Consider the following 144,179-nt stretch of genomic DNA (forward strand, 5'->3'; position numbering starts at 1 on the left):
CCGTCTGAACTATAAGCTGAAGGGAGTGCTATCTGCGGATGAGATTCAATGGATGAAACTTTTGCTGATGGATAAATTTGAGGTTAAAGTTAGTAAAGTTATGGGCAGTAAATGTGGCTATATCAAGGAGAGTGAACACGTGAAATATCTTGTCTAGGATTGTAGTACAACACAGATTTCCCACTGCCATGTTAGTTCCTATGGAACTTATAGGTTAAGGAGCCCCTAACTAACAATGATGAGCAATTTCCTACAAAGGGTAGTAGAGAATAATAATATTCTAATGGTCAAGTTAGGGAAGGAGGAAAAATAGGAACCTTCCATGGTGAATTACATGTGTTGTAGAGCACGAGTAGTAGGTCGACATTACAATGTTATACAACACGAAGGATGTGTTTGTAAGAACAAATCATAGTGTTAAAATTCTAGAAGTAGTGAAGCTAGCAATCATGTTAGACTAAGAAATAAATAAAGGCTCAAATTTAATGATGGGACGAACATCTTTAAAGGAAGAGGCACAAAGGTGAAAAAGGAAAACTTATGGAAAATGATAGGTTAAGAGAATAGTGGAGCCTCGATCTAAGTGCCAATGTATTGGAAAGTACATCAAATAGTAAGAAAATTTCATATTAAAGTAAAAAAACTCTCATTCTAGAGGAATTGAAAATGATAAAGTCATGCTAACTAAGTTTTTCTGGAATATATGGACTTTCATCAGGTTAAATAAGAGACCCAGTCTACTTTCCAATATTAATAGATAGCATATGAATGTTCGGCATTTGGATAGAGTTCTATGCAGCTGGTTACATAAGACAGTCAGGAGTTGGTACAATGACCTCATGGCAAAAAGTAGACTAAAAGTTCATAATATCATGAAACTAAGAAGTACAGGTGCTTTTATCACGGAGAAAAATCTTGCTAATGCTTCAATGGCCAAATAGGATTAGCAATAATTTTCGATAAGGTGCATACAAAGGTAGCTATTTCAGAAGGGCGCTTCATGAGGCATTATATGGTAGGAAGTGTAGATCCCCTCTGTGTTGGACAGAAGTTGAAGAGGCAAGAGTATATGATTAAGATCTGGTACAGTACACTTTAGAGATAATTCCTTTGATCAGAGAACATTTAAAGACAGCTTTCAGCAGGTAGAAGAGTTATGCAAATCCAAGGCGGAAAGATGTAGAATTTGCAATGGGTGACTATGTGTTCTTAAAGGTTTTTCCTATGAAAGGGTTTATGAGACTTGGAAAGAAAGGCAAGTTGGCACCCCGTTACATAGGACCTTTTGAGATCACGAACAGAGTGGAAATAGTTGCCTATCAGTTGGAGTTACCACCAAACATTTCTCATGTCCACCCAGTATTCCACATTTCTATGCTTAGGAAGTATGTTCCTGATCCTTCTCATATGCTGCAACTAGACACAGTAGAATTAAATGAGAATTTAACCTTTGAGGAGCAACCAATAGCCATAGTAGACTATCAAATGAGACGGATTCGGTCAAGGTAGATCCTTATGGTTAAAGTCCTGTGGAGGAATGCACTTGGGAGTTAGAGCAGGATATGCGCAGTAAGTATCCATATTTGTTTGATATGTAACTTTGTGTCATTGCTCTACCTTATTTAAAATTCGAGGACCAATTTTTTGTGAGGGAATAATGTAACATCCCAAATTTTTAAATAATCATTTTATGTATAATTATATAATTTTTGACTGATTAGTGGGCCTAGGAGAGGTAGTATGTAACACCCCTATTTGTATAGCCTGGTATATTTCACTGTTCCGGTGACCGGTGTCGGTCCAGATAATTAAGGAGATTAGAATCACATCTAAGACAACTAGATAAGCCCTGAAAATAAATAATTAGTAATTGTCAAATAGCTAAGTATAAATAAGAAAAACAAAACACAAGAAGTTAAATGAGCCGAGAGTCACAGCAATGGGTGACCTTCTCGGGAATGACTGCGAGGTCGATTTAAACTCAAATTTCGAACTGTAAAGTGTGACGCCGTGGTCCTTAAGACTATTGCGAACACAATAGAAAAGAGAAAATCACAAAAAAGAATTGTTAAGTAGGTCAAATAATTAGGTCAGGGATCCGGAAGAAATATTGAATTACTTGCAAACCGGATCGAACCGGCGAGGGGCAATTTGGTCAATTTACCCCTAGAGCTGACTCCTAACCTAACTGTCCAATAAAATCGGAGAAAAGAAAATTTCGGGATCAAGAATTAAATTAAAGAAGAATGGAAGAAAAAAAAAGAAAAAGAAAAAGAAATTGTATTAATGACATCATGTGATGACCTAAGCATGATCATAAAAATAATTACATTTAATTTTATTTTTGACTAAGTCAAAAATTGAATAAATATACAATAAAAATAACTAAATAAAGAAAATTAAAATTTGGTCTTCTTCATCACTTTAGGTCGCCACTCTTCCTCCTCTCTCTCTCTAAATTTTTTTTTCCTTTCCTCCATTAAAGCTCCCTTTGAGCTTTTGTAATCTTAAAACACCCCATAAATCCCTTAGAAAATTAGTAGAAGTCCTTAAATTAAGCTTCAAGGAAGAGTTTGAGAGAAGTGAAATCAAAGAAAAATTAGAGGATTGGAAGATTGAAATACAAAGAAAAGATTAGTGCTTGTTCCCTTCAAATTCTATTTAAATTTTTGTTTATGTAGTAGAATATAAATTTAGAATTGATAAAAGAAATGAAACAAACCAAGTGTGTGGATTATATGTGAAATTCGGTCAACATATAAGTTTTAGGATGTGAGTGATATGGATGCAAGTAAAGACACAATTAAGCTTGGTAAAGTATGTAAACAATGTTTGGATTGCACTTTGATTTAACTAATTGAGCCTTTTGCAAAAATTAGGGTTCTTGACTTAGGGTTTGGGAGAAAAAAATTTGAGAATTAGCCAAATGATGTAGTTAACCTTATTTGAGTTGAGTAATGGTCAAGTGTGACCATTTGTGGTGTGTATGAATTGTTGGAAACAAGTTTAAATTCGGATTGGTGAGGGTCAATCTACAGGCAGCTTGACCTAGGTCCCTTTCAGAGACCAAAACTGAAAATTTACCAACCCAATTGGTGTGAGGCCAATTGGGAATCAAACTAGACACAAAATGACACATTTTTCATTTAGGAATCATGCCCAGGAAGTGACCATAACTTAGTGAATAAATTGGCCAAATCGGGCTTAGGCAAACTGACCTGTATAAAAATGACCAAATAAATAGCAGTTACGTAAATAACCATAACTTGGTCTAGGAAGGTCCAAATGACCTGAATTTTTACCAGTAGAAAGCTGAGACATAGCCCTACAACTTTCATGAAGAAAACAAACCCAAATTTTGACCATAACCTGTTTGAAAATCCACCTGCAGTCAACCACAAAAATTACCAAAATCCAGAATTTGCCCAAAATTCTAGGTAACCCCAAATCCTGCCAGCCATGTTCAAATGGCTATAACTTAGGCTACAAAACTCCAAATGGAGTGATTCAAAAAGGGAAATAAAGTTAAGACAATAAGGAACAACTTCTATGAAGAAAACTTAGCCAAATTACCACAGCAACATGACCAATAGAACAGTATAAAATAGGGCACCAAATCTGAAATTTTGGAATTTCACCTAAGAGACTTAAGATTTGAGGAAAACAACAAAAATCAACAAATTAGGTAACCAAAATGTGGTATGTGGGTGAAATTAGAATTTCCATACCTATTAAGCATTAGAAAGTCAACAAATTAACTTGAATAGTATCGTGAATAGTAACCCCGAAATACAAATTTTAAAGAACGTCAAGTTTAGCATATTAAAGTCAGGTATAAGTAGATTGAATTCATTTTTGGACTTATGATAAATTGTTATACTGAAACACTGTGAAACTGTGTGTTTCAGTTGAAAAGAATACCAAGAAAGAACCCGAGGCATCAAGTCAAGGCAAAGAGACGACTCGCTTAAGGTTTGTGCACAACATCAATATTCTTTAAAATTCATTTACAAAGTGCATGAATATATTGCAAAATGTGTATTATGCTTTTGACTTAAATTATTAAAAGTTTACTTGTATGTGTTTAAAATGGCAATAAATATTTAGTAAATTGTTAAGATAGTTTTGAAACCACAGTGTCATGATCATATATTTGAATACCTCACTAGCATAACTAGTGGGAAGAAATAATTTTGAATTTTGATTCCTTCTCTAGCTAAAGTGTTGAGGTGTGTGCCAGTAGAAGAAGAAATTGAATGGATACCCATATATTTGAGCTAGCTAGCCTTGTGATGTGATTTCTCATAAGCCTTTGGCTATTGAGATGATTATTGTTTCGAATGGCATAATATAACTGTGTGTTTTTATGAAATTTGTTTTGAGACTTCCTAAATGAAATTGTTTGGACTAAAAGTTTGTAAATCATGTTTTGCATCTGTTTCTCATATTCCGTTCAGTATTTGAATAAATGTATTTTGAATTATGCATAAATGTATTTTAGTATGCTATGCACCACTGAGTCATAATACTCAGTGATGGCTGTTATTGCTGTCACAGATATAGAGACTAGAGGAGCAGCAGAGTGAGCTGCTGAGGATCTTGAAGCCACCTTTCCTGAAGTTTTGTCGGTATAAATTTATACTCTGAATGTAATGTTTATATTTGTGTATGTAACTGTATGTGTATGTAAAAACTGGTCATGAGCAGTTGTATAGAGTTTGTAATAATATTATTTTGGATTTGCTTATGTAAAGTTTGGTTGATGAATGTAAATTGATTTTACTTTAATGAAATTATTTAGTATTATTTTTGATGATATTTGAATTGAGAATTATGTTGGAATTTTGGAGTTTGAGAAAAATTGATGTTGACTTTGTTGTGGTAGTGATGGATTTTGATGAAAAAGAATTATTGAAAGTGTTTTTACAGGTTTTTGAAGAATTATTTTCCCCAAATATAGACAGCACTCTGCCGAAATTTTTTCAAAATTTGTAAAAAAATAAAAATGAATAAAAATTTGAACTAGTTTTTAAACTTCTTTTAAATATAAGAAAATGCTCACTACTTCTAAAAAGTAAGAAAATTGTTTTTAAAATCCCTTGTAGGGTACTTAATGAGTTATTGGTAGATGAAGTTCGGTAGTTCATTAAGTATTCTACGGGATCATGTTATGCCTTACAGAGAGGTAAGGTGTGACATAGTATGATATTGTTGTGATGTGGGCTTGAGGCCATTGGATTTAGAAGTGTTCTTTGAGTTACCTTAAAGGTTGGGTAGGTCCTAGGTACAGGATAAACTTTACTGGATTTTCATCATAAATTTAGAATGTTTTTGACTCTTTAACTTTTTTGTTTTGTTTTAATATTAATAAATTCATGAATATAATTATTTAGGTGATCCGAGTCAACCCTCCTCCTTCGCCCACCTACCTTAGTGATCTCCGGTTAATCTGTGAGTATATATTAATTTTATTTATAATTTCAATATTATTATATATTTAAGGCATGCCCATGTATTTACTTATAAATATATGTATACAATTAAATCTTAGGCTCAGTTTGTATCGTATTTTTAATTAATGAAATTATTGTGGGTGTCGCCTTAAGGTAATTTGGAGCTGTATGCATGTGTCAGCATGCGTATAGTATGATATTGGATATGAGTAGGACGGGTAGAACGGCTGAAGCTTAACTCACTGGGAGTCGATCCTTTTTGTGGATAAGTTGGGGTGAGTACGGCTTTGAGTTGATTTCGCTAACCTCCGCAATTGGATTATTAAGAGAAAGTCTGGCTCGAGTTAATCTCGCTGGCAGAAGTTGAAATTAAGAGAGCTGTATAGGGGATCAGGTCCCATATTTATAGACAGTGATGTGACACATAGGTGTGTGAGCGCTCCAAATTATCTTTTGTGTGAGTATTGTTTGAATTTGGTTAAATATATTTGTATATATTGCATTTCATACTTAGGGATGCATTAGCCTTAGAAAGTTATAGAAATTGTATTTAAAATAAATATCTTACTCTATGAGTCGAAAGCTCACTCATGTTCAACTATTTTTCCTCAGGTAACAAGAGAGTTCTTTAAGTTTAACCTGCTTTCTTCCTCACAGGTTTACCAAAAGCAGATTTATTACATTCTTATTTCCTTGTTTATATTCTAGAAACTCCGCATGTACCATTAGTGTATTAAACTTTCTAGGATTGTAATAACTTATTCTGTTGGATGTTATAAAGGTTATTATGTGATTGTGTTTGGATGAGGGAGCTGAGTTCTCATTGGATTATATGTATTGTTTGAGGATTGTGAGAGTGAGCTGAGCTCCCCAAATTGAGATATATTGTGATTACAGGTTGGGTGAGCTATTACTACCTGTTGGGTAGCCTAATTTATGACCGAACTCTGTCCGTTTATTTTCTTAAATTTGAACTATGGTGATGGGCTTTATGGTTGGGCTAGGAATAGTTAGGCTTATTATGAGTTTTGAGGGCCTTATACTGATTCAAGTTTTAGTGTCGGTCCGGCTTATAATTTGGATTGTGACACAAAATCCCCGTCAAAATTTTGACACAATCCCTGTCAAAATTTTATCTCTGAAGTTGCTTGATAGTTATAAATTCTACAAACATGAAGGTTGGAAATGAGAGAGATTTATGTTGAGATACTTGAGTATCCATCTTCATTAAGCACATACTAAATAAATTAAAATTATTAAAAAAAAATACTAGAATATTAAAAACATTGATGTTCTGACAGAGTATTAATCTTTTGTTACCTAACCAACTTACCAAATAGTTCGACATTAGCAGCAGTCACATACACGCTAAACTAGAAATTATGAAGTCCAAATAGGTTTAATTATCACCAGCTCCCATAAAGAAATGCAAGCTATACATATAAAAGAGTGTCTTATTTCAACAGTTAGATATAACTAATGACTGATAGATGTCTAAATTATTGAACTAAAGAGTTTGATAATTCTCTAAAATATTAGCTGATAAGGGATAGGGAGCTGATGAGATATCAAACTGCAATAGTTTATATCAGCTTTAAAATAAGAGTGATTTCAAAATTGCTACATATTTATTTGATTTTTTTTACAAAAATAACTCTTTTAATTTTAATCTCTTTGCAACTTCGCTCCATTAATCCGGAACACTGGGCTTTGAAATCATATTTTTTTATAGACAGGCCGTGAGCAATTTTGAATTTGCTTGAGCATTTTGCTTCTTTAATATAAAACTATATTAGCCTTTTTTTTTTGGTCGAATATTAGAAAATTTTTATACAGTCAGCTATTATTACTTTCTTTCAATTTCTCATCAGAAATGCCTTTTATGATCAAATTTTGCAATTTAATATTGATAAAAATAATAATATAATATAATATAATATAATAAATTAATAATTATATATTTATTTTAATAACAAAATAAATTATATGATATATATTCTCATTAGTAATTTTACGTTCAAAAGCAGCAGCTAAATATAGTTTCATTAATCGCTTAATATAAACCGGTTGTAAGCTCAAATCAAAGAGACCAAAAAGTCAATTGAAGTTGCAATCTCTAAGTACAGCAACAGTACGTAGTAAAAGGCATGCAATGCAGTTAAATGATGCTCTATCGAGCATCTAGCAATGAGAGGGAAATTTCATTGGCTGAAAACGATTCAATATTGCTGGAGGATGTTTGTGCCTCAAGTGGACCTTTGTCCTTAAAAAAACCAGGTTCTTTTGGCTGAGGGAATGCAATTTCACTACCTAACATCAGAACCACAGAAGCCATGGTTGGCCTGTCCTTAGGATGATGTTGCACACATAAGAGGCTAATATGGACGCATCGCTTCACTTCTGATAGATGACATGCCTCTCTTAAAAGTGGATCAATCAATTCCAAGAACTTGCCATCTTTCCACAATTTCCAAGCCTGGAAAACGACCAAATGCCAAAATTTCTTTTTTGTTAATTCAACAGATGTAGTGGAAAGATCTGGAAAAAAGGTTCAGCTCGCAACACTTACGTATCCAACAAGGTTAAGACTATAGTTTGGATGATAAAATCCATGACTTCTCTTTCCATTTATTATCTCTAGCATTAGAATTCCAAAGCTAAAAACATCAGATTTCACCGAGAATAAGCCATCAGTTGCATATTCTGGTGCCATATAACCACTGCAAAACAATCAAGAGTAAATAAAAGGATTATGTAATGCATCACCAACTAATTATGATAAAAGCTAGTTAATTAAGTCATATACTTACTAGGTTCCAACTACCCTGTTTGTATTCCCTTCATTTTGGTCAGCTCCAAAAGTTTTGGCCATGCCGAAATCTGAAATTTTTGGGTTCATATCCTTGTCAAGTAATACATTACTTGCTTTCAAATCTCTATGTATAATCCTTAGTCTTGAATCTTGATGAAGATAGAGAAGCCCCCTAGCTATTCCACACACAATTTTGAAACGCTTTGGCCAATCTAATACTTTACCCCTTGTTGGATCTGCATGTTCCATTTTCATATTAGGGCAAATGCACATCCTACTAGCTAGCCAGACTAATTTTATAATAAACAGAAACTGAACTAATGTCTATGCATCATCACTCAGATGATCAGGTTTTGAGGGATTCATACCAAAAATGAAAGAGTTTAGACTTTTATTTGGCATGTATTCATAAATCAACATTCTCTCTTCCCCTTCAATACAGCAACCAAGTAGCTTTACAAGATTTCGGTGTTGAAGTTTCGCAATCAATTTAACTTCATTTTTGAACTCCTTTAGTCCTTGCCAAGAATTTTTTGATAGCCTCTTCACAGCAATTTCTCTGCCATCCATTAATGTACCCTGGAAAAATTACAGGTAACAAGCTTCTGAAGAAAAACGTGAATTGCTAGGTTATATTGCTAGCTAGCAGATTCCAAGCTTACCTTATAAACAGGTCCAAAACCTCCTTCTCCTAGCTTATTGCTAAGAGAAAATTTGTCGGTTGCATGTGATATTATGACAAAGTCAAATAATGGAAGTTCCATGTCATTGTCTGAGCATTCACTTTGGTCAATTTCATCTTGCTTTTCTTTTTGATCTAAAAGAAAGAGATGTGACTTGCATTTTAATTGTTATAAATTAACCATGGGATAGAGATACTGGATGATATTAATTAGTAAATCATAAAAGGCAAAAGCAATTTATAATAAATAAATAAATAAAAATAAAACCTCTTTAATTATCAGTGATATATAACATCCTAAAATCTGAGTCAAAAGATCAAATGATTCGGTAAAAACAGTGAAAAGGCCAAGCAATTCAATCAACAAATGGTTGATCAAACAACATTGCCCAACATAAGCGCTCCACTCGAGGGCTCAGGTTTGGACATGTGGATCAATCCTTGATGGCCTAGAGGGTTTGATGAGCAATCATGACTCAATTGTTCAAATCATTCGGATAGTCTACTTGGCTTTCAATTGTAAGCCTGTCATCATTTAGATGACTAATTATTAAATATACCGAGAGTATTAAAAATAATATTTTTTCTCTCAAAGAAAAAAGTAGGTCCTTCCTATAATATAGAGAGAGAATCCCACATGATTGTGAGAGATAATGCGTTTATACCAAATGCACCTAATAATTTCTCCACTTACATAAGGCCCACACACCTGTCAACATACAACTCGATCGGGAATCCTGGGATCATCATCTAAAATGAGCTAGGTATCATGGGCGCGGGCGGATGTTGTGCAACCACCCACAACGTCCACCTGACTACGCCTGTAAGTATAAGATGATTGAAGCAACAACATAAAATTTGCTAAAACTACAATGTTAATATGATTTTTTAAAGCCAGTATTAAGTGAGCAAAGACAATTGTCCCCTTACCTATAAGTTCTAAACTATTTTGTTATGGAAAGCCCACTAATCAATTTGCACAGCCCCTGGACAAAACTAAAATGCTAAGCCTAAAATTATCCACGTATCATGATTTGTGTGTTATCAATAAGGCACACCTTTCGTCTTCATGGACGCAACCAAAATGGATAACTTTACCTATTGACTTTGTCACGCCCTTGCAGAAGTAGTAGCTGACCCCTAGAATCCCAGAAGCTACAGCAATGGCAGGGATGATTTTCACCACTATCTTCTTGTCAGGTTCATGTTTTACAGCCTCAAGCTCAGCTTTTTTTTTTAATTTATACAAACAGGCAAACCAAGTTAAATAAAGCAAATATGATACTGATCACTTGACAAAAATTCTTCAAGGAGTAATACGAAGAGTTAAGAGTAGAGTATTTACCTAATTTAGAAGCAGACAGTCTTATGTAGAGATCTTGTCCACCAGAGGGAATTTCTCTAATATCAATTAAATCGTCAAACCAAAGAGCACAACCACTGCCTTCTCCTGAAATATTAAAGCTTGTATATGCAGTGCAAGAACAGCTGTGTAAGCATTTGGCTCTGCAGTCTTGGATATTCATGCTTTTATTTACCCAAGAATGCGTAGTATCTGGCAATTTTAATCCTGTAAATTTGAGAAATCCATCTCCAGTACCCTGGCTGCAGTCCAATGATTTGTTACGCTTACAGCCATGAGACGTAACCCCTGAATTCCACTGCTCTGGTGATTTAGGGTCGAAACCTTTCAAACATTGACAAATGGGCGATGCATCAACGACGCCATCAACGACGCAAATTCCATAGGGACCACAATTGTCATATTGGTCGCAGTAATCCGTTGGTATATATGAATACAGAATCCATTTCATAGATGATTCATCCCATATCTGGCGCTCCCTTCTATTGCTGCTTGGGTTCATTACAACCCTTGAAATTACTGATTTCTTTTTAAGGTAGTATATGTAGTAAACCTCCTCCTCCGTGTTCACAAAGTAGAAATCAAAGATTTTGTTAAGCCTTAACATAAGACTACCACTGAAGGAGATGCCATTCCATGGGCCTGTTCGAGAGAAAATGTTGGAGCCATTCCATATGGTTGATTCAGGGTAATTATGTGGTATGATCTTCCAAACTAAGTCCCCAGGTGAAGGATCATCCCTGTTTTTCCAAGATGTGATTTGCCATTCAAATCTTGTCTTCAAGTTCACTCCGATCTTCATCCCTGGTAGCAATGTATCAGTTGGATGATCAAAACTCTGCCATAAGTAGATTCCAGAGTTTTCATCATCTTTTCCTTCTCTTAAGACCAGATTTCCCGAATCCTGTAGCTGTACTACTGGGCTTTGCAGGGCTGCAGCTTTCGATGAGTTTGACGACCAAACAACACTACCCATGTTCTTGCTACTAACTATGATGAGATTGCCCATGTTGTTTATCATCAATAAACCAGAGGTATCGTTGATTGGACTGCTACGGTTTGCAACCCAAACAACAGTTCTAATAGAGATATTTTTATACCAAATTCCCAAATAACGGTTCCTGGAACTACCAGGTGAGAAGAAACCAAGCTCAAAACTTCCATCTTGTGAAACCAAGGTACCGCCAGTGCTATCGGCAATAGATTGGGATGAAGTAAGTGTATCGGTTGCATCTGAGAATTGAGAAAAGAGGAGTAAATTAGCAATGACAAATATTAAAGAATGAGGGTTCATCATGAGTGCGGGAGAGTTGCAGATTCAATGCCGTAAAATATAAATGAAAAAAAGTTGCGGTCTTGCCCAATTTTTATAGATACGTATTTTTTTTTTATAATATATAAACAAATAATTATTGGAGGATATCTAAGAAGTATACGGGGATTAACTTCACGTTAACGCATTATGGAATTTTTATTTAGTGCAATCATTTCACATACAATTTTTCCGCGTTATGACTTATGAATTGAGATGTTGCTGTTAGCGCAGACTTAGGTCAATCAAGACTTAACATTAAACAATTATATTTTGGAATCCACTCATTTCTACCCGTTTATCATGTAAATTATTCTACAAGCACTGGAATTGGAATAAGAGTTTGCATTACTGCATTAGTACTTGTTTGTCTACGTTAATTACATAAATTAATTGAGCAGAAAGTTAAATCTTTAAAATCTACTTTAATTAATTTATGGAATGGCTGTAATTAATTCTAATTATTAAGTAAATTACTTAAATCAATTTTGAGAATTTGTTAATCAACAATATTGTTGTAAACTAATAGCCGTCTAATTGTTCGGCCTCCAATGGTATCACACATATTGATTATGAGGAAATCCTCTAAAAAAATTTGAAATTTTGAGTGCTAACCCAAAACATGAAAATGATGACAATTGTGTAAAAAGGGACGGTAAGATCTTTTTATCGGAGCAACTTTTAATAATTAATAATTTAATCATTTAAATTGATTAATTATAAATTGACTTTTTATAAGAAATTAGAATTGCATAACTAAATCTTACAACTCTTGAAACTTTAAATTAAAGTCCACACTTAATTTTTAGGACATAAAGTAGTCTTCATAAAATTTATGTTTTGATCCATAAGCCTTCAAAGTTATTTTATTTTATTTTATTTTCAATCAAGTCCAACTTGATAACTTATTTTACTTCCTCGTTTACGATCTATATGTGTGTGATTCATTAGGTTCGTATTATGTTGACAACAAATGTAATTACAATCGTACTTAAGAATTAAATAAAATTAATACATTAATTTTATTATCAATTTATAATTGATTTATTATATTTGTAGATGATTTTTGACATCTAATAATATATAATGACCACCACTCAAATATTAGAATATGTCAAAGTATTTTTTTTTTTTTTAAATATCAAAGTGGTTTGACTAACCTTTCAGTAATTAGTTTATCAGTGTAATTAATATCATTTCATCATAATATTTTGATTTATACAATAATGTATGAAATGTATTTGTTATATATAAATTATTTCTGTTCTTCTAGTGTAATTGAATAATTAAATAAAACAATAATTAAATAAAACTTTTAATCTTATTTTTCCTTGAGCAAAAATTTAACAATCTACACAAGTCAAGAACATTTGGAACATTATCCCTAATTATCTAGGGTAATGAATCTTATCTTGACACTCAAATATCTTTATACATTTCATACTATATTTAATAGTTGTCATATTTGTGATTCTTATATATAATAACATGTGAATAGTATCAAAACACAATAATTTCTATATAAGATAACCAAATGTCTCAAGTTAAAGGATAAATTATATGACTGTCACATGTGAGTCTTTCCATAGACACAAATAATTTTTATATGGAATTTTTGTGTGGGTCAATTCAATGAACTTGTCACCACAAACACCGACAAGTTAGCTCTAGGTATCTCTTATGCCTCAGTTTAGCGAGAACTACTGCTTCCTTTTATAAAGAAAAAAAAAATACAATGTGTAATGATCTTAACAGCTAGATCCATGTTCAATATAGATATAACATTGACTAGGAATATTTTAGAAAAATGTTATAAAGCAGTCAAAATCTCATAATTATAATCACATTATAATTTTCACTATCGTATATATAAGTCTCATGGACTTTGTTCGTTAATATTCGTTAAAATTAATGTGAACATTAAAAATAAAAGTAGCCCTTATTAATAACAAAATATATTTATATATAGTTAAATGATTATACTTACAACTAATATTGGCTAAGGTGCATATACACCAACTGTACTCCCTGTAATCAATTAATTGAATTCATAAATTTAATTTTTTTTTTCTGGCATGGAGAATTTTGATTTTTCAAATTAATATGATTTTTTAAAGCCAGTATTAATTAAAAATACAAAGCCCAACTAATCATTTTGCACAGCACCTTGACAAAACTAAAATGGTAAGCCTAAAATCATTCACGTATCGTGATTGCGTATTATCAATAAAACGGAAAATTTCTCAAAAAAATTAAAAAAAATTAGTACAATCTTTACGGCAACGATAATAGTGCATTTCATGGTACATGGAAAAATCCGTATAGCGTAAGCCACATGTTTCATTTTCATGGGGGCAACCAAAATGGATAATTTAACCTTTTGACTTTGTCCTGCTCTTGTGGAAGTAGCAGCTGGCCCCCAAGTTCCAATGGCAAGGCCAAACAGCCCTTCTTAACGTTCTACATCCTCAGCCTCAGCTTTTTGAATTTATGCAAAAGGGGCAAACCAAGTTAAATAAAGCAAATATGAACAAAAATTCTTCAAGGAGTAATATGAAGAAGACCTAATTCAGAAGCAGACATCCTGTCCATCAAAGGGAGCTTCTCTAAGGTCAATCAAATCGTCAAACTAAAGGGCACAACCTCTGCCTTCTCCTTAAATATTAAGGCCATTTAATTCAGTAAAAATTAATTAAAAAGTAAAAAAAAAATTGCCAGTATTTAAAAGTTTATTTTTTTTTTTTTATTTTCATTCCCATTAGTTAAGAAATTTGATTTTCATAATAAGGGAATTATATTTTTTTTTAACATGTGAATTAAAATACAACAATGAGAATAATAATCTAGTTAAAGGCTAAATGTTCAATTTTACTCATTTATTGATTGGGATATTTTAATTTTTATATTTTCATATTATTAATTAAAATAAAAATATAAAAATAATATTTTATATTTCAAATAATTAATTAAGATTAAAATTATAATTATAATTGTAAAAATTATAATAATTAAAATTATTATAATAACTAAATTAATAATAATTATAATAATTAAAATAATTAATTAAAATAAAAATAAAATAATTATAATAATAATTAAAATATAAAAATAATATTTTTATATTTTCATATAATCGATTAAAATAAAAATTTTGAATTTAATTAACTTTAATTATTTAAAGTAAAAGGACAAAATATATTATTTTTATTTTTACTTATAATTAAATAAAATAGAAAAAATATAATTATAATTATAATTAATTCAAATTAAATAAATATAAAAAATATTATTTTTATATTCTCTTATAATAATTAAAATTACAAAATAAAAGTATAAAAGTATAAAAAATAATTTTAAGTTAATTTTTATTAAGTACAAAATAAATTTAATTCAGATTTTATAATTTTTATATGCAAATCAAATACTTAAAAAAAAATCTAATTTTAATTTCACAATAAACTAAATATAAATAAAAACTTACCATTCTGCCTCCGATTTCAATAGTGACTCTATTTCTAAGTATGCGAACTAAAACGGGCCTAAAGCTTGTTCATGCAGTGCAAGAACAGTTCCATTTGGCTTTGGTCGCAGTTAGGGGAGAGCAGTTTTCGGTTTAAATTGAAAAATCGAATCGAATCGATTAAATTCAGTTTAATCGGTTTGATTTTAAAATTTAATCATTTCGGTTTGATTTATAATTTTAATAATCTCGATTAATCGGTTCGGTTCGGTTATTTTCATAAAAAAATTAAAAAACCGAACCTAACCGAAATTATTAATATATATAGGAAATTAAAAAATCAAACCGAATTGAATCGAACCGAATCGAATCGAACCGAAATCAAAGAAAATCGAACCGAACCTTAAGATTTTTGAGTTTTGATTTCTAATTTTCTTTATTTTTATGTTTTTATTATTTAGATTTAATGTTAAAAATATAAAATTTTATAAATTTTGATTTGATCGATTTTCTTAAGCAACTTGTATCCTAACAGAGAATGTAAAAAAAAAGGCTAGTCAAATGCAATTAAATATATATAATTTATTAAAATTCTATAATATATTTAGAAAAACATAAATTTTATATATATAAAATCAAATTTTTTTACGCAATTTCGATTTTATAAAATTGTTGTACAGTTCTTAATGAAAAATTAAATTAAAATAATAAATATAATTCAATTTGGTATGGTTGAATATTTATATAAATAATTTTTTAAAAAATTTAATAAAATTGAATATGATTTTTCACTTCCATTAAAAATCTTTAAAAATCATGCACAACCTTGAGTAACAGTTTTCCACTTCAGCTCTAGGAAAGTATAACACGCCACTTCAATGCTGCGTTGGTAAAGGGGTAACGAAAATTGGGCTGTGGGGCCACATATAGGGGCGAAAAATCAATGGTCACTAAGCTCAATTAATGAGTCTCGTTTACTTGCTTGTCGAATTTCACACCACAAGGCTTTTGATTTCTCATCTTTTAGGGAGAACAACTCTCTTCTTTTGGGTATTTGGGTTGCAGAGTTTTAGGCCCTCTATGCTGCCAGCCCGTTAGCATTTTCTGCCCCTCAGGGCAGAGGACAGTCCGGCTGCCCCTTCTGGGTTGTGGGTTCCATTCCTTCCAGCTGGGTAGGGTTTTGCATATTTTTTTGTCTGGTTGATTGAGTAGCGATTCAACATTTTGAGGGACCCTTGGGACTGATATGTTCCCTGCTATGTTTTTTTTCTCTATTGTGTTTCTGGGGGAAAGCTAGAAATTCACCATTGGAGAGCCGAAACTAAATATTAAAAGGAAATTAAATGAAATTTTGTTTAATATACATGGATTAAAATAAAAATATAAAATATTAAGCGATTAAAATTAAATAATATAAAAATTATGAATAAAATATTAGAGGGGAAATTGAAATTTTTTTTAAATACATTAAAATTTTTATTTTTAAAATTTTAGGGGGGCAAACAGTATTTTTTTGAAAAAAATACATTATAACTATGAGTAAAATTTTAATTTTCAAAACTGTTGGCATTTGTAGTTCCACCTGTGTTGTGCTTCTGTGTTTTGTAGCAAGTGCTATCCGGAAACCATCTTAATTGGCTTGATCTTCAAGTTGCATGGTAGAGGGTGAGTCATGGTTTCTTGGGTTTGGGTGTAAAATAACAGGGAGATCAAGCTTCATCAGGTGGTGTAGAGGATGAGAGAACCCGAGCGTTCAATTGTTGCCGACCTGTCCAATACTGTTGCCTCCCCCTCTGGTTATAAAAGAGAATGAAATGCCAAAAGGACTTTCTTTCTTGCTTCTCTATTCTACTCCTTTGTGCGATTCGTTGATCCACGGTGGTCTACTAACTCTGTTTGGTTTGGAGCCTACATTTTCATTTTTACCCTGTCTGGGATTTGATGTACTAGGGTACTCTTCTCTTAGGCTTTGTGCTATGCAAGGACCTAGATTTGTTCTTCAAATTGTATCCTCTCACTACCGCCAGTGAATGGTTGGCATATTGGCGTTTTTTTTTTCCAGCTATTCTTTGAATTGTGGTGACGGCACTGCATATGGGCACTCCACGAGTTAGCGGGTTTAGGTCCAATACCCACCTCTGTTAGGTTTCCTTGGTTCTTGGTTTGTTGGGCTGGCATGGGTGAATTAGGTTGAGATGGCCATGGGTTCTCTAACCTTAAGGCCTCATTGTAATTGCCGTTAGGTTGGACACCCTTATGTGATGAGCTTTAAGCTTGTTATTATCAATGAATTTCTATTATTTTTGAGGAAAATTTCACACTAAATATTTTTTCTTTTTTTATTTAAATTTGATTCATTATAAATCTATATTATAAATATATAAAATTTTTATATAAAATAAATAAATCTTATTGTATATTTTATATTTTAAATTTATAATGAATTATGTGTAAATAAAAATTTCTACTCTCTCACACCTCTTCAGGGGAAATTAAAAAAAAAAAAAAAAAACTAGATTTACTAAACATTTTCTGCTTTTGCAAGGCATTGGCTGGAGAATCTAAATCACTTGCGCAAAGCGAAAGCCTTGTCAAGAGGCTGCTATGAAATTGCTTGATTAGCATTGTTGGCATCAGTTTCTTCCCTTCAATTCAAGAGCCTGCGAAATAATGAGCAAAAAGTCTTGTAATTAGGCAGGGTCAAGCTTCTTTCTTCCACATCCATCAAGCAGCAAATCTTAGATCTGTATCCAATTGCGATGTTGAATGATTTTGTACATTTGTATTGTCAATAATAATGTCTTGCTATACAAATGCTGACAGAGCTTGGCCTTTGGGGAATGATGTTAAATTTCAGCGAACTGATAATGCGGTATCCAGGAACAATGCCTACTCTTACCAACAAAATAGCAGAAAGTTCCAGAGATCTAATAACCCATTGAAGCCATTGCATAAAGAATACAACACATACCCTTCTAAAATGTTAGCTACTGCAAGAACTGTTTGATAACTTGATGGTACATAATGTAATGTCTCGTATTTGCTCAATAATAAAGCTTAAAGACTTCACTTACCTTGGTACAAAATCCAACCCTTCCACCCAGCTAAATTACTACTCACAGCTTCCGTTAATTTGTTGCCTAAAGACCTTGTGACATTTGTATACATGCTGAACTTGAAATTGTTGAATAAAGTTTTTTCGCTTGATATAGAAATACATCGAACGGTCTATCCACAAACAACAACCAATACAGGAAAAATAGCTAACGGCATGTAGTTAAATGATCTTCTATCGAGCTTCCAACAATGAGATTGACATTTCATTGGTTGAGGATGATTCGATTTTGCTCGATGAAGATTCTTCTTCAAACCGACGTTTGTCCTTAAAAAAACCAGGTTCTTTGGGCTCAGGCAATGCAATCTCACTACCTAACATCAAAAGCACAAGTGCCATACTTGGCCTGTCCTCAGCATGATGTTGCGCACATAAGAGGCTAATGTGGTAGCATCGCATCACTTCCAATAGATGATAGGATTCTCCTAATACTGAATCAATCAATTCCAAGGACTTGCCTTCCTTCCACAATCTCCAAGCCTAAAGCATGAGAACCCTTTTATTGATACATAACAGATGTGGAAAGAAATAGCAAAGAATAACTCTGGATACTTACATTTCCAATAAGGTTATGACTATGGTCTGGATGATGATACCCTCTGCTTTTCTTACCACTTATTATCTCAAGCATTATGATACCAAAACTAAAAACGTCAGATTTGTCAGAGAAAATCCCGTCTGTAGCATATTCCGGTGCCATATATCCACTGCAGCATTGTTAAAAGAGAAATCAGATTAATTGCCAAGCGTAGCAAATTATGAAACCTTAGCATAGAAAACTTACTACGTTCCAACCACCCTATTTGTGTTTCCTTCAGTTTGTTCACCTCCAAAAGTTTTGGCCAAGCCAAAATCTGAAATTTTTGGGTTCAACTCATTATCAAGTAATATGTTACTTGCTTTGAGATCCCTATGTATAATCCTCAATCTTGAATCTTGATGCAGATAGAGAAGACCCCTAGCAATCCCACAGATAATGTTGAAACGCTTGGCCCAGTCTAGCAGTTTACTTCTTGTTTGATCTGATAGGTCATGTATTCATATGAGCCCAAATGCTACTAGAATGCCCAAAATGGAAAATTTGATTGCATTAAGAATATATGACATATTTGCTATGAAGTTACTGTAGGCCAATCACATTTATTAGGTTATGAGTGATACAAACCGAAAATGAAGGAGTCAAGGCTTTTATTGCACATGTACTCATAAACCAGCATTTTCTCTTCTCCTTGAATGCAACAACCAAGAAGCTTTACAAGATTTCGGTGTTGCAGCTTTGCAATAAATTTGACTTCATTTTTGAACTCATTTAACCCTTGTCCCGAAGCTCTTGATAACCTCTTCACAGCAATTTCTTGTCCATCTATTAGTGTGCTCTGCAAAATAAAATTTGTCAAAAAATTGCACTATCTAATCAAATAAGTGCTTAGACATTAACTAAAAATTAAGAATCTTTACCCTGTAGACAGGTCCAAAACCACCTTCTCCTATCTTGTTGCTGATTGAAAAGTTATTGGTGGAGTTAACTATTGTAGGTAACTCAAACAATGGTAGCTCGAAGTCTTCATTTTGGTAATCACTGTTCTCTTTGCTCAGAAAGAGAGAGAAAGGAAAGAGAAAAAAGGGAAAAGGAGAGTTGGGGGCCGGAGCAGGGGGAGGAATATTAATTATAAAATGTGAAATTGAACGATCCAAACTTGAATGAGAATATAAAACATAAAACATGAAACTGAATGAGCCAAAATCATCATATTCAAAATGCAAACATGAGTTGAGTCAGTGATTAACTGATTATGAAATTGAACTTTGCGGTTTTCTAATGGAAACAAAATTGTCACGTTCAAATGGATGCAAATGCAATACAGAGCTGCTGTTTATAGGCTCAATCAACCAATAACAGAGACCCATATTATTTCAGCAATCTTTTTTGAAATTCACATTGAAACTGTTCATTTCATGAGTTTCTTTAACAAGGCATTCCCTTCTGCAATGAACTTTATTTGAATGCATACAGACAATTGCCAAAGCTGTTTCTTTCTACGCACTCCCACCTTTCCAGAAATTTAGAGAAAACAAGATGATCATTTTTTTTAATGAAAGTAACCAGAAAGAAAATTTACCAGTGGACTTGTTCTTCCTTTTGTATATGGCTAAGCTGATCATAAGTATCCCGGAGACCATTGCAATGGACGCAAAAGTTATTATTGTTATCTTCACCTTACGTTTCGCTTTTCCCCCTTCATGGTCAATTGTTTTTACAATAAATGAAATATAATTAGAAAAAGGCTAAAAAGTACAACCAAACAAGCAACACTTTGGTGCACATCTAAGATGCTCACAGATTACCAAAAACAACAGCAAGCTCATACCTGTTTCTGAAGCATTCATTCGAATATATAGATCTTGCCCTCCATCATCTGTTAACTGTCTCATATCCATCAGGTCACCAAACCAAATGGCGCATCCACTGCCACGTTCTCTAATATCCAAATTTGAATATGCCATACAAGAACAATTTTGCAAGCATTTAGTCCTGCATTCCCTGAGATTCATTGTTTTGTTGACCCAAGAATACGTTGTATCTGGCAGCTTTAACCCAGAGAATTTAACAAATCCATCTCCTGTCTCACAATCTAATGGTTTATTGCGCATGCACCCTTGAGACCAATCCATTAAGTTCCACCTCTCTAATGATCTCGGCTTGAAGCCTTTTAAACATTGGCAAATAGGCAATTCACTAGCTATGCAATTTCCATAGGCACCACAAAGGCCATAGCTGTCACATCGATCCCTTGGCACAGTGTCATAGAGAATCCAGCTTTGATTGACATCATTCCAAGTGTACCGCTGACGATTATATGTAGTTTGATTCATAACTATCCTTGTAAATAGAGATTTATTTTTGAGGTTGTACATGTAATATACCTCCTCCTCAGTTGACACAAAATTGTACCCAAAAATAGGGTTAGGCTTTAGAGCGATGCCACCACTGAAACCAATACCATTCCATGGGCCGCTCCTGTAGTATTTCTGAGTGCCCTTCCACATAACTAGCTCAGGATTACTATGCAGTTGTACCTCCCACATAAAGTCTCCAATAGATGGATCATTTAAGCTCTTCCACGATGATAGATGCCTACTAAGCCCAGTCCTTGAGTCCCATCCCAGCTTCATTCCAGGCAGCAGTGTATCACATGGATAGTCAAAGCTTTGCCACAAGTAGATTCCTGAATCTCCATCATTTCTGTTTCTTAAAACAAAATTTCCTGAATCTAAAAGCTGCAAAATTGGCTCTTGTGCTTCTTTTGTCAAGTTAGATACTGACCAAACAACAGTCATGTTCTCACTAAGAAGCACAGGATTGCCTGTGCTGTTTATAGTCAACAAACCAGAAGAACCATTAATTGGATTATTCCTATTTGCCACCCAGACAACAGTTTTACCGGGGATATTTCTGTACCAAATTCCCAAGTAACGTTTCTCGGAATCGGAATCGGAATCGGAATCGTCGGGACTGAAGAAACCCAATTCGAATGATCCATCTCTGGAAACCAAGGACTTGCCATCGCTCAAAGATTGGGAGGGAGTAATGGTGTCAAGGGCAGTGGAGATTTTGAAGAGGAAAATGAGAAGATTGGTACTGAGAAATCCAAGTGAAGCGATAGCCATTGATGTCTACTGTTAGAAGTGCATGTTTCCAAGTTGTAAATTCTACCCGATTGAGCAAGTGAAAAAGAGCAGACTCGTACGAGCTGATAGATAGCAACATTATGAATAAGAAATTGCAGCTTGCGACAAGAGACTCCATATTTAATTCAATCATGATGGACATTAGTCGTGATTGTTGAAAATTCATTCGATTAGCGTTTGACCAACGTCACACTGAGCCAGCAACCGCAATCGATTCCGACGGCTAAGGACAGTTGTCCTTCAACGCAGAAGACTCTTGGTTTTCTCATAAACAGCACAGCAAACACCTGCTAGGCACGATAACCTGCCCATGAAGAACCGTATTTTTCACGCTATAAAGCCAGAAAAGAGTAACACAAACAAGACCTCCAATGCAGAATTTCAGAAAATTATCATATATGGCGTCTAGAAGCATAGACTTGTGAGATGTAAACCTGATCCCACAAGAAGACAAAAACATCGGAAGCATGATAGATACGATTGTGCGCTGGGGAGGAAGAGTCATAGAGATATTATCCATCTTACTTCTTTTTATGTTGTAAAATTTTTATTTTTATTTTCTTTTATTTTTTTTTATCCTTTGATAGTGTATGAGAAATAATTTAAAAAATAATATAAATAATTTATTAATAATTAAACTTTAAAATTTAAAATTGGATTACATAGATAAATAATTTATTATTAATACATAAGAATAAATTTATTTCTCATTTATTTTAAATATTAAGTATAAAACTTATTAAAATTTTTCTTTTTTTACCTTTTACATTAATAATTTAATTATTTTCTATCTTTGAAAGGTGTATAAATATATTTTTAATTGTTTATTATATTCTGTTTTTTAAATATATTGTATTTATATTCACAATGATAGGTTATTTTTCAAATGCTTTTTATTTTTGTGTATAATTATAGATTATATTTTAAAAAATAAATATTTTTATAAAATATATAAAATTTAAAAATCAAATAATCAGAATAAAAAAATATGTCATTAGCCCTATAACTTTTATAATTTATATAGTTAAATAAATATTATTTTAAAAATATGTAAAATATTATATAGGAAAATAATAAAAATTTATAATAGTTGAGAGATATAAAAGATTCAATTTAGAAGAAAAATGTTAAAGAAAAAAAAATAATATGAGAAGAAAAAATAACATCACAAATTAAAAAATTGTTTTAACTTTTAATTTTATTATTATTATATATTAAATATTAGCAGAATAGTTAAAATTTTATTTTTGAGCATATTTATTATTATATTTACTGTTATGGACAAATTCTTTCTAATAATGTATGAGCTCTTTTAAACGTAATTATTTACAGATTTTAGTTTTTCATGTTATATTGTTACATTCTTATAAAGGGATATTTAGATAAAAATAATTTTATTTTATTTTAATAAACATATATTTATTAAATTTTAATATAAATTTAAATTATAATTAACTAAAAATTTTACCATTAATAAATTATTTATAATATAATTTTGAAATATAAAATATTAAAAAATAAATATCAAATTATACTATTAAAATAAAAAGAAACAAACAAACTGCACAATGTGTGGTCAAAATAATTAGTTTGTAATAATAATTTTGTGTTTTAGAAAAAATTTATATTCAGCTTATTTTTTAATATTATTAATAATATAATAATTTATAAAAATATTAAAAAAATTATACCCAATAAATTTTTTATCTAATTAATATCTAACTTCTACACATTAAAAATATTTTTGTAGAATAGATATAAAATATAAACTTTTTTCTTTTTAATGTCTCTAATATTGATATTTACTATAATTTACATCCAAATTAAAATAATAAATATAATTTCCATTTTTATTAAAAAATAAAAAAAAAAAAGATTTTTGACTTCAATTCAAAACTCTTAAAAATGTCCTTAACTAACAGTTTTCGAGTTCAACTCCTAGGACCTGTGCTTGGTAAAAGGGGAATGGAAAATAGGCTGCGGGGCCACTTATAGCGGCGAAAATTCAATTGTCACTAAGGTCAATTATTGCTCGTTTTTTCGCCGATGATAATCAAATTCTCTTTTGAGTCTCGTTTACTTGCTTGTCAAATTTCACACCAAATATTTCTCTGAATTCGCTATAAATCTATAATATAAATATATAAAATAAATAAATTTAATTATATATTTTATATTTTATATTTTTAAATAAAAATTTCTACTCTCTCTCTCTTCTTCAGAAGAAATATATATATATTTTTTTTAATTTACTAAAGTTGAAAGTCGAAAACCACATTTTCTGCTTTTGCAAGGCATAGGCTGAAGAACCTAAATCACTAACGCAAAGCGAAAGCCTTGTCAAAAGGCTGCTATGAAATTGCTTGATTAGCATTGCTGGCATCAGTTTCTCACTTTCAATTCAGGAGCCTACCAAATAATGAACAAAAAGTCTTGTAATTAGGCAGGATCAAGCTTCTTTCTTCCACACTCATCAAGCAGCATATCTTAGATCTGTATCCAATTGCGAATATGTTAAATGATTTTGCATATATATATTGTCAATAATAATGTCTTGGTATACAAATGCTGACAGAGCTTGGCCTTTGGGGAGTCATGTTAAATTTCAATGAACATCTTAAGAACAATGCCTACTCATACCAACAAAAAAGCATATACTTCCAGAGATCTAACAACTCGCAGAAACCATTGCATACAGAATAACAATACATACCCTTCCAAAATGCTACTCACTACAAGAACTGTTTTGCCCAATCTGCAATTATGGTTTTATATTGACCAGCCCTGTGTTTGATACCTTGATATAATGGATAGGATTTTAAGATGGCACATAAGGTAATATCTCTTATTTGCTGAATAATAAAGCCTAAAGACTTCACTTGCCGTAGCACAAAAACCAAACCTTTCCCACCAAACTAAATTAATAGTTGCAGCTTCGATTAATTTGTTAGCTAAACACAATGCAGCAATTATATACATGCTGAACTTTGAAATCGTGGAATAAATTTGTTTGCACACATACAGAAACACAATATAGAAAGGGTCCATACATCAGTGACACCCATTACAAGAAAAATAGCTCATGGCATGTAGTTAAATGATCTTCTATCGAGCTTCCAGCAATGAGATTGACATTTCATTGGTTGTGGATGATTCAATTTTGCTCGATGAAGATCCTTCATCAACTCGACCTTTGTCCTTAAAAAAACCAGGTTCTTTGGGCTCAGGCAATGGAGTCTCACTACCTAACATCAAAAGCACAAGTGCCATACTTGGCCTGTCCTCAGCATGATGTTGCGCACATAAGAGGCTAATATGGTAGCATCGCATCACTTCCAATAGATGATACGACTCTCCTAGTACTGGATCAATCAATTCCAACGACTTGCCTTCTTTCCATAATCTCCAAGCCTAAAGCATGAGAACCCTTTTATTGATTGATAACAGATGTGGAAAGAAATAGCAAAGAATAAATCTGAATACTTACATATCCAATAAGGTTATGACTATGGTCTAGTTGATGATACCCTCTACTTTTCTTACCACTTATTATCTCAAGCATTATGATACCAAAACTAAAAACATCAGATTTGTCAGAGAAAATCCCATCTGTAGCATATTCAGGTGCCATATATCCACTGCAGAATTGTGACGAGAAAACAGATTAATTGCCAAGTTTAGCAAATTATGATACCTAAGCATAGGAAACTTACAATGTTCCAACCACCCTATTTGTGTTTCCTTCGGTTTGTTCACCTCCAAAAGTTTTGGCCAAGCCAAAATCTGAAATTTTTGGGTTCATCTCATTATCAAGTAATATGTTACTTGCTTTGAGATCCCTATGTATAATCCTCAATCTTGAATCTTGATGCAGATAAAGAAGGCCCCTAGCGATCCCACAGATTATATTGAAACGCTTGGCCCAGTCCAGAAGTTTACTTCTTGTTTGATCTGGCAAGTCATGTATTCATATGAGTCCAAATGCTACTGGAATGTGCTAAATGTCAAATTTGATTGCATTAAGAATGTATGACATTTGCTATCAAGTTACTGTAGGCTAACCATATTTATTAGGTTATGAGTGATACAAACCGAAAATGAAGGAGTCGAGGCTTTTATTGCACATGTACTCATAAACCAGCATTTTCTCTTCTCCTTGAATGCAACAACCAAGAAGCTTTACAAGATTTCGGTGTTGCAGCTTTGCAATAAATTTGACTTCATTTTTGAACTCATTTAACCCTTGTCCAGAACTCCTTGATAGCCTCTTCACAGCAATTTCTTGTCCATCTATTAGCGTGCCCTGCAAAATAAAATTTGTCAAAAATTGCACTATTCTAATCAAATAAGTGCTTAGACATTAACTAAAAATTAAGAATGTTTACCAGGTACACAGGTCCAAAACCACCTTCTCCTATCTTGTTGTTGATTGAAAAGTTATTGGTGGAATTAACTATTGTAGATAACTCAAACAATGGTAGCTCGAAGTCTTCATTATGGTAATCATTGTTCTGGTTATTTTGTGTATTATTTGCTGTTTGCTCTGAGAAAACATGAAAATGAACAAGCCAAACTTGAATGAGAATATAAAGCCTCAAACATGAAACTGAATGAGCCAAAATCATCACATTCAAAATGCAAACATGAGTTGAGTCAGTGATTATGAAATTGAAGTTTATGGTTTTCTAATGGAAGAAAAATTGTCACATTCAAATGGATACATTACAGAGCTGTTGTTTATAGGCTCAATCAAAGATACCCTTATTATTTCAGCAGTCTTTTTTAAATTCTCTTTGAAACTGTTCATCTCATGAGTTTCTTCAACAATGCATTCCCTTCTGCAATGAACTTTAGTAGAGACCACACAGACAATTGACAAAGCTGTTTCTTTCTAAACACTCGTAACTTTCCAAAAATCTAGACTGTTGGTCAAATTACAATTTAATTCATTTTAATCTGATCTTATACAAGTTATTAGATTGCTTCACACATCAAAATAACTAGCCAAGTCGATGTTGCAATCTAACCATTTATATTTACTCTTGCATTTTTATACTTTCCCAATGTGTGATTTATAATCCCAACAGATTGATCATTTTATTTATTGAAGGTAACCAGAAAGAAATTTTACCAGTGGACTTGGTCTTCCTTTTGTATATGGCAAAGCTGATTATAAGTATCCCGGAGACCATTGCAATGGAAGCAAAAGTGATTACTGCTATCTTCATCTTAGGTTTTGCTTTCCCCTCTTCACAGTCAATTATATTTACAGTAAATGAAATATAATTAGAAAAAGGCTAAAAAGTACAACCAAACAAGCGACACTTCAGTGCACATTCAGATGCTCACAGATTACCAAAAACAACAGCAAGCTCATACCTGTTTCTGAAGCATTCATTCGAATATATAGATCTTGCCCTCCATCAGCTGGTAACTGTCTTATATCCATCAGGTCACCAAACCAAATGGCACATCCAGTGCCACGTTCTATAATATCCAAATTTGAATATGCCATACAAGAACAATTTTGTAAGCATTTAGTCCTGCATTCCCTGAGATTCATTGTTTTGCTGACCCAAGAATGCGTAGTATCTGGCAACTTTAACCTGGAGAATTTAACAAATCCATCCCCTGTCTCACAATCTAATGGTTTATTGCGCATGCACCCTTGAGACCAATCCATTAAGTTCCACCTCTCTAATGATCTTGGCTTGAAGCCTTTTAAACATTGGCAAACTGGCAATTCACTAGTTACGCAATTTCCATAGGCACCACATAGGCCGTAGCTGTCACAACGGTCTCTTGGCACACTGTCATAGAGGATCCAGCTTTGATTGACATCATTCCAAGTGTACCGCTGACGATTATATGTGGTTTGATTCATAACTATCCTTGTAAATAGAGATTTATTTTTGAGGTTGTAGATGTAATATACCTCCTCCTCAGTTGACACAAAGTTGTACCCAAAAATAGGGTTAGGCTTCAGTGCGATGCCACCACTGAACCCAATCCCATTCCATGGGCCGCTCCTGTAGTATTTCTGCGTGCCTTTCCACATAACTAGCTCAGGATTAGTATTCAATTGTACCTCCCACATAAAATCTCCAATAGATGGATCATTTGAGCTCTTCCACGATGATAGATGCCTATTAAGTCCGGTCTTTGAGTCCCATCCCAGCTTCATTCCAGGTAGCAGTGTATCACACGGATAGTCAAAGCTTTGCCACAAGTAGATTCCTGAATCTCCATCATTTTTGTTTCTTAAAACAAAATTTCCTGAATCTAAAAGCTGCAAAATTGGCTCTTGTGCTTCTTTTGTTAAGTTAGATACTGACCAAACAACTGTCATGTTCTCACTAAGAAGCACGGGATTGCCTGTGCCGTTTATAGTCAACAAACCAGAAGAACCATTAATTGGATTACTTCTATTTGCAACCCAAACAACAGTTCTACCGGGCATATTTCCGTACCAAATTCCCAAGTAACGTTTCTGGGAGTCGTAGGGACTGAAGAAACCCAGTTCGAATGTTCCATCTCTGGAAACCAAGGTCTTGCCATCGCTCAAAGATTGGGAGGGAGCAATGGTGTCAAGGGCGGTGGAGATTTTGAAGAGGAAAATGAGAAATTTGGTAGTGGTAGTGAGAAATGCAAGTGAAGCGATATCCATTGACGTCCACTGTTAGAAGTGCTTGTTTCCAAGTTCTAAATTCTACCTCATTGAGCTGGTGAAAAAGCAAGGGCTCGTGCAAGGTGTTAGATAGCAACATTATGAAAAAGAAATCGCAGCTTGTGACAAGAGACTCCCTATTTAATTCAATCATAAAGGTACTAGCCGTGATTGGTGAAAATTCTGTCACATTTTATCTAGTAGCATTTGGTCAAAGTCACGCTGAGCCAGCAACTGCAATAGATTCCAAAAGGCAAAGGACAGTTTTCCTTCAACGCAGACTTGATAATAACCTGCCTATAAAGAATCGTAGTTTTCCCGCTACAGTCTACAAAGCGAGAGAAAAGTAATACGAAAATTATATAGCAAAGCCAGAGAAGCATAGACTTGGAAGATGTAACCCTTATCCCCTGCTTTTGCTCTGTATTGGCTCAAGACCGCTAGCCAACACACAATATTGCCAACGCTAGTCTTTAATTTCACCCATATTAATTAAGATTTTATTTTTCTTTGGACAAGGTCCCATATAACTTGCTTTTAATTATAAAACTATGCCAGAAAAGTTTTCTACTTAATTGTCAAATAGAAAGTTCTAACAAGAATGATAATAACAAAGTTGGTAAAAAAAAAATCTCTACGGGATTAAACATGAAAAAGTTATACAATAAAATTAGTATATATAAAATTATTTTATTATAATTATTAATTATAATAATTTTACATAAATTTTATTATATTTATTATAATTAATAATTATAATTAAATTATTTTATGTGTATTGTACTAAATAAAAATATTTAAAAGTGGCTAATCCTTGAATTTCTGGTTCTTATATGGCGGCGAGATTGTTGGAACGGGTTGCAATGTCTTTAACGTTGAGAAGTCATCATGTGCAATCTCCATCCAACCTATCAAATCTGGGGTTGCCATCTTCTCGAAGCAGCTTTGGTGGGATTTCTCGTTTACGTACCGACACAGTCAGCACTGATGGAAGTTCCCTCCGTCATGGGGAAATATGATATGATATCCTAGTTAATAATGACGGTTAATTATCCCTTCGTCTCACTTAATATATATTTAAATTCGCATAATACTCATATTATGATTGTGTAATTTATAATTTTTATTTTTTAATTTAATTTTAATTATATTTTAAATAATATAAATTATTATTAAATTAATTTTAAATTATTTTTTTAATTAATTTAATTTTAATAAATTTTTATTCATTATAATAATAAATTTTAATTAATTAATTTATAGTATCAATAATCATAATGTCTATTTAATTCTTTTTATGTATATATTAATAATAGTTTCTATGATTATTTTGTTTAAAATGTAATAAAAGTATTTTATTTAAAAAATAATTTAAATTTTATAAAATTTTTATATTTTATCTCATAATTTATGTAAATAAACTACAAAAAAATAATATTACATTAAAAACATATAAATACAATATTTTTCATTAATATAATAAAAAAATATTGAATTAGAATTATTTAATTTTAATAATAATAAAAATATATAACATTATTATTAATTAAAAATAATATTCTATTATATTATTTTTAAAAATATTACATTGTAAATTTTTTTATTAATATGATATATTTTTATAAAATAATTATTTGACAAAAATAACTTTACATAAATTTATAATATAAAATAAATACATTTCATAAAAATTAAAATTTTAAAATATTATTATTTTTAATTAATATAATAATATTAAAAATATATATTATTTTTTTAAAAGATAGATTCTATAATTTTAATTCTGTAACTCTAATTTTTTTAAATCATTTTCATTTGTAGTTAAATTTTTTATACAATCATATTTATAATTATTTTAGAAATTTTACTTCTATATAAAAATATAATTGAGAGACAATTTATATATAAAAATATAGATATTTAACTAAAATTTAAAAATAAATCTATTGAAAATTAATGATAATAAAATACGGATAGTTAAAATATTAATTATAATTATATTTGATATATAATTATAACAAAATAAATAATCCAAAAGTTTAAGAAATATTAAATACAAAATTTATAAAAAAATTAATAATTAAATAAATATTAATTAAATATATTTAAATAAATAAATTTTGAGAATAATAATTAATAACTTTGAAAGTAATAATAAAAAAATGGTGTAAATTGAAAAAAAGATTTGAGAGCATTTAGGTGAAATGAAAATACTTAGTGAAAGGAGAGTATTTGATGTATATTAAATGTCTCATGTGACATACTATATATAGATAAAAAAAATTTATTTAAATAAAAAATTAATTTATAATTAAATATTATTTAATTAAAAAAATATCAAATACATTCAAATTTAATTTTTATAATAATAAAATATTTCTTATTTACTTGTCCGTTTCAATTAAATGACTAACATTCAATTTTTATAATAATAAAATGTTTCTCATTTACTTGTTCGTTTCAATTAAATGGCTACAAATTAGCCATAATGATAATAATAATAATAAGTATTAATTAATTTTAGGAAAGTGTAATAAAAAAATACTAAATTATTAACATAAAAAATAATACATACTAATTATAAATAAGTCAAATCTCTATATTTTATTTTTATAATTTTTTCTGTAAAATATATTTTTTGTCTCTCAAATTTTTTAACAAAGATTTCATAATAAAAATAATAAAAAATATAACAACGTAATAAAAATATTTATTAAAGATATAAAATAATTTAAAGTTGATTAAATTATATATTAATTGATTATGAGATTATAAATTAACAGTCAATTTTCTTTATACTAATGGCCACAATGACTTGTTAATTATTATTATTATTATAAAGTAACATGTGGCAAATAATATTTTTATATAAATGAATTTATAAAAAAACAATACATATAATTTTTAAATATTACATTTAATCGTTAATGGTCTTAATTTTTAAATATTACATTTAATCATTAATGGTCTTAATTTTTAAATATCAAATTTAAAAAAAATAATAATTTAAATAATAAATATTAAGGTAGTATTGTAAATAAATGATAGTGAAAAGAGAAATAAAAAAATTAAATAATAATTAGTATTTATAAAATAATATAAATAATTTTTAATTATTTTATTTAATTACAAAAAGTCTTAATTTTTAAAAATTAAATTAAAAAAATAATAATTTAACTCATAAGTATTAAGATAGTATTGTAAATAATAATTAAAAAAATTAAATAATAATTAATATAAAAAATAATATTTATAAAAGGCGATACGTGGTAAACTTTTTAAGAAAAATATCATGTGATAAACTTTTTAAGAAAAATGCCACATGCCATCTTCTTGAAAATACTTTCTAGCTATATATATATGTTAACCAAAATTTTTAAAGTTTCAATATTAACTTATTTTTTTATAAATTATGTGAGCATATAAAATATTTAGAATTTCAAATAATATAAAATATTTAGAATTTAACTTTTTTTAATTATTACTGTATATAAAATATTTAAAATATAAAAAATTTTAAATTTTCATTTTGAATTTTTTTTTAATTATAAATTTAATTATTGATATTAGATAATGATTAATTGATAATTGTATTTTAATAATTATCGATATAAAAATGCTCTAAAGGGCACTCAAGGAAATTGAAAAAAAAAAAAAAAAAGAATTAGATGTATCACCAATTCCAAATACTTATATACTTGGGTGCAAGCGGCTATGAATTATTCTTGGAAATCACAAAAGCTAATTCAGGACATTAAATATAAAATAAACCTTTTTTTTTTTTTTTTTATAAAGGGAAGAGAGTTTGAGAAAGCCAAAAGTGGAAGAAAATATAAACAATAATTTATATGACTAAAAAGAAGCTTCTTATAGTAGGACAGAGAAAGGAGTGCTCTCAAAAGGAAAGTTAGAAATGTAGATTTTGAATACAAAACTTGCAAGGCCATCCAATAAATGGTCCATAAAAAAGAAGCAAAAAAGTTATCTTTCAAAGTATGATAGCAATTTCATCTAATCAAAAGGATATCATCTTCCAATTTGAGATGCTATGCTTTTTTCTTTTAGTGAAAGTCCCATTTGACACTGTATGTTTCAGGAATATTTTAATGGCAAATTTCTTGTTTATTCTCAATATTTATAAAAAAATATATTTTAATGACTAATTATTTATATAAAAAAAAATTCTCAAAATCTGTTTCAAAATGGCACATATCTAAACTTACAAAAAGAATATATATATATATATATATATATATATATATATATATATATATATATATATATATATATATATATATATATATATATATATATAAATAAACAAAAAAAAAGCACATAAAAAAATGAAATGATGAAAACAAAAAGAAAAAAAAATGGAAGAAAAGATGTAGAAGAGAGAAGGAGGAGAAGCAACCCTTATATTTTAAAGAATTTTAAAAGTAATGAAATGTTAATTTTTAATTTTTTTTTTATGCTTGTTTAGTTTATAATAAAACATTTAAATTAGAAGTAGATATTAAAAAAATTATTATAATATTCAATAATATTGAGATATTAAATTACTCATCTCATTTCTAAATATTATAATTAATTTTTTTTTACATATTTTTATCTAAATTTTACAATTAAATTAATTTTTATTTTATTATTCTTAATTATTTGTGTAATATAAAAAATAATTTATTAACTTTGAAGGTATCTTTTAATATAACTAAAAATATAAGGATTAAATATTATTTTTTAAAAAATATTTAATATTTAATATTTTATTAATATTTTTGTTTTTAGAAAAATAAGGGTGCAATTGCTCACGTTCTCTATGGCCACTCATACCACAAGTACTTTACAAAAATTATAAGGCTGTTAGTTAGCATTTCGGTTAGTCCAAAAATAAAAATAAAAATATTCTAAAAAAAATAAAAAATAAAGAAAAGAACAGGCTAGATTTCAATATCCACATATTATTAACTTAGTTTAACGAAAAAATATTTAAAAAATTTTTTTTTAAGTTAAAAAATATACTTAAATAGTTTATAATATATATATATATATATATATATATATATATATATATTTTTTTTTTTTTTTTTTTTTTTTTTCTATCTAATAATTTCACTAAATCTACATTTTATGGTCATGGTTTTAACTGCATTCTCTCTTATCTATAACAGTCCCATTCCAGAAATCAATGGAAACCTTTTCTTTTGTCATGTTTTCCGGTACTATTATTCTGCTTTACTTCTCTAAATACTCAAATGCTACTGATACAATTAGTTTGTCTGAGTCTCTAATTATTGGCACTGGTAGCACCCTGGTTTCGAGAGATGGCAGCTTCGAATTTGGTTTCTTTAGTCCTGGAAATTCCAGAAACCGCTATGTGGGAATTTGGCACAGATAATCCCCACAACTGTTGTTTGGGTTGCAAATAGGCGCATTTCAATCAACGATACTTCAGGGACTGGCGATGACGAGCACAGGTAATCTTCTACTTGTAGGTGAATAATACACTAAAATGCAGAATGGAGAAGGATTTGTAAAATTATATTTATTAGATTGAAATTGCTAGATACTTCACATTCATGGGTGAACAGGAGTATTATCTTCACATAAGCAGAGTAAGTGTTTGGGGATTTTGCTTTGCACACCCAAGTGAACTTAACCACTTTTTGCTTTCTTTAAGATAAAGAATATTTAGTAATGTAGCAAAAGGTGTGTATAATTCAAGGATATTAATGATTATATTCCATTCTAGAGAAAGCAGAAAATAGGGAAAATGATCAGGAACAAGATGAACAATCAGAAGACATGATGGCAGTAGCTAGGAGAAGGTGGTTTTGGACTCGTTTATTCCTTATATATATATATATGCCCATATGCTTTTGAGAAGGAAGCTATTTTCCAACAAGTATTTATTGTCCTGCTTTGTAAATTACTTCACCAGATGATAAATTAGAAAAAAATTTCACTTTTTTGAATTATGCAGTCGTTACATCGCACCAGAATTTGGCTAGTGATGGGTTATTCTCTTCAAAAAAATGGCACCAGAATATGGTTAGTGATGGGCTATTCTCTTAAAAAAAATGGCACCAGAATATGGCTAGTGATGTGCCATTCTCTTCAAAAACATCTGATATCTTTAATTTCGGTGTTTTTTTATCATCCAAGCCTTGGTTTTAACCTTAATGGACATGTAGTGTCGAGAGGATTTTGGATTTTTAACTTCTTTATCTTGGGTTAAGTATTGAAGTAATCGTTCACTAATAATTCTGACATGTTCTAGGCATGGACATTGTGAAAAGAAGGCAAGCCATCAGAACTGATAGATCTATTATTAGAACAATCTTGTAATCTGTCATAAGTATTTAGATGCATCCTGGGGAAAGGCCCGGCATGGCCTGTCGTTTTTATGTTGGGTAGTGAGAACGAATTGCCTCAGCCCCAGCAACGTGGTTTATTTCAGAACAGAGGTGCTGAGGAAGCAAGTTTCATCAGGCAAGCTCCAACCACCCTCAACCCATGAAATCACCCTCTCATGGTGGAAAATTTATATTATACAATGACGATTCAATATAGAATACCCTACATAAAAAGTGAAAAATTAAATATCATAAAATTTAATTTAATTTATATATTAAAAATAATTTTTTTAAAATAATATCTATTATTTTATACTTAATTGTTATTTTATGATTATTTCTCTCTATGAGCATAATTATTAGTTTATAATTGATATGACTAATTAATTTATCATATCATGATATATCAAATGCTAACAATACTATATAATGTCTTCAACTCGTAATGGGCTCGATTCACTAACTCAAGGGCCACATTGTTCCAACTTATAGTGGCAAAGCCAGGCCCGTGCGGTAGTGCAACACGCACACGCTTAAGGACCCCAATGGCAAGTTACCGTCACAGAGCCTCACCATAAGAAATTAATTTAATATCATGCGAGCCATTGACTCACGTATCAAACATCAAACTTATAAGAACAGAAACCAAAATTAGTCGCATCGACAAAGCGAAGAATGGCATACTAAGTGTTATCACTTCGGCTTTCTCATATAGATATAACTTTTCAAAGTCAAGTCTTTCCAAACCGATGTGGGATAACGTTGTCATCCCTGCATTCCTTAATTCCTATCTTTCTTTCAGCAACTGATTCTATAAATTAAGAGGAGACAAACAATTACATAATGAAATGGACTTGGTTATAGCATACTAATACTCATAGCACAGGGCACTAAAATGGAAGTGGCATCTACCGAGGCTGTAATGCAGACATGGTGACCTCGTTGAATGAATATATTTTGTTGCTGCTGGAGGAACATTTAGGTTCCAGCAAATCCCTTTTAATGTAAAACCCAGGTTGTTTAGGAAGAGGCAATGTACCCTCTCCACCCATCATCAGAACCACATCTGACATGTTAGGCCTGTCTTTTGAACTTTGTTGAACACATAATAGCCCAATATGAATTAATCGCAATACTTCTGATAGACTGAATGAGTCCCCTATTGATGCATCTATTAGCTCCGAGCATCTTCCTTCTAAATAAAGCATCCATGCCTAAATTAACAATGTCAAGAGAAAGTTATTTAAATTGATGAAATTTAGTTTTACTAAATAATTATATCATATTAATTATCTATAATGTTTTATTTATTAAAATATTTTATTCAATATGAAGTTCGTATAGATGTATATATATATACTTACATGTCCAAGAAGGTTGAGGCTGTGGTCTTTATGGAGGAATCCTCTATTTCTTTTTCCACTAATGATCTCTAATACAAGAACACCGAAGCTAAAGACATCATATTTTATGGAGAAATTCCCATCAATCACATACTCAGGGGGCATATAACCACTACATTCACAAAAAAAAGAAAAAAAAAAAGAGAAACAAGTTTAGAAATAATATATAGAAATAAGATTTTTCTTGCTTAAATCCAATTTCACGATGAATTCAAGATATAAAATATATAATGTAATCTACTTATATTAAATGCATGGATTACACATTTCCATATATTAAATTCATGGTGAATGAAATATAGAAAGGAGTTTTTCCTATAAAAGCAAGCCATAACTAAAATTTTGACAAAATACGTACTATGTTCCAACCACTTTATTTGTGTTTCTTTCAGTTTCATTTTCTCCAAAACTTTTAGCCATACCAAAATCCGAAATTTTAGGATTCAATTCATTATCAAGTAAAATATTGCCGGCTTTAAGATCTCTATGGATAATTCTCAATCTTGAATCTTGATGTAAATAAACAAGCCCTCGAACTATTCCATTGATGATGTGCATGCGCGTGGGCCAATTGAGTGTCTCATTATGAGTTGAATCTGAAAAAATAAAAAATTTTCAAACATGAACCATAGTTAGGAATAGAAGTTTCTTTTATTTCTTTATAAAAAAACAATAATTAATAAATGGGTTTAGAGAGTAGAACCAAAAATGAAGGCATCCAAGCTTTTGTTGGGCATGTATTCATAAATTAACATTTTTTCATCTCCTTCAATACAGCAACCTAAAAGCTTCACCAGGTTTCGGTGTTGAAGTTTGGCAATTAAGATGACTTCGTTCTTGAACTCGTTAAGACCTTGTCTAGAACTCTTTGAAAGTCTTTTCACAGCTATTTCTTGTCCTCCCTCCCATATACCCTGTAAAACAAATAAATAAATCAGGTAGCTGCCTATGCATTTACAGATTGATTTCTTTTTCTACCTTATAGACAGGTCCAAATCCTCCCTCTCCAATCTTGTTGTCATCAGAGAAGTCGTTAGTTGCACTTTTTATTGTAACAAAATCAAACAGTGGCAGCTCTAAATCCTCCTCTTGGCTCTGGCTGTAATCATTCTTGATATCTTTCATATGATTATTTCCAAATTTTCCTGCGATAAATTAAAAGAAATTGATCTCTATTAAAATAAATTTTAACTTTAGTCCTTCACTCCTTTAAATAATATTTTAAGCTAATTTCTATAATATAGCAAAAAAAAAAATCTAGTTAATAACTTGCCTATTCTTTTTCGTATGTATGACATCAAGGACAGGATTAGAAGCAGCACTGCAGCAAGCGCCACGGACATGGCAAGCACCTTCATGAAGTGTCCTTTATCAACGAGAAACAAAATTATATTTAGAGGACAGTCAATGGTAAAAAGGATTGGAACTAAATAAAAGAGCAAGAAAATCAAAGCAGCTAGGATTATTGTTGATGTTAAAACCTGCAGATAATTAAGATGAAAAATTAAATCATGCATGATCACCTTCTTGACAAGGTAGGCTTTCTGGGTATCCATCTCCTCTGAACCCTTTGTTGCAGCGACACTGGTATCCAGCCTTTCCATAGGGGAGAGACAAGAACATACAGTTGGCGTTTTGAGAACACTGGCAAGAGCCTTCTAACCACCATGCTAGTTTAATCATGTAGAAAACAGGTGGTGATTGCTTTACCACGATGCTTGAATAAAAGTGCTGACAATCAGTTCTATTTCTGCGGACGTAACTCACCAAATCATTCACCCTCTTGAATCCATCTGACAGGCACCCTACGTTCTTTCTGTTCGTCATATTATTTGGCGAAGACTCTATCTTTGGGCAATTAGAAGAATAGTTTGTGCAGTTTACAAGAATGAGAAGATTTTGTAAACTTGGTGCAAAGTTGCTCGTATAGAGTTGCATCACTGTTTCTGTTGGACGACTCAAATTAGCAGGAATTTCAACCCAGATGTTATCTTTAGTTATAGTTTTGACTCTAAAATCTCCAATGAGGATGTGTCTTGATTTGGTGCAGTTGAGACGGATTTTGCAGCCTTCAGAGAATCCAAATGGGTAGATGAGTTCATGTGTCGTCCAACCACCATCTGGACAAGTTTGATTGCAACCATCAGAATTTGCAGCCGTAATAATACTTGAAAACATGAGTATGAATATCAGTGTAGGAATAGTGAAAATGTCCAAAAATCTTGATTCCAAGCCCATCTCAACTGAATAGAACATTGATCCTTGTTAAGACCAAATTGACTTCCAGAGCTATTCTTCTCTGCAAAATTATTAGAAGCTGGCTAAGAAATAAACCTTCGTCAATATCAACTACTTTCATTTGGCTTCATTTCATTGGCCAATCTTAGTAAAAAGAAAAACGCGTATTGGAAATTTGGAATCCAAGAATCTGAACATGAATCCAAGTTTGATGAATTGAATTTTCTTTGTAGCACAGTTGAATAATTTTCATAATTTTTTACTAGAAAATAAATGTAATAATAAAAATAAATATTTCATAAATTTATGAATCATGCTTCAAATAAGAATATATATATATATATTAAAGCTAAATCTTAAAAAAAAAAAAAGCTTTATAAAAGTGTACCATACAAGCTAATAAGAATACTTAAAAAAATTGATATTTGACATTTCTTTTGATTTACATTTTTAAATTTATATATAAAAATGAGCTTATCATATTTGATTTAAAAAAAGATAGCTTATCATATTTAATATTAATTTTAAATTAAATATTTTTAAATTTCAACTATTAAAATATTATCTCATAATTTAAATTTCTTTTTAGTACATTTTAAAGAATTTTAAATTTTTCTTAAATTTATATAAATTCAAACATTATAAAAATATACTCATTATATAAAAATACACTGTTATATTCTTTAATTTTCGTGGATACTCCTCCGGCATCTCTCCAGAGTCCCTCTTACAACCCAAGTAAGGGCTACTGCCGACCTTTCCTCGGCCAACAGTGGGCCCATACTCATTTTTTATTTGCTTTTTCAGCTATTTTCCTTGTGAATAAATATAGTTATTCATGAATTTTTTCATGGATATATTTAGTTTTCTCTTTCATTTATGGGGTTGATCTCTTATAACTTTTTGTTTTGTCCTTTTTATGGGATTTCTAAACTCAAAATATGTTACCCTTCTTTTTATTAATTTGATGTAGAATTTTGAATGTAGCAAAGTAATTTCCTTATACCATTGATTTAATTTTTTGTTTTTACATCCCATTTTTATTTTTGAAAAACTTAAAATACTTTTTTTTTTATGTTGACTTTCTATCCTAAAATGGTTTTTATTTTGACTAAAAAAATTATAGCAAAAGTCTATAATTTAATGAAAGGAAAAAACCATTAAATTTCGGCGGGTTAGCTTAGGTAATAATGGTTCTATATTGCCCCGTCAATGGGGTTGAAATCTTGGGTTTTACTTCTACAGTCGGTCTATTAACATGAGGCGCCAAACCTTTTGGAAAATACTAAACTAAAGTTGAGATTTAATGTAATTACGTGCCAATTAATAACAAATTTGATCCAGTCCTCAAAACTATATTAAAAATTAGAGATGATGCTGAAATTAGGGTTCAATGTGTGAAATGGCCTCTAAATTTTAGCACATAATTAGGTTTAGAATTTTAGATATCAAGCATCGGTGGATCTAACACATTATTTTTGCTATGCGGAAAACTTTTAGAAGAAAAAAAAAATAGCTGAAACTCGTAATCTCATGCACTGTAGAGTAATTTTTTAAAATTTTCTTTCAGGTATCTTACTATTATAACAGCCAGGAAAATTTAAAACACATATAATCACACAATCATACAATATAAATAAGAGAAAAATAAAATATAATATTTACGTAGTTCGACCGTAAAATCTACGTTCATAAATAAAATAAAAGAAAAAGTTTCACTATAATAAAAAGAATAACTTTCAAATCATAATCTTATTGTGTTTTCTAAATTTTTCACTAATTTTTATAAAAGGCAAAAATTATAATATTTATACTAATTCATGACTCGTATCCTCTATTATTACCACATGCTTAATCACTTTTTATTTCAATTGGATTGCAATGCAAAGTTTTCAAATTGAATAACAACTTAAATCTATGAAAACACAATAAAAATTTATGTCATATAAATAACACTTACCTTGTTTTTACTTATCATATTATAAGTACTTTTTTAAATGCACATTACAAGTAATGGTTTCAAAAATTTTTTTAATATATAATGAAATCCATTTATTAAATAAATGAATATTACATATTTTTATCTTAAATTCATGACAGATTAAATTTAAATAATTTTTTAAAATAAAATTTCAATTATAGGCTTGAGTTACCAAATTTAATTTGCATTTGGCACTTGGAAAATTGCGAGATTAATGTATGTCAATCAAAATCAATGGGAAACATGGTTTGAAACACTGATTTTTTTTTATTTTTTATTTTTTATTTTGGTAAACTGAAACGCTGAAATTTTCAAAAAAGCCACTTTTTCATATCTGGATTCTGATCATAGTAAAAGGAAAGAATTTGACAACGTGTTTAACGAATGCGCGTTAATATAAAGCCAGACATTTTTGTATTATTGATGAAAATAGCATCTTATGGTTAACATCTGAAAGTGCAATTACCTTTTTATTTTTGTCTGGTAATCCCCAAACAATTTCACATTAATTATAAGGTGAGTCTATTTTCCCAACTAAAATAATTAATGTCACCTCTTTTTAAATGTACTTTTAATTGTTTGATTTAATTGTCTCTATAAAATATCAACCATCAAAATTAATATAAATTTTAATTATGTTAAATACGAAACTTTAACATTTTTCTATCTTTGCTCTAAATAATTCTTTCAATTCCTTGATAAATTAAACAATATAAATTTTCATCTTTTACAAATAGAAAAGCTTCATTATGTATTATGTATGTTTATATATATATATATATATAATCTCATTTAAATGTGTATAACAAATTTGACAATTTTATTTTTTATATTGTTTTTTTCATCATATTTTATTTTTTTTATATAACTTGTAATTAATCATGATTATTACTTTAAAATAACAATTTGTCCATGCATTTCTTTAAAAAAAAAAATTCTCGCAAAACCACAATTTAGAGATTTTAGGGAAAATAAATTAAAAAAGAAAAAACGTTTTTAAAAAAAGAAAATATATTATAAATTAATTGAAAATAATACCACTCACATTAAGAAAAAATAAAAAAAAAATTAATGTAAAGAAAAAAATAAAAGCATAAATAGCAAGATTTTTTTTTTGCAATTGTAGAAAATGAAAAATAAAATAGATACCACATTAAACTTTATTTATAAAATGTGAATAATTAATTCATTCATAAAAAAAATTATTTATAACCACGATGGAAATGTCTTATATATTAATATGAAAAAGAATTATATAAATCAGATTATAAAAGGATAATTCAATATAATAATTAATAAATTATAGTATTAATCATTTTAGCTGTGGAAATAGGCTCACATAATTATATTATCTATCTTTTCCCACATAAATTGAAGGGCTTTTCAAATGTAACTAAAAGTTTGGTAATTTCACATAATTTTCATCTGTTTTAATTCACAAGTGATTAGGAACAAATAAATCTGATTAAAAAAAAAAAAAAAGAAGCTTCCTGTACGGCGAGAATACGTAGTACGTACAAAGGCATGCAGTTAAATGATCCTCTATCATCCACACTCCAGCAATGAGAAGGAAATTTCGTTGGTTGACGATGATTCTTATCCAAATTATGAACAAGATTCTTATCCAAATTATGAAAAAGATTCTTATCCAAATGGGCTTTTGTCTTTAAAAAAGCCAGTTTCTTTGGGCCGAGACAATACCATTGTTATCAAATTCGAATCTAATTCATGGGTTGAGTCAGTAAATTAGATATTAATTTAATTTGAATTTATAATTAAATAAGATAAAAATAATTATATTTCTTCAATTTAAATTAAAAAAAGATTTTATTCAAAACTTGATAAGATTTTTAGTAGAAATTACAGCCGCCAGAACCCTAAATTTAAATTTAATTAATATTTTTAATTTTTAAATTCATCCTAAATCAGATTAAAATTTATCATAAATTAAATTATTATTAATCAAATATTATCTAAATCCATTTAATTTTATATTAATGAATAATCTATTTATAAATACGTTTTTAATAACAATTTATATTTTAAAATTTTAATAGGCTTATGAAATATTTAAATTCTATTTATTTAAATATAATACATAAAAATTATAACTATTATTATAAAAATGTTATATTTAATTTTTTATTTGAATAAACAAATTTGAATAATATTTATCTAATGCATAAATTTAAATTCGATTTGAATCCAACATAAATATTATTTTTTAAATAAGATTGGAAATTTGAGATAGTATAGGAAGCAGTAAATATAAAACAAATCGTTTAAATTTCAACATAAAAATAATCAATATTCAAAATTTAGGTCAAAGATCATTGGCTCCACTAATAATTAATTTGATCTAATTTATTTTATTTTATTCAGCTTTGTAACACCCCTGATTTTTTATATATTATTATTGGGCTTCGTGTAGGTATCCTCAATTCGCGGAAATTCGACAGTTGTCCGGATCTGTGAATTTCCGGCCAGACAGACCAGCTACCGGAAAAGTCTCCGAATTGGATCGAGGTTTTGGCTACCCCACCATTGTCAGGCATCCCGAGCGCGTTCCTGAAGTCGGAATCGGCAAAGGTAAACCCGAACCTTGCTTTTTCGTAATTTTCTAGTGCTTAAATAGGATTAAAAATCCATAAAATATTCGTGGTAACTTAGAAAATTACGATTCTTTTTGCAATGGCTTAGTAATATTTCTAAGGACCGCGGGGCAGAGTTTTATAATTTTTAGAGCTTATTTGAGCAATTTTTGCAAAAATGATCAATTATAAGGACTAAATTGAAATTTTTCCATATTGTGATGAATGATTGATTTGATGGGCCCAGGATGGGCTGTGTGATGTGATTGAGTTGTGGATATATGGATTGTGGATATAGAAGTGTGTTTTGAGCCCTTTTGCAGGTTGGGTAGGTCCTAGGTATAGGGGAGACTCTGTAGGATTTTGGCATGACTTAGGGCGTATTGGTCTTTTCTTTATTTGTATTGAGTCATTTGTGTTAAATAAATGTAATGTAATTGTCAGTGAGCCATGACCTTCTTCCTCCGCCCACCCACGGTGATTGTCGTCAAGTGCGTGAGTAAAATATTAATTTTAACTGTAATTTCGATATTATTATATGTTCAGCATGCCCATGCATCACTTATATGCATATATTTATGTAGTTAAACTCTAGGCACGAATTATGTTGCATTGATAACTGTTAATGTGCCATGAGTGTTGTTGTGGTAATTTGGAGCAGTGTGCGTGCGTTGGCGTGCGTGTGATGTGGTGTGGACTATGGATAGGACGGGTAGACACGGCTTGAGTTCTTCGCTGGGACCCGGTCCTTCGGGGTAGACACGGCTTGAGTTCTTATTTGGGACCCGATTTGGTATTTAAGTGGAAGTCCGAAATGAGTTCTTCATTTGGCACAGATTGTATTTAAGAGAGCTGTATTGGGGATCAGCTCCCATATACTATGAATGATGTTACAGGGTGTGTGAGTGCTCCAAATTACCTTTTTGATGCTATGATGTGAATATGATGTTAATGTTGCATTTCACTCTACAGGTTGCATTAGTTTCAGATAGTTATAGAGATTATAGTTAAGATTGATATTTTACTCTCTGAGTCGAACGCTCACTCCTGTTCAAAAATTTTTACAGGCCACAGGAGGATATTTTTTTGAGGTTAACCTGCTTTCTCCCTCGCAGGTCGATTACTACTGTTTGTATAAACTTGTTAAATCTTAGAATTTCCGCATGTGTTAGAAATGTTTATTTGATTTGGGTCTGTAAACTAAATTATTATTTTTGGACCTGTAAACTTAAATGTGCTATGCATGTTTGATGGATTGGATGAGGGAGCTGAGCTCCCATTTATTTTATGTTGATGAGTATGTGGAGGGTGAGCTGAGCTCCCCAATTGACTATATATTGTGTTTACAGGTCGGGTGAGTCGAAAACTCCCCGTTGGAAAGTCCATTTTATGGCCGGACTCTGTCCGTTTGTTTTCTTGAATTTGGGCCCAATGGGCCTTAGAATTGGGTAAATGAACAGTTAAGGCTTACTACGGGCCTCGGGGGCTTTAGGCTGGCCAGTCCTAGTCTTGGTTCGCCCATAGGTTGGGTCGTGACAAATGTGGTATCAGAGCTTAGGCTCCAGATTCATAGGGAAAAATTATCTAAGTGTTGGGAAGAGTCTACTAGGAGTCACATGCGGAGTATAGGATTCTGTTTCGTCTTTTCCTGTAATTCTTTGTTTCTAGATTCTACGTTATACCTCGGGAAATATAAGATTACCTCAGTTAGTGTCTTGATTTTCGTGGAGTACATAGAAACATGAAATAGATTTAGCAAACTTATTGAGGTCTACCTTGGAAACACGTACTCAAATAAATACTATATTTTCGTCAGTATGGGTTTAAATGGTGTGCCCATTTCGTGCAAGGCACGAGTACATAAAAGTGAGTCTTGAAAGTACAGTTGCCCTAGATAAGGATGAGGATACCATTGCTGGCAGTCATCAGTGGATGACCCAGACAGAATAAGTTTATGATAATAGAAGATTCAAGAGAGATAAGAGATTAAGAGACCTAGTCTGCCAGGACGTATCGTAGTAACTATACAATATTCTCGATGTCTGTTCTGTAAGCTGCAGATTACAGTACCGACATGAGATTATTGTGTAGAGCTGCGTACTTCCCTGTAGTGCTTATGATGAGGATGTTGCAGGCAGTCTCTGTTTTGGTACAGTAATGCCAGAACAGAGTTCTATATCTGCAAAGGAGTTGGGAACTCCTGGTTAGGGATCTAGAGCTAGAATATCGAAGGTCACAGTTGGGTGGTAACTAGAGTCAGTGACCCAGTTACCCTAGCATGAGCTAGAGTTACGATGAAGTTGCTATCAGACCAGAGGTTTCGGACTAGTTGCAAAGTAAAGGTGACACCTATAGAGTGAGACCATCTAGTCTTCGGTATGGAATTTTGGATGGTTTTTGCAGTATGACAAACATTTTGCTTAGAGCTTAGTGAGAATAGTATACCTTGTGTGTATCAGTATAGAATAAAGTACAACCCTACTACCTAGAGAAGGTCGAAACTATGAATATATGATTTACAGAGCTATGATATGATAAGAGAGACACTAGTTTGACATGGTTTTGGGCAAGGTGGTAAATGTAGTACCTTTGTTGCAGCAAGTTAGGGTATAGTCCTATCTTTTCAGAAGGGATCGAAAGTTATTACTAATAATGGTGACCCACAAAATAGTGCCCCAGATGGGACTGTAGAGTGTGGTAGAGAGTAGTTGGCTCGGGTATCCTGGAGAGGATACAAGTTCCATTATAGGAATCATATATAATCAGATCACGATGGATGTAAATCCTTTGAATTGGATGATGGGTTTGGGTGCCCGAAATCTTAAGTTTTGGAATTAAGTAAACATGGAAAATAATAATAATAATAATAAAAAAAATAATAATCAATAAAATTACTGCAGAATCAGTTCTCGAGGTAGTAAGGGTATTATGTAAGCTAAAGGATAAGAATAGAAATCATACGATAAAGGTATGACTGCAATTTCCTGAGTTCCTTTCTGACTTCATATTGTTCAAACAGTAGTAAAATCTAATTATAATAGTGTTAAGAGTAATAAATTAGCGAAGATAAATCACAGAAGGCCAGTAGATAGAGAAAGTGTAGAATGAAAATTGGGATAATTGATTACAGATGCAATATAATCTAAGTGCCAGTGGGAGTACTAGCTAGAGTGGTCAAAGGACCAAATCTGAGTAGCACAGACATATGATAACGCGATAGAGACTCTGAAAGATATAGTTAGCAAGTACAGCTGTTATGTTAGGAAGAAGAATGGAACCAGGGATAGAATAGTCAAGTTCTATTTTGGGTAAGACAAAGGAAATAAATGAAAGGACAACCTAAAGAGCGCATAATAAAAGGAACAAAGTTAAGATATAGGATAGGCTAAGTGTTATTCTTGGCAAGGAGAATGACAAGGATGGAAAACCCAAAATGGGACCACATTAATGAGAAAAGTGATGGAGGTATGGAATACAATAATAATGAGTAAATGTTAGAAGGTGTGCGATGGTATTGCGGACTACCTAAATAGGTAGAGAAAGAGAAGTTAGTAAGCAGTAAGTTGAATAAAAGTCAGTCTAAGGGATCAAATAGGTATGATGAGAGGAAAAGAATGATAGATAATGACACATAGGTTTTAGGTTAGACTTTTGAGATAGTGAGAAGGTAGTTAGAGGTTCGTTATGAATGTCTGGCAAACATTTTTAGTGTGATCAACATAATCACTTTGCAGTGAAGCAATAACGACAGAGCAACAGTAGGGGTAGAATAAAAAGTGACAAGTATGGATGGTAATAAATCACTAGAAAGTTTAAGGATCAAATTAATGACCATAGATAAGGGTGGAATTAGTGTTGAAAGAATCTATTAGCGAGAGAAATCTTTCAGGATTCAACAAGGGTTAAGGGCACAATATAAACGATGATGGATATGAATCATAGGTCGAGTATAAGTAAAGTTAATAAATTATAAAATATTATGTCTGGAAGGACGATGGTACAAAGAAAGGGTTCATGCAGATGATACCTTATAGGTAGAGCACAATTGTGCTAGGAGATGATGAAATTTGAAGAGAAAGACTAAGAAACATAGGTTAAACGTTATTATATGGACAATCGGGCGTAGTTGAATATAGAGGATATTTTTCTTTCTTTTCAAGTTTAGCTCGTGTTTTTGATTCCAGCGTTATATAAGGAGCAGAGATCGAGGCAATGAGACCTAGTTATTTGAGATTTTGATAGGCACCAATTCATATACAATTTCCTGATATGAGAATGACAGTAAGTGCATACCTAGTGTTAAGTATGAAAGGACGATTAGAGTAATGACAGGAGTTAAATTGAGTTAGCTACTAAGGCTTGCGACTGTTTTCAACTATGAGCTAGATGAAGTACTATTTATGGATGAGTTTCAATAGATGAAATTGTTGCTGATGGGTAATTTGAGGTTGGAGTTTAGAAAGCTATGGGCAGTATATATGATTATATTAAGGAGAATGAACACGTGAAGTATCTTGTTTGGAATTAAGGCATGACACATATTTACTACAGCCGTGTTAGTTCAGATGGAACTTATAGTTTATGGGGCTCATATTCATCCAGGATAAGCAATTTCCTACTAAGGCTGGTAGGGAATGATAATGTTCTGATAGTTAAGTTGGAAAAAAGGGGATACAAGAAAAATTTTCTATGGGTAATTATAAGTGTTACATAAGGTGAAGAATGTGCTGGTAGGAGTAAATCATAGGGTTAGAATTCTTGAAGTAATGAAACTAGTAATCAAGATAAGACTAAGAAATAAAAAGAAAGTTAAAGTTGATGATGGGATAGACATCTTTGAAGGAAAAGGTGTAAGGATGAGATAGGACTAAAATTAAGGAATAAGTACAGCAGGTTGAAAAGATACCAACAATACCAAAAATAGGAAAAAGGAAGTGGATAAGATGCAAAGGACATAAAGAGAGCTCGATAGAGTCAGTTATAATGATGAGGATAAGGAGTGTCTAACTACTACCCCTGTGTTAACACTACCTATGAGCGGTGAAGGATACACCGTGTACTGTGACGCCTTCAGAGTTGGCCTAGGGTGTGTTTTGATGCGAAATGGAAAAGTAGTGGCTTATGCTTCAAGGCAGCTGAAGAGGCATGAGCAGAACTATCCCACTCATGATTTGGAAATGGCGGCTGTAGTCTTTGCACTAAAAATCTGGAGACACTACCTGTATGGTGAAGTGTGCGAGATATATACCGACCATAAGAGTTTGAAGTACATCTTCCAACAGAGAGATTTAAACTTGAGATAGAGGAGATGGATGGAGCTTCTGGAAGACTATGATTGCACCATCCAGTACCACCCTGGGAAGGCCAATGTAGTAGCAGATGCTTTAGCGTAAAATCTTACAGCGCTTTGGCGCACATTTCAGCAGAGAAGAAACCGTTGATTCAGGAAGTACATGAGTTGATGGATCAAGGTTTAATCCTAGATCTTTCAGATGAGGGGGTATTGTTGGCTCATTTTTCAGTGAGGCCAGACTTGCGAGATAGAGTTAGAGTTTCCCAGCACAGAGACCAACAATTAATGAAGATCATAGAAAGAGTACAGCAAGGTGAAGGTGGTGAGTTTGGATTTGCCAATGATGGTGCCCTAGTGCAAGGTTCTAGGATATGTGTGCCCGATGTGGACAATCTCAGAGATGAAATCATGCGAGAGGCACACTATACACTGTACAATGTCCACCCAGGTTCCACCAAGATGTACCATGATGTGAAAGATAGCTATTGGTGGAATGGCATGAAGAGAGACATAGCAGACTTTGTGTCCAAGTGCTTGACTTGTCAGAAGGTGAAGTTTGAACACCAGAGACCGTCAGGGAAGTTGCAAGAGCTCCCTATCCCAGAATGGAAGTGGGAAATGATTTCTATGGATTTTGTGACTGCGTTACCTCGTACCACGCGCGGAGCTGATTCGATATGGGTAATTGTAGACCGCCTAACCAAATCACTTCTTGCTTGTGAAGACTATATATTCTGGCACAAGACGCCCGCTCTACATTCGAGAAATAGTCGATTGCATGGAGTTCCGCTTCCATAATATCCGCAGAGGGCTGATTCACTTCTCGGTTTTGGAGAAAGTTGCAGAGGCACTTGGCACACAATTGAACTTGATCTGACTTTCCACCCTCAAACAGACGGACAGTCCGAAAGGACAATCCAAACACTGGAAGACATGCTTCGCATGAGTGTCTTGGATTTTGGAGGTCAATGGGATGAGCAGCTAGCTTTAGTGGAGTTTGCCTACAACAACAGTTATCACTCCAGCATAGGGATGGCACCCTATGAGGCACTATATGGAAGAAAGTGTAGGTCTCCTCTATGTTGGACAGAAATGGGGGAAGCGAAAGTGCATGATGTAGACCTAGTGCAGTACACTTCAGAGGTAGTTCCTTTAATCGAGAGCCCGAGGACGGCTTTCGATGAAGCAGAAGAGTTATGCAGACCCAGACGGAGGATGTGGAGTTTGCGATGGCGACTATGTATTCCTGAAGGTTTCTCCAATGAAGGGAGTCATGAGGTTTGGAAAGAAAGGCAAGTTGGCACCTCGGTATATCGGACCTTTTGAGGTTACTGATAGAGTTGGAGCAGTTGCCTACCGGTTGGAGCTACCACCCAACCTCTCTCACGTTCATCCCGTGTTTCACATCTCCATGCTCAGGAAATACATTCCCGATCCTTCTCATGTACTGCAATGGATGTGATAGAACTAAAGGAAAATTTGACATTTGAGGAGCAGCCTGTAGCCATAGTGGACTACCAAGTGAGACAGCTGAGATCTAAACAGATCCCTATGGTTAAGGTTTTGTGGAGGAGTCAGTCAGTGGAAGAGTGCACCTGGGAGTCAGAACGGGACATGCGTAGCAAGTACTCTTATTTGTTCAATGTATAATCATGTACTTTATTCTGCCTTGTGTAAAATTCGAGGACGAATTTTCTGTAAGGGGGGAAGAATGTAACACCCCTGATTTTTTATATATTATTATTGGGCTTCGTGTAGGTATCCTCAATTCGCGGAAATTCGACAGTTGTCCGGATCTGTGAATTTCCGGCCAGACAGACCAGCTACCGGAAAAGTCTCCGAATTGGATCGAGGTTTTGGCTACCCCACCATTGTCAGGCATCCCGAGCGTTCTCAAGTCGGAATCGGCAAAGGTAAACCCGAACCTTGCTTTTTCGTAATTTTCTAGTGCTTAAATAGGATTAAAAATCCATAAAATATTCGTGGTAACTTAGAAAATTACGATTCTTTTTGCAATGGCTTAGTAATATTTCTAAGGACCGCGGGGCAGAGTTTTATAATTTTTAGAGCTTATTTGAGCAATTTTTGCAAAAATGATCAATTATAAGGACTAAATTGAAATTTTTCCATATTGTGATGAATGATTGATTTGATGGGCCCAGGATGGGCTGTGTGATGTGATTGAGTTGTGGATATATGGATTGTGGATATAGAAGTGTGTTTTGAGCCCTTTTGCAGGTTGGGTAGGTCCTAGGTATAGGGGAGACTCTGCCGGATTTTCGGCATGACTTAGGACGTATTTGGTCTTTTCTTTATTTGTATTGAGTCATTTGTGTTAAATAAATGTAATGTAATTGTCAGTGAGCGATGACCTTCTTCCTCCGCCACCGCCACAAAGTGATTGTCGTCAAGTCCGTGAGTAAAATATTAATTTTAATCGTAATTTCGATATTATTATATGTTCAGTATGCCCATGCATCACTTATATGCATATATTTATGTAGTTAAACTCTAGGCACGAATTATGTTGCTTTGATAACTGTTAATGTGACATGAGTGTTGTTGTGGTAATTTGGAGCAGCGGTGTGCGTGCGTTGGCGTCGTGTGATGTGGTGTGGACTATGGATAGGGCCGGGTAGACACGGCTTGAGTTCTTCATGGGACCCGGTCCTTCGGGGTAGACACGGCTTGAGTTCTTATGGGACCCGATTTGTTATTTAAGTGGAAGTCCGAGATGAGTTCTTCGCTGTCACCAGTTTTGATTTAAGAGAGCTGTATAGGGGATCAGATCCCATTTACTATGAATGATGTTACAGGTTGTGTGAGTGCTCCAAATTACCTTTTTGATGCTATGATGTGAATATGATGTTAATGTTGCATTTCACTCTCTGAGTTGCATTAGTTTGAGATAGTTATAGAGATTATAGTTAAGATTGATATTTTACTCTGCAGTCGAACGCTCACTCCTGTTCAAAAATTTTTACAGTGCCACGGAGGATATTTTTGAGGTTAACTCGCTTTCTCCCTCAGTCGATTACTCTGTTTGTATAAAATTCATAAATCTTAGAATTTCCGCATGTGTTAGAAATGTTTATTTGATTTGGGTCTGTAAACTAAATTATTATTTTTGGACCTGTAAACTTAAATGTGCTATGCATGTTTGATGGATTGGATGAGGGAGCTGAGCTCCCATTTATTTTATGTTGATGAGTATGTGGAGGGTGAGCTGAGCTCCCCAATTGACTATATATTGTGTTTACAGGTCGGGTGAGTCGAAAACTCCCCGTTGGAAAGTCCATTTTATGGCCGGACTCTGTCCGTTTGTTTTCTTGAATTTGGGCCTAATGGGCCTTAGAATTGGGTAAATGAACAGTTAAGGCTTACTACGGGCCTCGGGGGCTTTAGGCTGGCCCAGGTCCTAGTGCCGGTTCGGCCCATAGGTTGGGTCGTGACAAGCTTGGACTAGAGATTTTGCTCAATAATTTCATCATATAACAATATTATGAATTATTGTTTAAGTTATTAAATATTTAAAAAATTATATTTGAAATAAAATTCCTAAGTCTACTAAACTTCCATGTATATATAATGTACAAACTAATAGGGTGGAATAGTTATTATGAATATTTTACGGGTTCATACGAATTTATTTGTATTTATTTATATTATTAAATAATGTTATATTATGTCAAAATAATCTCAAAACATCATTATTTAATTTTCAGTAAATCATCCTATTATTATTATTATTATTATTATTATTATTATTATTATTATTGAAAATTTAGGAGCCAAAAGCGCCTCGGAAGAATTTTTTTGAACCTTGTGAAAGGCTCATACATGAATTCGACATCACATCCAACCCAAAATTTTAAGATAATAGGTTTATAAGTCTTTTTCACTTATATATTTCTCACTTATCTCATTATTTTTTAATATTGAAATTTCACACTTGTATATTCTCAATATTTTTTTTTTAGAAGGTAGATTATGCATCCTATTATTAGGAAAACTATTATCTAAAATTTTTAGATATTGATAATTTTAAAATTTAAATCACATATTGAAGTTTATTTTGATAATATTTTTTTTAAAACGTTAAATAATAAAAATCGATTGTTACATTTTTTTTTTTAAATCTTTAATAATTAATATTTAGTTTTAAATAAAATCTTATTTTATCTTACACTATTTTATCTCATAATACCCCTAAATGTTCATCAATTTAAAATATTTGTACGTGACTTTATAAATACAATAAATCGAATTTTAATACGATTAGTTTTTTTTTAAATGGGCGTTATACATGTTTTTTTATTTGTTATATTAATTCACAATTTAATATTTTTTTTATAATTTTTATTAATTTTTATATAATATAATATCATTATAACATATATTAATTATTATTATGATAATATAATAATTTTTATTATACGTATATTGTTTATATTAAGTTAATAAAAATAAAAATATATAAATTAATATAAAAAATAATATAAAAAATTATAAATATGAAGTTCATTATGAAAAATTTATTATTATTATAATATAATTTTATAATTATCAGCGTGTTACAAATATATAAATTTTACTATTTATTATTTTATTAGTTTATATATTTTTATATTAATTTTTTTTAATAATAAAGTGTTAAATTTATCATATTTAATTAGCTTTTAGTATTTTATAAATTTTATAAAACATTTATAATTAGAGTGAAAAATATAAACTTTTTCCACACTATTTAATAGTTTATATATATAATAGTAAAATAAATTTAATTTAATATAATATTATTTTTTTTTTATTTTTAATAATTTTTAATTTTATTTTTTTAATTATGTTTGATAAAATTAATTGTGGACGCCTATTAATATTATTAATTTTTATTTCATATATAATATTTTATATAATTTCATATTTTCCCATGATATGAAGAAAAATTTTAAAAAATGATTTTCAAATATATTAATACTAATAAATTATTTATATATAGTCAATTAATAACTAAATTTTTTTTTATATAGCAAAAAAAAAAATTGATGCTAATAAAATAGTTAATAACAATTATTTAGTTTATAGTAAAATACTTTTGTAAAACTAACTTATAATATATTTTTAATTAAATTTTTATAATTATTTTTTTAAAGTAAACATCAAATTTCAATAAAGAAAATTATTGAATATAAATAAATAATAATTCTATTAAATGATGTCATGCTTTTTTTCATATGAAAATTAAAATCTTTTTAAATTAAAATATTAAATTGTGTTTATATTTAAATATAAATTTATTAAATTAAAATAATGATTCTATATTCATTATTTATCAAGTTAGAATAAGAATTTAGCATTAAAAAAATAAAAAAAAATTAATTTTATATGTACATACATCAATAGCTTTAAACTTTTAATCAATATTATAAATTATAGTGATCCTATTAATTATAATAATTTTATAACTAAACTCAAGCATAACATGTTAATTACTCATTTTTTAAATATTATATATTTATCTATTTAATTTTTTTCCATATATATAATTTATTTTATATACATAATTATATATTATTAAAAATTTTACATTCATATAAATTTATTATTTATTACATTTAACATTTTTTATAAATGAATGAATATGAATTTTTTTATAATATTTTTTTATTGTTTATATATATATATATATATATATATATATATATATATATATATATATATATCTTATCAATAAATGCAGTAATATTTACATAAGTTTTATAAATTTAATTTATATTATAATAAAAATTTAATTAAATATAATTTAAATATAAGGATGATGAAAAATTTTAAATTTATATAAATTTTAAAATTATATTAAATAATAAAAATATAATTATAAATATTATAAATAATGAGAGGCTATTTATATAAAGTTAATGTTCCTCTCCCTTCACACTTTTATACAATATACAATATATACATTAACAACTTTTCATATAATGTAAGTAAAAAAAGGAACTCAGAATTTGAGACGTACGTACAATTACAAAAAGGTTCAAGTTTTTTAAATAAGAATTATTAAAATATTACAAAATTTGAATATTAAGATAAAAATTATCTTAAGTTTTTTGGATAAGAAAATTAAATAAACTATTTTTTAAAAATAAAATTAACTGAACTATTTGGTTGTTGATAAATACCAAAGAAAAGAGATATGATTGAAATAAATTGAAATTATATTTATTTTAAATATATTTTTTTATTTTATATTTAATATTTAAATGATTATATATTTTAAGATAAAATTATTTAGTTAAGTAATATTTAATATTAATAATATAATTAAATTTACAATAAAATAAATAAATTAAATGAGTTTTATTCAAAAATTTATTATTTTTAATTATATCATCTGTCAAATAATGATATATATATATATAAATATTAAATTTTGATTAATATTTTTTATTCTTTAGCTTATATATATATATATATATATGAATTCTTAAATACAATAAACAGGATTTTAATACGATTGTATAGTATACAATATAGATTAATAAAATTGTCAGATAATTTAAGTAAAAGAAAAGCTCAGAATTTGAGGTGCACACAAATACAACAGGTTAAGTTTTTGAAATGAGAATGATTAAAATATTTAAAAATTTTGAATATTAGGATAAAATATGTGCAAATTTTTTGGATAAGAAAATTAACTAAACTATCTTTTTTTAAAGATAAACTTAACTGAACTAATTGGTTGTTGATAAATGCCTAAGAAAAGTGAAAACCATGGCGTTAGGTACAGCAACTCGGATCAAGACTACATCACATCACCTACCCCAGAGGATTTTCCTACCCCAAAACACTCGCATTCTGTGTGTGTATATATATATATATATATGCTCCTGCAAAAATCGAGCAGCCACCTACCCCAATATAGCCACAAATCCATAACCTACTTTACTCTGTACATTGATGAGAAATTCGAAAAGAATGAAGCCAAACAATTGTAACCCTTTCTTGTCCAAGGGAGATGACAACATCCATGATAATTATCAGGAGCTTTTGTTTCAGTCTCAGGAAGAATTCGATTTTGTAGACAATGTTAAGGAATGGTTTGAGATCCATGAAGATGTTTTTATAACATTCCTTCATCAGTGGAAATTGTACCAACAAGGACACAAGAGCAAACATGACCTCTTCTGTGATATGGCTTTCCTTTTCTCTGACTATCAAGATTTTCTTGCGGAGTTCGCAGGACTCTTAAAAGAATCTACACCATGTCCTTTGCCAGAACTGAAATCTGAAATGAAGAATCAGGAAAAGTTGTGAAAGCTTATCCCTGTATTTCATGCGAAGTCACCACTGGGAAAGTGAATATATTTTCAGTGATATGTTATTGCTTTAAGTTTCTGCAATTAGGTAAGGCTTGTTCATTCTCGTATTGAATTATTGATGAATAAAAGTTCCCTATCTTATATATCTTGCCTTGCCTAGAGTGAAATCTTGTGTTGGTGCCTCTTGATCATCGAATTCATTAATTTATTTCCACCTAGAAAAAACAGAATGTGCAAGATTGGTCGATTCTCGGTTGTTCTTTTCCTACATGCAGAACATAGGCACATCAGGCAGAGTGTTGATTGATGCAAACCTGATACTTCTTTTTTTTTTTTGAATTTTTTTATAATCGGTATTTGTCAATTTACATTCATCCATGTGTCTGTTTTCCCAAATGAATTCCATGGCTATTTAGAAGGGAACCAAAAGTTTGGTTAGCAGTTTCAAACTAGTGTTCTTTTTCTTTTCAAGGCTAAGTTTTGGGGAGTAGACTTTGATATAGAACACAAGAAAGCAATACTTGGCTTAGTCCTTTCACGGTGTTAGCTGATGCAGAGCAGAAGCAGAGGAGATTTAAACTTGTCCAATCCTCAGCTTCTAAAACTAAGCAGCTAGGGTTACTGCAACCTTATGTATTTGCTTAAATGGGCATCACATTAGAATGACAACTCTCTCTCTCTCTCTCTCTCTCTCTCTCTCTCTCTCTCTCTCTCTAAGGTTCATTTGATTGGTGACACAAAGATGAATTTAGTGGATGGAAGTGTCTGTAGCTTCAAGTTGGTTTAAAACATTCTTATGAGGGCAATGACTAAATCTATGAACTTCGTTGACCAGAGTTCTCACTGAGAAGGATTTGAGATAGGGAGTGCTATCTCAGAACTCGAAATTTATTTTTGAGAGGCTAAAAATAAATATTAAAAAGAAATTAAATAAAATATTACTAAAAATATAGAATAAAATAAAAATATTAAATATTAAGAAATCAAAATTAAATAATATAAAAACTATGAATGAAACGTATATAAAAGTACAAAAACCAAAAAAATATAAAAATATTAAAGGGGAAAACAAGAATTTTTTTTAAAAAATACATTAAAATTTATAAATAAAATTTTAATTTTAAAAATTTTGGGACAAACAATAATTTAAAAAAGTATTTAAATTTATTGATGAAATTTTAATTTTAAAAAAATTTAACTGTCCAAACGGCTCATAGTCTTATAGAATGGGGCAAGCAAATTGTAGTAAAATTGTTTAGGTTTCTATTTTCTATGAATTCCAATCATTTTAGAATTGCAAGGTTTTTGGCAGACCTGAGACTCTTGAAATCGTATATTAGTGGACAAAAGCCAGAGCAGACAAGGGTGAAATGGTTCCACAAGGTTGCTGACCGTCAACAGTACCTGTCTTCTTATACAATCAAGTCAAAACAGGGGTTTCCCCAGTCTATACGCTGTGACAATAATTATCAATCGTGTGTGGTTTTCCTAATTGTTATGGCCTTGACTATAATTCATTATAACTTTTGGGTAAACAGCTGTAACAGTAGACGCATCAATGGAGCTCTTTTCATTTATCAGTATTTATCTCCTTGTTTTCCTCTTCAAAATGTCCACTGCACTTGACACGATTACCCCTTCCCAATCTATGAGTGATGGCAAGACCTTGATTTCACAAGATGGAAGTTTCGAACTGGGTTTCTTTAGTGCTGGAATTTCCAAGAACCGTTACTTGGGAATTTGGTACAAGAATATCCCAGTAAGAACCATTGTTTGGGTTGCAAACAGAAGCAGTCCAATCAATGATTCTTCTGGCTTGCTGATGATAGAGATCTCTGGCAATCTTCTAGTTCTTAGCGGGAACAAGACCGTTGTTTGGTCATCAGAGTCATCAAAAGAAGCCCAGAGTCCAATATTACAGCTCCTAGATTCTGGTAATCTTGTCTTAAGAGATGAAAAGGAAAGTGACCCTGGAATATACTTATGGCAAAGTTTTGACTATCCATCAGATACGTTGCTGCCAGGGATGAAGCTTGGAGTAAACTTGAAGACTGGTCTTGATCGGCGTCTAACATCATGGAAAAGCTGGGATGATCCATCACCTGGAGACCTTTTTTGGAAGATACAAATACATAATAACCCTGAATCAACCATGTGGAAAGGCTCAAGGATCTTCTTTCGAACTGGCCCATGGAATGGCATTACATTCAGTGGTACACCACAGTTAAAGCCTAATCCAATTTTTTACTTCAACTTTGTGCATAATGAGGACGAGGTTTACTACACATTCGGCCTCAAAAAGAAATCTATAATTTCCAGGCTAGTAATGAACCAAACCAACAACAGGCGTGATCGCTACACATGGGATGAAGCAGCTCAGAGTTGGAGTCTATACACGTATCTGCCAATAGATTACTGCGACACTTACGGCCTTTGTGGTGCCTATGGAAACTGCATTATTAGTGAGTCACCAGTGTGTCAATGTTTAGAAGGATTCAAGCCAAAATTACCAGAGAAGTGGAACTCAGGGAACTGGTCTCAGGGATGTGTTCGAAATAAGCCATTGAACTGTCAGAGTGGAGATGGATTTATTAAATTCAGAGGACTAAAATTGCCAGATACTACATATTCATGGGTATCTGAAAGTATGAACATCAAGGACTGCAGAGTTAAATGCCTGCAGAACTGTTCTTGCACTGCATACACAAACTTGGACATTAGAAGTGGAGGCAGTGGCTGCGCGCTGTGGTTCAACAATTTGGTTGATATTAGAGAGAATCCCTATGGTGGGCAGGACCTGTATGTTCGAGTGTCTGCTTCGGAATTAGGTATGCAAATTTATGTTACTTGGGATTTTATCTTGTATTTCAGAGCAAAAATATAATGAATTAATTTCTTGTTACTAATAATAATGCTTTTTTTTCTTTTTATTGTCAAAATTAAACATTACGTATGTCAAAATTAACTTGCCTTGCATTCTTATGTCAAAATTGACCTTGAAGATGTCAAAGATGAGACTGGGAACAAGATAGTCATTATTATCATTGCTGCCATTGCAGTGGCTTCTGGAATACTGATAGTAAGCTATTGCTTCTGCAAAAGCAGGAGAAAATTTACAGGTAATATTCCCTTGTATGTATTTGCCATGTCTACTAAAAGGTTTATTGACCTTATATGATTAAAAGGATTTGAATGCTCTTGCCGTTTTCAGAATCAAGAATTTTTCCTTCTATTTGCTTATACCATTTAGATTTTGCTCCTTCTGGGATTAAATATTGGAACTTGGAGAATATTTAGTCAATTGAAGCCTTTTTTTTCCTTCAAATATTTCAATCAAGACAGAAAACCACAGGCAAAATGATGAGAATAATGAAAACCAAAATCAAGAGATGGAGCTACCGATATTTGATATAGCTACAATAGCTAAAGCCACTGATGACTTCTCAATGAAGAACAAACTAGGAGAAGGCGGTTTTGGACCTGTCTACAAGGTAAACTTTTGAGTTTTTAGTAAAACGACCATAGCAACAAATACCCACTGATTTTATTCTAAATGAAAGCAATTTGCAACTGTTATTTTCCAGGGTACTTTAGTAGATGGACAAGAAATTGCTGTCAAGAGGCTATCAAAGAGCTCTGGACAAGGACTCAATGAGTTTAGAAATGAAGTCATTCTGTTTTCTAAACTTCAACACAGAAACCTTGTTAAGCTTCTTGGTTGCTGCATCCAAGGAGAGGAGAGAATGCTCATTTATGAATATATGCCCAACAAAAGCCTGGATTTTTTCATTTTTGGTATGGGTCCTTCAAAACCTAGTAAGTTTAGTTGGGCCAAAGTTAATCTATGATACTCATGACAATCTAACACAATCCTGTTTTTTATTATGAGTGTTGGAAATATCATGTCAGGCTACTAATACGAGTACAAACTTTGCCAGATCAAACAAGAGGTGAACTGTTAGATTGGTCGAAGCGTTTCAATATTATTTGTGGGATTGCTAGAGGGCTTCTCTATCTCCATCAGGATTCCAGATTGAGGGTTATTCATAGAGATCTAAAAGCAAGTAATGTTTTAATTGATAATGAGATGAATCCAAAAATTTCAGATTTTGGCATGGCTAGAACTTTTGGAGGCGATCAAACTGAAGGAAGCACAAACAAAGTGGTTGGAACATAGTAAGTAACTTCATTTCATGATTTATAAACTAAGTGATTTGTTATTGATGGAGTTTCTATTTATGCTGCAGTGGTTATATGGCACCAGAATATGCTACTGATGGCTTATTCTCTGTAAAATCTGATGTATTTAGTTTTGGTATTTTAATGCTTGAAATAATAAGCGGAAAGAGAAGTAAAGGGTTTTATCATCCCAATCAGAGCCGTAGTCTTATTGGGCATGTAAGTGACACAGTAGAATTCTAATATGTTTATTTTTCTTTTTTCACATCTTCAACTTTGACAAGTTGTTCTAATATGTTTTAGGCATGGAGTTTTTGGAAAGAAGGCAAACTTTCAGAACTAATTGATCCATTCATAGGAGAGTCTTGCAATATATCCGAAGTATCACGGTGCGTGCACATTAGTCTCCTATGCGTGCAACAACATCCTGTTGATAGGCCAAGCATGGCATCTATAGTTTTGATGCTAAATAGTGAAAATACATTTCCTCAACCCAAGCAACCAGGCTTCGTTAAGGACAAAGGTCTAGACATGGCAGATTCGTCTTCGAGCAAGCTTGGATCATCTTCAGTAACAGTAAATGAAATTACTTTCTCTTTGCTTGAGGCCCGTTAAATGTACTGTTAAGCAGTGTGCCTTAATGGTGATTACGGAAATATGATACTGTTTACCGAGAGAAAAACGTTTGGCTTGAAGAATGCAAGCTGCTGAATCAAGAAAATTTTCTTTTTCTTTGATTGGTAACTACTGTTTGCTGTCAGCCATCCCTGAAAAATGTCACTTGCTCCACTTAATTGCTTCCTTTCCAGTTAGTAGCAATGCTTCTCAAAGTGCCCAAGTTGCATGAATGTGTCAAGCAAAATCATTTCCAATTTCCAGACCCATCAAATATAAATCATCAAGGTACCAACAACTTATGTCTTATTTCCAAAAAATGATACTGAAATTTTTGTTCTAACCAAAAGGAAAGAGCAGTCCTCTTCAATTATACAGTTTGTACAGTCAACCGTTTGATGGAGTTCCCAAAAAAATTCGTCTGCAGCAACAACAATTGCTATCCTTCTAGGAAGCAGATCAATAGAAGTCAATAATATGACCTCAGTTTGTGACCGGCAACCATGGAATTTTCTTTTCATTTATTATATTAATTAAATCCGCACTAAATGGACCCCCCACTACCAAATAAAAAAACTCGAGCTACTCTGTCTTAGCTGGGGCTTGACAAGTCCACACCTTCTTCAGCTTTGAATTTTGACTATGGCACCTAAACTGTAGATTAGAACTTTCAAAACAGGAAAGCATAAGATTAATCCATAACATAATTCCTCATAAATCAACAGATCATAAAACTCAAGAAGAAATTTGTAAAGAAAGAACAAACAGAGTTGAACCGTAAATTTGTCATCTTTTTCTGTATTTTTTTATTGTCTAATAACATTACTAATTATTACATCCAAGAAAATAATAGCAAAGTAAAAAGGGAAAAGAAATCCCAAATGCCCAAGAATGAAGAAGATTCAATAAGAAAAATCCTTCAATTCCTGTAAAAGAGCCTCCTCTACCAAAAACCGGGACTCCTCCATCAACTCAGGGCTCAATCTAAACATAAGAACACAGAACTCCATCTGATTGAGTGCGCCATCACCATCAAAATCACCTTCCTTTAACATACACCGCAAATCATCATCACTCAAATCTTGCAATCCCAATAGAGCAGAATTCCTTTTAAGACTCTCGAAGGTGATAACACCCTTTTCACTATCCATCAAAAGATTGAACCCATTGCATAACTCCCCGATTAGGCCATCGCCGCCAAGCTTGTGGGCCATAACAGGCAGGTAGTCATAAAAGTTGGATGATGGGTTCTGGTTTTGTGAAGATGCCATGGCTGTAGTTTGAGATGATATGAAAATCGAGAAAGAGAGATGTAATTGGAGAGTTGAGATGTGGGTTTTGCTGAGGATGAGAGAGTGAATCGATGGGTGCATATATAAATAAGTGGGCAGATGGATTTTCCAAGAAGGAGAGGCCATAAAAGACAACTAGGATACAGGTAAGGAGGAAAGTCAAGACCATTTTCTTGGAGCTGCAGATGGCTTCTTGGAAGGTAGTCCAGGTCATAGTTGAGGAATGTGGGAAGCAAGCTTGTGGGATTCTCTTGGATGGTTGATGAGGGATAAAATAGTCATTTCGTGGGAAAAGTTAAATTCTAGTGCACTTTTATATGGTCTTTAGGGGGTAAAATGATAATTTCAACTAGAAAAGTAGTGGCTTCCAGGGTTGCCTCCAAGTGAGGAAAGAGAATCACGAGCGGCTGAATTGTCAAAAGATAAGTAAAGAAACAAGGTTGAGAAGGTCAATGAAAGTATGGATTGAGCCATGAAGGTGTGTGGAAAATGGAAATTAATTTTAATTTCCAAGAAATTAGTTGCCTTCGGAACCGACCATTAGAAAGCCTCTGGTGACGGATTCTTATTTACATCTTATTATTTTTTCTTTTTATATTAATTTAAATAAAAATTATTTGTTTATAATTCATATGATTGCATCATTGTGATTTATTACTGGAGTTTATTATGAAAATTGTAGAATATAATAGTATCTCAGTATCAATTTTATATGTTGTGTTACTAAAAACAAATTCTTCGTGTTAGTAAAATTTATTTTATTTATTGTTTATAATTATAAATTAATTTATTTAAATATTTTATTTTGTAGCATATTATAAATCATTTGTATTAGCCATGTAATTTTGGGGAATATAATATGAGTTTTTTTTATTGTTTTTAATTATTTTTATATTTTATATATTAATTTAATTTTACAATAATTGCAGTTAATTTTATTAAATAATAAACTAATATTTAATTTATAATTTAAAAACATAGCATATAAGGTGCAGGAATACTATTAATTTATAAATAAGTCTACTCATAAGTTGGTATATGTTAAAAAAAAATTAAGTACATCTCCATAATTGGAGCTGTGCTGTTTATATTCCACTTATCTATATACACTCTATTACCATAAATATGATTTAATTTCTATATGTTATTTATCCAATATTTTAATATTTATATTTACATTTTTTTTAAGTTAAAAATTTAAAATTATAATTTCAAATATAAAAGTTTATATATGTTATATGTGTATATAATTTTAATTATTCTCATATTAATAACTTATTCAAGAATATATTTCATTTAAAATTAAAATAATTTAAATATAAACTTAACAATATATTAGAGTTGGTGAATTGTCAGTGGATTCTATCAAATATTCCAAGAATTTGTTTTGTTTTGGGTCAAAGCTGTCCTTCTCAGCCAATGGGCCATGTTTTCTCATATAGACATGGTCCAAGGGGTGGCCAAATCCCAATTCTTTACAAATTTGTAACAAGATAGACTATAGAATTTTTAGTTGTTTGCTATTTTTAGTTGTATCCATGTTTTGATTTTTTCTAGAGATTTCATGTGGCAGAAAAAGTTCAACCTTCCTAGCCTACTCCCATTTTTTTAGAGATAAAATTATATTAAAGGCTTAAAATTTAATAGAGAGTAGGGCTCCAACTCAAAAATAAAATAATACATTCCATTCGATACAAGCAATTTAGTTTAAGGAAGAAGCCCAAGCCCCAATAACCCTAGAGTTGAGAAGCTTCGACCCACGGTAGGTAACCCAATGCTAAACGTGAATAGCACCGCAACACAAGAGTACTAGGTTGTCAAACTCGCTTTTTTGTAACCTAGCTATAAGGCCGTTTAGCATTATCATTAAAATTGCGGTTGAGAATATTATTTTTTTAATATATTAATTAGATAGTATTAAAAAATATTTAAAAATTAAATTTGATCATTTTAATGATAAAAATATTAAAATAATAAAATAATTTTTTATAAATTATTTTTTTCAACAACATTTAAAATGGTATTTTTACTCAGAAAAACAGTTTCGTCCTTTAAAACTCAATGCCAAATAGGCCAATAGTGAGGGGATTGTAAAATTGTATTGTAAGGTTTTATAAATTACTCAAAGCTTGATAAAAGTTTAATTTGACTTGATTCATTTTTTTATGAAATAAAATTTGAACATAATTTTAAACTCATTTTATAAGCAAGTTTAATTCAAATTTCCTAATACTTGACTTGTTAAAATTCATAAGCTAGTTCATTTATATACTCGTGTGCTAACTTGTTTAACAGATGATCATAACCTGGCTCGTTTAAAATAAAAACCAATCTTCATTTCAAACATTACTTCTGCCAAGTTCTAATTTTGGTATTATCTTATTGCACTCATATATCGTTATTTCACATAGTGTTTAACTTCAAATTTTCAAACTATTTTGAGCAATAGCTAAAAAATTGACCTTTTTCCAATTAATTCAATCTTGAACACTTTCTTTGGGACAATAAGAATATCAAATATAGTACAATAATTTTTCAATTAGGTGGTATGGGTTGCCAACAGAGAAACCTTGCTTATTGATTCATCTGGGTTTTGAAGTGATGGTGGAATTCTCATTATTCTCAACCAGAGCAACGATATTACTTGGTATTCCAATACATCATATGACTAGAGCATAAGCTAGTTGCACAGCTCTTGGATTTAGAAAATGATCTTTTTGGAGTAAAATTTTGATTATCTTGGCAATACCTTTTTACCAAGAGTGAAGATGGGAAGAACTATTATAACAAAAAAAAGAAAAAAAAACTATTTAAGCTGTTAATTATGTTAAAATTAATAAAAAAACACTAGCTCGTCTCAAATTCGATTATATGCTAGTTAAACCTGTTCAATTAGGGTTTGGTCAAGTCACGTATCTATAAAAATCCGATTCATTACCATCCCTATATAGAAGTATTTATCATTAATGGTGAAAATTGAAAAAAATAAAAGTGAAAAAAGTGTATGACATAATCAAAATTTAAGAATTAACCAATAAATTTTTCAAAATACAATGATCAAATCATTAATTTTATTATGATAGAAAGATTATATAATAATTTTGTTATATACATCCGATCGTGGATAAGCTTGGATGATCCTTCTCAAGGAAACTTTACGGTGCAGATCGACAGCAGTGGATTACGAGTGATTCTGAAAAAGGGTATGGGCTGTAGTGGAATGGGCTTGGGTTACATGGGATGGAATCAAGCACAGCAATTAATCAGGAAAGAAAGTCAACTTACATAAATTTTCAGTGGAAAAATTCAAACATCTGAAAAACTAAAAATAGCGAATTTCATAGTTAATGGGAGCAAATGCTTTTGATTATATATTTTCTCATATACGTGAAGTTGAGATGAAAACTAGCTGACGGAATGAATTCTTTATCCTATAATAGTACATAACGTTTCAATATAAATTGCATGCAATGTCTTTAGCCAACATCAACGTCAAAATTAACATTGACATTAATCAAAGCAGCAAAATATCGTTGTTGAAGATGGCTATGATGAAGATCTCCTGGAAGCAGACAATGCTGTGTTTGGTTATGTTGCTAATCACGTTGGTAGCAAGAGAAGCAAATGCGACGGATATTGGCTATGGAGCAATGCAACGCGATACAGCTGCAGGATGCAGCCCATTGCACCCTGGGAGTTGCAAAGAGCAGGAGGTAAACCAATATTCAAGAGGCTGTGAGCTTGGTTTAAGATGTCGGGGCCAATCAGCTCCGACGAGCAAAGAAATGAGACGTTAGAAAATAGCAATGATACTTAATAATATTGCCCAATACGTGTGCTTATTGATGAAAACCTAACATGACCATCCATATCAATTAGTCTCCATTCCCATACCTATTTAGTAATATGATCTATGTATAATAAATGCATGAAAATAAGAAACTAGGGTATGATTTTATCACCTAGTACGTTTACATGAACAAGATTAATAGTCACTCTGTAAATATGTAAGATGGTACCATCATTTTTGTTTGATTGTGTACGCATTCTTTTGTAATAAATATATATAATACAGAAAATTATTAAAAATTTTAACTCCCCTCTCTCCCCCACATTATTACTATTATTATTATTATTAACACTTGTATCTTTCAAAGTAAAAAAAAAAAGAAGCAAATGACAAAAAAAACAACTTTTTTGGTGGTTGAAATTTAGTAAATTTTAATTTTTTCAATTTTTTCTAATTGAAAAATTAGTTACAGTTTTTCTGAATGCTCAAAATTAAAATATTATCATATTTACCCTAATTTAATAAATTAATTATAATTTTACTCAATTCAGCAAAACTAAATGAAATTAATATTTAACTAATATAAACAAAAAGTAATAACAATTTGGAGGACACGGAAGGATCTACCAATACGTGCTTAAGAAAAGCTTGGATGCCCTATTCTTTTGTCCAACTCTCTGAAATCACGTATTATAGGGCATGCATTTAGCAATTTCTAGTTTTTAACGCACGTAATTTAATTTTTTATATATAATTTTCTTGATTAATTATATATATATATATATATATATATATATATATATATATATATATATATATATTACAATATTATCATAGTATTATAATTATTATATTTAATTACTTTAATTAAAATTTAATTTTAATATTATTTTAATTAATTATAATTGTAACACCCTAATTTTTTGAAAAAATATTAAATATAGTTATTATTTGAATGGAAATATAATTTATAAAGTTTTAGAGAGAAAAATCTAATTTAATTTTGGACCTAAAAGTAAAGTATAGAAGTTTTAGGGAGGAAAATATGATTTTGGAGAATTTAAGGACTAAAATGACATTTGTTTTAAAAAGGGACAGTTGGCAGCCCATTCTCCAGAATTATAAAAGGAAAAAGAAGAATGAAAAAAGAATTGGGAAAGAGAAAGAAAAGGGGAAGAAAAGGAAAGAAAGAAGAAGAAAAGGAGGAGAAGAAGAAGAAGAAGAAGAAGAAGGAGGATGAGCGAAATTTTTGGAGTTCTCCGGTGAGGGTGAATGGCAAGGAGAAAAGAGAGACGGTGACTTGAAAAGCTACGAATTAAAGAGAAAAAAAGGAGAAAGAAGATGAATAGAAACAGAAAAAAAGGGTTGATCTAGATAGCAAATTTTTCATTCTTCCAGGCGAGTTTGGTAGATTTTTTACTGTTGATTTTAGGATATGTTGAAAATCTATATGTATAGAAGTTATGATTAAAATTTGGTAATTTTTTAACTGTTGAATTTGGAGAAATAAATTATTGAATCTACACTATTTGGATTGAATCTCTGAATTTTTGGACTATTGAAATTAGAGAAAAATAAATAGTTAGAGTGCTCAAAAAATTATGAAATTTGGTATGGATGATCTTTAGGATGTTGAGGCTTTTTTGTTAAAATTTTGTGAATTTTAGACTTGTGATTTGCTAGATATAAATTGTTTTGTATGAATTATTTGAGTAAGAATTATTTCTGAAAAAATTCAAAAATTGAAGGGTTGGATAGATGTTTTGATATCTCATGATGTAGAGATAATTTGATACTAAAATTTTTAATAATGTTGTATTTGGATGTCTTAACCATATGGTTAAAATTTGAAATTTATCTGACTATTAGAATATTTTATATAAATTTGAATGTACAAATTGCCAAATTTGGTATTAAGAATTGGGTTAAGTTGAATATGTTATTTTGATGGAAGTAAAATTATTTTCAAATAGCATATGGTATTTAGTAAATTTTTAAGTAATTGTGAAATATTTTAATTGAGATTTACATATGAAGTGTTGACACTAATATTTGTATGCAGGTAAAAGTTTGAAATTTGTATAAGTTGATATAATTGTTAAATTGTGGATTTGAGTTTTGTGATAGGGAGTTTAGCCCAATTTTAAGAGGGAATGCTATTGAATTTTATTAGAAATTTAATATGAAATTGAAATTTTACTGATGAGCTTGATTATAATTATATCATGATATTTTAGTAATAGCTTTTGAGATTGTGATTTTAATTGGATTGTAGAAGAATTAAGAACCAAAGCTAGAGATTAGAGATCTGGACTTAGATTAGGTTCTTGTAGACATTAGATGGGCATGTAATGTAGTTATTGTTGACTTGAGGCCTTGTGTGTTACTTTTTGCTGAGTTTTCTTGCAGGGGATAATGTCCAGTTATAGGGAAGAACCTGCCGAAATTTTGGCAAGATCTTAGGATTCAATTTTATTTCTGTAAATTAAATTAATTAATTAATTTTGTCAGTAAATTGATAGAGGTCAGTATATTTATATAGGTGATCAATGTCAGCCAGTTTTCTCATTTCTAGCCGAACCAACTGCAGTTGAGTCGACTAGTCAATGAGTTGGATCTTGATTATTTTTAATAATTTTAATATTATTTATATATTTTTGGCATGCTCATGCATTTTGTAAATATATTTACATTCTTAGTTAAATAAATTAGGAGCACTCTTATTGTTGTATATTTTTTTATTAATAATTACTTGTGTTTGCCGCCATGGGGATAATTTGGAGCTGCGTGTGTGTTATATATATAAATATACAAGGTATATGATTGATATGGGTTGGATGGGTAGTTACGGCTTGAGCTAGTCTCGCTGGAACTCAATCCTTATGAATGCAGAAAGTCGGGGTATGGTACGACTTTAAGTTAATATCGCTGGCATCCTTCTCCTTTCCAGCAGAACCAACTGCAGCTGGGTCGACTAGTCTGTGAGTTGGATCTTGATTATTTTTTATAATTTCAATATTATTTATATATTTTTGGCATGCTCATGCATTTTATAAATATATTTACATTCTTAGTTAAATAAATTAGGAGCACTCTTATTGTTGCATATTTATTTGTTGATAATGACTTGTGTTTGCTGCCATGGGGATAATTTGGAGCTCTGTGTGTGTTATATATATAAATATACATGGTATATGATTGATATGGGTTGGACGGGTTGTTATGGCTTGAGCTAGTCTGTTGGAACTCGATCCTTATGGATGCGGAAAATCGGGGTGTAGCACGACTTTAAGTTGATCTCGCTGGCATCCACACATGGATTTAAGTGAAAGTCCAGCTTGAGTTGAGCTCGCTAGTAGGTTTTGGAATAAGAGAGTTGGATAGGGGATTAGCTCCTATAGTATATATGGAAATGCTATTCTGGGGGCGTGTGTAGTTCCAAATTATCATTTTGTGCAAGAATTAGGTAATTTGCTTGATATAAGTACTTAGTGTGCATTTCATATTTAGGATTGCATTAATTTTAGATAGCTATAAAAATTATGTTTATAATTAATATCTAGCTATCTGAGTTGAACGCTCACTCCTGTTCAATTATTTTTCCCAGGTGACAGGTGGATGTTATTTTGAAGTTAACTTGCTTTCTTTCTCGTAGGGTAACAATTGATGTATTAACTGTATTTAATTTTATGATATCTACAACTCCGCAGTGACTGTATTAGTTTTCGTTATGAGGTAAATCCAACTTGTTAAACTTATCATGTACGTGGAATATTAGACTTAGGGTGAGTTGAGCTTTCCATTGTGATATTGGATATGATTGTGAGTTTTGAGGGTGAGATGAGCTCCCCAAATTATATATTTTATTGTATTACAAGTCGAGTAAATTTTCTTCCCCGTTGAATTGTCCATTTTATGGTCAGACTTTGTCTTTTTTTTTTGGTGTGTGTTGGGCACTTCATTTTGGGTTTGGTTATAATTATGTAAGCTTAACACAGGCTTCGGAAGCCTTATGTTGACCTAAGTCCTAGTGCCGATTGATATGGCCCAAACGCAAGTGCACGAGTCATTCAAAAAATATAGAAAAGTTATCGTTCCCTCGAAGAGTTATGTTCTAAATTGAATTTTTAATATAAAAGTTTACTAATATAAACTAAATTTAAACTAAAATTTAATTAAATGATGAGATTATAGATTTAATATGTATATATGCAAGTTCAGTAAAGAAATTAATTGAGTGGCAAGTATCACTAAAATTGCAAGAAATAAATGTAGCAAAACAAACTATGGCAAGAGTTAAAGTAATAAGCAATAAAACTTAATGATTAATAATGATAAAAGGGTGATTATAGAGTTTTGGGTTTCATATTTAAGCTATTTTGGGATTTTAGATTGATTATCAAAACACACGAAAATTTAGATTTCAAAGAGATTAATTCTTAAATCCTTTGAATACTTGTTCGAGTGAGACAAAGAGTGCCTTAATTAACTTAATGCTACTTTCGTGGAGTTGAAATTAATTTAAATTTTTTAATCAGTCTATTAATCCTCTTAATCCTTAGTCTATTTCTAGATCTAAATTAATTAAGTTCAATTTTTTTATTATCTATTACTGGGTTTTCTTCTTTCGATGCTTCGACCAAGGATTAAGAATAATATTTTATGGGATCCTACACTAAGCATGTCATTAGGCACACAAAAAATGGAAAAAACCTCATAATACCCATAAAATCTAGATAAATCAATTCAAATCCACAAAATATCTCAAATACTATATACCCAACTCCAGAATCTAAAAAGAACTACTTACTACTCATGTTTGATACAATGATTTTAGCAAAATAAGGAAATAAAATATGAAAAGAGAATTAAAATTGAAGAAACCTGATGAAAGAATCGTAGGAAATGGTGGAGAAGAAGAATTAGAGCTTCAGATGGAAAATAACGAGATTGGCGGCTCCTTTGTCTCCTGCTCTCTCAATCTCTCTTTCCTTTTCCTCCCCCCTTTGCAAAATGAGGTAACAATGCCTTTTTATATACCTTGACATCAACCCTAAAAATGGACTCAAATAGTATTTGGTGAGGTCATACACGCGTGACAAAATCTTACCTCTTCAGTCAATTAATGAGGAATTGCATAGCTGAAATTGTGCCCATGCTGCATCTTCTGTAGAGTTAGAACTGGACAGAATGAGTGAAGATAGGTTTGCATGGCCATGCACGTCCCTATGCATGTTTTGGTAAACTTTAGTGAGTTTCCGTGAAGGTGCATAAGCATTTGCATAGGCAATGCAGAAGGTCATGCACATTTCGGTAAGATTAGGAGATTTTCCAATCAGTTGCATAAGCTATTGCATAATCTACGCATGAGGCCATACAGATTTCGACAAGCTTAAGTTCATCCTCCGTAAAGGTGCATAAGCAATGCAGGAAGCCATGCACATTTCGGCAGAGTTGCAATACTTCTCTGGTCTCTTGCATAAGATGGTGCATAGCCAATGCACTAAGCTATGCAACTTTTGACAACTTAAGAATTTCTTTGATTTTTTGAGCACAAACTGCATAGGCTATGCAACTCCTTATGCAACTTTCGATAGTCTTCAAAAATCTTTAATTCTAGGATTCAATTTTTACACTTTTAGACTTGGAATTCACTCTCACTTGCAAAAATACCTTTTAGTCCCTTAAAACACCATTTTATCTACAAAACAAAAACAAAAACAAAATTATAAATTAATCCCAAACTTGATAATTATGTAAAATTAAGTAAATAACTAATAAAATTGACTAAAAATAACTAATAAATAGATAAAATGACAATGAAACTTAATCTAAATGACTATATGAAGTGCATATATCATCGGTCTGGCCCATGGAATCGGATCGTGATAATATAAATAAAATATTTATTAATTTAAGAATTATTATCTTTTTATTGGATTATATTTTGATTAAAGTTACGTGTTATTTTATTAACATATAATATTAACTTAATTATAAACTTAAATGTAATATAATAAAAAAATATGCAATAAGTTATAAAAATACAAATAGATGAAGATGTTTAAAAATTAAAATAAATTAATAATTAATACAAGTTAACTCATTGAATTAAATTTGTTTAGACTCTTTCATTTTACCTTTTTTTTGAAATAAGTTTGATTTGCTTATATTTTATTATTTTTTTTATAATTTAAAATAATGTTAACTTGCATAATGAGATTGCATTGTTAGTAACTTGCATAATGAGATTGCATTGCTAGATTAATATGAAAGAAAAATTATTTATAAAATTAAAAAAAAAATAATTTTTAAAATGTATTTTGTAGTCTAGTACATTATCATTATAAAAATTTTATTTTCTTACATTAATATCTTAAAATTTTATATTATCATATTGTTTAATATAAATAATTTTAAAACATATTTAATATATTTAATAAGTATTTTCATTTTATAAATTATAGATGATATTATATATGCTATAATTATAGATTAAAATATAAATATAAATTTAATATCATGTAGTTTTAATTATTTCATAATATATAATTATATAATTAATATATACTCTCAAGTTAGTGAAATTGTTTTTTTTTTCTTCCTTTTCCTTTTTTATCCTTCTCTTGTTTTTATTATTTTGAAAATTTAAAACATATTTGCTTACAATTAATACTAAGAAGAGCATAATTTCTTACATAAATATATGCAAAAATATAATTAGGTTTTCTTATAATGTTATGATTAAAATCAACAACCTAGTTAAAATTGAATAATAAAATAAAAAATAAAAAATATGTTTACGCGCATAAAGATATTAATAAATTACAATTAATCTATATTTAAATCAGGTAGACCCAAGAAAATTAAAATATCATACCATCACATGTAAAATGCACTTATTTTTATGTAAAAATGATATTATTTATCCCAAATATTATTGAATGCATCAATATTAAATGTGAAAGAAATAAAAAAATAAATATATCTTAGCCTATATAAATATCATTCAATTTGTAAGGATATCATTTAATATTGGCAATAATAGCAAAATCTTAGTTATTACATTTGCATATAGCTACCCTTATACGAATGATACCAATGACATACAAAAATCTACAAAATTTAAAAACTTACAAATAAAATTTTTCCTTTGGAAAAAAAAAAAACACACACACATAAAAATATAGTGGAGAAAAAAAATAACATTATATGTAAAAATTAATTAGGTTTGCATTTTATTGAAACAAAATAGAGTATTTAAATGTAAAAGTTCATCCGTTATTTTTTTTTAAATAGCTATAAATTTATAATAAATAAAATATTATCACTGAATAGGATTAGAATTTCATATCTACTGTATAAACAAAAACTTTTATTTAACTAAATAGTTAATTTTTAATAATAATTTTATAATTATGTTAATTAAATAGTTAATTTTTAATAGTAATTTTATAATTTAATATTATAAGTTTTCAAAATATTTAGAATAATTAAAAAATTAAATTAGTGGAAGCAAAATTTAGTGTTTACGATTGTTTATTAATTTTATTAGAATAAGCTAATTAATTTTAATGAATTAGTAACAAATAAAGAATTAAAGATATATAATTATAATATGAATATTGATAGAATTACTATTAGAATAATTTTAAAAATTTAATTTATATTAATTATAGTAATTGAAATTATTAATTATAAATTTAATGACAAATAAATCATTGCTTAAAATTATTAGTTTATATATAATAACTTATTTTTGTTTAAAGTATTCTCAGCGGATATGTCATCGCTAAAATTATTAGCAATGAATTTGTGTAGAATAATTTCTGTTATTAAAATATTAACGATAGATACATTGACATTAAAGATAATTAGAGAAGAATTAATTTGAATTAATGTTATTAATGACAAATACATACATCTATCTCTATAAATACATTTTTATTTGTACTTTCATAAATGATACAAATTATAAAGAAGGTTTTGATAGATAGATTATAAATTATTATTATTATTAACCGACTCACGTACTATAGACAATGCATTTCCATTTATTATTTCTCAATTTAAATATTATACAATACATTAAATGACTTTTTTTGATAAAACGTTAAATGCAAATTATTAATCAAGACTGAAAATTAAATTAATTTGTTACAAAATGTGTTTACGTATACTTTCATGCCAATATTTTCCTAAGGAAATAATAGAAATCCAGTTAAAATAATTTTATAGTAATATCCAAACGAGTTTCGTGATATAAACTGATACTCAGATATGATATTATTTTAATGAATCGCTTAAATTGAGCAACTGTAGATGAAATTAATCTTTTAAATTCGACATTTAATTTTTTGAGAAAATGAAATTGAGAGGGAAGGAATAATGGAGGGAGAGGATAGAGAGTGAAGAGAGAGGAGAGATTAATTTCAATAAATTAAGAAAACACAATTTAAAATATTATAAAATATATTAATGTAGAAGTCCACATTAGCAATTTATTATAAAAAATAACCGAAATTCGGTAAGAATAATTTTAGTGATATTTAAATTGAAATTTAAAAAATTTTATCATATAAATTAATGTTAAGAGACTTTATTGTAATTAGAGATGATAGGCGAAATTATTTATAGATTTAAAGCTCTAATATAATCCCAAAATTAAGTTAATAAAACACATGTAGACTTGGATTTTCATATCAGTGTTTTACTGGGAAAACAATTAGAATTTGATGAGAAGAATATTAGTAAATTTCTATTTCTTATTAATAAAATATTAGTTTTCATATTTCTAAATAATTAAACAAAATTAAAAATTTAATAAAAATTAAAAAAATTAAAAGAAGATATCAAAATATAAACCCAATTTGTCAAGATCAAAGTCAACAATTCAAATCCAACAATTCAAATCACACATCCAACAATCTATCAAAAATTTAATAACCCCAACTAAGAACACAAAAATCAATAAATAAATACAAACATGGAAAATAGAAGGGACCACAATTATCAAATCTCTACATAATCCTAACCTACAATAGAAATAAACATAGAGTACCACATCCAAACACTCCTCTCTCTAGCTCTCTCTAAGCTTAACCCTAACCCTAAATCTCCATGCCGTGACCTAAGCTCAAAGCTTAATACATCTAATCTCCATTACTGATTTGAGTAAAAAAAAAAATAGAATTAAAAAGAAAAAGGTAGAAAGAATGTTGTCTCATGGTGATTTGGGCCAACAGATGGAACACCTGATGCAGTGAAAGCCACTGACAAAATGGGAAGTGAAAACATTGTGCGAGCTAGAAAAAGTTATCCTTGTGGAGGAATGCAAAGTTTAGCCTATCAAATGCTAACCCCAACCCTAAGTCCTGCAATTTTCTTGCAGAGGAATGCAATGTGGAATTGTAAATTTTTGAATGTTTGGTTTTTTCATGGCGTTTAATTACTGTAATTGTAACTTTAATAAATGAGAAATTCTTATCTTACTCAATCCATCTTAGAATCTAGATATAAAAAATGTAGAATTCATATATTTAACAGGTGAATCTCCTTATACCTTAAAATTTATGGTGAATCAAGTTTAAATAAGAAAAATCAAATGAACAAAATTAAAATTTTTCTTGTTGAGTTTTGATTATAATTACACTTTATATCAAATGTGAAGACATAATTCAAAATTAAATTATTCGGCTGTAATAATAAATTATTGCAAATATTTAACCTTTTACATCCAATTAGCTTTAGATTCAATCTTCCACGCAGCAGAAGAGCTTTTGGGAAATGGTGCAGTTGGCAAATAGCATTGGAGTGGGTGGTTAAAGTAGGTTAAACCAAAAAATAAAAAATAGAAATCAAAATCCAGCCATTGGTAACACAGGTTAAGTTTACTTATTTGCCTTGTCAATTTTATGTGAAAGGAATTTAATACTTTGAGAACAACACATGGATGCAACCGATTCCTGACGGCAATGGCAATGGAATATATCGCTGGTTTTTCCCACATTGGCCTAAATATCGCTGTTTCTTTCATTGCTGTTTCTTTCATTATTCCTTTGATTTCACGGCAATGGGAATGCCTTGGTAATTGATTTTTCGTTTACCAGGTCTATATTTTTCAATGAGCATAGCATATGATTATAACATGTACATAAAGTCCAAGCGCATTCCAAGCCGAAATGAATTAAATTTTTATTTGATTTTTAAAATACTAATCAGATACATTCAAAATTAAGAGAAAATTTAATTCAATGAAAATTGAAAATATTTGATTAATTATCAAAAATAATTAAAGCAACCCAAAAAATATAATATATTTTATACTATTAATTAATTAATAAAAATATATTTGTAATCATTTTATTTATAAAACAATAAATATGTTTTATTATTAATAAAAAATTACAAATTAAATATTATTACTAAAATTATAAGAATAATAATTATAAATAATAAACTATTAACAATATTACAATTAACATATTAATTAATAGAAATTTGATTGTTTCAATTAGTTCGATTATCAAAGTAACAAACCGATAACCAAAAATAAAAAAATTTGAGAATTATTAATTAAAATTTGAAGTGAATTGAATATACGCTTATGAAAATAACTGAATTCATTAATTTGATTCGGTCGTAATCGAATAATACTCACCCTTGTCACCAATTAATCGAATACTACATTGTTCTTACTCTTATTGTGGCAAAAATCTACCAAATTTACACAAATATTATAAAATTGAGTTATGAAAAAGAAATACGAAAAGTTATCAATAAACTGCAAAGAAATAAAATAAACATACAAACAATAATAATTATGTAGTTCATTCTCTCAGTATAGAGCTACATTGACGGGCATATCTTCCACTATCAACAATAATAAACCATCATCCCAATTACACTTAAGATAACCAACACTACAAACTACTCATAGTAAATACATTAGTTAGTCCTCTCAGTCTCCTTTAGACGTAGCTCAATATATTTACTTCTACAACTACTATATCATAAAGAGTGTCTTTAACTATATGGGTAAGACCCTTTTCGCCGATGGACAAGAATTCCTTCCTTTTGACTTCTATGCCATTTCTCCACCTTAGGCATAAGCCTCTTTCCCTCCATGAGACTGTAATGGGTAGGAGCCCTTCATCAATCTGCAAAGTCAAATCCTCAGCAATTGGCAAAGTCCTTTTACAATAGGCGATAGTTTCACTCCATGAGCTGAAAGTCAAACAACATTTTTCACCTTTCTCTTATTTATAGTGTCAATTCCCTCAATCCTCATCTAATTAGGAGTCCACTCAATTTGGAAATAATACTATATTCCTCTATCTTATTCAGGAATACTTTTCCCACTCAAATTAGAAAAAAGTCTCTCTAAACTCTACTAGAATTTTGAGCCATAGTTGTAACAATATTCTTTTCAAAATTGTGTGAGAGTATTTTTCTTCCAACTGTCACCATAAAATTTTTACATGTTTAAACTTATTTAATAATTTTTTTTAGTAAAAAAAAACTTATTTAATAGGTTATGGTTCTTGATAATGCTAATATAAATTATTAGAAACTCTTGAGTTATATCTTATTTGAACGTTTTGTTTTTATTATAATGACTCTTGATAGTTTTGAATTGACTCAATCTGGAGCCTACGATGAGAGGAAGATACTGCAAATAGCACAGCCAACCTTATTGCACTCACTTCATCGGCTACGAAAGAGCAGCACTTATATTCTTCAAAATACTACCATCCACAGGTGCTACTAGATGGTAGTATGAACGAACATATATTTCTATATTGAAATACAGTACAATGTAGATGTGAAGTTTGCAGGGAACTTTGCTGGTGGGTGAAACTACACGTTAATGGAGTCAACAGTCTTCGGTCATCAAAGAAGAATCCGCGTGTAAAAGATGTTCTGAAATTTCTCACATTATCATTCTCGACAACTTTCCACCGTTTCAGGGATAGATAACCAATCATTTAAAGTCTTCTGTCTTCAAAAGTTTGATTCTTAAAAATAACGTTTTATAAATTTTGGTTTCGTTCGAAATTTTAATAATATATATATATATATATATATATATATATATATATATATATATATATATATATACACTTAAAATTTTACAAATGTATACAGCAAGAAAAATCAATGGATGGCTCCTTCACACTTCTTATTCTTTCCTCCATTTTGTTGCTTATTATAACAATATCCACTGCAGCTGACACCATAACTATAACTCAACCTATTAAAGATGGAGAAAGCATAGTTTCAGCTGATGAGAGCTTTAGATTAGGATTTTTTAGCCCAGGCAACTCCAAAAATCGATACTTGGGTATATGGTACAACAAAGTATCTGTCGCGACCGTAGTTTGGGTTGCTAACAGAGAGATCCCCCTCGCCGATTTATCGGGTGTTCTGAAGATTACTGAGCGAGGACTAGTACTTGTCAATCACAATGAAACCATAATTTGGTCTTCCAACTCCACGGGATCTGTGAGAAATGTTGCGCGGCTTTTGAATTCAGGAAACCTTGTAGTAAAAGAAGAGGATAACCCTGAAGATTATTTGTGGCAGAGTTTTGATTATCCATGTGATACATTCCTTCCAGGGATGAAGCTTGGATGGAATAGAGTAATAGGCCTGGATCGCTACATATCGTCATGGAAGACACCTGATGATCCTGCTCGAGGTAATTTTACGTGTGGATTTGATCCTGCTGGTTATCCTGAGATGATTGTGAGAGAGAACTCAATTGAGCGTTTTCGAGTTGGACCATGGAACGGTCTTAGGTTTAGTGGATTTCCTGCGTTAAAGCCAAACCCCCTCTACACATATGAGTTTGTTCTCAATGAAAAAGAAATATATTACCGTACACAGCTTCTTGACAACTCGCTTCATTCAAGGTTGGTGATAAATCAGAATGGCATTCTCCAGCGCTTCACTTGGATCGAGCGAACACAGAACTGGGAGCTTTATCTTACTTTCCAAATTGATAATTGTGATAGTTATGCTTTGTGTGGTGCATATGGTAGCTGCAATATTAAGGACTCTCCAGTGTGTAGTTGCTTGAAAGGATTTGTTCCAAAAGTTCCAAAAGAGTGGGACATATTCGATTGGTCAAGTGGTTGTGTTAGAAAGACTCCACTAAATTGCTCTGGAGACGGATTTCGTAAGTACTCTGCCGTGAAGTTGCCAGAGACTCATAAATCCTGGTTTGACAGGAGTATCAATCTTGAGGACTGCAGAATCATTTGCATGAAGAATTGCTCATGTACAGCCTATTCAAATTTGGATATTAGGGATGGAGGAAGCGGGTGCCTTCTGTGGTTTAATGACCTGATTGATATTAGAGGATATGATGAGAATGGTCAAGATATTTATGTAAGGATGGCTGCGTCAGAGCTAGGTATGAAGTTCTTTTGATACAAAGCTGTTAAATTATTCTTTTCTTTCATTGCCTTCACCAAATATAATTGGATTTCCTGACTCATTTTCTGTTGTAACAACAGAAAATAAGTCGGGCCTAAACCATAATTTGGTCAGCAAGAAGATTGGATATGATGTGCACAGGAGCTCCAATTTGACAATGAATTGGAGTAATTCTTTTTCTTAGTTTGCCGTTGGCCGTTCCATGTGTTAATCCTAGCTACATGGAATAGCAGGGGTATAATATAATTTCTCCAATGTATTTTGTGTATACTTGAATTCGTGTGCATGACAGCATAACTTAGCGTCCATAGCCTGTTACATCGTTTAGCATGAATAATAATTCAGAATAGCTAAACCTCCAAGCAGCAACATAATGGACTAATTTGCTTAGCATAAGACACTATTAGTTACCTCCAAGTTCTAACAGTAGCGACCAAATGCATATGAAAATTTGCTGTTTTTAAAAATGAATTTGGTAGCTGTGGTAGAGGGATCCAGTGCAATTAGGCCTTTTTCTAGAAAATGAATTGGAAAGCAAACTTATCATTGATTTCTAACTCCCAGTCTTTCTGCTTGTGACTGCTTTATGTGTAGATGATGACATGAGGATTAAGAGTAAATCCAACGTGAGGATCATTGTAAGCTGTGTGTTATCTACAGGGATTCTGTTCCTGGTGGTAGCTATAGTCTTGTGTGTTAGGAAAGCGAAACAGCAGAAAGCCGGTGCGTTTTTCACTCCTTGAAATTCTAGCTTCCAAATTATGGAAAATATTTGGGCTTGGTAATATAAGAGAATCATGAATCAGCGAATGACATTGGTAATATAGGAGAATCATGAATCAGGAATCAGGAAATGATAAGGATATAAGAGAAATGGAGATAACTTGTCTTTTTCTTTATATAAATTTTTATTCCTTCTGACTCCACTTTCCAGGAAAAGAAACTGGCAGTTTGGAAGGAAATGCAAATGACGAGGGCCAAAAAGAAGATCTAGAACTACAGCTGTTTGATTTTGGCACTATTGTTCATGCAACTAATAATTTCTCTGTCACCAATAAACTCGGAGAAGGAGGCTTTGGACCTGTTTTTAAGGTAACAAAAATTTTTTTTATGGCTTCACCAATTGATTTCGCAGCTCTTTGGATTATTGTATTTCTCCAGTATGGCTTTTTCACAAATTATTCAACCAGCAGTATTTAGCCTTATTGTGGATAAATTGTGATAGTTTAGCAGTTGTTCCAATTTCAAAGACCGAACAGGTAAGCAGAGAGGTATCAAGCACTAAACCAAAATTCTAAACCTTCATTATGAAAATCAGACTTTGCTTATTAAATGATGTGATTACTTGCAGGGAATATTGAAAGATGGACAAGAAATAGCTGTGAAGAGGCTCTCACAATATTCATCTCAAGGACTCGATGAGTTCAAGAATGAAGTAATGCATATTGCCAAACTTCAGCATAGGAATCTGGTGAAGCTTCTAGGATGCTGCATTCAATCAAAAGAGAAGATGTTAATCTATGAGTTCATGCCCAACAAAAGCTTAGATTTCTTTATTTTTGGTTTGAATCTTCCAAGACCCTACATATTCAATTATTTTATTATTGCCCAAAACATGGATAGAGCATTTCTTTTCACTATTAGGCCCGAGGCAAGTTTTAGAGGCAAGATCAATTGGCAATAAATGCATCAAGAGAAGGGAAAAGTTATAGTACCTAAAATGTCCTGGTCTATAGTTTCCTTTGAAGCCAATTTGAAATTTTCTTGAAAAGCTTCGGGCTTTCTACGCTTTCAGTGGAATACATAACAATCTGTTTTTCTAGGAAATTCATCAAATTGTTACTTATGCATTGCCTTTTCTTTCTCCTTTTCTTATGCTCTTACATATATAATAAGAAGGCTTAAAATATTTGACAGATCAAACACAGAGCACACTACTAGACTGGCCTAAGCGATACCACATTATCAATGGGATTGCTCGAGGACTCCTTTATCTTCACCAAGATTCAAGGCTAAGAATAATTCATAGAGATCTAAAAGCTGGGAACATTTTATTGGATAATGAAATGAATCCAAAAATTTCAGACTTTGGCCTTTCTAGAAGTTTTGGAGGAAGTGAAACAGAAGCCAATACAAATAAGGTGGTGGGAACATAGTAAGTACCTTCTAAAATTGTATCCCATGTACAAGTGTATTTGTATTGTAACTTAATTCTTGTATGTTTATTTAATGTTTAGTAATTTTCTGCAGTGGTTATATGTCGCCAGAGTATGCAATCGATGGCCTTTACTCTGTGAAGTCTGATGTTTTTAGCTTTGGCGTTATAGTGCTAGAGATAGTGAGCGGGAAAAGGAATAGAGGATTCAATCATACAGATCATTGTCTGAACCTTCTTGGACATGTAAGCATCACATCAATAGTTTCTTATCTCTACATGGTGAATTTGAAATAACAACTATGTTAATTGTTTAGGCTTGGAGACTACAAAAGGAAGGGAGGTCTATAGAAATGATTGATGCTTCAATGAGAAATTCGTGCAACATATCTGAAGTGCTACGGTCATTGCATGTGGGTCTACTTTGTGTGCAACAAAATCTAGCAAAAAGGCCTAGCATGTCAGCTGTTGTTGTTATGTTGGGTAGTGAAGGTGCATTACCAGAGCCCATGCAACCAGGATTCTTCACAGAAAGGGATCTCATAGAAGTGAATTCCTCTTCAAGCTATTATAACTCCAGTTCAGCTAATGATCTCACTATTACACAACTAGATGCACGATGAATATGCATCAATAGAGAGGAGCCCACACATTGCTGCTATTAAAGCTTTCTGCTACTACCTCTGTTTTGTTAAAGTGAAGTTGATGCAAGTGTTGCTGTTGAATTTCTTTTGACTGATTTTACTAATGAAAATGATGTTGCTGTGGGATGTTTAAATATTTTGTTATTCACTAGATCTTGTATTAGGTGGAATTGTTGTAAAAGAATGGTGAAGCTTATTTTGGGGGTTTAGTTTGAATGACAAACTTCCTTAATTTATAGTAGTTTGGTCAACAAACTTTGGTAATATCACGTATAAATATTTTTCAAAATGAGTAATATATAATTTTCCTCTCCACTTTCTTGTATAATTATTGATGTTATTTTTTATGTGGTTTGAATTTTTGATATATCTTCATAGACTCGAATTGTGACTTGACCCAAACGCTTTGCGCTACGACTCAATTGAGATAAAAAGTGAGATCAGTGGTAGGCTTTGAGCTCAGGAGGGTGTGGGGGCAATGCCTCTGCGGTATTGACCAATATAAATATTGTAATATTATGTTCTTTGTGGTAGAGTTGTGAAATATTTGAAAAATACACTGGGGTTAGGGTTTGAGAGTTCTAAGTGATTGCATTTTGTTCTTTCTCATCATAGTGGAGTTTTTTCTCTTGTCTTACCTACGGACGTAGACCTTACAATCAAACCACGTTAAATCCTGTGTTATTATTCTCTCTTTTCTATATTGTGTAATTGTGTGATTTTTGTGTGTACCTTAGATTTGCATACCTATTATAACAAACTGGTATCAGAGCTTTGTACGTGAAATTTAGAGTTTACAGTTGGCGTCGTCTTCAATGAAGTATGAGATGGAGAAGTTTGATAGTGGATCGAGTTAGTCTGTGGAAGATTAAAATCAAATCTTCCTTGATCTTGCAAGGTCTATGGAAGGCAATCAAGGAAAACTTTCTAAAAGAAATGAAAGAGGTGGAGAAGGCTGATATGAAGGATAGAGCCTTGAGTGCAATTTTCATGAGCGTAACTGATAATGTCCTACACGAGATTGCTAGTGAAAGCTCAGCGTTTGTGGCATAGAAGAAATTAGAGGAGCTATACTCTGCCAAATCACTAACCAACCGCTTGTATCCGAAGAAAAGGCTTTACAATATGAGAATGAGCAAAGGTACCCCCATTAAAGAACATCTGGATGAATTTAATTCAATCATTATGGACCTGAAGAATACTGATATTGATATTGATAGTGAGGATTAGGCCCTTATTATGTTATATTCTTTGCTACCCTCCTATGAGACTTTTGTTGATACTCTATTGTATGGGAAAAGCGGTATTTCACTTACTAATTCTCTAAAATCAAAGGAGTTGGAAAAGAATTTTCCAAATAATAGAGAAAGTTTTAATAAGGAAGGCTTGGTGAGCAGGGGAAGAACACATTCAAGGGAGGGCTCTTCCAGCAAGAAGAAATCTAAGGCCAGCAGGAAGAAATCTAATGCCAGATTTAAGTCAAGAATGAAAAAGGCTAACTATTTTGAGTGTGGGAGCAAGGACACTTCAGGGAAGACTATCCTAAGTTGAAAAATAAAAAGGGAAAGCAACTAAAAAGTTTTACAAATGTGGTTGACAGGTTTATTGATTCTGATGGTGATGACAGTGCTGGGGAAATTCTATCTGTGAGTTCAAATCATGGACAAAATTTTTAAATTCTTGATATTGGTGATACTTATAACATGTGTTCACACAAAAACTGGTTTGTCACTTACAAATAGATGAGTGGTAAGGTGTTTCTGGGCAATGATCATACATTACCTATGGAAGGAACTGGCAACATTAGATTAAAGATGTTTAATGATATTGTCAGAACTATAAAGTGTTGGCATGTTCCAGGACTGAAGAGGAACCTGATTTCTCTTGGGACACTTGACTCTCATGGATTCATATACCATGCAGAGTATGGAGTTCTCAAAGTGTGCAAGGGCTCTATGGTACTCATGAAGAGCAATTTGATTTCAAGATTATATTTTCTTCAGGGCAATACAATTTCAGGTGAAGCTGCAGTAGCATCCGAAAGCAATAATCAGAATCAAACTTAATTGTGGCATCTATGGCTTGGTCATATGAGTGAAAGAGGGTTATCTATATTGAGCAAGCGAGATTTATTGGACGGGTAGAAAATAGAATCTATGGACTTTTGTGAACACTGTGTGTTTGGCAAACAGACTAGAGTGAAGTTCAAAAAAAAGGTAGTATGCAAGACTAGAGGAACAGTGGATTATATCCACTCAGATTTATGGGGTCCTACTAGAATCCCTCCAAGAGCGGTGTCAGGTACTTTATGACTTTAATTGATGGTTACTCTCGGATGGTGTGGGTGTATTTTCTGAAAATAAAAGATAAGGCATTTTCAACCTTTGTCAAGTGGAAGACAATGATTGAGAAGCAGACAGAAAAAAAAAGGTCAAGTGTCTTAGAACTAATAACAGGTTGAAATTTCGCAATCATGAGTTCAATGCATTCTGCAGCAATGAAGGTATAGTAAGACGTCGCACTTGTGTAAGGACAACACAAAAGAATGTTATTGCAAAACACATGAACATAACACTTTGTGACAAAGCACGAAGCATGCTCTCACATTTAGGATTGGGAAAGAATTTCTGAGCTGAAACAATTAATACAATATGTTTCTTGGTTAATAGATCTCTATTTACAGCTATTGAGTGCAAACTTCTATTGAGATTTGGTTTGGTTCATCTACTAATTACTTTTAGTTGAGAGTGTTTAGTTGCCTTGCTTATGCTCATGTGAGGGATGGTAAGCTTGAGCCTAGTGTAAGAAAATGAGTATTTCTTGGGTATGCATCAAAAGTGAAAGGCTACAGGTTGTGGTGTAATGATCCAAAGTCTCCAGGATTAATTATCAGCAGGGATGTGACATTTAATGAGTCCATTTCATTGGATAGTTAGATGAAGAAGTCAATAGTAGAATTAGATCATGGTGTTAGAGAACATGTGGGAGCTTGAGATTGATACTTCAGCAGTTTAGTCTAGTGATTCAGAAGATGAGGTGCAAGATCCTGATCAACAAGAGGATGCACCTGAGCAATAGCAACAAGAACCATATAGCATTGCAACTGGTAGAGAGAGAAGACAGATTAGACCCCTATAGAGATATGCATATGCAGATCTAGTTGCGTTTGCCTTGTCAGTTACTAAAACAGTTGATGTGCATAAACCCAGCAATTATAGAGAAGTTATTTCTTATTTAGATGCAAATCAGTAAGTTGGTACTATGGGTGAAGAAATTGAATCTCTTCACAAGAATTAGACTTGGGAGCTTGTAACATTGCCTAAGGGACAGAAAGTGGTAGGTTGCAAATGGGTGTTCAAGAAAAAGGAAGGCACTCAAGGGTTAAAGCACCTCGATATAAGGCATGATTGGTAGAAAAAGGCTTACTCAGAGAGAAGGAATTGACTTTAATGAAGTATTTTCTCCAGTTGTGAAGCACAATTCTATCAGGGTCTTACTTGCTATGGTTACTCTTTATGAACTAGAGCTTAAGCAACTAGATGTGAAGATAGCATTTTTGCATGGTGAGCTGGAGGAGAAAATTTATATGAGTTAGCCTGAGGGATTTGTCATTCCAGGTATGGAAAACCATGTTTGCTTGCTTAAGAAGTCTTTATGTGGTTTAAAATAGTCCCTTAGGTAGTGGTACAAAAGACTTGATACATTCATGGTTCGTAATGACTTTATTTATAGTTCATATGACAGTTGTGTGTATCATAGGAAGCTTTTAGATGATTCCTTTGTTTATTTGCTATTGTATGTGGATGACATACTTATTGCTACTAAAAGCATGTCACAAATTAATATTCTGAAAAAGTAGTTGAGTGATGAGTTTAAGATAAAGTATTTGGGTGCTGCAAAGAAGATTTTGGAAATGAAAATTGCTAGGGATAAAAGTGTTGGGAAGCTTTTCTTGTCTCAGTAGGCCTATGTTAAGAAAGTGCTTAAACGTTTCAACATGAATAATGCTAAGCCTGTGACTGTTTCATTTGCTGCCCATTTCAAGCTATCTGTAGACATGTCACCAAAATAAATAAGGAGATAGAGCATATGTCTAGTGTTCCCTATTCGAGTGCTGTTGGTAGCATCATGTATGCTATGGTTTGCACTTGACTTGACATTTCACATGCAGCTAGTGTTATGAGTAGATACATAGAGTGTCTTAGGAAAGAGCATTAGCAGTCAATGAAATGGATTCTAAGGTAATTGAAGGGTACTACAGATGTTGTTCTGACATTTGACAGGGCCAAAATGAGTGATTCAGTTGTTAGCTATATGGATTTAGATTTTATAGGGGACTTAGATAAGAGAAGATCTCTGATAGGTTATTTGTTTAGTCTTTCTGAAAGTGCTATCAGTTGGAAGGCAACATTGTAAGTTATAGTTGCTTTGTCTACCACAGAGGCTAAATATATGGCTTTAGCAGAGGCAGTAAAGGAAGCTTTATGGTTATAGGGTTTGGTGGGTGATCTTGGGTTGATATAGAATAAGCCAATAGTATTTTGTGACAGCAAGAGTGCAATACATCTCACAAAGAATTAGATATACCATGAGCGAACTAAGCACATTAATGTCAGATATAACTTCATTTGGGACATTGTATCTCAGGGGACTATAGTTATGTAGAAAGTCTCTACACATGATACTCTAGTAGTTATGATGACCAAATGAGTCTCAGTCAACAAGTTTAAGCATTGCCTAGACTTGGTGTTTGTAGTACTTGGTAGTGCCCTTGCAAGGGCATATGGAAAGACAGAGTGTTTATGGTTATTTGGTTGATGATGGAGGAAATTCAAGCCAAGGGCAAAAATTGTTATTTTTTATGTGGCTTGAATTTTGGATATGTTTTCATGGACTTAAATTGTGACTTGACCAAAAAACTTCATAGTGCAACCCAATTACGATAAAAAGTGAGATATGTGGTGATAGTAGAGGGCATGGGCTGATAAGACAATGCCCCCGCGGTATGGACCGGTATAAATATTATAATATTTTGCCCTTTGCAATAAAGTTGTGAGATATTTGGAAAACACACTGGGGCTAGGGTTTGAGAGTTCTGAGTGATTGTATCTTATTCTTTTTCATCATAGTGGAACTTTTTCTCTTGTCTTTTTTGTAGATGTAGACCTTACAGTCAAACCATGTTAAATCCTGTATTATTCTTCTCTCTTTTCTCTACTGTATGATTGTGCAATTTATATGTGTGCTTTAGATTTGCATGCCTGTTATAACAGTTGAGTTATCTTTCCCTCTCTCTTGTGAATTTTCTGCCCTTTCTCCAACAAATGGTATTAGAGCATTCTTGATCTTGAGGGACTGTATGGGTGTTTAAGAGAAAACTAATGAGAAAACCACCAAACTACCACAAAACACTTAGTTCTTGTTTGAGTGCTTCACTTTCAATGGCTTCTAGCAGTACTTCTCTATCACCACGTCACTTCAATGATGAAAATTACCATGTTTGGGCTATGAAAATGAGAGCTTATCTCAAAGGACTTGGACTATGGCAGTACGTAGAGGAAAATAGAGCACCTCCTCCACTACGATAGAATCCAACATTGAATCAGAGAAGGCAACATGAAGAAGAAGTTGCTAAAGCTCTAAAGGCCCTGCCCTATATCCATGTAGCTATTACAAATTCTATCTTCACCCGGATCATAGCATGTGAGATAGCATATGAAGCTTAGAAGTTGAGACAAAGTTTCAAGGATCTGACAAAATAAGGCAAATGCAAGTGTTTAATTTAAGAAAAGAGTTTGAGATCTTAAGGATGAAGGACACTAAAAAGGAGAAGGATTATGTTGACAGAGTTATGAAGGTAGCAAATTAAATCAGGTTGTTAGGAGAAGAGTTGGAAGAGAAAAGGATTACGGAGAAGATTATGTTGACTCTTGCTAAAAAATTTGAAGTAAAACTTTCTTCTCTTGAAGACTATTGGGACATGTCTCAAATCTCTTTAACTGAGCTTTCAAATGCTCTACAAGCTATTGAGCAAAGAAGAGCATTTAGAGAAAAGAAAGTGTTGGGGAGATGGTTCTTATAGCAAGTCATAAAGTAAAAATGTAGGAAGGAGGTTTGAGAAGCTAGCAAATTGATAAAAAGGGGAAGAATAAGAAAAAAACTTTAAGAAAAAGGGCAGGAGGTACCGATTTCCACCTTGTCCACATTGTAAAAAGACCAACCATACTAAGAATTATTGCTAGGTCAGACTTGAAGCTCAGTGTAATATCTACAGGCAATTTAGTCACACTGAGAAGGTTTGTTCAACAAACCAAAATCAATAAACACAAGCTCACTCTGCACAAGCAATTGAAAACTCAGAAAGTCATGAAGAGAAGCTGTTTGCTATTACAAAAATTAAAAAAAGTGGTGTTTCAATTGAAGCTAAAGAGTTGTGTTTCAATTGAAGCTGAAGATGTATGGCTAATTAATAGTGGCTGCAATCATCACATGACAGCAAGCTTGAAGTGTTTTGATGGCTTCGACACTAGTTACTCTTCAAAGGTTAGAATTAGATATGGAAGACTTGTCGATGTCAAAGGCAAATGAGCTATCATTGTGCAAACTTCTTCAGGTACAAAGATTATTTCAGATGTTCTTTATGTTCCTGGGATTAATCAGAGTTTACTTTCAATTGGTCAACTGTTAGATAAATATTATACTTTGGTGTTTAAAGATAAAACTTGTGAGATTAATGATCTTGTCAGTACAAAATTACTCTCAATAAAAATGAATAAGGGAAGTTTTCCTTTAGATTGGAAAACAACTGAGATTGAAACTTGTCTCAATATTAAGGAAGAAACTTGTCTATGGCACAAGAGATTTGGTCATACAAATCTCAAATCATTAAAATTACTTCAAAGCAAAGATTTAGTTGTTGGTTTTCCATTTGTGATTGAGAACACCAATGTTTGTGAAGCTTGTCAATTTGGTAAACTCAGCTAGTTACCGTTTCTAATTGACCAAGCTTGGAGACCTTCTACAAAGTCAGAATTACTTCTAAAAAGCATTCCCTTTTATAGTGGCAGCATATATTTTTTTTTTTCTGTTTATTGGTGACTTTACCAAATATTGTTAAATCTATTCCCTCAAGCAAAAATCACAAGTTTTCAGCATGTTCTCGAAGTTTAAAGCTATAGTTGAGACTCAGTTTGATTCCTTGATCAAGATCTTAAGGTTTGATAATGGAACTGAATTTACTTCAAATCAATTCAAGGAATATCTTTAGGAGGTAGGCATTCATCATCAACTTACTGTCACTTACACACCGTAGCAAAATGGTGTGAGTGAAAGGAAGAATAGACATGTGATGAATATGGCAAGTTGTCTCTTGTTTGAGAAGAATTTGCCAAAAATCTTGTGGGTAAAAGCTATGAATATTGCAGTGTACTAGAAAACATATTGCAAACAAAAGTTATGGATAACTTGACTCCATTTGAAGCTTGGTTTGGGGTCAAGCCTTCAGTAGTGCACCTCAAGGTTTTTGGTAGCATATGTTATTCCTTTATTCTAGAAGCAAACAGGGGTAAATTAGATCAAAGATCTAAAAAAGGAGTGTTTGTAGGCTATAGTAATTAGTCCCAGGGCTATAGAATTTTGAATCCCATCACTCATTAGATCTATGCCAGCAAAATTATCAAATTTGATGAAAATAGTAAGTGGGAATGGAGCAAGTTGGAATTTAGAACCTCACAGTAAGTTATCGATCAAGAACACCTCTAGCAAGAGCAAGAAGGTCCAACTGCAAATGATGAAGAGTATGATGATGATGACTATACAATTAAAGGAACAAGGCCACTTGAGGAGATTTATAATAAATGTTGTAACACCCTTAATTTACTCAAGAAGACATTCACCTAAATTTTAAATTAAGTGTGTGTGTAATTACTTCTTATCTGGTCACCAATAGTCAAAGAATTAAATTGAATTAATTAATAAGTTTAGGGGCAAATAAAAGAATGAGGACTACCTTGAATAAATTATAAAATTTTGGAGAAAATTTAAAAATAATATAAAACATCTTATAGACCAATGGATAAAGGGAGTAAGGACCAATGGATAAAAGCTTGCAAGAAATTTCTACATAAAATCTTCAAGGAGGCCGACCAAACTCTAATTCTCTCTTCTTCATTTTATTTCTTCTTCCCACAACCAATTTTCTCTAAATTTGAAGAAGAAAAATACAGTTAAAACCCTAGATCATCCCAATTTTGGAAGGCTTAAGCAAAGGAGCAAGAAGAACTAACAATCCAAGCTTGAAGAACCCTAATTTCCTTAAAGGGTTTTGGTAGAGTTTCAAGGGAGAAAGGGTGGCAGCTGGAATTCAAGTGAGGTCAGTGTTGTAATCATTATCTTTGACCATATTTAAGTAGAGATTTCATTATGGATAAGGTAGAAACACCTAGAAATGGAATTGAAAGCTTGTATATGTGCTAGAACACTGGTTCTACTAGTAGGTTGCTTTGAAAATTCATAACTTGAGTTAGAAAAATTGGATTTTTGTGATCTTTATGTCTATGAAAACATTGATGAATGCTCTAAAACTTTGTAGTTTTGTGTTAGACTAATTCCCCTGTTAAGATGGTGTTTGAAGGTAAAACTTTTTATTGCTCAAATATGAAAAACTGGTCTGACGATTTCCAAAAGCAAAATAGCCCAATTTAAAAATTCATAACTTATGCTACAGAACTTGAAATAGGGTGATTCTTAAACCATTGGAAAGATTAATGAATGCCCTGAAACTTTGTAGTTATGGCCAAGAATTGATTTTGCTAGCTCTATAGTGATGTTTTTACATTTCCTGTTACTACTCTGAATGTGATTGAAGTTTGAGTAGATGGCACATTTTTGTTCATAACTTGAGTTGTAGACCTGATTTTGATAAGATTCAAATTGGAGATTGAAATGGACGCATGAAAGTTCAATTCTGGAAAAGACGCCATGAAACCCCTGTTTCTAGAAATTTTGGTGGAATTTTGAACCTTGCTGCCCTGTTTACGTGAATTGATTGGAAATTTTAATTGTGTGTGTATTTGCTCTTTTGGGGCAGCCGCTTTGGGTGAATTAAATTGGTATTGGATGAACATTTGTTGGGTAATTCTAATTACAGGATTAAAGTGTTTTGGATGGAAAATACAAAGGTATTTTTAAGGGATCCAAAAAAATAAAGGAAACTAGTTCATTTTGGCATGTGGTTGTTGCGCAACAAGTGTTTGATAAAATGCCTCAATGATTTTAAAAGAAGGAAGAGAAAATAATTAAATAAAAAGAATAGTTAATACATCTATAAGTCACAAAGGGAAAAGTGAAAGTAATTACAGAGGTGGGGAATCAGTTTAATTTAGAGGTGAAGAGGTTTGTGCACAACTAGTATTAAACTATTAAATATTTTTACATATTTATGTTGATAAAATGACTTTATTGATACATGTTTTATGTTCTTCAAAATATGATTTTATCATAAAAATTGATTGAAATTCATTATTGTTATGATCAGTTTTAATTGAAATTGTGATTTATATTGTGTTCTGTGTGAAGAGTATATGTCGCTGAGATTTGTAGTAAATGGATCCATATTGAGATTTCATACCCATATAAAAGGAAATGAATTTATGATATTGTTTTCATATCTCACAGCTAATACTTGACATGGTTATTACTCGTCCCTCATTTGTTGAGGTGACACACTGGTGTTTGGATGGATGTGATCTGGATACCATGGTATGTGCACTGTGATATGATATGGTCTCCCTCATGTAAGAGGTGAGATGAGATTTGAAGATAGCCCTTGCGGATTATTTATATATATGGTGTTATGGATGACATATGCACAGTGACATGATATGGTCTCCCTCATGAAAGAGGTGAGATGAGATTTGAAAATGGCCTTTCCGGATTAATCTTGCATTAGGCTGGTGAGATTAAGAATGAAATTTGAAATGTGCAAATATGTTTTAAAGATGATACCATATGAGTAAATGACATATAAGAAACTGTTTTCCATATGTGACCCATACTTTTATACTCATCTTGTGAGTATATTTGAATATCCATTTCCATGACTTGTTTTGAATATTGCTTTCATGACTTATTATTTGATGATTTAATTGTTTATGGTTTAACATTTGTTGTGCACCACTGCATACATTTGTACTCAATGTTAGTTGTTTTCCTATCTAATGCAGATAAAGGAAAGGAAATATTACAGGCGAGTAGGAGCAGTACAGCACCTGTTGTCACCAAGATCAGGAGCCAACTTGACGTACGTAACTTGGTTCCTTGATTTTGTGTATATATGATGTTATCCATTTGCAATAGGATATTTTGTTTTAATATCAGAGTAGAACAAGATAAAATTTTGTTGTAATTTTGTTGTCTGCATATAAATATAAACTTTATGAAATGATTTATTAGTTAATTGATTTACGAAAACTAGTATGCAATTTTGATACGCATGGGACTATTGAGTTATGGACTGCCACAGATTTTCACAGGTGTTAATTTAAGTATTATTTGAACTATTTTAGCCAAAATATAACAGTTTTAAAATTCTAAATTATCTGATTTAAAGCTTTTCTATGGGGAAACTTATATTTGGAAACTGTATCATTTTCTTAAGAAGGTGTACTGCGTCTAATTTTAAGACAAAATATATAGTTGCAAAGTACTTTGAAAATATATTAAAATGAGTGACAGTGAATTTCTGATTTACAGTTGTTTCGATAATCTTTTTATAGTTTGAAGTTCTATAGTAAAATGTTTCTTACTCTGTTATATTTTGAATTAAAATGATTTTAAATCGTACTTAATCCCTTGTAATGTGTTCACTAGGTTCTAAGGATTCGATCTCTGCATCCGTCGAACATATTATGGGAGGTATGTTACGTCTAGGAGAGGGGTAAGGCGTGACATATTATTGTTGGTATCAGAGCAGGGTTTGAATTGCATACTAGGAGGATTTCCTTTACTAAATGTGTGATTTGTATAACTGCTTAGATGTTTAAAACTGTTGCATATGGCATATTTACACCATATTATCAAACCTAATGGGTGAAATTTTCTTTTCCTTTTTATAGAGGTATTAGAGATACGATGTGTTATCATGCTACCATTGAGGAAGGAGGGGATAACTTCAAGCTCCAAGGAGAAGAGTCAGAGATAGGAAATTAGCTGAGGTAGGAGCATAGGGAAAATATTCAGGCTCCTCAAGGTTTTAACGATCAAGGTCCTCAAGTAACTAGAGAACAAACAACACCAGCCCCACCAGTAGCTATACCAGGGTTAACACCAGAACAAATAGCTGCCATTATCAGTGCCATGATTAGCCAACAGCAACCGTAATAGCAGCAGCAGTAACCCAGTAAGTAGTATGAGAAACTAGGTAAATATGGTACTATGGAATTCAAAGGCACCACTGATCCCTTGGTTGCGGAGCAATGGCTGGACAAGATGGAGTGAGTATTCAAAAAGATGGAATGCACTGATGCACAAAGGGTTAATTATGCAGTTTCTATGTTATATGATGATGCTTACGAATGGTGGAAGACTATTCCTAGTAGCTTGGCTGAGCCTTTTAGATTGACCTGGGTAGATTTTCTCAGAGAGTTTAAACAGAAATATGTTCCAGTAGCCTATGTAGATGCTAAATTGCAGGAATTCCTAAGACTTAAGTCAGAAAACAGATCTATGGCTGAATATGAATGGGAGTTCACCAGACTGAGTTACTATGCTGGGGGTATTCTTACTTCCAACAAAGAAAGATGTAAGAGATTTAAGCAGGGTCTTAAACCCAGCATCAGGAGACAAGTCACAGGATTTCAGTATGAGGATTTTTTAGCCTTGATTTCTAATGTATTGGAACAGGAGAGAATTGATAATGAAGAAGCTATGGAGAGAGAAGGGAAAAATAGCAGAGCACGGCCAAGAAGACTTTAGCTAGTATGGGTAGCTCTTCCAGCAAAAAAAAGGAAATTTTATGGGTCATTTTCACAGAAGACAGGAAGTCCCAGTCAACCAATATCTAGGCAATCTAAACCAATAGTGACTGTGACTTGAACTCCTGCATATAGTCGCCTTTGTAATACTTGTGGTAAGATGCATGGAGGTGTATATAGGATGGCATCTGTGGTCTACTATAATTATGGAAGTACTGGACATTTTACTTGAGATTGCATTAGCCAAAGGAGGGAAACCACCTATGCTACATTAGAAGGATCTACATCGAGATTTACACCTAATATATCTCATACAATTGGTAGAGGCCGAGGTAGAGGTCAAGTTGGTATAGTTGGCAGTCAGAGTATTGTAAACCAGCCAGACCCATCGAGTGCACCAGCTAGTATATGCTATGAGATAGAGAGAGGATGCAGAAGCAGATGACGTGGTTGTTGGTAAATTCTTACTCTCTGATAATGATGCATTAGTACTATTTGATCCTGGTTCTACTTATTCATAAATTAGCTCAGTACTTGCTTGTTATGCTAATGTGGATTGTGTGAAGATGAATTATGATGTGTTAGTATTGAGTCGTTTGGTTCAGGAGGTGATTGTGAATAGATTATATCGAGATTGCCCTCTGAACATACAAGGCAGCATCTTCTTGTCTGATTTGATTGAGATGCCTTTTAGAGATTTTGATGTTATTTTTGGTGTGGATTGGCTAGGTAGACATCATACTGTAGTTGACTGCAGACTGAAGACAGTACTTTCAAGACTCTAGAGCATGCTAATGTGATGATGCAGGGGGAAAGACAAATGCTATCATCTAATGTGATCACGGCAGCACTAGCCAGGAAGATGATTCGTTGATGGTGTGAGGCATACCTGGCACATATAGTTGACACACTTGTAGGGAATCCTAATATTAAAGACATTCCTACAATGTGTGACTTCCTGGATGAGTTTCCAGATGATCTACCAGGGTTACCACCAGAGAGAGAAGTGGAATTTGAAGTTGAGACTTTGCCTGGAGTTAAACCAATATCTATTACTCCTTATAGAATGTCACCTTCTAAATTAAAGGAGTTAAAAGTGCAGCTGCAGGAGTTACTAGATAAAGGGTTTATACGTTCTATTGTTTCAACATGGGGAGCACCAGCGTTGCTTGTGAAGAAAAAGGATGGCACTCTTCATCTGTGTATAGACTACAGACAGTTGAATAAGGTGACAGTGAAAAATAGGTATCCATTACCTAGAATTGAAGATTTATTTGATCAATTGAAGGGTGCGACAGTATTCTCTAAGATAGATTTGAGATCGAGGTATTGTCAGCTTAGAATAAAGAAGGAGAGTATACTAAAGATAGCTTTCAGAACCCGATATGGTCACTATGAATTTATGGTGAGGCCATTTGGGTTAACTAATGCACTGCCGACTTTCATGAACCTGATGAATACAATCTTCCAGCCATACCTAGATTAGTTTGTGGTGGTATTCATTGATGATATCTTAGTTTATTCCAAGAATGCAGAAGAGCATGACAAGCATTTGAGGATAGTTCTACAAACACTATGAGAGAAGCAGTTATATGCTAAATTATCCAAATGTGAAATTTTGGCTAGAACAAGTTGTTTTCTTGGGACATATACTGTTTGTAGAAGGAATTAAAGTAGATCCCAGCAAGATAAAAGCTATCCTTAATTGGAAGCCACCTCAGAATATTTCTGAAGTTCGCAGTTTCTTAGGGTTAGCTGGATATTATCGTCGTTTTGTAAAGAGATTTTCCATGATAACATCATCCTTGACAAGATTGTTGAGGAAGGATGTAAAGTTTGAATGGACAGACAAATGTTAGGAGAGTTTTGATAAATTGAAGACTTGCTTGATAGAAGCTCCAGTCTTCACCTTACCTACTCCGGGTAAAGATTATATCATATATAGTGATGCTTCTCATAATGGGCTTGGCTGTGTATTGATGCAGGATAGAAATGTTATTGTATATGCTTCACGCTAGCTTAAGCCATATGAGAGGAATTATCCTACTTATGATTTGGAACTTGCTGCCATTATTTTTGCATTAAAGATCTGGAGACATTATTTGTATGGAGAGATGTGTTATATTTTCACAGATCATAAAAACCTTAAATATTTACCCACCCAAAAGGAGTTGAATTTAAGGCACAGGAGGTGGTTGGAGTTGATTAAGGATTATGACTGTGTGATTGACTACCACCCAGGGAAAGCTAATGCAGTGGTTGATGCGTTGAGCCGCAAATCAATAGCTAGATTAAAGCTTACTCCATTGCAGATAGTGCATGATTTGAGAATAATGAATGTGCAACTTTTGTTTGACATGAATGGGTGTATCCAGGAAAATATGTAAGTCAAACCATTGTTAACCGAGCAGATTAAGGAAGTAGCGCAAAATGATAGGAGATATACAAGGCTAGTTGAAGAAGTCAAGTAAGGTGAAAAATCCAAATTTGCTATTAACCAGGATGGAATGTTACTGTTTCAAGGTTGAATGTGTGTACCAGACGATGGTGAGTTGAAACAACTTATTCTAAATAAGCACATGATTCTCTATTTGCCAGGCATTTTGGGGGAACAAAGATGTATGGAGACTTGAAGGAGCACTCGGTGGTGAGGTATGAAAAGAGACATTACTAAATTTGTTGCAAAATGTCTTACTTGTCAACAGGTTAAAGCAAAACATCAAGTTCCAGCAAGCCTACTAAACCCATTACCTATTCCCCAATGGAAATAGGAGAGGATCACAATGAATTTTATAATAGGACTTCCATGCACTCAAAGGAATCATGATGCCGTCCGAGTGATTGTGGATAGATTGACTAAATCAACTCACTTTCTACTAGTAAGAATGGACTGTAGCCTAGATCAATTGGCCGAGTTATTTATTAATGAAGTAGTGAGACTGCATGGAGTACTAGTATCTATTGTGTCTGATAGAGATCCGAGGTTCACTTCTAGTATCTGGAGTAGTCTATAGAAAGCTCTAGGAACTAGAGTGAACTTCAGTACTGCATTCCACCCACAGACTGATGGCCAATCAGAGAGGATTACACAGGTATTGGAAGACATGCTTAGAGCTTGTGTTATGGAGTTAAGGGTAGTTGGGATAGATATTTGCCTTTGATGGAATTTGCTTATAATAACAGCCATCAGTCGAGCATTGGAATTCCTCCATATGAAGCCTTATATGCCGGAAAATGTAAGACTCCTTTGTGTTGAGATGAAATAGGTGAAAAGAAATTAATTAGCCCAGAACTAGTGCAACAGACAGAAGAGAAAGTCAGAATTATCAGGGATAGATTGAAAGCTGCTACAGACAGACAGAAGTCATTTATTGATTTAAAGAGACGGGATATAAAATATAATATTAGGGATATAGTATTATTAAAGGTTTCTCCTTGGAAGCGCCTCATGTGGTTTGGAAGAAAAGGAAAACTCAGTCCACACTTTATTGGACCATATGAGATCTTAGAAAGAGTTAGTCATTTGGCATACATATTAGCCTTACCACCGAAGCTAGATAAGATCCATAATGTATTTCATGTATCTATGCTTCATAGGTATAGGTCTAATCCTTCACATGTATTGCCATTGGAGTTAATTGAAGTCAACCCAAATCTCACATATGATGAAGAACCCATGGCAATTCTAGCAAGGTAGACGAAGCAGCTGAGGAACAAGTAAATTCCATTGGTGAAAGTGTTATAGCGAAATCATTCTGATGAAGAGGCTACCTGGGAGCGAGAAGAAGATATCAGAAAGCAATAACCACAACTGTTTAAAGGCACCTAACATGTAAATTTTGAGTATGAAATATCTTAAGTGAGGGAGAATTGTAACACCTTTAATTTACTCAAGAAGACATTCACCTAAATTTCAAATTAAGTGTGTGTGTAATTGCTTCTTATCCGGTCACCAATAGTCAAAGGATCAAATTGAATTAATTAATAAGTTTAGGGGCAAATAAAAGATTAAGGACTACCTTGAATAAATTAAAAAATTTTGGGAAAAATTTAAAAATAATAGAAAATATATTATGGACTAATGGATAAAAGGAGTAAGGACCATTGGATAAAAGCTTGCAAGAAATTTCTACATAAAATCTTGAAGGTGGCCGACCAAACTCTAATTCTCTCTTTTTCATTTTATTTCTTCTTCTTACAGCCAATTTTCTCCAAATTTGAAGAAGAAAAATAAAGTTAAAACCCTAGATCATCCCAATTTTGGAAGGCTTAAGCAAAGGAGCAAGAAGAACTAACAATCCAAGCTTGAAGAACCCTAATTTAATTGAAGGGTTTTGGTAGCATTTGAAGGGAGAAAGGGTGGCAGCAGATTTAAGTGAGGTTAGTGTTGTAATCTTTATCTTTGACCATATTTAAGTAGGGATTTCATTATGGATAAGGTAGAAACACCTAGAAATGGAATTGAAAGCTTGTATGTGTGTTGGAACACTGTTTTTGCCAGTAGGCTGCAGGACCAGTAATCTTTAAAAATTCATAACTTGAGTTAGAAAAAATTAGATTTCTGTGATCTTTATGTCTATGGAAACCTTGATGAATGCTCTAAACTTTGTAGTTTTGTGTTAGACCTAATTCCCCTATTAAGATAGTGTTTGAAGGTAAAACTTTTTATTGCTTAAATTTGGAAAACTGGTCTAACAATTTCTAAAAGCAGAATAACCCAATTTAAAAATTCATAACTTATGTTATAGAACTCAAAATAGGGTGATTCTTGAACCATTAGAAAGATTAATGAATGCCCTGAAACTTTGTAGTTATGGCCAAAAATTGATTTTTCTAGCTCCATAGTGATATTTTTATATTTCCTATTACTACTCTGGATGTGATTGAAGTCTAAGCAGGTGGCACATTTATGTTCATAACTTGAGTTGTAGATCTGTTTTTTCATATGATTCAAATTGGAGATTGAAACAAACACATGAAAGTTCAATTGTGGAAAAAATGCCATGAAACACCTATTTCTAGAATTTTTAGTGGAATTTTTAACCTTGCTGCCCTGTTTACCTGAATTGACTGGAAAATTTAATTGTCTGTGTATTTGCTCTTTTGGGGCAGCCACTTTGGGTGAATTAAATTGGTATTGGATGAACATTTGTTGGGTAATTCTAATTACAGAATTAAAGTGTTTTGGATGGAAAATACAAAGGTATTTTCTGGGGATCCAAAAAAATAAAGGAAACTAATTCATTTTGGCATGTGGTTGTTGCACACCAAGTGTTTGATAAAATGTCTCAATGAACTTAAAAGAAGGAAGAGAAAATAATTAAATAAAAACAATAGTTAAGATATTTATTTGAAATATCTGTTTCTCTGCATGATAGCAAGTCATAAATGGAAAAGTGAAGGTAATTGCAAAGGTGGGGAATTAGCTTAATTTGGAGGAGAAGAGGTTTGTGCACAACTAGTATTAAACTATTAAATATTTTTACATATTTATGTTGATAAAATGAATTTATTGATACATGTTTTATGTTCTCCAAAATATGATTTTATCACAACAATTGATTGAATTTCAATATTGTTATGATGATTTTTAATTGAAACTATGATTTGTATTGTGTTTTGTGTGAAGAGTATATGTTACTAAGATTTGCAGTAAATGGATCCATATTGAGATTTCATACCCATACAAAAGGAAATGAATTTATGATATTGTTTTCATATCTCATAGCTAATGCTTGACATGGTTATTATCCATCCCTCATTTGTTGAGGTGACACACTAGTGTTTGGATGGATGTGATCTGGATACCATGGTATGTGCACTGTGATATGATATGGTCTCCCTCATGTAAGAGGTGAGATGAGATTTAAAGATGACCCTTGCAAATTATTTATATATATGGTCTTATGGATGGCATGTGCACAGTGATATAATATGGTCTCCCTCAGAAAAGAGGTGAGATGAGATTTGAAAATGGCCCCTTGCGGATTAATCTTGCATTAGGCTGGTGAGATTAAGCATGAAATTTGAAATGTGCTAATATGGTTTGAAGATGATATCATATGAGTAAATGATATATAAGAAACTGTTTTCTATATATGACCCATACTTTTATGCTCACCTTGTGAGTATATTTGAATATCTATTTCCATGACTTGTTTTGAATATTGTTTTCATTACTTATTATTTGATGATTTAATTATTTATGGTTTAACATTTGTTGTGCACCATTGCGTATATTTATAATCATCGTTAGTTGTTTTCCTAAATAACGTAGATAAAGGAAAAGAAAGATTACAGGCAAGTAGGAGCAGCACCTGTTGTCACCAAGATCAGGAACCAATTTAACGTAGGTGACTTGGTTCCTTGATTTTGTGTATATATGATGTTATCCATTTGCAATAGGATATTTTGTTTTAATATCTGAGTAGAACAAGATAAAATTTTAATTTTTGTATATAAATATAACTTTATGAAATGATTTATTAGTTAATTGATTAAAGAAAACTAGTATGCAATTCTAATACCCATGGGACTGTTGAGTTATGGACTACCACAGGTTTTCACAGGTGTTAATTGAAGTATTATTTGAACTGTTTTAGTCAAAATACAGCAGTTTTAAAATTCTAAATTATCTTATTTAAAGCTTTTCTATAGGAAAACTTATATTTAGAAACTATATCATTTTCTTAAGAAGGTGTACTGCATCTAATTTTAAAACAAAATATATAGTTGCAAAGTACTTTGAAAATAGATTAAAATGAGTGACATCGAGTTTCTGATTTACAGTTGTTTCAATAATCTTTTTGTAGTTTGAAGTTCTATAGTAAAATATTTCTTACTCTATTATGTTTTGAATTAAAATGATTTTAAATCGTACTCAATCCCTTGTAATGTGTTCACGGGGTTCTAAGGATTCTATCTCGACATCCGTTGAACATATTACGAGAGGCATGTTACTTCTAGGAGAGGGGTAAGGCGTGACAAATGTAATATTGCTTTAATAGAACTAACTCATATAGATGAAGCTTTAGAGACTCGTGAGTGGAGAGCTACCATGGAGGAGCAGTAAAGGAAGGTTATAAAGAATAAGGCTTGGCAGTTAGTTCTTAGGCCTGATAACGAATAGGTGATTGGAACAAAATGTGTTTTCAAACTAAAGCTGAATTCAGATGGCACTATCAACAAGCACAAAGCAAGACTTATTGTAAAGGGATATGCTCAACAGCAAGGTGTGGACTTCTTAGAAACCTTTGCACTAGTTGCAAGGTTTGATACTATAAGGTTAATTCTTCCATTTACAGCAAGTAAAGGCTGGCAAGTCTTTCAACTTGATGTGAAGTCTACTTTTTTGAATGGATACTTAGAGGAATAGGTTTATATTGAGCAGTCAGACGGATTTAATGATGGAAGTGATCAAGTTTGCCTGCTAAAAAAGGCTCTTTGTGGCCTTAAACAGGCACCAAGAGCTTGTTATGCTAGAATTGATAGCTATCTACTGAACTTGGGTTTCAAAAGAAGCTTGAATGAAGCAACCTTTTATGTGTAAAGCAATAAAAGAATGACTTGTCATCTCTTTATATATAGATGATTTGCTTGTGATAGGAAGCAATTTGGAGTCAATTCAAGATTTTAAATTAAAGATGCAACAAGTTTTTGAAATGAATGATCTTGGGAAGACGTGTTACTTTCTTGGTATGGAAATTATTCAAGACAAAATAAGGCATCTTTGTTTCGCAAAAGAAGTATCCCTGGGAGCTTCTCAAAAGGTATGGTCTTAGCAAATACAAGTCAGTAAGCACAACTACAGTCCATGGAGAAAAATTACAGAAGTATGATAACTCTCAACTTGTTAATGCCGCTCTATTTATAGAAGAATGGTTTGATCATTGTGTTACCTTTCAACTACCATGCCAGATATCATGTTTGCCACCTACTTATTGTCAACATTTATGAATGCACCTTTAGAAACTCATCTTACAGCAGCAAGGATAGTATTGAAGTATATACATGGCACTATTGGTTTTGGCTTATTTTATAGAAAATCCTTATTAGTCAAATTGTTAGGATTTTCAGATAGTGATTGGCGTGGCTCTGTTGAAGATATGAAAAGCACAATAGGCTATTGTTTTTCTCTTAGAACTAGAGTTATCAGTTGGGGGAACAAAGAAGCAATATTCAGTTGCATAATCTACAGCTAAAGTAGAATACATAGCTTCATCTGCTACTGTCAATTAAGCAATCTGGTTAAAAAAATTTTTGTGTGATATAGGAGTTCAACAAAGAAATCCAACTGACATTCTTCGTGACAACGAGTCAGAAGTAGCAATGGTGAAGAATCTAGCCTTCCATGTTAAGACCAAGAATATTAATATTAAATATCATGCAATTTGTGAGCCAGAGAAAGAAAATGAAGTTCTGATTGTCCATTGCAATTCTGAAGATCAAACAACTGATATTTTCACTAAAGCATTGCAAAAGTTGAGGTTTCAATTCCTTAGGTTTTGGCTTGGTGTGTGCTCCAATACTTGTATCAAGAAGAAGTGTTGAAGCTTTCTGCTATTGCCACTATTTTGTTGAAGTGAAGTTGATGCAAGTGTTGCTGCTGAATTTCTTTTGACTAATTTTACTAATGAAAATGATGTTGCTATAGGATGTTTAGATATTTTGTTATTCACCAAATCTTGTATTAGGTGGAGTGGTTGTAAAAGAATGGTGAAGCTTATTTTGGGGCTTTTGCTTGAATGACAAACTTCCTTAATTTATGGGAGTTTAGTTAACAAAGTTTAGTAATATCATACATAAATATTTTTAAAAATCCGTAATAGATAATTTTCCTCTCCACTTTCTTGTATAATTGTTGAGTTATCTCTCCCTCTCTCTCGTGAATTTTTTGCCCTTTCTCCATGTAACACCCCTATTTGCATAGCCTGGTATATTTCACTGTGACCGGTGTTGGTCCGGACAATTAAGAGGATTGGAACCACATCTAAGACAACTAGATAAGCCTTGAAAACAAATAATTAGTAATTGTCAAATAGTTAAGTATAAATAAGAAAAACAGAACACAAGAAGTTAAATGAGCAGGGAGTCACAGTGATGGGTGACCTTCTCGGGAAGGACTGCGAGGTCGATTTAAACTCAAATTTTGAACCTTAAAATGTGATACCGCATCCTTAGGACTATTGCGAACACAATGGAAAAGAGAAAATCACGAAAAAGAATTGTTAAGCAGGTCAAATAATTAAGTCAGAGATCCGAAAGGAATATTGAATTGTTTGCAAACTGGATCGAATCGGCAAGGGGCAATTTGGTTAATTTACCCCTAGAGCTAACTCCTGACCTAACTGTCCAATAAAATCGGAGAAACGAAAATTTTAGAAGTGAGAATTAAATTAAAGAACTAAGGAAAAATAAATGAAAAAAAAAGAAAAAAGAAAAAGGTTATTACATCATAGATGACATTAATTATGATGTCGTAATTGAATTTAATTTTCCTACCAATTTTGACTAAGTTAAAATCATAATTAAAGACCTAAAATAACATAAAAAAAAGCTCTCATCTTCTTCCCTCACCCAAAAGCCAAAACCCTCTCTCTCTCATGTCCATGGTTGTCCACCATTGAAGAACTCTTCAAACTTGAATAACTTGATGTTCATTCACAAAATCTAACCCTAAACCCTAAAAAGCATCTCAAGAACCCTAGACAAGAATAATAGAAGAAAGGAGGAAGAAAGATAGAAAATTGAAACTTTGGAAATCCAAAGCAAAGGTTAGTGTTTTAACTCTTCACTTCCTAGATTTAATTCATGTGTAGGTAGCGAAATAGCTTAGAAATTATGAGAAAATTTAAACAAATCAAAAGTGTGGATTATAAGTGAAATTCGGCCAGCCATGGTACCTTGGAGTTTTAATATGTTCAATTTAAATTAGACATGAATTTGAACTTGATTAAGGTTGAATATGTGATTAGTGTACTGAATTGGGTATGAATTAATCAATTGCATGAATTAGGGTTCTTGGCACCTAGGGTTTGGAAGAAAAAAATTGAGAATTAGCCAAATAATGTAGTTAACCTTATTTGAGTTGAGTAATGGTCAAGTGTGACCATTTGTGGTGTGTAGAAGTGTTGGAACCAGTTTAAATTCGGATTGGTTATGGTCATTCTGCAGGCAGCATGACCTAGGTCCCTTTCAGGGACCAAAACTGAAATTTACCAACCCAATTGGTGTGAGACCAATTGGGAGTGAAACTAGACACAAAATGGTAAATTTTTCATTTAGGAATCATGCTCAGAAAGTGACCATAACTTAGTGAATAAATTGGCCAAATCCGGATTAGGCAAACTGACTTGTACAAAAATGACCAAATGAACAATAGTTATGCAAATGACCATAACTTGGTCTAGGAAGGTCCAAATGACCTGAAACTTTACTAGTAGAAAGCTGAGACATAGCCCTACAAGTTTCATGAAGAAAAAAAACCTAAATTTTGACCATAACCTATTTGAAAATCCACTTGTAGTCAACCACAAAAATTGCCAAAACCTAGAATTTGCCTAGAATTCTGGGTAAAACCAAATTCGGCCAGCCATGTTCAAATGGCTATAATTTGGGCTATAAAACTCCAAATGGAGTGATTCAAAAAGGGAAATAAATTTAAGATAATAGGGAACAACTTCTATGAAGAAAACTCAGCCAAATTCTAACAGCAACATAACCAATGAAACAGTACAAAACAGGATACCAAAACTGAAAATTTGAAATTTGTGCCTAAAAGACTTAAGATTTGAGAAAAGAATCAAAACCAACAAATTAGGTAACCAAAATGTGGTATGTGGGTGAAATTAGAATTCACATACCTATTAAGCATTAAAAAGTCAACAAATTGACTTGAATAGTGTCATGAATAGTAACCCCAAAATACAAATTTTAAAGAACGTCAAGTTTAGCATATTAAAGCTAGGTATAAGTATATTTGAATTCATTTTTAGATTTATGATAAATTATGATACTGAAACACTGTGAAATTATGTGTTTCAGTTGAAAAGAATACCGGGAAAGAACCCGAGGCATCGAGTCAAGGCCAAGAGGCGACTCGTATAAGGTTTGTGCACAACATAAACATTCTTTAAAATTTCTTTGCAAAGTGCATGAAATGATTTGTGCTTTATTTATATTGTAAAATAATGATTGAAATGTACACTATACTTTTGATCTAAATTGTTGGAAATTTGATGATATGTGATTTAATTGTCAATAAATGTTTGGCAAATTGATAAGATAGTTTTGAAACCACAGTGTCATGACCATATATTTAAATGTCTCACTAGCATGACTAGTGGGAGAAATTAGTTTCGAATTTTAATTCCTTCTCTGGCTGAAGTGTTGAGGTGTGTGCCAGTAGAAGAAGAAATTGAATGGATATCCATATATTTGAGCTAGCTAGCCTTGTGATGTGATTTGTCATAAGCCTCTGGCTATTGAGATGATTATTGTTTCGAATGGCATGATATAACTGTGTGTTTTTATGAATTTTTTTTGAAATTTCCTAAATGAAATTGTTTGGACTAAAAGTTTATAAATCATGTTTTGTATCTGTTTCTCATATTCCGTTCAGTATTTGAATAAATGTGTTTTTGAATTATTCATAAATGTATTTTAGTATGTTGTACACCACTGAGTCATAGTACTCAGCGATGGCTATTATTGCTGTCGCAGATATAAAGACTAGAGGAGCAGCAGAGTGAGCTGCTGAGGATCGTGGAGCCACCTTCCCTGAAGTTCTATCGGGTATATTTTATACCCTGATTGTAATAATTATTTTGATGTATGTAAATATAGAACTAGTCATGAGCAGTTGTATAAAGTTTGTAATAATATTAGTTTGGATTTTTCTAATGTAAATTCTGGATTGATGAATGTAAATTGTTTTAACTTTAATGAAGTATGAATGAAGTTATTTTGTTGTAATTTGAATGAAATTACTTAGTATTATTTTTTATGATATTTGAATTGGAAATTATTGATTTGAATTTTGGAGTTTGAGAAATGATGTGGTAGTTGTTGAGTTGATGAAATAAATCAGTGGAAGTGTTTTTTACAGGTATTTGAAGAATTGTTTTATTAAAATACAGACGGTACTTTGCCGAAATTTTTCTAAAATTTGCGGACAAATAAAAAGGGAAAAAAATTTTAACTAGTTTTCAAACTCTAATTAAATGTTTTAATACCTATTAGAAAATGCTCACCACTTCTAAAAAGTAAGAAAATGATTTTAAAATCCCTTGTAGGGTACTTAATGAGTTATCGGTAGGTGAAACTCGGTTGTTCATTAGGTATTTTATGGGATCATGTTATGCCTTACAGAGGGGTAAGGTGTGACACTCCAATAGCTGCAGAAGATGGGTAATCATTTAAAGGAAGGTGATGTTATGGGACTTGTTACTTTCAGTCACTTAGCAAAATTCAAAGCAGGCTCATCCAAATAAAGTGCTAATGCATGTCTTATGAAGGCAATTATGTTGTCATATAGCCATATTTCCCACATTAAAAAAGAATATTGAGTTTTCTATAAATCCTAAATTATAAAGCAGTTATTAGTTAAAAATTGAACAATGCAACTTTCAGTTGTTGTAGTGAAAAGATCAACAAAATCTTAAGTTTGGGGCATATTGTCATTTCCCTATTCAAGTTTGGTGAGCTCATGTTGTAGTAGTTATTTATGTTTAGCTTTCTTGATAAATATAGTAGAATGCAAAACATAGTCTATGAAGAACATAGTCTTGGGTAGAGTATTTGGAACATATAAAATCAAAGACTTCACACCTACATAATATAGGCTCTTGTATCTACTAGAATTACATCGCATAAAAATAATAGAATCATGCTCCTTTAGGATATCCACTAAAAAGCCTTAACAATATTGTCGACACCATATTTTGGCCGATCCCCGAAATCAATAAACTTTGAAACCGATCCCCAGCACTGAGTCTCCTTTTGCCAGCCAATCACATTTCCGATCTCTCCTCAAAAGGAATCGAATCAATACTAAGTCCCCATATCATTTAAAGCCTCACCGATCTCTCAAACCAATTGTCAAGTCCCCCGACCAGTCAATTACATTTTCGATCTCTCTTGTCAAACGAAATTGAACTAACACTAGGCCTTCATGCCACCAGTCTTATTGCCGATCTCCCTTTTAAAAGTTTGGGGATAATCGTCTAATAAAGTTAAGGATCCAATCCGATTTAATGATGATTCCGATCTTAAGTGTTCAAATCAAATTTCCAATTTTAATCAAGTCCCGTTTAGCGTTTGTTCTCAGCCGATCTCATGCTTACAATGTTTTCCGACCTCTTACACTTAGATTAATAATCACTTTTAGTTGTTGTTCTAATATGTTCAGACAATCAAGTGCTTTTGCAACTTAGATACTTTCTGATCTCATCCAATCATTGAACAAAAAAGGAATTTCATTTCATTTCAAATTAAAATATCTACAAGTCATTCGGCTGGAGGTGATCCTCCAGCCTGTTCTACATTTTGTTCACCCCCTCTATCTCCCTCGGCCTCCTCCTCGCTATCCTCTTCGTCTTGGGGAGCTAGGTCCACCATCCAGGAGAAGTCCTCCTCGGGATAACGCTTCCTGAGCTCGGCCAAGAGATCCCTATGGGCGTTCACATAAGCACTGGCCTCCCTTGTCACTGCCTCTTCTTCTTTTGCTTTAAGCTCCTCAGTGAGGCGAGTGACTTCAGTAGCTCGGAGCGCCCGAACCTCTTCAAGAACATGAGCCTGCTCGGCCAGCTTATCCTCGTAGAATTTCATCCGCCCCTCAATTTCAGATATGTAGTTTTGGGCGGACGAAAGTTGAGATTGGAGGGAAGCAGCTTCCTGACCCACCTTCTCAACCTCCTGCCTTAAGCGGTGAGCCTTCTCCCGGATAATGTGTTGTGTCGCAAAGTGTTTTGCGGTCGCCTGGACGAACACTCACTGAAGTGGGAAAGAGTGAGAAGTTGCCACTTTAATTTTGACAGAAATTAAAGGAAACCATTGGAGAAAATAAGTTAAAAAGAAACCACTTCAAAGACAGAAATTCTAGGTTCGGGGTCCGTAAACGGGTGGGAAAGGTGTTAGGCATCCTACCTCGTCCCTCAATGAGGGTGAGCAGATTTAACCTTACGTTCTTTATGTCTTAAAATCGATAGTTAGGGGGGTTCGAATGGAAATGTTAATCCTTTTGATAAAAGGGAATATTTAATTTTTCACTAATTCGGATTACCCAGATACACGAGTAAATGAGATAACCTTAGTGAATTGATAGGATTATTTTACGTATTTGTTAAAATTTCGATTTTGAGAATCGGATAAGAACTCTCCTCCGATCTCTGTTTGATATTTAAAATTTGGATTCAGAATCGGATAAGAACTCTCCTCCGATCTCTTTTAATATTTAAGTTTCGAATTGAGAATCGGATAAGAACTCTCCTCCGATCTCTGTTTGACATTTAAAATTTGGATTGAGAATCGGATAAGAACTCTCCTCCGATCTTTGTTTGATATTTAAAATTCGGATTGAGAATCGGATAAGAACTCTCCTCCGATCTCTTTTTAATATTTAAGTTTCAGATTGAGAATCGGATAAGAACTCTCCTCCGATCTCTGTTTGATATTTAAAATTTGGATTGAGAATCGGATAAGAATTTTCCTCCGATCTCTTTTGTTTAAGTGAGGATTAGGGTAAGAACTATCCCCCCCTGACCTCCTGAAATTCCGTTGCGATCGTACGTCATAAAGACCTTAGACTAGAGACTTTAACATCCGAAGACGCTGAGAGCCCGAAAAGGGCTTCTATTAATCCGTTAATATCTCACGACTATGTAGGGGATACAGACTAAATTTCTTTTCCGATCTCCTAGGTGATTACCTTTCCAATACCTTTTAACAGGCACTATCTGATCTCCTCCGTTCACTAGTCAGGACCCGACTCTACTTCGATCCCCTACTATGCCCAGTTATCTTCTGAGCTAGTCTAGTGGTTTGACTTCATAATTCACCTCTAATTTATTATCCAAACATTTATTACTTTAAAGAAACTCTCATGTCAAAATACAGCTACCAACATTTTTACCAAACATACTTATGCGTTACTAGGGACCAGAACTCCTATATTTGAAGTTAATGAAAGGCTAAAAAAAAAAGTACCGTGAACTGATAGACAAAAAGGTAAACTCAAGAGAATAACTCTCCTCGTGGGACTTTTGACATGACGTAAACTTGATGAAAATTACGACCATGAAAGCAAGGAAAAATAAAAAGCTTGATAAAACAATGGTTAGACGCTCACCTGCAGGGAACTGAATCTATTGAGCTAACTACGGAGTCACAAGTATGGTAGAGCTGCACACCAATAGTCTGGGGACTAATGCTCGCCTTGAACCAAAGAATATCAAATTAAAATGCGGTCGAACCGAAGTAATAGTGACAGGATTGGAGTGAGATGGATCTTAAAAGGTTGATATAAAGATGATGAAGACAAAACTGAAACTGAGGAATGGTGCCACGGAATAATGAACAAACTGAAAATAGAGAATTCCAGTATTCAAAACCCCTTTAAAGAAAATACTTCAGAAAACTGGTTTCTGAAGTTTCTTTCTATCTTTTAAGAACTTAAAAATAACAGAGTAACAAACTGTATTAAGTTTCAGAGTTCTTCCGACTATAATTACCACCCTTTTTTTGTCGTCCCCTTGAACAGTTTTCATGCAGGTATTTATAGGGACCGGGTGCTCCCATGAAGGGTCAGGATTTATTTTGAGGGAGATGGAAGGTTTGGATTTTGAAGGACATGATCTGACGTTCGGGAATTAAAGAGAATCAGAATGAACGGCTGAGATCCTTTTCAGAAAATTTTGTCCTTTTTCTCTTCTAATCCGACGGTTCCAAATTTCTTGTCCAGGGCGATCCGAAGGCTGGGAATAAAAGGCGCCGGTCTTGTCGTCTTCTTCTTTGATCCAAGGGCTCCGGACTCATCCTTACAAGTAAGATCAATGGTGGAGATTGGGATGTACAGGACTGTCATGATATACTCTGGCACCTGTCAGTAATGTGGGCGATTCTGAGGCGTGCGGTGGAGATTTCGTCTGCAACGCTTTAACTACCTCGGCTCTGATTATGACAACAGTTAGCGGAAGCTGTCTTATTCTCTTTGTTTTCCGACCTCCCCTTCCTTCCGATCTTTCTAACACGATCCCTTTTCCGATCTCTCATGCCGGGCTCCCCTCCTCCGAACTCTCCTACTCCGGTCTTTTCCTCCATCTGGTCCGGTTCAGTTAAAGCATTTATTCCTTCGATTTTTGAGGCATCCGCTTCGTTTTCTGCTCGCAATAAATGCTCAGATTTTCCCTATATATATACCTTCAATGGGGAAACCCCTCCTCATTTGATTTTCCCTTCTTTCCATCTCACATTTCCTATTCTAACCGTTCCGGCAATAATCCCGGCCATGATAGTTGCTTTTAATCTTTTTTCGATTGTCCTCTTTATTCCTCGACTGAGAATTTACGATCCCGGTGATCGGAGAATTATGATAACCTTATTTGATGACAGTGAGAGAACTGGACTAATTTGCCGACCTGGATTGAGGACTTCGATAGTGTCGATCTCGAATTGTTCGACCGATATAATCGGCGAACTGATTTCGGGCGAGAAGACTGCTAATATTCCTCTTAACATTGGTGACTGCCCCTTGAAGTTTATTTGGCTTCTCACCACATTGGGTGTCCCGACAGTGGCTCGGTTCTGAGCAATAACATTGATGGCGACCTCTCTCATCCTCATGAGAGCCATAATCCCCCCATCTGAGCTGTACATCTGTCCAATGTCGATGACTGGTCTAACACATCTTTTGATTCAGCCACGAGACTAGGCTTTGACATAGGTCTTTATTAGATAGGATGTTCCACCGATCTTTAAAGATCGCTCCTATAATGTAATCAAACCTTCAATGTAATCCAATCTCTAGAGATCGCCCAAATGATGTAATTAATGTAATCCGATCTCTAGAGATCGCCCAAATGATGTAATTCGACTTTTAATGTAATCCAATCTCTAGACATCGCCCAAATGATGTAATCCGACCTTTTCGGAAATAAAATTTTATTTTGACAACTATCATTTTTATTATTATTGCATTGACTATTTTCCGATCTCTGATGTGTTTATCCGATCCGGTTCCTAACTAAACAACCCTTAACTGATCCACACTTCCAAACATCCGCCTTAATTCACCGATCTGTAACTAGCCGATCTCTTTTATTATGGAATTTTTGGAATATTCGTGAGACGTGTCAGAAAAAGTTGGCAAATCCCGCGAACCGATGCGCCGCTTGGGACACCGTGAACATTAAATGCTCAGACGGGTATAAATAGGGGACGGGTCAGCCAGTTGCTTCCTTATGTCATTTTCAGCCTTTCGCGAGCAATTCGAAAATCATCTCGTTTTTTCAAGTTCTTCCGACACCGATCACACTCCGGTAAGGGTTTTGATCTTTCTTTTAATTTAAATTTCCTCTTTTCTTTGAAAATGAGCGGCGCCGAGGGTTAAAGAGCGGCAAGCCCGCTTTCCATTCAGGTCTTATGGTCATCAGATGAGGTAGAGGTAGTTGGAACAAGTGGGCGATCTGAACCTCCTAGGACCTCCGTTCCAGCTCGTGGTCAAGCAGCACCCTCAAGACATGTGCATTCTTCAGGGAGAGAAAATCTTCCCATGGACAAGCTGCCATCAATCCTTCAAGAAACCGACCTGCAGTCATTCAGCGAGGAGTATAACATTCGGGGCGATTCATACGAACTTATCCGGTGTCACGGCGATCTCCGAGCCGATCACTTCTTCGAAGAGAATGACATGATTATGGTATACGAAGAGCAACTAAAAGCCGAGCTGCGGTTCCCTCTTGACGACTTCTTCAAGGAAGTTTTAAAATTTCACTAAGTGTGCATAGCCCAAGTTCACTCGAATTCATGGCGGATCCTAGTGGCCTTCAGAGGCCTTTGCCGAGCCAAAGGACTCAGTCCAACGGCGAAAGTATTCACCGAGCTACATAGGCTAACTCGCTGAAAGAACGATGAGTACTGGTTCTTTCAGGAGAAGCCACACTGCGGGTTCTTTACCGATCTGCCCTCCTCCCTGAAGAATTGGAAGAATCGCTTCTTTATCCTGAGGAGCAAAATTCTGAACGGCTTTGAGGGTTTCCCACGAAGCTGGCTGCATCAGGGTCCCTTACTTCCGAAGCGCATCACCCTGAATAGGGAAGAGGGCCTGATGGTGATGGAACTGAAAGATCAGGCGGGAAGGCAGAAGTTCTCTTGTTTAGATGCAGTGACGGCCGAATTGCATCATTGGACTATGCAGCTGATCACCGGTCAAGAACGCGGGCTTTAGCTCTCTGACCTAGGCTTCGGTACTTTCTATATCTCTGATCTTTGTGCCTTAGCGATCTCACTGACCTTTTCTCTGTGCAGGTATGGCAAGCGGCGAGGCTTCTAAAGAGAGCCGAAAGCGGAAAAGGGAGGTCTCACGGAAAGTGCGGGAGATGAAGCGGGCCGAGCTGCTTCAGACGCCCAGGCATGATCCTGGGGAGATGCAAGGAGGCTCGTCTCAACCCTCGGGACAGCCGATCCCCAACGTGGAAGCGGTTCGGTCTCCTCCTCGTCAAGAAGAGCCGCCACCACCCCCTCCAGTTGCTTCAAGTGCGGAAGGGGTTTTTCCCAACCACCTGTGAGGACCCTTTCCCGTGGCGCGTAAATCTTGATCCACTCACTGGAGAAGAACCGTACGGTTCGAGAGAACTCGGGTTTTGCTAAGGTCTTGGGGTCCTCCATCTCCCTTTGGGAGGATCGGGATAGGCTCACCCCAACAGCCTCGACGATATCCTAACACAAACTATGAGCCTGAGCGTAGAGAGTCCGGTGAACCAATATATTATTCGAGAGAAGGCTCACCGCTTGAGGCAGGATGTCGAGAAGGTGGGTCAGGAAGCCGCTTCCCTCCGATCTCAACTTTTGTCTGCCCAAAACTACATATCTGAAATTGAGGGGCGGATGAAATTTTATGAGGATAAGCTGGCCGAGTAGGCTCATGTTCTTGAAGAGGTTTGGGCGCTCCGAGCTGCTGAAGTCACTCGCCTCACTGAGGAGCTTAAAGCAAAAGAAGAAGAGGCAGTGACAAGGGAGGCCAGTGCCTATGTGAACGCTCATGGGGATCTCTTGGCCGAGCTCAGGAAGCGGTATCCCGAGGAGGACTTCTTTTGGATGGTGTATCTGGCTCCCCAGGACAAAGAGGATAGCGAGGAGGAGGCTGAGGGTGAGAGAGGAGGCGAACAAAATGTAGAACAGGCTGGGGGTGATCCTCCAGCCGAATAACTTGTATAAATTTTAATTTGAAATGAAATGAAATTCCCTTTTTGTTCAATGAATGGATGGGATCGGAAAGTATCTGAATTACATAAGCACTTGATTGTCTGAACATATCACAACATCTAAAAGTGATTATTAATCTAAGAGTAAGAGGTTGGAAAACACTATAAGCATGAGATCGGCTGAGAATAAACGCTAAACGGGACTTGATTAAAATTGGAAATTTGATTTGAACACTTAAGATCGGAATCATCATTAAACCGGATTGGAACCTTAACTTTATTATTCCTAAACTTTTAAAAGGGAGATTAGCAATAAGACTGGTGACATAAAGGTCTAGTGTTAGTTCAATCTCGTTTGACAAGAGAGATCGAAAATGTAATTGACTAGTCAGGAGACTTAACAATTGGTTTGAGAGATCGGTGAGGCTTTAAATGATATGGGGACTTAGTATTGATTCGATTCCTTTTGAGGAGAGATCGGAAATGTGATTGACTGGTTAGGAGACTTGACAATTGGTGAGGCTTTAGACTTAGTATTGATTCGATTCCGTTTGAAGAGAGATCGGAAATGTGATTGACTGATTAGGAGACTTGATTCAGGGGATCGGTTTCAAAGTTTATTGATTTCGGGGATCGGCCAAAATATTGTGTCTACATGTTGGTTCACCAAACTCTCTACGCTCAGGCTCATAGTTTGGGTCAGGATATCGTCAAGGCTATTCGGGGTTAGCCTATCCCAATCCTCCCAAAGGCAGATGGAGGACCCAAGACCTTAGCAAAGCCCGGATTCTCGCAAACCGTGCGGTTCTTCTCTAGCGAGTGGATTAGGACTTGGGCGCCTCGGGAAAGGGTCCTCACAGGAGGTTGGGAAGGAGCCCCTTCGGCACTCGAAGTAACGGGTGGAGGTGGCGGCGGCCCTTCTTGACGAGGAGGAGACCGGACCACTTCTATGTCGGGGATCAGCTATCCCGAGGGTCAGGACGAGCCTCCCTGTGCCTCCCCGGGATCATGCCTGGGCGTCTGAAGTAGCTCGGAACGCTTCATCTCCCGCACTTTCTGGGGGACCTCTCTCTTCCGCTTTCGGCTCTCCTTGGAAGCCTCGCCGCTTGCCATACCTGCACAAAGAAAAGGTCAGTGAGATCGCTAAGGCCCAAAGATCAGAGATATAGAAAGTACCGAGGTCGAGGTCAGAGAGCTGAAGCCCGCGTTCTTCGCCAGTAATCAACTCCATTGTCCAATGATGCAGTTCGGCCGTCAATGCATCTAAAACTTCTGTCTGGCCGCCTGATCTTTTAGTTTCATCACCATTAGGCCCTCTTCCCTATTCAGGGTGATGCGCTTCGAAAGCAAGGGGCCCTGATGCAGACAGCTACGCGGGAAGCCCTCAAAGCCGTTCGGAATTTTGCTCCTCAGAATAAAGAAGCGATTCTTCCAATTCTTCAGGGAGGAGGGCAAATCGGTAAAGAGCCAGCAATGTGGCTTCGCCTGAAAGAACCAGTACTCGTCGTCCTTTCGGCGAGTTAGCCCATGTAGCTCGGCGAATACCTTCGCCGTTGGACTGAGTCCTTTGGCTCGGCAAAGGCCTCTGAAGGCTACTAAGATCAGCCATAAGTTCGGGTGAACTTGGGCTATGCACACTTGGTGAAATTTTAGGACTTCCTTGAAGAAGCCGTCAAGGGGGAACCGCAGCCTGGCTTTTAATTGCTCTTCGTATACCATGATCATATCATTCTCTTCGAAGAAGTGATCGGCTCGAAGTGATCGGCTCGAAGATCACCGTGACACTTAATGAGTTCGTATGAATCGGGCTGAATGTTATACTCTTGGCTGAACGACTGCAGGTCGGTATCTTGAAGGATTGATGGCAGCTCGTCCATGGGAAGGTTTTCTCTCCCTGAAGAATGTGTTTGCCTCGAGGATGCTGCTTGACCGCGGGCTGGAATGGAGGTCCTAGGGGGTTCAGATCACCCGCTTATTCCGACTACCTCTACCTCATCTAACGACCACAAGACCTGAACGAAAAGGGGGCTTACCGCTCTCTAACCCTCAGCGCCTCTCATTTTCAAAGAAAAGAGAAAGTTTAAACTAAAAGAAAGATCAAAACCCTTACCGGAGTGTGATCGGTGTCGGAAGAACTTGAATAAACGAGAGGATTTTGGAATTGCTCGCGAGAGGCTGAAAATGACATAAGGAAGAAACTGGCTGACCCATCCCCTATTTATACCCATCTGAGCATTTAATGCTCACGGTGTCCCAAGCGACGCATCAGTTAGCGGATTCGCCAGCCTTTTCTGACATGTCTCACGAATATTCCGAAGATTCCATAAGGAGATCGGCTAGTTAGAGATCGACAGATTGAGATAGATATTTTGAATCACAGATCGGTTAAGGGTCATTCAAATTAAGAGTCGGATCGGGTAAATACTTCAGAGATCGGAAAATAACCAACACAATAATAATAAAATGATAATTGACAAAATAAAATTTTATTTCCAAAAGGTCGGATTACATCATTTGGGCGATCTCCAGAGATCGAATTAGATTAAAAGTCGGATTACATCATTTGGGCGATCTCTAGAGATCGGATTACATTAAAAGTTGGATTACATCATTTGGGAGATCTCTAGAGATCGGCAGTACATCCTATCTAGTAGAGGCCTATGTCAAAGCCTAGTCTCGTGGCTGAATCAAAAGATGTGTCTGATCAGGAGACCAGCCATCGACATCGGATAGATGTACAGCTCAGATGGGGTGACTATGACTCTCATGAGGATGAGAGAGATCATCATCAATGTTATCGCTCGGAACCGAGCCACTGTCGGAACACCCAGTGTGATGAGAAGCCAAAATAGCTTCGAAGGGTGGTCACCAGTGATAGGAGGGAAATTAGTAGTCTTCTCGCCCGAAATCGGTTCGCCGATTACATCGGTCAACCAATTCAAGGTCAACACGATCGACATTCTCGATCTGGGTCAGTAAATTAGTCCAGTTCTCTCACTGTCATCAGAGGTAGCCATAGTGATCTTCCAATCACCGGGATCGAAAATTTTCAGTCGGTGAACAAGGCGAACAGCCAGGAAAAGATCAAAAGCCACCATCATGGCCGGAATTGTTGCCGGAGTGGCTAGAACAAGAAAAGTGAGAGAGAAAAAAGAAAAATGAAATGCGGGAGGATTTCCCATCGGGGGTATATATAGAAAAGGTCTGAGCATTTATTGCTAGCAGAAAACAAAGCGAACGCCTTGAAACTCGAAAGAATAAATGCTTTGACTGAGCCGGACCAGATAAAGGAGAAAACTAAAGTGGGAGAGATCGGAAGAGGGGGGTCCGGCATGAGAGATCGGAAAAGGATCGTGTTAGAAAGATCAGAAGGAAGGGAAGATCGGAAAGCAAGGAGAATAAGACAACTTCCAATAACTGTCGTCATAATCAGTTCCGAGGTAGTTAAAGCGTTGCAGACGAGATCTCCACCGCACGCCTCATTTGCAGAATCGCCCACATTACTGACAGGTGCCAGAGTATGTCATGACAGTATTGTACATCCCAATCTCCACCGTTGATCTTACTTGTAAGGACGAGCCCAGAGCCCTTGGATCAAAGAAGAAGATGACAAGACTGGCACCTTTTATTCCCAGCCTTCGAATCGCCCTGGACAAGAAAATTTGGAATCGTCAGATTAGAAGAGAAAAAGGACAAAAATTTCTGAAAAGGATCTCAGCCGTTCATTCTGATTCTCTTTAATTCCCAAGCATCAAATCATGTCCTTTAAAATCCAAGCCTTCAATCTCCCTCAAAGAAAATCCTGACCCTTCATGGGGAGCACCCGGTCCCTATAAATACCTGTATGAAAAACTGTTCAAGGGAGGACGGAAAGAAAGGGTGGTGATTATAGTGGAGAGGCTCTGAAAATTGATTCAGTTTTACTACTCTGCTATTTTTAAGCTAGAAAGACTTTAGAAACCAGTTTCTAAAAGTATTTTCTTTGAAGAAGTATTGGACACTAGAACTCTTGATTTTCAGTTTGTTCATTGCTCTGCTATACCCTTTCTTAAGTTTCAGTTCTGTTTTCATCACCTTTGTATTCACTTTTATTTTCTGAGCTCAATCTCATTCATTATCATTCCGACTCGACTACATACTAACTAGGCATTCGTCATTCCAAGGCAAGCATTAGTCCCCAGACTATTAGCCCGCAACTCTGCAACATTTACGACTCCATAGTTAGTTCAATAGGTCCAACTTCCTGCAGGTAAGTGTCTGAACCGTTGCCTTATCCAGTGTTCGTCTTTATTTTTTTTTATGCTCGTAATTTTTGTTAAAGTTTGTTTTATGTTAGAAGGTCCCACGTGGTGGTTATTCTCGAGTTTATCTTTGATATATCAGTTCATGTTATTTATTTGTTCTTGGTCTTTTATTATTTCCTAATTAAGGTGTTCTGGTTACGAGTAACGTATAGGTAGTTTGATAAAATGATAGGTAGCAGTATCTTAACATAAGAGTTTTTTTTAATAAACGTTCGGATAATAAATCAGAGAGTTATGAAGTCGAACCACTAGACTAGCTCGAGAAGATGACTCGGTAAAGGTGGAGAGTCGGAGAAAAATTAAATTTCAGGCTAGCAGAGGGAACAAAGCGAATGTTGCTTGTCGAAAGGTACTGGTAAGCCGAGTACATAGGAGATCGGTAAAATTCAGTCCGGTATTCCCTATCAAGTCACAAGGTACCAATGAGTTAAAATAAGCCTAAATCGAGTTCCCAGTGTCTTCAGATGCCAGAATCCTTAGCCTAAGGTCCTTGTGCGATACGATCGTGATTAAATTTCAAGAGGTCGGGGGGAGATTCCTTACCTGATCCCCATCCTAACCAAAATTTTAATGAATATCCGAAAGAGATCAGAGGAGAGTTCTTATCCGATTCTCAATAAAAATTCTAATAAATATCTAAAAGAGATCGGAGGAGAGTTCTTATCTGATCCTCAATCAAAATTCTAATAAATATCTAAAAGAGATCGGAGGAGAGTTCTTATCCAATTCTTAATCAAAATTTTTAATGAATATTCGAAAGAGATCGGAGGAGAGTTCTTTTCCGATTCTCAATAAAAATTCTAATAAATATCTAAAAGAGATCGGAGGAGAGTTCTTATCCGATTCTCAATCAAAATTTTTAATGAATATCTGAAAGAGATAGGAGGAGAGTTCATATCCGATCTCCAATTAAATTTTAAACATCTAAAAGAGATCGGAGGAGAGTTCTTATCCGATTCTCAAATCGAAATTTTAACAAATACGCAAAATAATCCCATAAATGAAAAACCATTACACGACATCAATTCACTAAGGTTGTCTCATTTACTTGTGTATCTGGGTAATCCGAATTAGTGAAAAATCAAATATTCCCTTTTATCAAAAGGATTAACATTTCTATTCGAACCCCCCCCCCCCTAACTATCGATTTTAAGACATAAAGAACGTAAGGTTAAACCTGCTTACCCTCATTGAGGGACGAGGTGGGGTGCCTAACACCTTCCCCACCCGTTTACGGACCCCGAACCTAGAATCTCTGTCTTTGAAGTGGTCTCTTTTAACTTATTTTCTCAAATGGTTTTCTTTAATTTCCCTCAAAATTAAAGTGGCGACTCCTCACTCTTTCCCACTTCAGTGAGTGTTCGTTCGGGTGACCGCAAAACACCTTGCGACAGCTTGGCGACTCCACTGGGGAGGCGGATTTTTCCTTCAACCCCAGTTCAGAGGTCCAAAAGCAGATTTAATTTTACGATCCAATTATAGTTAGGTGGGCTTAGTTTGCAAAATTCCTCGTGTTAATTATTGTTATTTTTGCTAACTGTTTTGCTTGTCTTACTACAACACTCTTCGTCTAAAAAAAAAAGAAAGAGAAAAACTCCCCCATATTGGGAAGGGGTAAAGGTGTCCCTTCACACACTGCACACTCACATAATGTCCTCACACACTTTAGCCCTATACCCGGGCTTTCTTACCCTTTTAGGAAAATAGGAGGGGGTCATGTAGCGGTACCCATGGGTTTTACCCTGTTAGTATCCGTGAAGGCTTCTGCTCAGATTGAAACTCATTCTATTTACTGTGATACTCGTGGAACTTTCCCGACAGTATCATGGGGATAGAATGGGGCTCTACTGTTTACAGTAGGGGCAATTTGGGGACCTGTGGCTTTTAGAAAATTAGACCTTGAGCTAAACTATCACAATAGCTGGAAGCCGTAGCAAGCTACCTTATAAGATAGAACTATCCAATTAGGTAGCACCTAGCCAGTACTAGGACTCTCCTTATTTTAGGACAAAAGGGGCATACTTGCTCTTACCCTATTCTATTTGTGTTTTCTTATGTTCTTGTTTTAAGGGTAATCTTGGATCATACTGTTGGGAAGACCTACACACTTTCCTACTTTGATAAATGTGTAGGTGTCACTTTGCCAATAGTATAATTCGAAATTACCTGAATTTATCCTGCTAACAAGTTTTTCTCGCAGGCATCACCAAATTAAGGTTTGTAAAAGGATAAGCATCATTTTTAACATGGCATCCTCGAGTCAGTCAGCAAAAGAAGTTCTTAGATCAGAACAGAACGCTAAACCATGGCCCGAACCACCTCATAGTTCAGTGCCCCCATGAAGCAATGTCACCAGGGGGCACACTAACCTATTACCTCCACTGGACTTGAGCAAAGTAGAGGTCAGAATGAACAGTCTCGAGGGTCTGTCTAATGGTTGGAAGTAATTTCCCGATCAGATCAAGGCATGATTTGAGGAGAAATATGGGAGGATTGCAACCTTGATACGAGTCAAAATCCAAGTCTCGGCATTAAAGGCCATGTTATCAGTTTGGAATCCTAAGTATGGAGTGTTCTCTTTCAAAGATATCAATACTGCTCCCACTATGGAGGAATATCAGGCATTGCTAGAAATTCCTTATGAGGCGCAGAATCGGATCTACCTACACCTTGAGCATAGGCAGACCTGGAAACGGTTCACACATATGATGGCGATTCCCCTGGAAGAAGCAAAGGTGAGGGAAACTGTCAAAGGGAACATGCATGGATGGTATTGGACTTATCTCAAGAAGTGGTTGGATCAATACATCCAAGATGAACAGTGGGATCAAGCTTTATTGACGCTCGCCTTAGGGATCTACGGCCTGATCTTGTTCCCTGGACCTTCGAGAATTATAACCTGCAGCGTTGCGGAGATGTTCTGGGTAGTAGAAAAATAGAAGGTCAATCCAGTATCGGCAATTCTTACCGAGACTTTCTTAACCCTTACTGCAGACAACAAGGCAAGGGATCCATTAACTGTTGTTCTTAATTGTTGCACCTCTGGATCATCAGTCATATGTGTCCTGTGGAGACGAAGGGGTTAACATGGTACCTTGACCAGCCTCTCATCGAAAAGATGGCCAGATTAGTAATCAGCCCTAAGGATGAGTCACAGTGGTGAGAACGGATTCTGAGCTTCATCAGCCATGACTACTGTTGGAGGAAATTGTGGACGTCGGGACAACCCATTTTGCTCGGCACGGGGGATAATCAATCAATATCCCTAATTAGAGTGACCGGATACACAAGTTACACTCTGGCATTAGTAATGAGACAGTTCGGCTCAACACAGTTCAGAATCAACATTGAAGAATACCACCGAGGTCATTTCTACCATGAGCTCAATGATGAGGAAGGATTGAAAATAGCTCGCAAATCCTGGGAAAACATCACTATGATGGAAAGGTCGCCTAAAGGTCCGAGTGCCACAGGCGATTATCTCAAATGGAGGGCTGGCAGGGATCAAGGACACTTAACTGCAGATCCAACCAAATTCGAAGGCAGCGACCCTCGTCAAAACGTCCTTTCAGAAGAAGCTAATGATCATTTGGCCGATTCTCTACAAAAGGCGAATACCGAAAACTCGCAACTGCAAGAACAAATAAAACAGTTAGAGTACCAGCAGCAGATCCTCAAAAGAAAAGTAAGAATGCTCAGGGAAAAGGCAAAGATTGAAAAGACAGGGTTTGAAGAGCAAGAAATACGATGGGAAAGGGAAGAGAGCTCTCTCTAAGCTAAAATAAAAGAAGCAGAGATACAGAATGGCAAGCTTCAGGAGAAAATGAAATATCAGGATATACTCATAGAAGAGTATAAACAAGAAAGCAAAAAGAAGAAGCTTGAACTAAAGGAACAGGCACAACTTATCAACGATATTCTGAAGGAATGTGCTAAAGAAAGAAAAGAAAAAGAAAGACAAGCCGCTCTCTATCAGGAGCTGAAAAAGAATGTTGACCAGCTGGAGAGAATGATAGCACAGGGGAAACAAGAACTCCTACCTGAATCCGAGTATGCCCTGAAAGTGTTCAACCCTGTCAGACAAGAAGAAAGGCTGTTTGAGTATCTCAGGAAATGTCATTACATTATAAAGAACCTCCCTGAGCCTAGGCCGATGTAAAGAATGCTGTGTATGAATTATTCAGTTAATGGAATAACTTTTGGGCCATTGTTTAGCAAAATTGTGAATGAATAGTATAACTCCCGTAGGAACCCCCTCGCTAGGGTTATGCGAAAAATTGGATGTGCCATATGGACAGGTATCATAGATGCGCATTCAATCCAGTCATTCACCGTCGGACTATCGAACCATGCCATGATAAAAGTGATGCAATTATCCTTCTACAGATTTCATTTTGGCTCCTAAATAGCACTGTATCCTTTGTCCGAACCAGGACCTTTAATTTTTTTTTTTTTTTACAAGATTCAAAATTCATTAAAAACTTTTTACTTCCTGTAGAAAATCAATATTACTTCAAACAAAGCAAGCCTGACCAGACACGCAGTTCAACCCAGACGAGTGTACTTAATAAGATCACGAAGAAGAAGGCTAATGGAAGACCAGGAACAAGTCCAGAACCTATAAGGACAGGTTTCCGAATTGAAAGACCAAGTCTCGGAGTTCATGAGACTGATGAGTAAAATGTCCCATAATAAGCCTGCTTCAGAGCCTAACTTACCACTACCTCCCCCACCTCCTACAATGATTTATTCTCATCATGCTTCAACCTCTTTCACCTTCCAGCCATAGATCCCGTGATCCGATCCGTCAATTATTGCTGAAATAATGACCCACCTTTCTCCTATTATCCGGCTATCTCGAATGCCGAACCATACCCTTCAGTCCTGATCCCTCCAATTCATTCTACCCCTCATTTCCCAACTGGGGGAGTATCTCTTGCCGTGGGAGGAGAAAATAAGACGAGAGAAAATGAGAAGCTATCCGCTCTAGAAGAGAGACTAAGAGCAATAGAGGGATTGAACATGTATGGTTCAGTTGATGTGGCGTTACTGAGATTGGTGCCTGATGTGGTAGTGCCGCCTAAGTTCAAGGTCCCGGACTTCGACAAATACACTGGGAATTCGGACCCTCGCATTCACTTGGCCACTTATATTGCCAAAATGTCCGCCCTGACAGAGGACGATCGACTCCTGGTTCACTTCTTTCACGAAAGTCTCTCTGGGCCCGCCCTGAGATGGTGTATTCAGTTGGACAGGAGCAAATTGCGCTCCTGGAAAGATTTGGCAGATGCTTTCCTGAAGCAATACAAGTTCAACTGCGACGTGGCCCCCACAAGGAGAGACCTCTAAAACTTGGTGCAGAGGGACAGGGAAAGCTTCAAAGAATATGCCCAGAGATGGAGGGAGAAGGTCACAGAAGTATATCCTCCGGTTACTGATAACGAGCTTTGCTCCCTGTTCATTGAGACATTGAAGGCCCCATACTTCAATCTGATGATTGGAAACACCTCCAATAGTTTCTCGGACATCATCCAAGCTGGTGAGAGAATAGAAGCCAACTTAAGGATGGGACGACTACAGGAGTTGACTGAGAACCCTGCAAAGAAAAATGCCAGTTTTGGCAAAAAGAAGGAGGGTGATGTGCATTCCATCACCCGGCAGAATAATCACTCCCCACTTCCTCAGAATAACTACCGGCCATATCCTCCCCCTCATGGCCAAACTATTGCAAACATTCCACCCCCTTTCCCAACTTATCCTCACCCACGCCCACAGTATCCACCACCAATAAACTACCAACCTAGACCACCTCCTCCACCTACTCAACCCAGACCACCTCAAAATAACCCGAGACCTCCAAGAAATCCTGATCCACCTCTTCCCCTGCCACTTAGCGAAATATACCGATACCTTGTCGGTATAAACCAAATAGTCCCAATTCCCCTTGACCCAATTCAGCCGCCATACCCCAGATGGTATGATGCCACTGCCAGGTGTGAATATCATGGAGGGGCACAGGGACACTCAACCGACAATTGCGGGGCACTCAGAGGGAGAGTGCACGCCCTAATTAGGAATGGGTGGTTGAAGATTGAAGGGAATGGTTCCCTCCCCAATGTTACCTCAAACCCATTGCCCAATCATGGTACGGGCAACGGTGTAAACATGATAGAGTCAGAAGGAGAAGAGTCGACCCCGGAGGTAGATGAACTGATTCCTCACTTTGAAGAAATCTTTAGAATGGCAGTAAGGGAAGGTTAACTCCACCCTCAAGCCCCGGAACCTGAGGTTGAGGCGGGATGCCCCTATCATGGAAGGGCAGCTAACCACGAGCTGCAAAATTGTGAAGAGTTCAAACAAGAGGTCCAGAACTTACTGTCCCTCAAAGTTCTGAGATGCCAGGCAAAGTAAAAAATGGAGGGCGGAGTAAATACAGCCCGACTCGGCCAAAACGTCTCTACCCCTAATCACAGAATCACTTTCTCACCCCCAGCATCGTCACCACCAGTAACAATCATACGAACCCCACCTTAGCTCCCTATCATAAACATCCATGCCATACCTTGGAATTATAACTTCCAAGTTTTCACCCAATGAGCGTCAAGCAGTACACCGGCTCCTAGTCTTGCTTCACCCTCGGCACCTCCTAAACCGTGCTTCACTTCTCATGAGCACTTCAAGATGACTTATGCCGGACCTACCAGCAGTGCTACTCCCCAAGCTAATCCTCAGCCAGTCGCTGCCCCAAAATCTTCCCCGCTTGAACCAGAAGTTGAGTTTATAGCCAGAAGTGGGAGATGTTACGGGAGCGAAGAGAAAGAAAAGAAGAAAGGGAAAGTAAAAATGGGAGAGTCACAGGAGAATACAGAAGAAGAGGTTGAGAAAATGGAGGGAGTAGAACCTACCGGACCAAGAGAGGAAGAGGAGCTGCTGCTTTAAATAATGAAGCAAAGTGAGTACGACGTTGTTGAGCAATTAAGAAAGACGCTTGCTCGAATTTCATTACTATCCTTAATTCTGAGCTCTGAGGTGCACTGTCAAGCCTTGCAAAAAATTCTGAATCAGGCCTTCGTGAACCCCGACATCACACCGGGGCAGTTCGAGAAGATAGTAGGACAAATTCAGGCATCCAGTTTAGTCACTTTCTCAGAAGAAGAGATAGACCCTACAGGCTTAGCGCACACTAAGGCCCTACATGTGACGGTGAAGTGTAAAGGTTGTATAGTAGCCAAGGTCCTTATTGATAATGGATCCGTGCTCAATGTACTGCCTAATGCCACATTGGCTAGGCTACCGGTTGACCGTTCAAATATACGTCAGAGTGCTATGGTAGCAAGAGCCTTTGACGGTACAAGGAGAGAGGTGCTGGGAGACATTGACTTGCCTCTCCAAATTAGTGCATGTACTTTCAACGTCACGTTTTAGGTGATGAACATTGAGCTTGCATACACTATCTTGCTGGGGAGGCCTTGGATCCACTCAGCAAATGCCGTTCCTTCAACTTTGCACCAGAAGATTAAGTACATTATGGACGGCAAAATCATCACTGTGACCATGCTGGTTACCAAGCCACAATCACTTCCTTATGTGGAAGCTGCTGAGGAGTCATTGGAAAGCTCTTTCTAGGCTCTCAAATTACAAGAAACCATCTCAAGAAATGAAGGGGCTATGGCTATGGTAGCTAAGGTGATGTTGAGGAATGGGTATGAAGAGGGCAAGGGGTTAGGCGCCACATTGCAAGGGATCGTCAAACCTATACCGGCTATCCAGAAGGTTGGCCGTTGCAGTTTGGGTTATGAGGAAGACGCTCTTATGGATGGACGATTCTGGATGAGGAATATGCTTTGGGATCAAAGATTTGATTAGAAAATCGGGAAAAGGAAGGTAGTCCCGAGAATCACAGAGGTCTTCACCAAGCCGGTCATTGAAAATCCGGAGGAAACTGAAGAAGCACTCGAAGAACCATCCATTAATGTCATCCATCTTGATTCCTTGTATGAGGTTCTAGTCTCGCCAATTGCTGAGGGGCAAGAACTGGACAACTGGACTGCAGAGGACATCCCTGTACTCAATTTGGAGTAAAGTACTTTTGGTTATCAACACTTGATCATTTTGTCCATGATGACAAGTGTAATACTGTAAATGGACCCTTTTTCTTATGTCATAAATATTAATGAATTAATAGCGCATGTTATGTCCAATCCTCTTCTTCTTTCCTTTTTGAAATCAATTCTCATAATATATTCCATTTTCGTTTCTTTAGGACCATTCATCAATTAACACCTAATAATTCAATAGACTCAAAAATTCCTCTGGTTAATTTTGAAATCCCCATAACTGCCATTACTTCAAGTGATTCTGAGGTGGAGCTCACAGAAGAAAGGGATGAAAGGGATGAACCTTCCCTAGTGCCTTGTGGAGACGAAACGCACACCATAAACTTAGGCACGGAAGAGGTAAAAAGGGAACTTAAGGTTGTGGAGAGTGAAGAATTGGGAGATATTATCAGTTTGCTCAAAGAATTCCTAGACGTGTTTTCCTGGAGCTATGATGATATGATTGGTTTAGATCCTCATATAGTGACGCACAAAATTCCCCTAATTCCAGGGACAATCCCAGTAAAGCAGAAATTAAGAAGAATGAATCCTGATACACTGCTCAAAGTTAGAGATGAGGTCAAGAAGCAATACAAGGCTGGATTTCTAGAAGTGGTCAAATATCCCCAATGGATAGCTAACATTGTCCCGGTAATGAAGAAGGACGGGAGAGTCTGGGTGTGTGTTGATTACAAGGACCTTAATAAAGCAAGCTTGAAAGATGATTTCCCTCTCCCTCACATAGATGTGTTAGTAGACAATGCTGCGGGATTGGGCAGGTGTTCGTGTATCGATGGGGCATCAGGGTACAACCAAATCTCAATGGATGAAGAGGACAAGGAAAAAACTGCTTTTATCACTCAATGGGGAGTATTTTGCTATCGGGTCATGCCTTTCGGGTTAAAGAATATTAGCGCCACCTACCAACGTGCTATGGTCACATTATTCTACGATATGATGCATAAAGAAGTGGAGGTGTACGTGGATGATATGATCGTCAAATCTAGGGGAGGAGAGAGCCATGTGCAGGTGTTGAGGAAAGTATTTGAGAGACTCAGAAAATATCAGCTGAAACTGAACCCTGCCAAATGCATATTTGGGGCTAGATCTGGGAAGTTGTTGGGATTCATAGTGAGTGAGAAGGGAATAGAAGTAGATCCAGACAAAGTTCGAGCTATTCAAGAGATGCCATCCCCAAAAACAGAAAGGGAGGTGCACAGTTTCCTGGGGAAATTAAACTACATCTCAAGATTTATTTCTAACCTCACTGCAAAAGCCGAGCCAATTTTTAAACTACTCCGAAAGAACAACACTACTCGATGGGATTCAGTTTGCCAAGAGACTTTCGAGAAAATTAAGCAGTACCTGTCAAACCCATCAGTATTGGTTCCTCCGGTGGCGGGAAGGCCGCTGATTCTGTATATGGCGGTCCAACAGAGTTCAATGGGATGTGTTTTGGGGCAGCATGATGATACTGGTCGAAAGGAAAGAGCCATCTACTACTTGAGTAAGAAGTTCAATGATTGTGAGTCAAGGTACTCTTTCCTGGAGAAAACTTGTTGCGCGTTAGCCTGGACGGCAAATTGGCTTAAACACTATATGCTGAATCATAAGACATGGCTCATCTCTAGGATGGATCCTATTAAGTATGTATTCGAAAGCCCATTTGTGCCGGGAAGGATAGCCAAATGGCAGGTCATACTCTCTCAATACGACATTGTCTATATGACCCGGAAGGCGGTGAAAGGTAGCATAATCGTTGATCTCCTAGCAGAAAACCCCATCCAAGATTATGAAGCCTTGGATTTCGAATTCCCTGATGAGCATGTTAACGAAGTAGAAAGCGAGGAAAAGGAATCCACTGATGTATGGGAAATGTATTTTGATGGAGTTGTCAACTTGTCCAGCAATGGAATTGGACCTGTGTTGGTATCCCCGAAGGGGAAACACTTCCCGATAGCTATCAAGTTGAGATTTGACTGCACCAATAACGTCGCAGAATATGAAGCTTGTGTGATGGGTCTACAGGCTGCCATCGAAATGAAAGTCAGGAAGTTAGAGGTATATGGAGATTCAACCCTGATCATTTATCAAGTTAAGGGAGAATGGCAAACTAAGGATCCGAAGTTAATCCCATATCAGAAGTACTTACTAGAGCTGATCAAGAAATTTGAAGAAATCTCTTTCACTCACCTCAGTCGAGACAAGAATCAATTTGCTGATGCCTTAGCCACCCTGGCTGTTATGGCTCAAATGGAAGAAGGGCAGACGACTCAGGTATTAAAGATTAAAGTAAGGAGGGAACCAGCATACTGCTTCATGATCGAGGAAGAACCTGATGGTAAACTCTGGTATCATGACATCCTAGTCTACACCAGAACCAGAGAATTCCTTCCAGGGGCAAGCAGAAATGAAAGGAGAATGATTCGGAGATTAGCATTGGGATACTTCCCCAGTGGAGAAATTCTATACAAAAGGAGCTCCAATGGCGAATTGTTGAGATGCGTGGATGCAAAAGAAGCAAAGAGAATCCTTTTCGAAACTCATGAGGGGAATTGTGCAACCCATGCCAATGGGCGTATGATGGCTAAGCAAATCATGAGACGGGGATATTTTTGGACTACTATGGAAAAAGATTGCATCGAGTACTTCCGAAAGTGCCATAAGTGTCAAATCTACGCGAATTCGATAAATGTTCCGCCTCACCAATTGTTCAACCTCGTCTCACCATGGCCTTTCGCAATGTGGGGCATCGATGTGATTGGTCCCATCAACCCTAAGGCGTCCAATGGGCATAGATTTATCCTGGTGGCTATCGATTATTTTTCTAAATGGGTTAAAGCGACATCATATGCTCACATTACACAGAATACATCACATTACACAGAACACATTTCTCAAGTTCCTCCGAAATAATATTATCTGCCGACATGGCCTCCCCAGTGAGATCGTTACTGACAATGCCAAGAATTTGAATGGTCCGAAGATCCAAAGATTATGTGAGCAATATAGGATCCGACATTTCAGTTCCTCACCGTACCGTCCCCAGATGAATGGGGCAGTGGAAGCTGCAAATAAAAACCTCAAAAGAATAATCCAAAAAATTACGGTCACTTATAGGGATTGGCATGACATGCTTCCCTACGCCCTTCACGCATACCGGACTTCTGTGAGGACATCAACTGGGGCAACCCCATACTCACTGGTTTACGAGATGGAGGCTGTACTACGTATTGAAGTAGAAATTCCTTCCCTAAGAATTTTGAAAGAATCAGAGATTGATGAGTCAGAATGGATCCAGTCAAGGTTGGACCAATTAAATTTGCTAGATGAGAAAAGGCTAGCGGCGGCATGTCATGGGCAGTTATACCAAAGAAGAATGGCTAGGACATTTAACAAAGGTGTCCGCCCACGTGAATTTCAACCAGGGGATCTCGTCCTAAAGAAGATACTCCCGAATCAAAACGATCCCCGGGGTAAATGGTCACCAACCTATGAGGGACCCTATGTGGTTAAAAAAGCATTTTCTGGTGGGGCCCTAATCCTAACTCATATGGATGGTGAAAAATTTCCAAGACCAGTGAATGCTGATTCTGTCAAAAGGTATTATGCATAAGAAAGTGGGTGAAAATCCGAAAGGACGCCAAAAAAAAAAAAATCTAGGGGTGAAAACCCGAAAAGGCATCCCTAGAACCAGAAAAAGGAGAAATAAGGAAGGGGGCATGGAACCAAGGATGGAAATAAACCGCCACTGCATAAATCTTCATTACCAGAACATTTAAAGTAATGGCAGTTAAGAGATTTCAAAGTCAACTACAAGGAATCTGTGAGATCCATCCCTGTACCCCTTTTCTTTGAAACTGTACCTTTATTTTCCAAACCATAATAAAGTCATATTTTCTCCGCATATGCCTTTTTGCTTTTATATTATCCTTTTTCAACCTCTTTCTCTAATGCGCTATTAATCTGTTAAAATTTTGTAATAAGATTAGGATTTGAATATTGGTAGCCTCATGTACTTTGCTATGAAATTTGCAGGGAATGGCCAAAAAAAAAAAAAAAAAGAACTAGAAGTGAAAACCTGGAAGGGCACTTCTAGTTAGATAGGCAAAAGGGAAAGTGAAAACCCGCAAGGGCACTTTTCGCAAAATAAGGAAGTCAAGGGCAGAAGGGGGAACTGTGGGAAGTAAGTAAGTAACCAAGGACAATGGGTTAAGTCTTGCAACTCATCCTCCATTAATCATCTATCTTCGCAATCCTGTTAAGTACACTTCGTCGCGGAGGGACTTCTCGTGTCGAGTTAGACTTGCTTTGTAAGTTGATTTTAATTTTCCTGCATTTTAAATTTCCTGTCAATCAACTTCTGGTTTCTTGATCTAAGTTGATTTTAATTTTCCTGCATTTAAATTTCCTGTTAATCAACCTCTGGTTCCTTGATCTAAGTTGATTTTAATTTTCCTGCATTTAAATTTCCTGCTAATCAACCTCTGGTTCCTTAATCTAAGTTGATTTTAATTTTCCTGCATTTAAATTTCCTGTCAATCAACCTCTGGTTCCTTGATCTAAGTTGATTTTAATTTTCCTGCATTTTAAATTTCCTGTTAAGCAATCTCTGGTTCTTTGATCTAAGTTGATTTTAATTTTCCTGCATTTTAATTTCCTGCTAATCAACCTCTGGTTCCTTGATCTAAGTTGATTTTAATTTTCCTGCATTTTAATTTCCTGCTAATCAACCTCTGGTTCCTTGATCTAAGTTGATTTTAATTTTTCTGCATTTTAAATTTCCTGTTAATCAACCTCTGGTTCCTTGATCTAAGTTGATTTTAATTTTTCTGCATTTAAATTTCCTGCTAATCAACCTCTGGTTCCTTGATCTAAGTTGATTTTAATTTTCCTGCATTTAAATTTCCTGCTAATCAATCTCTGGTTCCTTGATTTAAGTTGATTTTAATTTTCCCTGCATTTAAATTTCCTGTTAATTAACCTCTGGTTCCTTGATCCAAGTTGATTTTAATTTTCTAGCATTTTAAATTCCTGTTACCAACCTCAGGATTGCCGACCCAAGTAGGTTTTAGTTTCCTGACTTTAATTTCGAATTTCAAATTTTAATCGTCCAAAATATGGGTCTGAATCTTTACATAATCCCTATACGGAAAATTTTTTTTTCCAGTAGGAATTATGTAAAGAGGGGCAGCTGTCGACACCATATTTTGGCCGATCCCCAAAATCAATAAACTTTGAAACTGATCCCCAGCACTGAGTCTCCCTTTGCCAACCAATCACATTTCCGATCTCTCCTCAAAAGGAATCGAATCAATACTAAGTCCCCATATCATTTAAAGCCTCACCGATCTCTCAAACCAATTGTCAAGTCCCCCGACCAGTCAATTACATTTCCGATCTCTCTTGTCAAACGAAATTGAACCAATACTAGGCCTTCATGCCACCAGTCTTATTGCTGATCTCCCTTTTAAAAGTTTGGGGATAATCGTCTAATAAAGTTAAGGATCCAATCCGGTTTAATGATGATTCCGATCTTAAGTGTTCAAATCAAATTTCCAATTTTAATCAAGTCCCGTTTAGCGTTTGTTCTCAGCCGATCTCATGCTTACAATGTTTTCCGACCTCTTACACTTAGATTAATAATCACTTTTAGTTGTTGTTCTAATATGTTCAGACAATCAAGTGCTTTTGCAACTTAGATACTTTCTGATCTCATCCAATCATTGAACAAAAAAGGAATTTCATTTCATTTCAAATTAAAATATCTACAAGTCATTCGGCTGGAGGTGATCCTCCAGCCTGTTCTACATTTTGTTCACCCCCTCTATCTCCCTCGGCCTCCTCCTCGCTATCCTCTTCGTCTTGGGGAGCCAGGTCCACCATCCAGGAGAAGTCCTCCTCGGGATAACGCTTCCTGAGCTCGGCCAAGAGATCCCCATGGCTGTTCACATAAGCACCGGCCTCCCTTGTCACTGCCTCTTCTTCTTTTGCTTTAAGCTCCTCAGTGAGGCGAGTGACTTCAGCAGCTCGGAGCGCCCGAACCTCTTCAAGAACATGAGCCTGCTCGGCCAGCTTATCCTCGTAGAATTTCATCCGCCCCTCAATTTCAGATATGTAGTTTTGGGTTGACGAAAGTTGAGATTGGAGGGAAGCAGCTTCCTATCCCACCTTCTCAACCTCCTGCCTCAAGTGGTGAGCCTTCTCCCGGATAATGTGTTTGCTCACCAAACTCTCTACGCTCAGGCTCATAGTTTGGGTCAGGATATCATCGAGGCTGTTCGGGGTTAGCCTATCTCGATCCGCCCGAAGGCAGATGGAGGACCCCAAGACCTTAGCAAAGCCCGGATTCTCACGAACCGTGCGGTTCTTCTCTAGCGAGTGGATTAGGACTTGGGCCCCTCGGGAAAGGGTCCTCACAGGAGGTTGGGAAGGACCCCCTTCCGCACTCGAAGTAACGGGTGGAGGTAGCGGCGGCCCTTCTTGACGAGGAGGAGACCAAACCACTTCTATGTCAAGGATCGGCTGTCCCGAGGGTCGGGATGAGCCTCCCTGTGCCTCCCCGGGATCATGCCTGGGCGTCTGAAGCTGCTTGGAACGCTTCATCTCCCGCACTTTCCGGGAGACCTCTCTCTTCCGCTTCCGGCTATCCTTGGAAGCCTCGCCGCTTGCCATACCTACACAAAGAAAAGGTCAGTGAGATCGCTAAGGCCTAAAGATCAGAGATATAGAAAGTACCGAGGCCGAGGTCAGAGAGCTGAAGCCTGCGTTCTTCGCCAGTAATCAACTCCATTGTCCAATGATGTAGTTCGGCCGTCACTGCATCTAGACAAGAGAACTTCTGTCTGGCCGCCTCATCTTTTAGTTCCATCACCATTAGGCCCTCTTCCCTATTCAGGGTGATGAGCTTCTGAAGCAAGGGGCCCTGATGCAGCCAGCTATGCGAGAAGCCCTCAAAGCCGTTCGGAATTTTGCTCCTTAGAATAAAGAAGCGATTCTTCCAATTCTTCAGGGAGGAGGGCAGATCGGTAAAAAGCCCGCAATGTGGCTTCGCTTGAAAGAACCAGTACTCGTCGTCCTTTCGGCGAGTTAGCCTATGTAGCTCGACGAATACCTTCGCCATTGGACTGAGTCCTTTGGCTCGGCAAAGGCCTCTGAAGGCTACTAAGATCCGTCATGAGTTTGGGTGAACTTGGGCTATGCACACTTGGTGAAATTTTAGGACTTCCTTGAAAAAGCCGTTAAGGGGGAACCGCAGCCCGGCTTTTAATTGCTCTTCATATACCATGATCATATCATTCTCTTCGAAGAAGTGATCGGCTCGAAGATCGCCGTGACACTTAATGAGTTTGTATGAATTGGGCTGAATGTTATACTCTTGGCTGAACGACTGCAGGTCGGTTTCTTGAAGGATTGATGGCAGCTCGTCCATAGGAAGGTTTTCTCTCCCTGAAGAATGTGTTTGCCTCGAGGATGCTGCTTGACCGCGGGCTAGAATGGAGGTCCTAGGGGGTTCAGATCGCCCGCTTGTTCCGACTACCTCTACCTCATCTAACGAACACGAGACCTAAACGGAAAGGGGGCTTGCCGCTCTCTGACCCTCGGCGCCGCTCATTTTCAAAGAAAAGAGAAAGTTTAAACTAAAAGAAAGATCAAAACGCTTATCGGAGTGTGATCGGTGTCGGAAGAACTTGAATAAACGAGAGGATTTTGGAATCGCTCGCGAGAGGCTGAAAATGACATAAGGAAGCAACTGGCTGACCCATCCCCTATTTATACCCGTCTGAGCATTTAATGCTCACAGTGTCCCAAGCGACGCATCGGTTAGCGGGATTTGCCAGCCTTTTCTGACATGTCTCATGAATATTTCGGAGATTCTATAAGGAGATCGGCTAGTTAGAGATCGGCAGATTGAGATAGATATTTTGAATCACAGATCGGTTAAGGGTCATTTAAATTAAGAGTCGGATCGGGTAAATACTTCAGAGATCGGAAAATAACCAACACAATAATAATAAAATGATAATTGACAAAATAAAATTTTATTTCCAAAAGGTCGGATTACATCATTTGGGCAATCTCCAGAGATTGGATTACATTAAAAGTCGGATTATATCATTTGGGCGATCTTTAGAGATCGGATTACATTAAAAGTCAGATTACATCATTTGGGCGATCTCTAGAGATCGGCAGTACATCCTATCTAGTAGAGGCCTATGTCAAAGCCTAGTCTCGTGGCTGAATCAAAAGATGTGTCTGATCAGGAGACCGGCCATCGACATCGGATAGATGTACAGCTCAGATGGGGTGACTATGACTCTCATGAGGATGAGAGAGATCGTCATCAATGTTATCGCTCAGAACCGAGCCACTGTCGGAACACCCAGTGTGATGAGAAGCCAAAAGAGCTTCGAAGGGTGGTCACCAGTGATAGGAGGGAAATTAGCAGTCTTCTCGCCCGAAATCGGTTCGCCGATTACATCAGTCAACCAATTCAAGGTCAACACGATCGACATTCTCGATCTGGGTCGGTAAATTAGTCCAGTTCTCTCACTGTCATCAGAGGTAGCCATAGTGATCTTCCGATCACCGGGATCAAAAATTTTCAGTCGGTGAACCAGGCGAACAGCCGAGAAAAGATCAAAAGCCACCATCATGGCCGAAATTGTTGCTGGAGTGGCTAGAACAGGAAAAGTGAGAGAGAAAGAAGAAAAATGAAATGCGGGAGGATTTCCCGTCGGGGGTATATATAGAGAAGGTCTGAGCATTTATTGCTAGCAGAAAACGAAGCGAACGCCTTGGAACTCGAAAGAATAGATGCTTTGACTGAGCCGGACCAGATAAAGGAGAAAACTGAAGTGGGAGAGATCGAAAGAGGGGGGTCCGGCATGAGAGATCGGAAAAGGATCGTGTTAGAAAGATCGGAAGGAAGGGAAGATCGGAAAGCAAGGAGAATAAGACAACTTCTAATAACTGTCATCATAATCAGAGCCAAGGTAGTTAAAGCGTTGCAGACGAGATCTCCACCGCACGCCTCATTTGCAGAATCGCCCGCATTACTGACAGGTGCTAGAGTATGTCATGATAGTCCTGTACATCCCAATCTCCACCATTGATCTTACTTGTAAGGACGAGCCGGGAGCCCTTGGATCAAAGAAGAAGATGACAAGACCGGCACCTTTTATTCCCAGCCCTCGGATCGCCCTGGACAAAAAAATTTGGAACCGTCAGATTAGAAGAGAAAAAGGACAAAAATTTCTGAAAAGGATCTCAACCGTTCATTCTGATTCTCTTTAATTCCCAAGCATCAGATCATGTCCTTTAAAATTCAAGCCTTCCATCTCCCTCAAAGAAAATCCTGACCCTTCATGGGGAGCACCCGGTCCCTATAAATACCTGCATGAAAAACTGTTCAAGGGAGGACGAAAAAAAAGGGTGGTGATTATAGTGGAGAGGCTCTGAAAATTGATTCAGTTTTACTACTCTGCTATTTTTAAGCTAGAAAGACTTTAGAAACCAGTTTTCTAAAAGTATTTTCTTTGAAGAAGTATTGGACACTGGAACTCTTGATTTTCAGTTTGTTCATTGCTTTGCGATACCTTTCTTAAGTTTCAGTTCTGTTTTCATCACCTTTGTATTCACTTTTATTTTTTGAGCTCAATCTCATTCATTATCATTCCGACTCGACTACATACTAACTAGGCATTCGTCATTTCAAGGCAAGCATTAGTCCCCAGACTATTAGCCCACAACTCTGCAACATTCACGACTCCATAGTTAGTTCAATAGGTCCAACTTCTTGTAGGTAAGTGTCTGAACCGTTGCCTTATCCAGTGTTCATATTTATTTTCTTTTTACGCTCGTAATTTTCGTTAAAGTTTGTTTTATGTTAGAAGGTCCCACGTGGGTGGTTATTCTCGAGTTTATCTTTGATATATCAGTTCATGTTATTTATTTGTTCTTGGTCTTTTATTATTTCCTAATGTAAGTGTTCTGGTTACGAGTAACGTATAGGTAGTTTGATAAAATGATGGGTAGCAGTATCTTAACATAAGAGTTTTTTTTAATAAACGTTCGGATAATAAATCAGAGAGTTATGAAGTCGAACCACTAGACTAGCTCGAGAAGATGACTCGGTAAAGGTGGAGAGTCGGAGAAAAATTAAATTTCAGGCTAGCAGAGGGAACAAAGCGAATGTTGCTTGTCGAAAGGTACTGGTAAGCCGAGTACATAGGAGATCGGTAAAATTCAGTCCGGTATTCCCTATCAAGTCACAAGGTACCAATGAGTTAAAATAAGCCTAAATCGAGTTCCCAGTGTCTTCGGATGCCAGAATCCTTAGCCTAAGGTCCTTGTGTGATACGATCGTGATTAAATTTCAAGAGGTCGGGGGGAGATTCCTTACCTGATCCCCATACTAACCAAAATTTTAATGAATATCCGAAAGAGATCGGAGGAGTGTTCTTATCCGATTCTCAATAAAAATTCTAATAAATATCTAAAAGAGATCGGAGGAGAGTTCTTATCCGATTCTCAATCAAAATTCTAATAAATATCTAAAAGAGATCGGAGGAGAGTTCTTATCCAATTGTCAATCAAAATTTTTAATGAATATTCGAAAGAGATCGGAGGAGAGTTCTTATCCGATTCTCAATAAAAATTCTAATAAATATCTAAAAGAGATCGGAGGAGAGTTCTTATCCGATTCTCAATAAAAATTCTAATAAATATCTAAAAGAGATCGGAGGAGAGTTCTTATCCGATTCTCAATCAAAATTTTTAATGAATATCTGAAAGAGATCGGAGGAGAGTTCTTATTCGATCTCCAATCAAATTTTAAACTTCTAAAAGAGATCGGAGGAGAGTTCTTATCCGATTCTCAAATCGAAATTTTAACAAATACGCAAAATAATCCCATAAATGAAAAACCGTTACACGACATCAATTCACTAAGGTTGTCTCATTTACTTGTGTATCTGGGTAATCCGAATTAGTGAAAAATCAAATATTCCCTTTTATCAAAAGGATTAACATTTCCATTCGAACCCCCCCTAACTATCGATTTTAAGACATAAAGAACGTAAGGTTAAATCTGCTCACCCTCATTGAGGGACGAGGTGGGGTGCCTAATACCTTCCCCACCCGTTTAGGGACCCCGAACCTAGAATCTCTGTCTTTAAAGTGGTTTCTTTTAACTTATTTTCTCAAATGGTTTCCTTTAATTTCCCTCAAAATTAAAGTGGCGACTCCTCACTCTTTCCCACTTCGGTGAGTGTTCGTCCAGGCGACCGCAAAACACCTTGCGACAAATATAAAGCCTCACTGGCTAGTCCACAACAATCATGGGGCACCTCATTGAGTAGATAACCAACAACTAGCCAAGCACCGAAAACAACAATTGGATTAACGCACGTAAACAAGCTTAAGAAAAATAACCGTACCATATATTTAAGTTTATTTAGAAAGACACTGCAAAGAGTAACACTTGAAGATATTAAATACTAGCATTGTATAGAACACATTTATATAAATATTATAAAGCTGAACTTTGAAATAGGTTAATACAATATTGACAAATATTTACTCTATTTTTTTGCCAAGTGGCATCTTATGGAGAGAAAAGTTATTTACCAATTTGTTTTCTAAGCCCCAACACCTTCTCTCTATTATTCTCCTCATTCAATTCTTATCATGAAATCTGTCTTTTGCTTTGTCTCCCCTATTTTTTGGCTTCAGTTTCAATTATTTTTCGTCTCCCCCTTCATAATCCATCATATATAAAACCCCTACCCTTTTAGCTGCTAGCATCATCAAAGAGCATATCATTGTGATGCTTATAGTAGAACGTAGCATTTCTCAAGTGTACGAAGAAGGATTTGAACTTGGAGAAATGCCTTGATAAAGGTTAAAAAGTCACTCATTATGTCTTTGGCCCGTAAGCAATCTAATAGTTGTATAATTTGTGCTTGTTTGTCTTCTAGATTATGCATCCGATTTTGTATCAATAGATGTTATATATTTTAATTGTATGGTGTCTAAAATAAAATTTGTGTTTTTCTATTTGATTAGGCTAAGGAAATATTGTATTACATTGTTATTTTTTTTTTCTTAAAAAAAATTTGAAGTATACTACGTAATTTCATCGTGCAACGTGCGGGTGATTGGCATGTGTGAGTAAATTACTGACATTAAAAGCATTATCTAATTCTATTGCAATATCGCTAAACTACACTGCTTATAATGACCTGATAAAGCCCTAAATCTTGACCAATCCATGTAATGTTGTTAAAGGCGGAAAAAGGCACTAGGCAAGGCAAGGCAATGAAGTGGCATGTCACCTGGCTGAGGCACGCTCAGCTTCTGTAAGGTAAGCACGAGGGTGGAGAGGTGAGAGGAAACGCCTTCCAAAAATAACATGTTTTTTTTTTTTTTTTAATTTTCAATGGCAAAATATTAAAAGAACCCTAACATTTTGTCTCCATTTTCATGCCACCAAGACAAAGAGAGAGGAATCATTTTACAAATAGGTATTCTTCTCTTATCTTTCCTCTCTCTTTCTCTCTTATTCTTCTTTCACCTCTCTTCTCTTCCTCTATTCTTCTCTTCTTTCAGTTGGCACAACCTCTTTCAGCACTTGCATCTATTGATTTTGTATCAATAGATGTTACACATTTTAATTATATGGAGTCTAAAATGATATTTGTGTTTTTATATTTGATTGGGCTAAGAAAACATTTTATTGCATTGTTATTTTTTTTTTCTTAAAAAAATTTGAGGTATACTATGTAATTTCATCGTGCAAGGTGCGGGTGATTGGCATGTGTGAGTAATTTACTGACATTAAAAGCCTTATCTAATTCTATTGCAATACCACTAAACTACACTGCTTATGATGACCTAATAAAGCCCAAAATCATGACCAATCCATGCAATGTTGTTAAAGGCGGAAAAAGGTGCTAGGTGAGGCAAGGCAATGAGGTGGCATGTCATCTGGCTGACGCACGCCCAGCTTCTGAAAGGCAAGCATAGGAGTAAAGAGGTGAGAGGAAACACCTTCCAAAAATAACATCTTTTATTTTTTTAATATTTTTTTAAATTTTCAATAGCAAAATATTTAAAAAACCCTAACATTTTGTCTTCATTTTCACACCACCACGACAAAGAGAGAGGAATCATTCTATAAATAGGTATTCTTCTCTTATCCTTCCTCTCTCTTTGTCTCCTCTTATTCTTTTTCCCTCTGTCTCCTCTTCCTTTATTCTTCTTTTCTTTCGGTTGGCACAACCTCTTTCAGCACTTGCATATACACTTTTTAGAACTTTTTTTTTTCTCTTCTCTCCTCCTCCTCTATTCTTCTCTTCTTCTTCCACACCATCTGTACTCTGGCAATTCCAACACTTTATTATTTTTTTTTTAAATCTTTGTTAGATTTATTATATTGGTATTGTGATATGCTTTTTGTTCAATAGATACTGTGATTGCAGATAAAAGTTGACAAAACTAAATAAATTAAATTGAGGCAATGTATATAAAAATAAATGTGTAAAAAAAAACTCTTAGTAATCTAATAAATGAAATAAACAAATAAACAACAAAATAATTATTCTCATGTAGAGATTTGCCTTTCTCAGCCATTGAAAATGCCTACGTGATAAGCATACATATTACTAAGAGTCAGAGATGAGGCTTTGATGCTCACAATTTTGTGAACAATCACATATGCACAGGAATTGCCAAGAGATATGGTATATATTATGTCACAAAAGATGCATTGCTTTTCACATTGCTATAATATGGCAATTTATAACTAAACTCACAATAAGTTTGCAGCACTACTATCAATAAAAAAGACATCGATAATAGGATGGAAGGAATAAAAAGACTAAAAGGTTACATACTCAGTTAAAAATAATTTTTAATAGATTATAAACATAATGTGAATTATAAATGTAAGATTCAACTATCACCCTAATAATAAATCTTGAATAAATTAAATTCTCATAGATCTAGAAAGCGTACCCAATGAGGAGTTTGATTAAGCCATATCATAGAGAAACCCTTTGATTTAATAAACTGATTTCTCCTTCCCAACTTTTCTTGATTCACACATAAAATTTTAGTGATAAAAGACTATCTTGAGATAATTATAATATATTAGACTTTATGAAAAAGAGTGTGTGAACTTAAAAGTAGAGAGATGACCAGTTTATGTATATGTACATATTCAATACTTAATTTGGTACGTCCATCAAGTAATCCTTGTAAAATTAAGTTTTTGTTTTAATTAAAGTAAATATCAATTAATTTCAGACCAAATTAAAGGAATTAATTTTGACCCACATAATAATACTCATTACGGGCAAAAAATCTTACATCCGCATCATGTCCTGTATTGGGGTTATTTCTAGCAAGAATAAGAGAAATTTCTAATCCATGGCGGAAGGCTTGGTTGAACATTAGCCTAGTTTGGAATGACGACACAAATGGAAACAACGAAAATAAGGCAATTGGAATAAAGATAAGCATTCCCACCCCGGCATCATATAGACAGGCAATCAAGTAGGTCAATTTCCATAATCCTAGCTTCTTCATCAAAGGCTTCCAGTATCTGCAATCTGAAATTAGAAAAGATTTTGATATTAAATTGTATATGTGACAAATAAAAGCTACACCGAAGATATAACATTGAGGCATTAGTTAGACTATGCATTCTTTCGTTCTCACTTTCTACTCACAAAACTAATTTTGACATTTTATTCTCAATAGAGAGTGATTTGATAGCTCAACACTGCCTCTTAGTTATGAACTAAGTACTAAGGAAGAGATGGTGGGGAAGGTGGAAGAGCTCTGAAAACATGTTGTCATTTTTACATCCCAAAAATCAAAGTTATCATCAGCAAAAACAGGTGGAACAGTGACTTAGGGTTGTTAAGTTTAGCTATTAGATAGAATTAGTACCTGATAGTTAATAGTTGACAGCCGATAACTGATTATAGCTAATATATTTTAAGTATTTGATAAAATTATGTTCAATCGTTACTATTAATAAATAAAATGATTAATAATGTATATATCGTATTGTTTATTTTATTATTGAAATAGAATATAATTATTAATTTATTATATCATATTATTTATTTTATTACCGAAATTAATAAATAAAAATTAAAAAATAAACAAAAATAATTTTAAAATAATATAGTATTTAAATATATTTATTTTTAAATTATAAAAATAATTTATTAATTAAAATTTTTTATATTTAATGATGGTGTGATAATTTATTTTTTTTTTATATTTTTATAAACTATATAACAGATACAATAATAATACATTTAAAATAAACTTTTAACTTCATTAAAATAATGTCAAAATATTCACAACACTTTGAAATATATACGGCCCATCCTGGATGCAACATGTCACTTTGAAAGAGTGGGATTAACCGAGGGTGTTTTTGTCAACAAACGAAATAAATATGCGAATTTTTGTGTTTTAGCAAACATATTGGTTCAGTTATTTGTACATCTATCAGTTATTAGCTACATATGATAATTGAATCATACATTCACCTAATCCTATAAGAGGTCATGGTTTATTTTGGGAATGGAGTTGAATCAGTTGATTAAATTTGGAATGGAAACCGATCAATGGTTCATGGTTTTAAATCAGACAGAAACCTTATTATTCTTCGGGTAATTTTAGGCCTACCTTCTCTCAAACCACAATCAGACCAGAACTGTTGGTTCAGCCCATTAATTTAGTTCAAACTAGGAAAATAAAAAAAAATAAATTGAAAGTCTAATGGAAATTTAATGTATAAGCTAAATTGTTTGATTATTATAAATTGTAATATATAAGGCAATTTAACCAACTATTTAAGAAAAAAGTTTTGAGATAATTGCCAAAAAAATCCGTACTTTTCAAAATTTTATAATCTACCCGTATTATGAAAATTATTAATTAAATCTTGAACTTTTTAATCCTTGCCAATTCTATCTCACTGTTAAGAAAATTGAATGAAAGCAAAAAAGTATGTTTAATTCAATATAAATAACTTGTGTTAATATATATTTGACAAGTTGCACTTAAACAGTTCTTTACTGTTGATAGATAAAATAAAGCTATTGGATTAAGATATTTTAATAGACTTGAAATATATATTTTTGGGTAGGAACATATTATTTTAGTATACTAATATGAAAAGTATTTCATATTAATGAAATTGCATTCTTATGTGGCACTTACATGCTATCTCTGTTAGCGAAATAATAATTTTCTTAACGGCTGGGATAGAATTAGTAAGGGTTAAAAATTTTTAGATTTAATTGGTAGTTTTTCTAGTAATTGGTAATTTTCATAGTATAAGGTAAAATTGTAAAAATTTAAAAAGTATAGTGTCTTTTTGGAGTTAACCAAAAAGTTTTTGATTAATTATAATATGATTAAGGAAATTTGAGTAAAAAATTAAGGAAAATATTTTAATTACTTATTTTTTATAATATAACTATAAGTAAGGTAATAATGTTTTGACTTATAATTTAAAATAATTAAAAAGCAGAAATCAATACGTGCAATTAGCATAAATATGCATAGAAAATTAACATAATTAAAAAAGAAAATAAATAAATTAATGTACAAGCATAAGAAATTAACATATTGAAAAAAGGAAGTAATGTAATCAATTTTTCTAATTTTCCATTTAAATATTTTTTATTTAAAATAAAAAATACTAACTTAATTTTTTTTTCAATAATTAGTTTCACACTTAATTAAAATTTTTTTGAAGAAAATAATTTTACTAATTTAGAATTGGAATCACTCTCGAATCATACTAGATATGGATGGTAACGAGTAAGATACTCACGAAATTATTCTACCCAAATCTAATTATTATTCTCAATATCCGAACCTGTCTCATACGCAATTAAATTTATTCTAAATTACCCAAATCTGAATCAAATCAGATTATAATATACATAAAATATATTTTGTACTAATAAATTATACTTTAAAAATTAATAATTTTATAAAATATTTAAATTCTATTTATTTAAAATATAATATATTAAAATTATAAAAATTATTATGAAAAAAATGTATTTAATATTTAATGCAATTGGTACCTAACATATAAAACCTGAACCTGACACGAGTATTGTATATCAAATTCAAACTATCTCAAACTTGATTATATATTACCATAACTTGTCAAAATAGGGTTCCGTCGAGTCGAATATTCAAAAATACCCAAACTATTGCCATCCCTAATACTGGAATGGTTGAGGACCAATTCCATTAACTTGGATTTAGGTTCCTTTAGCCATGAACTGGAATCAACCTGTGGCTACTCCTACTTGACCTTGGTTCCATAAATGAGTTGGCTTTGAAGAATGTACATTATGAGTATGTTTAGAGATGGTAATTTATGTCGCGTTGTGTCTAAACAAGCCGTTTCTCATTCTGACATGATATGATTATGCTCAACTCAAAACACGACATAATCATTAATCGTGTCAAAACTCTCAATCCGAACACGACCTATTTATTAAACAGGTAACAGGATATGACTTGTATAACCCATTTAATAAATAGATCAATTAAACAGGTCACATGATACAACCTATATAATATGTTTAATGACTCATTTATTAAATAAGCCACTTAAACAAGTCATATAACACGATCCTCAAAACTCGTCTAATGACTCGTATGACCCGCTTACCTTAAAATTTGAGAAGATTGCAAGGGAAAGGATAGGACTTGAACTTAGCTCTATCCAATACTCATATAATTAATAATCAACTGCACTATACTTCAACTTTATATATAATATTCTTAATATATGAATTACATCTATTTATAATCATTTATTTTATTAGTGTATTTGTAGAAATTATTTTGTAATCAATATTAAATTTTTATTACATTTATTCCTTTAATTTTATTTCTAAAAATAAACAAAGTTTTGTTTTCAAATATTAACCATATTAGAATCACTATCTAGTTTATTCATATATAAATTGAGTTGTAATAAAAGGGGCCATATCAAGTATAAATGGACAAAAGTAAAATATGTTAACCTGATTAAGTGGGTCAACTTGATTAAACTCTCAAACCCATTTATGACTCGAACTAATTTATATTAAATTTAAACCTATTTAATTATGTGCCGAGTCATATCGAGTAATCAAATTATGAAAAAAATGATCAACTCTAAGTATGTTATTACAATCTAAGCCTGGCCTAGCCTAAATTGGGCCAGGCATTTTATTTATTTATTTTGTTTTGAAGTGGCCTTATCCATTCCCTATTTTATCGCTTGAAAGACTTCAATTGCATTTCCATGGTGCAGTTGGCAAAGAGCATTCGAGCAGTCATTTAATGTTTCCATGTCGGGCAGATAGAAGATATGCCCTAAATATCGTTGAAGAATTAATGTTTGTTCCATACATAGCTTATTGAATCAAATTGAATTAAATTTTTGATTAATTAAAATTTTATTTTATTTTTAAAATATTATTTTTTTTAATCTT

The 144,179-nt window shown here is 34.0% G+C and overlaps 6 protein-coding genes, 1 long non-coding RNA gene and 1 other non-coding gene across 9 annotated transcripts; 4 read left to right on the forward strand and 4 right to left on the reverse strand.

The window, feature by feature from the left end:
* Window positions 1-7,478: 7,478 nt before the first annotated feature.
* On the reverse strand, window positions 7,479-22,391 carry LOC110651801 (uncharacterized). The gene is made up of 15 exons (XM_058146241.1): window positions 20,567-22,391; window positions 20,318-20,434; window positions 19,656-19,783; window positions 19,363-19,573; window positions 18,982-19,219; window positions 18,754-18,904; window positions 18,375-18,677; window positions 18,157-18,310; window positions 10,293-11,627; window positions 10,046-10,174; window positions 8,928-9,082; window positions 8,634-8,844; window positions 8,264-8,501; window positions 8,023-8,173; window positions 7,479-7,929 (listed from the first exon to the last, which is right to left on the reverse strand). The coding sequence occupies exons 1-15, from the start codon at window positions 21,864-21,866 to the stop codon at window positions 7,624-7,626; spliced, it is 5,127 nt and encodes a 1,708-aa protein (XP_058002224.1). The 5' UTR covers window positions 21,867-22,391; the 3' UTR covers window positions 7,479-7,623.
* Window positions 22,392-24,803: 2,412 nt separating this feature from the next.
* LOC110651445 (G-type lectin S-receptor-like serine/threonine-protein kinase At4g27290) lies at window positions 24,804-38,774 on the reverse strand. Its single transcript, XM_021806795.2, has 14 exons — window positions 37,837-38,774; window positions 37,587-37,679; window positions 37,292-37,458; window positions 37,017-37,227; window positions 36,672-36,909; window positions 36,275-36,425; window positions 35,822-36,124; window positions 27,267-28,563; window positions 27,019-27,135; window positions 26,273-26,430; window positions 25,980-26,190; window positions 25,601-25,838; window positions 25,375-25,525; window positions 24,804-25,298 (listed from the first exon to the last, which is right to left on the reverse strand). Exons 1-14 carry the CDS (start codon window positions 38,567-38,569, stop codon window positions 24,993-24,995), a joined length of 4,374 nt encoding a protein of 1,457 aa, XP_021662487.2. The 5' UTR covers window positions 38,570-38,774; the 3' UTR covers window positions 24,804-24,992.
* LOC110651444 (uncharacterized) lies at window positions 33,671-34,532 on the forward strand. Its single transcript, XR_002494188.2, has 2 exons — window positions 33,671-34,031; window positions 34,309-34,532. It is a non-coding gene; the product is annotated as an uncharacterized LOC110651444 (long non-coding RNA).
* LOC131179572 (U2 spliceosomal RNA) lies at window positions 35,400-35,588 on the reverse strand. The gene has a single exon (XR_009148463.1). It is a non-coding gene; the product is annotated as a U2 spliceosomal RNA (small nuclear RNA).
* Window positions 38,775-56,797: 18,023 nt separating the features above from the next.
* LOC110651514 (G-type lectin S-receptor-like serine/threonine-protein kinase At4g27290) lies at window positions 56,798-60,661 on the forward strand. 2 transcript variants are annotated; one of them, XM_058145405.1, is made up of 7 exons: window positions 56,798-58,566; window positions 58,741-58,857; window positions 59,081-59,229; window positions 59,323-59,554; window positions 59,677-59,914; window positions 59,986-60,136; window positions 60,221-60,661. In XM_058145405.1, exons 1-7 carry the CDS (start codon window positions 57,297-57,299, stop codon window positions 60,530-60,532), a joined length of 2,469 nt encoding a protein of 822 aa, XP_058001388.1. In that variant the 5' UTR covers window positions 56,798-57,296; the 3' UTR covers window positions 60,533-60,661. The 2 variants fall into 2 exon arrangements, with proteins under 2 accessions (XP_058001388.1, XP_021662573.2); XM_021806881.2 differs by having other exon boundaries at window positions 59,323-59,533.
* A 641-nt stretch (window positions 60,662-61,302) lies between these two features.
* LOC110651534 (calcium-binding protein KRP1) lies at window positions 61,303-62,006 on the reverse strand. The gene has a single exon (XM_021806901.2). The coding sequence runs from the start codon at window positions 61,948-61,950 to the stop codon at window positions 61,435-61,437; it is 516 nt and encodes a 171-aa protein (XP_021662593.1). The 5' UTR covers window positions 61,951-62,006; the 3' UTR covers window positions 61,303-61,434.
* A 15,758-nt stretch (window positions 62,007-77,764) lies between these two features.
* On the forward strand, window positions 77,765-82,165 carry LOC110651504 (G-type lectin S-receptor-like serine/threonine-protein kinase At4g27290). The gene is made up of 7 exons (XM_058145406.1): window positions 77,765-79,031; window positions 79,649-79,777; window positions 79,989-80,146; window positions 80,406-80,616; window positions 80,972-81,209; window positions 81,305-81,455; window positions 81,527-82,165. Exons 1-7 carry the CDS (start codon window positions 77,774-77,776, stop codon window positions 81,830-81,832), a joined length of 2,451 nt encoding a protein of 816 aa, XP_058001389.1. The 5' UTR covers window positions 77,765-77,773; the 3' UTR covers window positions 81,833-82,165.
* Window positions 82,166-93,361: 11,196 nt separating this feature from the next.
* LOC131179404 (uncharacterized) lies at window positions 93,362-93,826 on the forward strand. The gene has a single exon (XM_058146242.1). The coding sequence runs from the start codon at window positions 93,362-93,364 to the stop codon at window positions 93,824-93,826; it is 465 nt and encodes a 154-aa protein (XP_058002225.1).
* Window positions 93,827-144,179: the final 50,353 nt, after the last annotated feature.

This window comes from Hevea brasiliensis, chromosome 4, assembly GCF_030052815.1.
Source record: "Hevea brasiliensis isolate MT/VB/25A 57/8 chromosome 4, ASM3005281v1, whole genome shotgun sequence".
In the NCBI taxonomy this organism is placed as follows: Eukaryota; Viridiplantae; Streptophyta; class Magnoliopsida; order Malpighiales; family Euphorbiaceae; genus Hevea; species Hevea brasiliensis.

Coding starts and splice junctions, on each gene's coding strand:
- LOC110651445 (XM_021806795.2), bottom strand. CDS start 38,569: ATGTTCTATTCAGTTGAGATGGGCTTGGAATCAAGATTTTTGGACATT. Junction 25,526..25,600: donor AATAGGGTGGTTGGAACATT/GTAAGTTTCCTA, acceptor ACAATTCTGCAG/TGGATATATGGCACCTGAAT. Junction 25,299..25,374: donor GTCATAACCTTATTGGATAT/GTAAGTATTCAG, acceptor CTCATGCTTTAG/GCTTGGAGATTATGGAAAGA.
- LOC110651801 (XM_058146241.1), bottom strand. CDS start 21,866: ATGGCTATCGCTTCACTTGGATTTCTCAGTACCAATCTTCTCATTTTC. Junction 20,435..20,566: donor AATGAATGCTTCAGAAACAG/GTATGAGCTTGC, acceptor TTGACCATGAAG/GGGGAAAAGCGAAACGTAAG. Junction 18,905..18,981: donor AATAGGGTGGTTGGAACGTA/GTAAGTTTTCTA, acceptor ACAATGCTGCAG/TGGATATATGGCACCGGAAT.
- LOC110651514 (XM_058145405.1), top strand. CDS start 57,297: ATGGAGCTCTTTTCATTTATCAGTATTTATCTCCTTGTTTTCCTCTTC. Junction 59,555..59,676: donor TATGGGTCCTTCAAAACCTA/GTAAGTTTAGTT, acceptor AAACTTTGCCAG/ATCAAACAAGAGGTGAACTG. Junction 60,137..60,220: donor GCCGTAGTCTTATTGGGCAT/GTAAGTGACACA, acceptor AATATGTTTTAG/GCATGGAGTTTTTGGAAAGA.
- LOC131179404 (XM_058146242.1), top strand. CDS start 93,362: ATGGAATGCACTGATGCACAAAGGGTTAATTATGCAGTTTCTATGTTA.
- LOC110651534 (XM_021806901.2), bottom strand. CDS start 61,950: ATGGCCTCTCCTTCTTGGAAAATCCATCTGCCCACTTATTTATATATG.
- LOC110651504 (XM_058145406.1), top strand. CDS start 77,774: ATGGATGGCTCCTTCACACTTCTTATTCTTTCCTCCATTTTGTTGCTT. Junction 79,778..79,988: donor AGCGAAACAGCAGAAAGCCG/GTGCGTTTTTCA, acceptor TCCACTTTCCAG/GAAAAGAAACTGGCAGTTTG. Junction 81,210..81,304: donor AATAAGGTGGTGGGAACATA/GTAAGTACCTTC, acceptor AATTTTCTGCAG/TGGTTATATGTCGCCAGAGT.